The following is a 122,688-nucleotide window of genomic DNA, read 5'->3' as shown; positions in this document are numbered from 1 at the left end:
GCTGTTTGTAATCATGTCACTTTATCCATTGCTCTTTTAGAGAAAAGACTCTGAGTCCTGGACTCTGGAGGATGGTATATGTCAGAGGAAGTAGATCTGGTGGTATGATTAAAGTTACTATTGACTTTATCTATGTCAGAGAAATAGTATGATCCCATGTGGTTTCTGCCCATGGCATAATGAGGATGTTGGAACAAGACTCTATAGATTTTCAGCCCTGCCACTTTATATACTGTGCAAATTAAACTCTCCAAGCTTCAGTTTCCCCTTCCCTGCAGTGGGGATGATGATGATAACAGTACCAACCTCCAGACTGTTGTGAGGGTTCAATTAATTAATATATGTAAGAGGCAAAGAAGAATGTCAGGCGTATAATATACTATCAACAAACATTAGCAATTTCTATTAATTGTTAGTTGGGTGATAACTATGTACCAGGTACTTGACATACACAATCTAACTTAATCTTCACAGTAGCATTATGGAATACTATTTTCTCTTTGAAGATGAGCATTATGAGGTTCAAAGAGGTTAAACAATTTATTCGAAGACACAAAGCTATAAAGTGGGGACAGGAAGGCTGGAATGAAGAACCCTGTCCTGCCTGAGTCTAGAGCCTCAGCATGCCACCTTACAAATAGGCCATAACTCCACTTATTACCAGACCTTCCCCTAGATGTTTTGAAATTGGTCATATTATTCCTTTGAAACACAGCTGGATGCTGAGCCCCGTGAGAAAAAGTGTGCATTTTATTGTATACTTGCAGAGACAGAGTCTTGCTCTGTCGCCTAAGCTGGAGTACAATGGCGCGATCTCAACTCACTGCAACCTCTGCCTCCCGGGCTCAACCAATTCTCCTGCCTCAGCCTCCCGAGTAGCTGGGATTACAGGTGCCTGCCATCACACCCAGCTAAGTTTTGTATTTTTAGTAGAGACGGGGTTTCACCATGTTGGTCAGGCTGGTCTCAGACTCGTGACCTCAGGTGATCTGCCCACCTCAGCCTCCCAAAGTGCTGGGATTACAGGTGTGAGCCACCACGCCTAGCTAGTTGTGTGTTTTTTATAGCAAGTGACGGAATCTGCAAAATATCCTTAGGCACAACTTTACTGCCAGTTGAGTCAATGACAATATAAAAGCAAGGATATTTGCCTTTGCTTTGTTGGTGTAAACAAAATAATCAAAAGGATAACCTTGTGTTAGTTCCCAGTCAATCCAATCCAGAGTATATTTGCCCTATGCACATTGGGAGATTTATTTTCATCTCAGAAATTATGGGAGAGCTTGGCTAGAACAATGCTACATTATACATTATATTTCTTAGGTTGATTTTTTAAAGACGGAGAGAAGGTTACACTAACAACTCACTTGTCCCTGGCATTCATTTCACATTTTTAACTGCCCTCTTTTCCTGGCCCTGGCCCAAGTCTTACGCAGCCTGGCTTCACATGGAAGGAACCTGAAGAAAAAAAAAGAGAGAGAGATGGAGTGACACGTACATCCTGCATTACATTCTTCCTTTCCTGAATCTCATCTCAATTCTCAACACTGACCCCCCTCAACCTGTTTGAACTTCTCAAGAGGATTGATGGTACTCACTTTTATATAGTTTTAGTATTTTGATAGCATGCCTTTTCTCCTTTTAAAAAACCCAACACACACAGAATATAAGAAGAAAGATTTTTATCGTGTTTAGTTGTGACATCTCAGATCCTCCCATTTGGGTGCAATCTATTTTTCTACAGAGAGATGTAAACAAACTTTATTTACTTTTAAATGTCTGTTGATCATTTTGGTTTAGTTTCTTTGGGGACTGTTTCTTGTATACTAGGTATCTAAAAATCCTTATATTGTATGTAGTCTTAGTTTGATTATTGTAATCACAACTACGTCACTCAGTTCCAAAGGGGGGGAAAAAGTTTGAACAAATTAAATCAGAACACATGCCCATTATTAAAAAAATCAATTCTTGGTACAAGCAGTTTCTTGCCCCCTTCCCAGGTCCTACTCCTCACAGGCAACCACTTTCAAGTTGTTGGTTTTTTAAAAGAATTTTTGATTTTGCAATAATTTTAGATGAACAGACAAGTTGCAAAGATACTACATAAAGTTATTACTCTATAACCTTTCTACTTCCCCTAATGTTAAAACCTTACATAACCATGTTATATTTATCAAACCTAAGAAATTGTCATTGGTATAACATTAATGACTTTTTTTTTTTTTTTTTTTTTTGGACACAGGGTCTCACTCTGTACCCCAGCCTGGAGTGCAGTGGCACGATCTCGGCTCACTGCAACCTCTGCCCCCTGGGCTCAAGAGATTCGCCTCAGGCTCCCGGAGTAGCTGGGACTACAGGCGCGAACCCCGGGTACTTGGGAGGCTGAGGCACGAGAACCGCGTGGACCCGGAAGACGGAGGCTGCAGTGAGCCAAGATCGCGCCACTGTACTCCAGCCTGGGGTACAGAGTGAGAACCTGTCTCAAAAAAAAAAAAACAAAACAAAACAAAAAACGCTGGGGAGCGGGGCAAGGCGGTGGAGAATCTGATCCTTACCAAAGTTTGACACTACTGCGTTAGCGTTAAAAAAAAAACCCAGCTAAGACTGTAGAGCAAATTAAAGGATCCTGTGTTGAGGGTGTTCTCTTGTTTAGTCAAAGGAGATGGTATCTGCCTGCCTTAGTGTGCTTGACGCACAGAAAGGGCTCAACACATTGTTGTTGAATAAAAGAATGGATAAATTGACACTGGGAAGTTGGAGTTCAAAGTTAATCTTAGTCTCAACTGCTCCCTGATTTCATAGACCAGACTCCAGCCTACAATACAGGAAAAATAGATTTAGTTCTATATGTGCAGAGAAGCACAAATAATTTTCGTAAATGTAGATACCCAGGATAAAACGCCGTGTTGACCGATCGAAAAGTCTTTCTCTAAGAATTCAAACATAATTGCTGGTTGGTTCAAATCAGGAGGAAAAGTAAGGACGGAAAACATACGTTGTCAAAAGTGGGATTCGAACCCAGCCTCCAGCGGAGGCTGCGATTTGAACGCAGCGCCTTAAGACTGCTCGGCCATCCTGACACACGTTTTGCTAAACTTCCTAATTTCTCCTAATTTTATCATATACTGATGGTGCACGCTATCAGGTCACATTAATGTGTCTATTTACTGTTTCAAATAAAATTCTAACTCTCTCTAGACCTTGTCGCAAAGCGGGAAAAATGAAACAGCCTCCGACAGCTCTTTCCCCTTTCCTCACTACCCAAACTAAACCTTAAGGCTCCATTTTCCCTGGCGACTCTTCGAGCGCCCCTCTGCTTCTGTAGAGGGGTCGAGCCATGTCAAGGTAGACCCTGTGTCGGCCCGTCTCCCTCGGGTCCTCCGCACCAATCACTGTTGCTGAATCCGACACCCGGCGGATCCAGTGCGGAGTCTCGAAGAGCTGCGGAGCTGGGAGCTACGGGACAGGAGGAGAGCGGGGGGAATAGAAGACGGCGGAGGAAAATCCCCCGGCGGGGCTCAACTGCGGCTTTCTCTCTCGGCTGTGAGCCGGCCCCGCCCTCCGGCTTCCAGAGCAAGTGGCTTCTGGGTTCACCGCCCCCCGCCGTTTGTGGGGCGGGGCCGATTCATAAGAATCGGTTCTCACCAAGTGAGGACTTAGCCTGTTTAACCTCAGGATCATAAACAAAAGACACTGCTAGAACGGTCGGGAAAGTCATACGCTTTGCTTATCTTATATATAGATTTCTAAAACTCCAAACTGCCGACGCGTTGGTGGTATAGTGGTGAGCCCAGCTGCCTTCCAAGCAGTTAACCCGGGTTCGAGTCCCAGGTAACAAAAGGTTTTTGTCTTTCCTTCCACGAAAAACTTTTCTGAGCCGGAGCCTCCAGCGCGCTGTGTATCCGTTTTACGCCTCAACGAAACTGCAGCAATACCTCACTTTCCGTACTCGCTTCCTGTCTTTCCCCTGGCCTCTTTCTTTTTTTTATTTTTATTTTTATTTTTATTTTATTTTATTTATTTATTTTTTTTATATTTTTTATTTTTTATTATACTTTAAGTTTTAGGGTACATGTGCACATTGTGCAGGTTAGTTACATATGTATACATGTGCCATGCTGGTGCGCTGCACCCACTAACTAAACTTTGAAGTAGTTTTTTCCAATTCCCCTGGCCTCTTTCTAAACCCAGGCTTTTTTTGAAGGGAGTAAATTCTGATGGTTCTTTCCTCCCTTCCTTCCTTTGTAAACTTCCAACTCTTGAGGAATCTTTGGGATCATTTCAATCCTGGGATGAGTCTTAGCTTCAGAAAGGGGCTCTTGTGTCTTCACTTGCGAGGTTCATTCGCTAGCCACGCACTATTGAGCACGTGAACTTGGCTAGTTTCTCTAAGAAACAGCATTTTCAAATTTAGTCTTAGTAAATAAATCAATTGAAATAAAATTAATAAGTGGAAATTTTAAAATGGATACTTAATAACTCAACCATTGGAGAAGGTTTCAGTGCGTTTGAAACAACGTGGCTATTGAATCTACTTTTTCAATTGTAAATTTTATGAAATCTAAATACGGATTTTTTTCCGAAGAAAATTTCCTTTCCGAGTTGAAATGTGCTGTCTTTAAGTGTAAAATACATAGCGATTTTTGAAGACTAGCTAAGAAAAAAAATACAGCCAATTAATATTTTTATATTGATTACTTGTAATATTTTGCATATGTTGGGTTAAAGAATAGGATTTGTTATAAAATTATCACCTCTTTCTTTTTACTTTTTAATGTGACTATTAAAAATGACATGTGGGACTCGAATTATGTTTCTATTGTAGTGTGCCGGTCTAGAGAGTAGAAGTATAACTTTGCCAACAGTCAGCAACTTTCCCTGAAAGCATGCTGGTAGCTTAGGAGTATCTTTTTCTAAAAGACAATTTTCAAAAAAAACCAGACTATTTCCGGTTGTCCTCGTTAGTATAATGGTGCGTATCCCCGCCTGTCACGGGGGAGACCGGGGTTCGATCTCCCGACGGGGAGATTACAGTTGCTTTTTATTTTTTCTCCTCGTCTCTTCAGTCAAGTAAAAAACAATTTACAAGTGCTTAAAAACCAAATTAAAATAATTAACAAAGAGAAACACAAACTCCAGTCCCAGTTAGCTACAATCCCTTTTTAATAAATTCCAGTCTTCATTTTAAACCTAGTTAGCTCCTAACACCTATTTTTCTTATATGCCTGTGTTAATGTTTAGGCCTTGTATACTCAATGCTGTAACCCAAATTGTTTCCTCTCGCCTAAAGGCTATCAAGCTCCAAAGGGCAATGCAATAAAACCACGCATAAATACGCCTTTCTTCCAAAAACCCTTCAACCTGCGCCCCCCCTCAAAAACCTTAGCTGCTGTTCCCCACACAACACCCCTTTCCAGCAAAAAATTGCCAAAAAATTCAACACCCAATCTCCCTAACAGCAGTTACGAGTGGAGACCCTAAGGGGAAACTGAAAGGAGTTAGTTAGCTTGGTAGATAGCAAGGGAAGTGTCTCTGGAGAGCCCCTGGCCCCACGGGTCAGTGCCTCATTCCCACATAACAAAAAAGCAGCCTGGGAAAAAGGTCAAGCTTGGGGCAAACTAGCACCGGAGGTTGCGCCTGAAAACATGCCGGTGGCTGCACAAATAGGAGAGCCTCCGACTTTCTGAGATAAAAACTTGCACAAACCTCCAGCTCACTCAAATAAGGGAACAAGGCCTGAAATAGAAATGCCTTTGTTCTTTGTATAGTCAGCGGGCTCCCAGGAAAAAGTTCCTTCTCTTTTTGTAGGCATAGGCACAGTAGGCTCCAGTGGGTTCCAGTAAGCACTTTCCTTTCCTTTTTTTAAACTGCAAGTCCCGCCTCTATAAATCACAAGTTCAGCCCCTAATTGGTCCTGGGGCAAGGTCCCGAGCCAAGCTTTCACTTCAGTTCCTTAATAGGTCTAGGGCCAAGCAAAGCAGCCTCTACAAATCATCACTTAAGCCCCTAATTATTCCCGGCCGAGGTCCTAGGCTAAGGTCCCGGGCCAAGCTTTCTAATTAGTCCCAGGCCAAGGTCCCAGGCCAACCTAAATCACGCATTCTCCAAAACAGCCGGCAAACTAAGCACATTCCTTCCCTTTTCCAGTCCATAAAAACCCCCCAAGTGGCCTCATAGTAAGCAACCCATTCGGGCCCCCTCTCTGCTGGCAAAAAGCTCAGATGTACTGGACTGTGCATTTGATTTGGAACTGAGTTACATGGGAGAGAGGCAGGGATTCAGTTTGGCTGGGAATCAAACTCTTTTGATAATTTCCTAATAAACTGATAGTCATTAGATGACTTGTACTCTCGATAAGTTGAAACTTTTTCCTAACATGCTGTTTATGATACTGAGTTCTTTGTCACCGGTTGAACTAACAGCAATTGTATTCACAAATTTTCTAGCCTTTAAAATACTGTCTGAGGGTTTTATGTATGTATCCGTTATCTTTTATTATACAAAAGTCATTTATTGGAATGACATATATAATTAGATTGACCCTAACCATTCAGGCTGGATGAGGCAACACAGTGTGAAGATTAAGTGCATGGGCTCTGTTGTGCTTCCTGTGTTTGAATCTTGGCTCTCTTTGTCTCCATTTCCTCCTGTAAAAGAGGATAATGATAATTTTAATTCTTAAATGGGTTAATATATAAACATATATTACAAATGTATAAACATTGCCAGGATGGTCCATTGTTAATGCCTGTAGTGGGATGATGTTTGAGATTTTAAGTCTCATTCCATAAAATGGAGGTGACATTCAACAGGGATGGGAAGAAAGGACATCTGCACCTCAGCCACCCTTTAGCTCCAAACCTCCCTTATGCTCTCATCTGCCCCACAGCCTCCATCCTGTAACAAGGGGACCAGCTGTGCCAGTGGAGGCCACAGCATCTAGCTTATGCCTCCAATGTAACCTGTTACTGCCCACCTGCTCTCCCTGATATTCTCTGACTCTTAGTACTAAGGTCCCACAGAGGCTGCAGTGCCCACGGGCAAGAAGAACCAAAGGGTAGCACTGACTGGTAGTGGCTAGCCACAGCTGTGTGGGGCCAGATTGACACTGCGCAATCGCTAAGTGGATCAGCGTTCAGGCTGCTCTGTCTTGGGAGACATATAGGGACAGGGACCTATAACCAACACCTGCCATAGGCTGGCTTCAGTTAGCCCTTCAGGTTGGGATTCACTGAGTGGTTTTTCTGGAAGTGGCCACCTAGAGTTCCCTGTGGCCAGCCGAGGTATGGGGGCTGGCTTTTTGGGATGTCTAGGGAAAGCCAAAAGCAAAACCCAGAAGATAATTCTTTTTGTGGAGGAGTTAACAGATATAGCACTGACCAATCAGAATAGCCACTGGCTATACATTTCCCCATTATAACAGGATTCACTGCATTCCACAAATTTTGTTTTTTTAAATTTCCAAATATATGAAGGCTTTTAAAAGTTATTTTTTGTCATTGATTTCTGAGTTAAATTCCTTATGTTCAGAAAATGTGCTTCATATAGTACTGATTCCATGACATATGTTGAAGCTTACTGGCCTTAGCCAGGTGCGGTGGCTCAAGCCTGTAATCCCAGCACTTTGAGAGGCTGAGATGGGTGGATCACTTGAGGTCAGGAGTTCAAGACCAGCCTGACCAACATGGTGAACCCGTCTCTACTAAAAATAAAAAATAAATAAATAAAAAATATTAGCCAGGTGTGGTGGCACACGCACCTGTAATCCCAGCTACTCAGGAGGCTGAGGCAGGAGAATCACTTGCACCCAGGAGGCGGAGGTTGCAGTGAGCTGAGATAGTGCCATCATACTCCAGCCTGGGTGACAGAGCAAGTCTCCATCTCAAAAAATAAATAAATAAATAAAAGAAACTTATCAGCCTCATATAAAGTCAGTTTTCATAATATCCTATGTGAGTTTGAGAAGAATGTACAACTAATAATTATTGATTGCAGTTCTATATATATATATCTGTTAAATTGAGCTTGTTAATTGCATTCATATGCTTAATAAAAGTAAATAAGAGACACACGCTTAATAATTTTTTTCTGTTTGATCTAGTAAGGGTTGAAGTATGCGGAATTCTCTCACTGTGGCGACGGATTTGTTCATTTTCCCTTGTAGGCCTAATTCTTGTTTTCATATTTTAATGCCATTTTATCTGTTACATATTCATCAGTAGTTTAATCTTTTATTATATGATGACCATCTTCATCCCTAATGATGCATTATTTCTTACACTTTATTTTGTCTGATATTGTATAGCTATATGCCAACTTTCTTTTTGTTAGAATATTCCTGGCATTCCCTTTTCCATTTAGTCTTTCTGTTTCTTTACGTTTTGTCATTCTTCTAAACAGAATAAAACTGATCTTAAAAATTCACTTTATCTTTTAACTGGAAGGTTTTGTTCAGTTGCATTATTATAATTACTGTTATAGGCCGGGTCATGGTGGCTTACACCTGTAATCCCAGCACTTTGGGAGGCTGAGGCGGGTGGATCACTTGAGGTCAGGAGTTCAAGACCAGCCTGGCCAACATAGTGAAACCGCATCTCTACTAAAAATTAGGTGGGTGTGGCGGCATGCACCTGTAGTCCCCAGGAGGCTGAGGTGGGAGAATCGCTTGAACCGGGAAGGTGGAGATTGCAGTGAGCCAAGATGCCACCACTGCACTCCAGCCTGGGTGACAGAGACTCTGTCCACCCACCCTCCAAAAAAAAATAGCTGATATATTTGAATTTATTTCACCACCTCGTTTTGTACTTTTGACCTCAATTATTCTTTTATTTTTTTATTTTTTTTTAATTGCTCATTCTTGGGTGTTTCTCACAGAGGGGGATTTGGCAGGGTCATAGGACAATGGTGGAGGGAGGGTCAGCAGATAAACAAGTGAACAAAGGTCTCTGGTTTTCCTAGGCAGAGGACCCTGCGGCCTTCCACAGTGTTTGTGTCCCTGGGTACTTGAGATTAGGGAGTGGCGATGACTCTTAACGAGCATGCTGCCTTCAAGCATCTGTTTAACAAAGCACATCTTCCACTGCCCTTAATCCGTTTAACCCTGAGTGGACACAGCACATGTTTCAGAGAGCACAGGGTTGGGGGTAAGGTCATACATAGATCAACAGCATCCCAAGGCAGAAGAATTTTTCTTAGTACAGAGCAAAATGGAGTTTCCCATGTCTACTTCTTTCTACACAGACACAGCAACAATCTGATTTCTCTATCTTTTCCCCACATTTCCCCCTTTTCTATTCCACAAAACCGCCATCGTCATCATGGCCCGTTCTCAACGAGCTGTTGGGTATAGCTCCCAGACGGGGTGGCGGCTGGGCAGAGGGGCTCCTCACTTCCCAGAAGGGGCAGACGGGCAGAGGCACCCCCCACCTCCCGGACGGGGCGGTGGCAGGGCAGAGGCGCCCCCCATCTCCCTCCCGGAAGGGGCGGCTGGCCGGGCGGGGGCTGCCCCCTGCCTCCCTCCCAGATGGGGTGGCTGCCGGGCAGAGGCGCTCCTCACTTCCCAGACGGGGCGGCTGCCGGGCGGAGGGGCTCCTCACTTCTCAGATGGGGCGGCTGCTGGGCGGAGGGGCTCCTCACTTCTCAGACGGGGCGGCCGGGCAGAGACGCTCCTCACCTCCCAGACGGGGTCGCGGCCAGGCAGAGGCGCTCCTCACATCCCAGACAGGGCGGCGGGGCAGAGGTGCTCCCCACATCTCAGACAATGGGCAGCCGGGCAGAGACGCTCCTCACTTCCTAGATGGGATGGCGGCCAGGCAGAGACACTCCTCACTTCCCAGACGGGGTGGCGGCCGGGCAGAGGCTGCAATCTCGGCACTTTGGGAGGCCAAGTCAGGCGGCTGGGAGGTGGAGGTTGTAGCTAGCCGAGACCATGCCACTGCACTCCAGCCTGGGCAACATTGAGCACTGAGTGAACGAGACTCCGTCTGCAATCCCGGCACCTCGGGAGGCCGAGGCTGGCAGATCACTCGCGGTTAGGAGCTGGAGACCAGCCCGGCCAACACGGCGAAACCCCGTCTCCACCAAAAAAATACGAAAACCAGTCAGGCCTGGCGGTGCGCGCCTGCAATCGCAGGCACTCGGCAGGCTGAGGCAGGAGAATCAGGCAGGTAGGTTGCAGTGAGCCCAGATGGCAGCAGCACAGTCCAGCTTCGGCTGGGCATCAGAGGGAGACCGTGGAAAGAGAGGGAGAGAGAGACCGTGGGGAGAGGGGGAGGGGAGGGGGAGGGGGAGAGGGAGAGGGAGAGCTATTCTTTTATTCTTTAAAAATTCTTCCTTTTTACTCTCCTGCTTTTGCATTGCTGTCACATACATGTAAAATGTAGCAGAGGAAATGTATGTGTATTCACAATCAACTGGAAACTAATAACTTTTTATTTCTGCTGTCAATCCAACAATGGAGGTAAAGCACAGAGTGGTGGTTCCAAACTTGAACTTCACAGATGAACAAAATTTCCCCACAATGTTGGCTACTGGCCAGGCGAGGTGGCTCAAGCCTATAATCCCAACTACTTGGGAAGCTAAGGCAGGAGGATTGCTTGAGCTTGAGAGTTGCAGGCTGCCGTGAGCTAAGATCGTGCAGCTACACTCCAACCTAGGTGATAGAGCAAGATCCTGTCTCTAATGACATCAGAAAAGTTGGTTACTAGTGTAGGGTGGCCAACTTTTCATTTTGCCAAGCTACGAAATTCATAAAACAAATAGCCACAAAACTATCATCTATCCTAATTTTAATTTTAAAAAAGAAAGGACATTTAAAAACAACTTATTTTGGCAAATGAAAACTTACTACTGTTGGGTTTTCACCATTAAAGCTGATGAGCTTGGTCTTTCCTCCTTGCTTTTGATTGGGCCAAAAGAGAGACATTGGCTACTTTAACAACTTTAAGGTGGACTCCAGGAATATCACCAACAGCATGACCTTTTCTGCCAAATCCAGCAACCAGAACTGTTGCAGGAAGTCAGGGACCCTGAACGGAGGGACCAGCTGGAGCCGAGGCAGAAGAACATAAATTGTGATGATTTCATGGACATTTATCAGTTTCCAAAATTAATACTTTTATAATTTCTTACACCTGTCTTTACTGCAATCTCTGAATGTAAATCGTGAAGACTTCATGGACATTTATCACTTCCCCAATCAATACTCTTACAATTTCTTATGCCTGTCTTTAATCTCTTAATCCTGTCATCTTCGTAAGCTGAGGATGTCTGTCACCTCAGGACCCTGTGATGGTTGCGTTAACTGTACAAATTGTAAAACATGCGTGTTTGAACAATATGAAATCAGTGCACCCTGAAAAAGAACAGAATAACAGCAATTTTCAGGGAACAAGGAAAGATAACTGTAAGGTCTGACTGCCTGTGGGGTCGGGCAGAATAGTGTCATATTTTTCTTCTTGCAGAGAGCCTATAGATGGACACGTGAGTAGGAGAAATATTGCTGAATTCTTTTCCCCACAAGGAATATTAATAATTGATAGCCCTGGGGAAGGAATGCATTCCTGGGGGTAGGTCTATAGATGGCCGCTCTGGGAGTCTCAGTCTTATGTGGTTGAGATAAGGACTGAAATACACCCTGGTCTCCTGCAGTACCCTCAGGCTTACTAGGATTGGGAAATTCCAGCCTGGTAAATTCTAGTGAGACCAGTTTTCTGCTCTCGAACCCTGTTTCCTGTTAAGATGTTTATCAAGACAATGCGTGCACAGCCAGACATAGGCCTTCATCAGTAATTCTAATTTTGCCTTGCCTTGTGATCTTTTATCGCCCTTTGAAGCATGTGATCTTTGTGACTTACTCCGTGTTTGTACACCCCCTCCCCTTTTAGAATCCCTAATAAAAACTTGCTGGTTTTGTGGCTCAGGTGGGCATCATGGAACCTGCCAATATGAGATGTCACCCCCGGCGGCCCAGCAGTAAAATTCTTCTCTTTGTACTCTTTCTCTTCATTTCTCAGACCGGCCGACACTTAGCGAAAATAGAAAAGAACCTACATTGAAATATTGGGGGCTGGTTCCCCCGATACAGAACTTCATCATTTTTTTTTCAATAAAATTCAAGCAATCATCATCAGGTACAAAGGCTGTGATTTTCTTGCTGTTCTCTCATCTGCCTCACAGCCTCCATCCTGTAACAAGAGGATCAGCTGTGCCAGTGGAGACCACAGCATCTAGCTTATGCTGGATGATCAGCTTGGCCCTGGCACACTTCTCAGTGGCAGAGCTGGGCTATTTGGCTCCAATCCCTACTTTTTCCAGCCCAATTCCCTTTGCATGAGAAGCACCTCCAAAAGGGCTGGTCTTCAGGACTGTGCCCGAATGGGCTTTCTTGTACCATTTACCATGCCACTTCTGATCCTGTCGGTGACAATGGAGCTTCTAGGCGGTAGACAGTCCCTGACACTTGCCCATATTGCCGGCTCCACAGGTCTGAGCAAAAGAACGGAGACAAAAATTTAAAGTATAAAAGAAATGACTCTAGGCCTGGTACGGTGGCTCTTGCCTGTAATCCCAGCACTTTGGGAGGCTGAGGCGGGAGGATCACCTGTGGTCAGGAGTTTGAGACCAGCCTGGCCAACATAGCGAAAGCCCATCTCTGCTAAAAATACAAAAAAACTAGCCGGGCGAGGTGGCAGGCGCCTATAGTCCCAGCTACTGAGGAGGCTGAGGCAGGAGAATGGCGTGAACCCCGGGAGGTGGAGCCTGCAGTGAGCCGAGATCGCGCCACTGCACTCCAACCTGGGCGACAGCGAGACTCTGTCTCAAAAAAATAATAATACAAAAATTAGCCGGGCATGGTGGCCCATGACTGTAATCTCAGCTACTCAGGAGGCTGAGGCAGGAGAATTGCTTGAATGTGGGAGGTGGAGGTTGCAGTGAGCCGAAATCGTGCCACGGCACTCCAGCCTGGGCGACAGAGCAAGACTCCATCTCAAAAAAAAAAAATTAATAAAAAAAAAATAAATGACTCTAGTTTAAAGATCATTTGGCAAATTTATTTATTTACTTATTTATTATATGTATGATACACATATATGTATTTTACATAAGATATAAAATATGTGTACACATAAACATATATGCATATATAATTTCTGCATATGCATATCTATGTTTGCATGTCTTCTCATTTCACTGAACATCATTGAAAACTTCCACCTGCACCTAAACTGGAGCCCACTGATGACAGAGGATGGCAGGGCAGAAAGAAAGGAGATTCTGTGTGGAGGCTATGGAGAGGCCCTGGGTCTTGGGCAATATAGAGAATGGCTTTTGTCCAAGTGTTCTTATTGTTCAATTCCCACCTATGAGTCAGAACATGCGGTGTTTGATTTTCTGTCCTTACAATAGTTTTTTCAGACTGATGGTTTCCAGCTTCATCTATGTCCCTACAAAGGACATGAACTCATCCTTTTTTATGGCTGCATAGTATTCTATAGTGTATATGTGCCACATTTTCTTAATCCAGTCTATCATTGATGGACATTTGGGTTGGTTCCAAGTCTTTGCTATTGTGAATAGTTCCGCAATAAACATACGTGTGCACAGGTGGGGAACATCACACACCGGGACCTGTCGTGGGTGGGGGAAGGGGGGAGAGATAACATTAGGAAAAACATCTAATGTAAATGACGAGTTAATGGGAGCAGCACACCAACATGGCACATGTATACATATGTAACAAACCTGCACCTTGTGCACATGTAGCCTAGAACTTAAAGTATATATATATGAATTAAAAAAACAAAAAAAGGCTTTTTAGACCCAGCACTGACGAGGTTCCCTAGGTCGATAGTGGTGGAATTAGGGGTCTCTGTCCTCAGATATTTGGATCTGGATATGTCAGCATGAAAGTCCTTAAGTTGCAGGCATTTTTTAAAAATATTTTTTATTTCCAAGCTGAATACCATTAATTGGAATGTTACAGGCTTTTTAAGCTCCATGTTCTGTCTGCATGTCTAATATGCCGGTAGAAACCTTTCAAAACAGCGTGGGTTGAAGACTAATTTTGTAATACAAAACTCACTTACTTAGATATCACATTTTGCTGGACGTGATTGGACCTGTAAGAAAATATTTTTAATGCTCACAATAATAAGCTTATTATGAGTCAGCACTAAACGTGTGCACATGCATACATAAATTGTCTACATCAGCAAAAAAAGCTTATCGTCGTACTTCTCTGACCAACATCAACGGAACCCCCGAACCCACAGAGAGCATCCATTTTGGATTCCCCGAAGACCCTTCGTTCCTGCATCCTCTTCTGCTCTCCTTTTCTCAGCCTCTTCTGCTGGAAGCTGAGTCCTGCTCCAGATCTAGGCAAGTGCTAGCGCGGAAAAAAGACCTGCCTCGCTCAGGGCTATGAGCCGCGCCCTGAAGCACGGAAAGCTAATTGTGTCACTGGTTTCAAATCAACCTCAATTTTTTTGGAGACGTTAGAGTGCTGAACATGTTTTCTTCAGTGAAGTGACTTGGCAGCCCAAGTCGCCCACGCCCGTCTCTGTGGCGCAATCGGTTAACGCATTCGGCTGTTTATCGAAAGGCTGGTGGTTCGATCCCACCCAGGGAGAAAAGTCCCGTTTTGTGAACCTTGGGTGTTTGAAACTTTCACTGAAAAAAACCGCTTGCGATGCTATCCGCCGGGAGCGCTGGAGCCTTGGCTCTCAAAACCAGCCGCGGTGCTAACCGCCGGGAGCCCTGGCAGCTGACCTCCGCGTTGTGTGGTTCCCAATGTCCTCTTCTGCCTTAGTGCTGTACGGGTAATTTTGAGGTATTTGGTTTTTCCGACTAGGGTTGTAGTGATAACTCTTAGCTGCTTAACCACGGCAATTACGTTATGGAAACTGACACTTTAAGAAAATTTACTGACCAAAGGAAGTAAGTACTAATAATACCAAAACGAATTGTTTGTCTTTCCACCAAACCTGTACCTGCCTTGCCTTTCTATTTCCTAACTCAGAAAACGGGCACTATGTGTGGAACCTGGTCCGTAGTCACGCCGTGTACTGCTGGCTGCCAATTCTTGGAGAGTCGGCCTCCTAAATACCTTGTTGATTAAGCACCTTCCTCTCCAGCCTCACCGCCAGTTACTTCCTCATTGCTCCCTTTGGGTTACTGCATCCTGCCTTGCTGCCCTATCTGGCTTCCGGTCTTCAACTCTCCTGTCCCGTCCATCCATCAAGTAGCTGCCAGAGAATCCTTCTAAAATACTATACGGTACAAACCTGGTCTGCTTAAACTCTCTCAATGTATTGCAGGGTCTGATACGATCTTCTTAGTTTGGAAGGTGATGCCCTTCATGATCTGGCCCTGAAACCCTTTCCTCTCCCTCACCGACACAGAACCAAACTGCTTTCTTGAACTCACACTCTGGCTTTTGAATCTTTGCCTATGAACCTTGGGCTTTTCTTCTCTTCTTTGCCTGGCAAACTCCTACTCATCCTTCATGACCACACCCCCCAAATCAAGCCTTTTTCTGCAGCCCTTTCTTCATTCTCTTCCTGTTTAACTGTTTTTCTCACTAGAAATAAAGCTTCTCCGGGGAATGACCCTGTGTTGTTCATCTGGTATCTTCAGCACCTGAACTCAAGCTTGCACATTGTAGGTAGTAAATAAATGTGAGTTGAATGTCCAAGGTTTCCAAATGCACCTCTGTCGTGTCTGAATCTTATGAAATATTTATGTATGTAATCTAGCTTGAATCGTCTTGGTATGTAGCTCATAATTCACACAATCAGGCTGACCCTCTACCTCTGCCCAGGCCTCTACCTCCTGTGTAGCTGTGCCTTCTCCTATCTGCCCCAATGCTCTCAAACTATCTCTAATGCTTATTCACCCTCCTATCCCATACTTCCCATAAGAATCCCCCTTAGCCCAATTGTCTCAGCAAGATTTGGAAAGCAAGCTGGCTAATTCATATGAGTTGTGGTGAGATGGTTGCTGGGAGGAGGGGGTGTTTCTTACCAATCCAAACCAATCTCTGTTACAGTGGTGGACAAAGGGAAGAAGAAAGAATTTTATCATTCATATTTCATTACCATGGTTTTGCCATCTTCTATCTAAGAGTAGCATGCAAGATCTTGTAAAATGCTTTATTGGAACCAAGAAATGTTGCACTTAAAGCTTACAAAACAGAGACAGCTAAAGCTTTCTTTCATAAGCAACAATTGTCTTCTCCATCCCTACCTCATTGGAACTGACATGATGAAGGATTTGAAAGTTTCATAACGTAACTCAGCGAAGCTCAGTAGTACATTTAGTATTGGTTATACAACATTTGTTTAATAAATGCAATGAACAAAGCTATACAGGAATTAGATATTGAAGCAGAAAAGGTGGTTTTACAGTCCCTGCATTAACCTCTAATTCTTACTACCCCAGCCAAGAAAGCATTTTCACCTCCTGCGCTTTCCTTCCTGTGTGCTTGTGGTTGGTTCTTTCTTCTCAGGCTTTCTCATTCTGACGCTGAGATAGTTCTGTTCACTTAGCTTAACTTGGGACAGTGACACAGGGTTTGTTCTGTACTTTCTTTTCCACCGCACCCCCACCCCAATCCTCAGTCCCCTTCCTAGGACCATTTTCTACTCCTAGCATTAGAGGGCTCATCGTTATATACTTGGAGATGGTCCAGTTCTGATAGAGTCCCCTGGAAGACTCAATTCTACCTCACCCTCATGATTTCCTGTTAATTCCACTACGGCTAATGTTCTAGGAAGACAGCCTTATCTCTGGGCTCAGATGGGAACACCTCCCTTAGACTATCCTGGACTACGCTGCTATTTCTCAGCCATGCTTTCATTGGTCCCACTGAATTCCCTAGATCCCCAGCAGTTCCCACACTCTGTATGGCCCTGCCTCAACCACTAATTCTACTTATCCATTTATTTAGGAATAATTATTTTCTTTTTTTCCCTCTAAACTGGGTAATTTATAACAAGAGCAATTTTTGTGTGTTTAAAGGATTACCATCCCTAGCCTGCATTGTTGCTTTGCTGTGAGGGAATGGTTGGGACAGAAAAAGTGTTTGTGTAGCTCTGAAACTTCAATTTCTAGGAATGCAGCTACTCACTGGGGCTTCCCTGCTTGAAGATCATGGGCTTTTCCCTTCCACTGGAGACCAAGGAAAAATCGAGAGTTGGGTAAGAGATCTGGCTCTGAGTTCTATGTTTCCTGCTGCTTGTAGAGAGGCCTAAGGATGATGGGGTTGCAAATCCAGAGAAATGTTCAGAGATGCTGCTGCTACTGCTCTTATTACCCCCATGGGATGGGGGTCATTTGTCTTGAGGGTCCTTTCTCCATTTAAATTTATGGTCCTTCCAGTCTCTTGTTGAGCTTCAAATGTTTGTCTTCACAGAGAAATATAGTCCTGTGTCCACTGCAAAAAGGAGTACCATCACCAAGCAGAAAGAGACTTGGTACCCAGGTGGAGAGAATGATGAGATGGTTGACACTGCAAAACCTATTAGGAGAAGTGGAGAGATGAAAAAAAATGACAGTCACTAAGGCAGATATTTGGAACAAACAGCGAGGTCACCAGTAGAGAGTCTTTGACAACTGCCAACAGACAAGTGGTAGGAATGGTGGGGAGGTCTGTGGGAAAGTATTGCTTCCTCCCATTGGTTCCTGATCTTAGCGCTATCTGAGCAGAGGACAGCTCACCAAACACTTAGCAAAGGCTCCTGCTTGTTTGACAGAGATGTGACAGGGAGCGTTAGCAAGTTAGATTGTAAGCTGGGTTTTGTGTGACAGTTAAGAAATTGTCAGACAATGCTATGGTCTAGAAACTGGGACAAATTTGTTGATTTTGCATTTCAATTTTTTAAACTCTTGATTTTGATTTATTTCCAAACTTAAAAAAAAATGACCAGAATAGTATAAAGAAATCTCGTATATCCTTTACCCAGATCCACTCATTGTTTACATGTTACCCCATTTGCTTTATTTGCTCTCTTTCCCTAACCACTTGGGAGTATTTACTTTCAGTTTAAAGTGTCATGAAATTATTTTTGTACAAATTATGGCATTGTAGTGTCAAAATCTCAAAAGGTGTTTTGCTGCCTTTCTACATGCAAATTGTTTACAATTTATGTCTTGGGCTAGTTACAGATAGAAGTTCTGTGAAACCGGAAAGTCCAGGCTCACCACTCTAGAGCTCTGATTCTGGAGGCTGGTGCTATAGAACCTAGAGATGTTTTGTGGATGACTTAATGGGATCATAGGATATTAGTGCTTGTTCAAATCTTTTACTTACTGGTTAAATATACAGGCTTTGAAATCTTTGATGTGACCTTAGGACAACTTATTTATTTATTTTTGCACCTCGGTTACTTCATCTGTAAAATGGAATATTACCTATCTCATGTTGTGAAGGTCTACTGTGATAGTCAAACCAGGTGCATGTAAAGAATTGTTTAGCACAGAGTCTAGCACACTGAAAGGTGCCCAATAAATGTCAGCTTATTTTTGTTAAGGAAGAAGAAATTGGGGTTCAGAGAGAGTAAGTGGCTCACCTCTGGTCAGATGGTTAATTAGCTGCAGGGCCAGAACCCAGGCTCTGGGCTCTTTCTGTGAGGGGATGAGGGGCTCCTGCCAGTTTGGATCGTGGCTAAAAGGCTTGGATAAGAAGGAGACCAGCAGGATAGGAACATATGACATCGTGGGTGTGATTAGGGTAAGGAAAGACAGAGGTATTTATTGGGGAGGAGATGTGGCTTCTGCTCCTGCCATCATGCTGCACAGTGAATGACACCTCTTAGCTACCCCAAAAGAATGGACTGAAAAAGAGCTGCAAACCTACCCTGCAATCAGGGACTTTTGGGGACCTCCTGGTGATCACCAGGAGGGAACCACATATGAAGAAGTGCGTGTAAGAATCAGGAATCTCCTCCCAACTCAACTTCCCAGTGTGAGTGCAGGTTCCACACACAGGCGTCCCTGGGCATTCCAGGGTGGCACATGTCTCACCTTGAGTGATGGTGATGTTCACAGTCTCTGAAGACACATTTTTACTCCCAACAAGCCCCCTGCAGAAGTAGGAGCCGCTGTCTTTGAGTGTGGCTTTTGGAATGTAGAAGTCAGAATTATGACGAAAATACTTCCTGCTTTTGCCATTCTGTAAATATGTGACCTTATGCAGAGCAGTGTTCTTCCAGCTGTGACACCTCAGGTGAATAGGGTCTTGCTCCTTGAACACCAACCGAGGAGCCTGGAGCAACAGCCAGCCTGAAAGACACAGAGACACCCCAGGCCCGGGAGGCCTCAGCTCTCAGTGCAGAGCTTTGTGAAGGGGCCACGTACCACCCAGATCCTGAGACATAAGGGAAAGCCAGATTGGGAGTCAACCCTGCATAGCTCCCTTTGGGGAAGAGCTGATGGGGCCCTGCAAGAGAACTGAAGTCATACCAAGACTTTTGTCTAATGGAGAAGAGGGACACACACACATGTGATCAACACACAGGGTTAGAGCAGAGGGACTAAGCAATGAGGTAAGTGAGAAGCAACGATGAGCATATCTGCAGGATCCTTAAGTGCTAGACTTAGATTTGCTGTGGCAGGTGACAAGGATTCACAGTAAGTTCTAGATCAGAGTAAAAATTGCATCTGAAAATGATGAATTGCCCTATTAGAGGAAAAGGTAGATTTCAGAAGGAATAGGCAATCAAAGGAATATTGAAAGACTCCTGTGGCATTCAGGAATAAGGTGACGGTGGCCACAGAGTGGCTGCAGAAATTGTGAAGGAGAACTCAATGTAAACATCAGGGAGGGGAAGGGCGTTACTGGTATTGCTCAGCGTGGCAATTCGTGGTTTCTAAGGTGTCACAGGGCCTCGGTGAGACCAACTTTATTACTGAGCATGGCCTTCAAGAGAGGAAATTCTTATATCGCCAGAGCTTATTCTCACAATCACGTCACCAAGTAATCAGACTTCACAAAGAGAGAACATGAAGTCATGGTCAGGAAAGGACCTGAATAATTAAAAAATAATGATGTTATAGGTAAGTATTATAATGGCATAAGAAAATATTCATGAGACAATGTTAAGTTAAAAAAGCATAATACTTCAAATATTTTAAAAAGTATTATGCACAGAAAAAAGAAGGATATGCACTTACATATTAACAGGTGTTTTCTCTGAAGGAGTGGGACCGAAGGACATTTTAAATTTCTCCTGTTTATTTTTATATATTTTTGAAATTGACCCAAAACGTAATAAGAGCAAAACTAAATTTACTGTAATTTTATTTTTTAAATCTAAATTCTCAGGTTGAATTACTATAATTTTAAAAACCTACTACCTGATGCTAAACAAAATTGGTAGGACGTGTGTTGGTCATGATTCTCTACCACAAAGATTTGCCAAACAGAAAGTAATCTTTATTACCTATTAAGATATATCATTTATCAAAAGAAGCCATGTGCCTATCTATCCACTTACTTTTTCAGCAAAGAGATGAATCATTATTAGCATAAAGTCATGGTTAGTATATAGTCTGGTGGCCTTTGGAGGAACATTCTTGTTCGAATCTGTCCTGTCATGGACTCAGTGACTGTCCATATGTATATTCCTTCAAGTGATATTTCATCAAGCACTCACTATGTATGACACACTGTGGACTGGAGATACCCAGATGACGGGACATATAGTTCTCAGCCTCAAAGAATCTGCAGTCTAGACACAGAAACATAAATATTCAGAAATAATCACAATACAATATGACGAGTGCTACGACAGGCTAAGAATAAAGGACTGCGGGGCCGACTAGATTGGAATAAAGAAATTCTGCCTGAAAGAAGTAAAAAATGCAGGCTGGGCGCAGTGGCTCACATCTGTAATCCTAGTACTTTGGGAGGCCGAGGTGGGCAGATCATGAGGTCAGGAGATCAAGACCATCCTGGCTAACGCCGTGAAACCTCGTCTCTACTAAAAATACAAAAAATTAGCCAGGCGTGGTGGCATGCACCTGTAGTCCCAGCTACTTGGGAGGCTGAGGCAGGAAAATTGCTTGAACCTGGGAGGTGGAGGTTGCAGTGAGCCAAGATTGCGCCACTGCACTCCAGCTTGGGTGACAGAGAGAGACTCTCTCAAAATCAAAATCAAAAACAAACACAAACAAACAACAAACAAAAAAAGAAGTAAAAAATGCTTCTCAGAGGAGGACATAAGTGAAATGGGTCCTAAAGGATTAAAGGATGCTCAGAAGTTTACCTGGTGAGGCTAATTCTCATGGTCACAGTTTAATATAGCCTTGATTGGCTAGACTTCTAAAGCCAGTTTCTAGAGCCAAGTTCAAGGCAAACTAGTAACTCCTAGACTTGATTTTTCTATTGCTTTCTCTTGGTAATTCCCCCATTTTATTTGGTTGTAGGTGGACATCTCTTACCTAGCTAGAAATGGACATACCTTCTTGTAGCTCTGGAGAGTGAAGACCATGTCAGTTGAGTGGTACTGTCAGAGGCCAAAGAGCTACAAAAATCAGTTTCAGAGGCCCAATTCCATGGAGCTCTCTTGCAGATCCACCTCCTTATGCCCTTCTTCCCCCAAAGCTTGTTCCACCCATAAACATTGTATGAATGGAACAGCCGTGGAAGTAGAGTTAGGTTTGCAGGGTGACACTGCAGGGACCAGGCTATGTGGTAAGATTGTAGGGACACCAGGAAAGACCCCTGCCTTCAAAATATTTCTCCTACCTGTGTCTGACGTCTATATTCTGTTAATAGTACACAAGGACTTTCATCTCATGATTAATGTGCAGGCTGAACATGTATCTGCCTCTACTGGAAGAGCTATCACATCACCAAATTTATGCTTAATTATAGGTTTGAGTATAGCATTGATGAGGAGACAGAAAGATATGATGCTAGGCCACTAGGATTGCTTTGGGAGGTGGCTTAGGGCATTACATGTCTGAGAGCAAGAAGGAGATTGAGGTCCTAACACCAAATTCATTAATTTATTCAATAAATATTATTGGCCAGGTATGGTGGCTCACGCCTGTAGTCCCAGCACTTTGGGAAGCCAAGGCAGGTGAATCACCTGAGGTCAGGAGTTTGAGACCAGACTGACCAACATGGTGAAACCCTGTCTCTACTAAAAATACAAAAATTAGCTGGGCGTGGTGGCGGGTGCCTGTAATCTCAGCTACTCCGCAGGCTGAGGCAGGAGAATCACTAGAACCCAGGGGGCAGAAGTTGCAGTGAGCTGAGATCACCCCATTGCACTCCAGCCTGGGTGAGAGAGTGATACTCTGTCTCAAAAAATAAAATTAAAAAAAATGAAAATAAATAAAAAAATAACTATTATTGAGCATCTATGCCATGGCCTAACCTTCACATGACACATTCACATTGTATGCACTCCATATGGGGATTCTTGGAATTGTGCAATGCAGCAGTCCTATATCTATTGTCTGACAGGCTTTGACATTTTGCCGAAGACCTACTTAGAGCTAGGACTACAACTCTGATACCATTCAGTGGGACCACACATCATCTCATCTTAGCTTTTATCTCTAAGAATATCATCTCTGGCTCTTCCCAAGTATTTCAGGACCCTTTGTTTCACCCTTTATTGGTGATTTTCCTCTTCCCCTTCATCAACTCACCGATATGGACTTCTAGCTGCACCGGGTCACTGAGGGTGGAGAGGCTTGTCTGGCACCTGTACTCTCCACTGTCGTAGACTGTGGCAGCGGCAATGAAGTAGCTCGAGGCCTGGCTTGAGATGAGGCTCTCATTGTGAAACCACTGTGTGGAATTGTCCTCAGGGGAGTAGGCTCCCTGGCACTTCAGAGTCACATCGTCCTTCTCGAGCACCCTGTACCATTGAGTCTCCAGGAACACCACAGCCTTTGGGAGATCTTCTGAGGAGCCAAGATAATGTGGGGTGAGGACAGGGAGAGGAGCAGGCTCTACACTGCCATTCCCAGGGAGCCTCAAAGCCAGAATGAGCTCATTGCAAACCCATGCTTGGTGGCTCAGTCTTAGAGCATCTTGGCCCCATTTTTGGCCTGTTCAGTATCTTAAGGAAAGCTGGCCAGAGAAGCACAGGGCCAAGTTCTGCTATGTTGGAGGAACTATCCCTGCTAACCCCACATCAACATTTTCCCATTCAACAAGCATTTCCCAATATCTTATGGCCATTGTCCCCATATGTGCCCCACTGGGTCAATCCAAGACCATGAAGCTGACTCACCAGTACGCATGCCAGCTGAAACTGCAAGAAAAAAGAGTAAATCAAATATTGAGTAGGGGCAGAGATCAGAGTGATTAGAACATAGAGTGAATTTAAAACTCCCCTGCCCTCCTCTGCCCCAGGAGCCCAATTTTCCCAAGAATCAGGATGTTTCTGGTGGAAACCTTGCTACCTGCTCTCTGGTCTCCACTGTTCATGCCTCTTGCACCACTGTCAACCCAAATCCCTATTTTCAACACTGCTCCCTTACCCCTTGCTCCCTGTGCAAACTCACAAATTAAGGGTACAGGTTGAATTTCCCTGAACCAAGCCACAGAAACAGCCTCAACCCATATCCCCACAAGAAAGGGTAGAAATTAAAAATCATAGAGGAGAACCCTGGAATGTCAAACTGAAAGAGACAGACCCTAGGGACCATCTAGTCGAAGCTCTTCGGTTCCACATAGTGATTCTGGGACCCAGAGGGGTGAAGTGACTGGCCTCACTCATGAGTATGCCCCAGTTGGAACCAGCATTCTCCTCATTTCTAGCCCCATCTTGGCTTGTCCTGGTAGCTCAATCCACAGCTATAGATGTGGTGAGGGGTCCCATCCCTTTGTGGGAGTCTCATCCCTAGCCTGAAAAGGGGTCTCTGCTGAACCCAAGGCATCTCAAACTTCTCCCTCAACCAGGGAGACCCTGACTTACCTAGAAGTAGCAGAGCAGTTGGGAGGAGCAGCTGCCACATGATGCCACACTGGAGTGGACAAGTCACCAAAGATATCCGGAGCCCTCAAGGGACCAAGCCGACTAGACAGGAGGGAGTAAACAGCCTTTCTCCAGTCCCTCCACCCATCTCTGTCACCTGCCAGTTTCCTTTTCTTGAAACTTCATCTGATTTCTCAATCTGAAGTCTCGCAATGGAGCCCCACCATAGAACAGGAATAGGAAGGAAAGAGCCTGGAGGCAAGGTGGGTGGGTGTGCCCCCTTTTACTCCCCCAAAGGTCTGCGGCTGAGCATCTGAGGACACACACAGAATCTGCCAGAGTGTGCCCTCAGCTTTCCCAGGATGCTTGCCCCCATCTCCTGGATTTGGATCCACCCAGCACCAAGAATGGGACAGCGAGACCCTGGGGATGAGATTCAAGGTGGGAGGAGCATTCTCTGAGGGCTTCCTTCATTTCACCTCAGAACTTCTCACTCTCCTGCCTCATCCAGACCCATCTATCTCCAGCCGAGGCCCTGCCTACACACAGAAAGTGGTCCTTTCAAATCTTCAGACCACTAGCAGTGTGTCTGCCTCAGTATTATCTCCACGCAGAATTTCTTTCAAAATTCTAAATTCAAAATCTATATGCTCCTGGGATATGTAATCCACAGGAGCTGACTTTTTAGTGTGAATTGATCATTAGGTTTCCAGGTTAGAAGAAACCCAGGTAGGGGAGAGAAATGGGCCCTGGAAGAACGAGTCACCAGTGAAAGGCTGAAAAGATCACAGAAAAGGTGGGGGTGGGGAGCGGTGAGGACAGGAACTCTTTACCTTCCTCGTGTTACCCAGGTCCTGCTGATTTAGCTCAGGCCCCTCTGGGCCACTGGATCTGGGCTGGTCTGTCAGCCTAGGAGCCAGGGCTCCAGGGCTCCAGGGCTCCTTACCAGAAAAGGTGGAGGGGGGTGGCCAGGAAGTGGGAGGGTTGTTAACCTCTTCTCTTCTCTCCAGATTCTCCCCCGTAACCCCACGTTGTTTACTCTCACAATGGTCCAGGTCCCAGGCAGAAAATCAGATGACTCTGCTTGATAGTGCCACTGCCCCAGTGGATTCTTGGACATCTGGGACAGGTCACACCTGGCTTAGAAAAGCCCAGGAGGCAAGCAGCAGGCGCGTGTGGGCACCTGAAACTTGTTAGGGGTGGAGTGGAGGCAGGGGCTGACACAGGTGCCCGCCAACCTTTGCTATAAATGAATGCTCTTTCTACTCCAGAATGACCTAAAAACCACTACTCAGGTTTTGTTTTTTATTTGTGTGTTTCATTTGGCTCCTGGGTGGAGTTAATTGATCCTCCCATTGCCATCCACGTACCCACCCCTTTCCCCACCACACACAGAGTCTTGCAGCAGCCCCTTCTCCACAGGCCCTTGGATTGGACAACGGAAATGAACCCAGGCAGCCATTCCAGTTCTCCTTCTCAAGTGACTCATCTACGCCTTGCAAAATCCAGACAAGTATCTGGAAACTTAAAGTTCCTTGCTGTAGCACTTCAGATGCTTATATGGGAAACCTAAAGCAGAAACAAAGCCTTCAGGGCTAAGGATGGTCTCTGAGGCAAAAAGCGGATATCCCTCAATTCTTTCTTCTTTTCAGATATCCAGGTGGCTTTCTGCCACGTGACTTCTGATGCAAGGCCTTCATTTTGTTTTCCCTCTTTGAGGTCTTATTTTCTTATTTGACTCCTCTTTGGTCTGTGACTCTCCAATGGAGGGAGGAATTCTTAGCTGCCAAAAGGGTGGGCTAGATAGGAAGAAGAGGAGAGAGCACAGGAGGAGAGAAAGGGACTGCAACAGGATGGTAAGCTTTCAGGGGTTTTTCATAAAGCGGTTGTTGAACAATTCTCGAATTGAGTGTTGTTGGGTGTGAAAGGGTTAATTTTACAGTAATGGATAAAATGCAAAATTTTGGCCTATGGTGGCTTATTGTAATCCCAGCACTTTGGAAGGCCAATGTGAGGTGGAAGAATTGCTTGAGGCCAGGAATTTGAGACCAGCCTAGGCAACATAGAAAGACCCCATCTCTACTAATATAGTAATAATGATAATAGCCAGATGTGGTGGTGCATGCCTGTAGTCCCAGCTACCCAGGAGGCTGAGGCAGGAGGATTGCTTGAGCCCCAGAGTTAGAGGCTACAATGAGTTATGTTCATGGCACTGCACTCTAGCCTGGGCGACAGAGTGAGACCCTGACTCTTGGGGAAAAAAAAAAGAGCAAAATTTTTACAAAAGGGTAGATGGTCTTGGGATATCATATATTGAAGTGTTTATCTTCATGTTTGCTTTTCTTTCTTCTCCTTCCCTTTTTCTTCCCTCCCCTCCTCTTCTCTCCTTTTCTCATTGGAAGGCCAGGCACAGCAGAAGTTTCTGACTATGGAGGTCAGTTGATTGGCATCCTCTAGGACTTACAGTTTCTTAGGGAGAGAACATCAGATAAGTATTTGAAGTGCTAGAGGGACTGTGACAGTATTTATGAAATGCTGTGTATGCACAAAGAAGACAGTGGCTAATTCTATCTGAGGGAGGAGTGTACATGGAAGAGACAACACTTTAATTAGATTGCAAAATATTCAGCAGGAAGATTTTTGAAAGAAATAGGCATTCCAGGCAAGAGGAGCAGCGTGAGCAAAGACTTGGAGTGAAGTAGACTGTCATGTTTGCAGAGCTGGCTGTAGTTCCACAAGTGTAGTTGGGTGTAGTTCCACAAGTGTAGTGAGTACTACAAAGGAGAAGCACAGGTTCCAAAAGGATTAAGATGTCTGGGTCTCACATGAATCTGGAGGAAATCCCAACTCCACCACTTATTTAACCTTCTAGCCCTCAGTTTCCTTATCTGTGAAGTGAGGCTAACAATAATGGCACTCATGGCTTAAATGAGATAATGCAGATAAAATTGTTGGTTCCATATTTGGTACCACACCTGCTGATTACTATTGTAAATGCAAGATGGGAGGTTGAGACTTTCCTCAATTTTCTAAATTAGGTTGTGACCCCCACCCCCACCCCAACTCCTTTAGGAGCTTGTGCTTCTCCTTTGTAAACTCATTGCATTTGTGGACTGAAAGGTCTTGGAGAGCAGGGAAGCTGTTCACCTTGTTTACCCCTGTACCCTCAACATTTAGCACAAGGGCAGGCACATACTAGGCACTCAATTAGTATTTATCACGAAGAGTTTTGTGTGTCAGGATGAACAATACATATTTTATTCTAAAAGCTAATGGGAACTAATAAAAAGGCTTTAGACTGGGGAATCACAAGATCTGTTTTATATTTCATGAAAAGAACTGTGATAGCAGTCCAAGGAATGAGTTAGAGGGGAGAGAGATGGAAGGTGGAGGGAAAAGTTGGAAGATTATTTCAACAGTCTAGTTGAGACAAGAGCCACTCTATTTAAAAAGTGGATATGCAATGGAAGCATCCAGGAGAGAAGTTAGGAAGGAAGGATGGACAAGACTTGGTGAGTGATTGGCTGAGGGGTGATGAAGGGGGAGAGGTCTGGGTGATGCTTGGATTTCTAATTTGAGCGATAAGGAGGATGGCAGTAACTTTCATGGACAACAGAAAAATGGGAAGACGAGCAGGCTTTGGGAGGGAGAGACAAAGATTTCAGCTTTTGATGTTATTGAGTTTGAGGTAGCTGTGAAGGTTTCAGGTGAAGATTTCCAGTAGGCAGTGAGACACATGGCCCTGGAACTCAGAAGACAGGTCTTGACAAAAGACACAATTTAGGAGGAACCAACACGGTTGAGGTTTCAAACCTCTGATAAAAACCTCTGGGCCCTCTCCCAAGAAAGGATGCAAATATACACATTATGTTTCCTTTAATTTAAGAAGCTCTATTTGAATCCATCCAGAGATCCTATTAAGATAAAGTAAGGATAAGATCTCTCAAACTGTAAGAGTATTGAGAGAGAATTAAAGGGAAACAGTGAGGGAAAGGAAGGAGGGATTGCGAGGGGGAGGAGAAGAGGAGTCAATGACAGAAACTTGACATGCAAACATTTTTGAAGCATGCACAGGAAAAATAGCTGACAAAGGAGTTTGTATAGGAGGGGCTGAAGAGGAGGGAACAAGGAAGTTTAGTGGGAACAGTTCTTCAAGGAAGGAGGAGTCAACAGTAACAGTATTAATGTTGTAGAAAAGAATTCAAACAAGAGTTTGATTGAAATATGGCAATCAAGGAACTGTTAATGACCTTTTCCTGAGCATTTTCAGGGGCTGGGGCTGAGAAACAGAAGTTTGACAGCTTTTGGTTGAAGACGGAGCAGGAATGAAAAAGTGTTTAGTGAAGTGCTTCTCCTCTTCAGAATCTCCAATATGAAGGAATAGTGCACATATCATCTGGCTGTCCAGGATCACTTCCTCCTCCCCTTCTTATTAGCATATCATTCTTCCTGGAGAAGCCCCACTGTGAGTACTTAATAGAAAGCAGTGATTGCTTTCTACTATGGAAACCCGAGAGTCCAGATCTTCCTTTTCCCCACTTTGGGGCACTATTAAGGACTAAATTGTGTCTCTCCCAGTTCATATGTTGAAGTCCACATGTGGAACCCCCTATACCTCAGGATGTGACTATATGTGGATATAGAGCCTTTAAAGAGGTAATTAAGTTAAAATAAAATCATTAGGTGGGCTCTAGTCCAATATGACTGATGTCCTTATTAGTTGGGACACAGACACATACAGGGAGAAGATGGACACCTACAAGCCAAGGAGAGAGGCCTCAGAAGAAACCAACCCTATGGACTCAAATGGGGAACAACAGACACACTGGGGCTTACTTGAGGGTGGAGGGTAGGAAGAGGGAGAGGATCGGAAAAAATAACTATTGAGTAACTAGGCTTAGTACATGGGTGATGAAATAATGTGTACAACAAACCCCCATGACAGGAGTTTACCTATGTAGCAAACCTGCACATGTACCCCTAAATCTAAAATAAAAGTTTTTTTTAAAAAAATTAAAAGAAACCAACCCTGTCAACACCTTGATCTTGGACTTCCAGCCTCAAGAACTGTAAGAAAATACATTTTTGTTGTTTAAGGCACCCAGTCTGTGGTACTTTGTTATAAAAGTGCTAGCTAACTGATACAGGCTGACAGAGGACAGGCATATAACCGAGGTTTGGCCCATTAGAGTCTCTTCTGAGATGAATCCTGAATAAGTGACACTTGTTTACTCATAAGGGAGATTCACTTCTAGGAGAGGGAGATGGTTGGGTCCCAGTCATCACAGCAGTGGAATGAGCTGCCCTCCTCTAGTTTCCATCCAATAAATTTTTTTCCTCTACTTAAAAGATCTGGATTCTGATAAAGTTGTTTATAACCCAGAGCCCTAAGTGACACAATAAGAAAGGAGAAGTGGAGGATGGTAACTAGAGAGAGCCGATTCATCAAGACAGGGGAATTGCAACAGAGAAAGAGTAATTCATGCAGAGCTGACTGAGCCAGAGACCGGAGTTTTATTATTACTCAAATCAGTCTTCCAGAGCATTCAGGGAGCAGAGTTTTTAAGGACAACTTGGTTGGTGGAGGGGAAGCCAGTGAGCCAGGAGTGTTGATTGGTCAGGGATGAAATCACAGGGAGTTGAAGCTGTCTTCTTGTTCTGAGTCAGTTCCTGGGTGGGCACCACAAGATCAGATGAGCCAGTTTATTGATCTGGGTGTTGCCAGGTGATCCATCAAGTGCAGGGTCTGCAAAATATCTCAAGCACCGATCTTAGAATCAGTGCTTAGGGAGGGTCAGAATCTTGTAGCCTCCACCTGCATGATTCCTAAACTATAATTTCCAATCTTGTGGCTAATGTTAGTCCTACAAAGACAATCTAGTCTTCAGACAAAAAGGAGGTCTGCCCTGGGAAAGGGCTGTTATCATCTTTACTTTAAACCACAAACTATAAACTAAGTTTCTCCCAAAGTTAGTTCAGCCTACGCCCAAGAATGAGGAAAGACAGCTTGGAGGTTAGAAGCAAGATGGAGTCAATTAAGTTAGATCTCTCTCACTGTTTCAGACACAATTCTGCAAAGGTAGTTTCAAGAGAATGGGAGTTTTTGTTTTCCTTAAGTGAAAGATTTGAGCTTGGTTATAGGTCTTTGGGAAGAAGCCAGCAGGGTGGGAGAAGTTGGATGCCTAACAGGGACGGAATACCTAGAGAAGCAAGTGTGGGTCCTCAGGAGATGGGAATGGGACGTGGACAGGGAGTTGGCTGTGAACTGGATACGGATTACCTCTCGCTCTGAGCTGAAGGCAGGGGCTGACGGGGTACATATGCAAATCCATTTTCAGATGTTGAGTGACCATCCACATCTGCTAGTCCTGATTTTCTTGGTTAAGGAGGAGTCAAAGACACCTGTCGAGAAAGAGTGGGTAACAGTTGTGGTGGGGGTTTGAGAACACCAGAGTTGAGAATGGCCATTGTGGTGCATGGGAGAAGGAGCCGACTGTTTGTATGTACAAGAATTACCAAGAATTCCAAACAATTGTAAGGATTGCCAAGCAATGCCAAGGGCCCACCTGAGGTGGGTCACTATGGATTTGTAGCTGGATCAGTCTTCAGTTCTGGTAACATTTCTCCTATTGTACTCAGTGCCAACTGCTGTCTGATTAGCCTGCTGAAAACAGTCCTGAGCAGGAGTGGAGGGAGGTCCTACAACCTGTATTACCTCCAAAGCAGCTCAACCAGACTGAGGAAATGCTAGAATGAAGGTATGTGGGCTTTCAGTGAGCTCATCCAAGACAGGTAGTCAGGAAGGCTGTGAGAAAGGTAGGCTGGCCTGGCAGTCTTTGGTATAGTCCAGCAGTTGAATTCCAGTTACCTATTGCTGTAACTGTAGAAAAAACTAACTCAGTTCCTCCCACTATGCTCTCACAACACATTTCTGACAACAGAGATGTGGGGATTTCTCTCCACTGGCAAGCAAGCAAGCAAGCAATTCAGCAGTGGGCACCAACTGGGTGTCTTCAAATCCAGTGGTCCCCCAAATTTTTGGCACCAGGGATTGGCTTCATGGAAGACAGTTTTTCCTCAGACAGGGGTAGGGCGGTGGGGGATGGTTTCAGGATGATTCAAGTGCATTACGTTTATTGTGCACTTCATTTCTATTATTATTACAGTGTAATATTTAATGAAGTAATTATACAACTCACCATAATGTCGAATCAGGGGGAGCCCCGAGCTTGTTTTCTTGCAACTAGACAGTCCCATCTAGGGTGATGGGAGACAATGCCAGGTCATCAGGCATTAGATTCTCATAAGGAGAACGCAACCTAGATCCCTTGCATGCGTAGTTCACAATAGGGTTCATGCTCCTGTGATAATTTAATGCCACAGCTGATCTGACAGGAGGAGGAGCTCAGGCGGTGATGTGAGCCATGGGGATCTACTGTAAATACAGATAAAGCTTTGCTCCCCACCTGCCACTCACCTCCTGCTGTGCAGCCCAGTTCCTAAGAGGTCACTGACAACTACAAATCTGGGGATTGGGACTTCTGCTCGAATTCAATTGAATGCCAACACTATCTAACTGGAAATAGCATCAGGTGACACAAGTGAAGGGCTCAGTCTCACAAGACACTTCTGATACTCCAGGGTGAAGCCCCAGGTTGTTTTACCTGTGCTTTTGACCAACCAGTTATAAATGGGGGTTCCCACCACCTGCATCTTGGGTTCAATTAATTTGCTAGAGTGGCTCTCAGTACCCAGGGAAACATTTACATTTATCAGTTTGTGATAAAGAATATTACAAAGGACACAAGTAAAGAGTACATAGGGCAAGACCTGTGGGAAGGGGCTTGGAGCTTCCATGCCCTCTGGTGCACTACCCTCCAAGAACTTCCCTGTGTTCGGCTCTCTGGAAGATCTCCAAACCCTGTCCTTTTGGGTTTTTATGGGAGCTTTATTACTTAGGAATGATTAATTAAATCATTGGCTATTGGTGATCAATTCAACCTTCAGCCCCTCTCCACTTCTCAGAGGGAGTTTGGAGGGTGGAGCTGAAAGCCCCAATCCTCTGACCTTGCCATGATCTTTCTTGTGCCCAGCCCCTATTATGAAGCTACCTAAGAGCTGCCAGCCATCAGTTACCTCATTAGCACACCAAAAGACATCACTCAGGAGATTCTAAGGATTTTAGGAGTTGTATGCCAGGAAAAAGGATGAAGACTGTATAAAGGACCCTTGACATAACTAACTCCATCTTAGAAAAAGACTCCATTTTATATTTCGTAGGGCATTTGGCCAACAAGATAAAATGTTCTAAGAAACAAATTAAAAATGATAAAGACTGCATCCGACCAAATGAGGCCACAAACAAGCACACTCTTCCAACTTTCAGTTCTTATCACAGGACTCCATGACTACAAGAGAAGGCCTTCAGCAGCTTGAAATGGCTATCTTAGCTGACACTGTCTTGCAGTCACTCATGATGATAATTTGGCATCTGCCACTGAAGGCTCTGCCACCTCAGACTCTTCTTTGCAAGACCAACGGGTAGCCAGGCCCAGACCAGGCCTCCTTTGGTCTTCTTAGATCCTCATCAACAGGCTTATTAACCCTTTCTCCTGTCTCTTTTTCCTCTTGATGTTAAATAGTACTTAGCTTGTTGTGGAATGTTTAACCTACAACATTTATGTAAATGTTATAGGTAGAGAGGATGGCCATATTTGGGAGAGAGGGTCTCTCTCTCTCTCTCCCACTGGACGTGAACAAGGGCTCATTTTGTCCTAAGGTCTTGCTGGCAGCTATCGTTAAGACTTTATAACATTTAGGAAGCTATACAGCTTCTCTTTCTGCTGTATTCTAATCACCAGAAGTTATAAGCCCACCCAGATTCAAGGGTAGAGGATGTAGGCCTCATTTCTTGATGGAGAGAGTGTCAAAGAATTTGCAGCCATGTTTTAATGCTGCCACAACTAGCTACTCTAATACACTTTAAAGATTTCTTGATTCTTTGGTGGTGTGATTAGAGTAAAATCCTTAAAAATAGAAAGGCCTGGGGGAAGGGGAGACTGTAAGATCTAGGGAAGGGAAGATTTTTTATCCTATTCTAAGAAGAATCACAGGAAGAAGGGAGGTAGTTGGTACTAACTAGAAAGAAGCAAGTCAGACAGACATTATCCATTCATCCCCTCCCAGGTCCAAGAGTTTGCTTACGATTATAAACAGCAAGAAGACTGTATTTCGTGATGCTATCTTAGCTCAGGGCTACAGAGCAATGCTGTTGTATGTAGGAAAGAATGATTTCTTGAACTTGAATCCACAGTAGGTTCTGAGTTTTTTCCAACTCAACAATTGCTATGACTCAGTTAACTCAACAAATAGAATATGATGTACTAGCCTGATATCCATCCCTCTCCCTCCCTTCTAATATAACCTTGATTCTATTCAGGAATCACCCTCATATGCAGAGGTGGATCTTGACTGATCTAAGCCACTCAGGGTATAGCATTCCCCTGGCTTTTATTGGTTAAGTGGGAGAAGACGGAACTTTGTCCTAAATAGGGCCAATCTGGTAGAGGGGAGTGCCATGTTTGGGAGAGATGATCTCTCTCTCCCACTGGACATGAACAAGGGCTCATTTTGTCCTAGGTTCTGCTGGCAAAACCTAAGATTTTGAAGGCAGCCAGTCTGAGGTCAATGCCAAAAAGCCAAGGAGGACAGAGTGGAGGGATAGAATATGGTCTTGGTGACATCACCGAGCTTCTAACGCAACCAACCCAGATTTCTTACAATTTCAAGTAAATTTCCCGGCTGTTTAAGCCAATTTAAGTCAGGGCTTGTTACCTTCATCCAAAGGCATCCTAGTGAATACCTTGGTATTTACTGAGTACCTACTAAAAGGATAAGAAACTCTCTTTCTGGAAGGAGCTAATAATGAACAGGGGAGGAAACTTGACATTTAATGAAGAAGAAAGAAATGCTGACCTGGAGACCAGGAGCTCTAGACCTAGCTATGTCACCCAGGGTGACCACCGATTACATTGTCTAGATCTCGGTCTCTACAATCATGAAATGAGAAAGTGGAGTGTGGACTCTATGTTTGCTAAGATCTCCTCTGGCTAAATTACTGTGTCTTAATGTCAACTAGAGGAAATATGACGCCCCCACTTTTTTTTTTTGGTAAGCATCAGTGGTCCACAAAGAATTTAACAATTGGTACCAACGGAGAGGCAAAAAATACCTTTTTTTTTTTAGACAAAGCCTCACTCTGTCACCAAGGCTGGAGTGCAGTGGCATGATCTCAGCTCACTGCAATCTCTGCCTCCCGGGTACAAGTCATTCTCCTGTCTCAGCCTCCCAAGTAGCTGGGATTACAGGCATATGCCCCCATTCCCAGCTAATTTTTGTATTTTTAGTAGACACGGGTTTTCGCCATGTTGGCCAGATTGGTCTCGAACTCCTGACCTCAGGTGATCCACCCATCTCGGCCTCCCAAAGTGCTGGGATTACAGGTGTGAGCCACTGGGCCTGGCCAAGAAGGAATATAATTGCCTTTTAAGAAAATATTCTGCTTGCTTTCTTTTTTAGAGGTGAGGTCTCACTGTGTCAGCCAGGCTGGATTAAAAAACTCCTGGACTCAAGCAGTCCTTCTGCCTCAGCCTTCTGAGTAGCCAGCACTACTGCCTGGCTTCTACTTGCTTATTTTAATATTAATAACAAAATATAGTTAGCTCTGAGCTTTAAATACAATAGATATCAAAATTATTTAATAAAAAATATTCATGGTCCCAGCATGGTGGCTCATACCTGTAATCCCAGCACATTGGGAGGCTGAGGCAGGAGCATTGCTTGAGGCCAGGAGTTCAACACCAGTCTGGGCAACCTGGCAAAACCCCATCTCTTAAAAAAATTCAAAATAAGCCAGGCCTGGGGCTACATGCCTGTGGTCCCAGCTACTTGGGAGGCTGAGGCGGGAGGATCACTTGAGCCTGGGAAGTGGAGGTTGCAGTGAACTGTGATCGTGCTACTGCACTCCAGCCTGGGCAACAGAGCGAGACCCTGTCTCAAAACAAAACAAAACAAAATATTCACCATTGTGTGTCTAGTGAAGTGAAGAAAAGAAATAGTAAAGGAAACTGTCAATATAAAAGAAAAGGGAGGAGAACAGGCAGAGTTAGAGACATAAAGACACAAAATGGGATGGGACTTAGAGGAAAACCAGTGAGAGAAAACTCAGAAAGACACAGTTACTGGGACAGTAAAAAACAAAACAAAACAAAAAACCCCCCAAAAACTGAGAGAGACACCTAGGTTTACAAATATGGTGTCTTAAAAATAGATGGAAAATGCATGAAGAGCAAGGCATCTACTGAGAGGTCTGGAAACAGACACACCTCGAGATACATCATACAAAGGCAGTCATGGGACAAGGAGAGAACACTTTCACAAAACCAGGAAGAGATAGACAGACAACAAGGGGAAAAAACCACATGGGATTGAAGTAGATTTTGTGGGATGACCTTAAGCTGCACCTGTTTGCGTTGGCTGTGGTTATTAAAATAATATGACCTGTTGACATACAAGAACTTTCCAAAATTTTATGCTATAGCCAAGAGTGAGTTTTAAATGCCCTGCCTTGTGCTATTTCACATCAGAACATGCTTAGATGCCTCCCAGACTTGCAAGTTTTTAAAGTTTCAAAAAGAGAGTGATGGCGATGTGTTATGGGAAGGATACTGGTCAAGGAGGAAGGAAATCTCAGTTTTGGTTTCAGTCTGACAGGGGTCAGTTGTCAAGCCACTTCTCTTCCCTAAACTTGTTTCCTCATCGCAAAGTGAGGTAATTGGGCTAGATTATATCTAACTCTTTCTATCTTAAATATTCTCTAATTCTGAATGTTGCCTTCCAGTGGTAATTTCTAGATATTGCAGAATGTAGTAGCCTTTGTCTTCTAAAAATCCTAATGAAGGCAGCTTTTGGAAGCCAAAAGGATTTTCTAGCAGAGCTAACAAATTATACTTCTAAGAGTTAAAAGTTAATTATAAAAACTAAATTCATGCTTCTGCTCATGTGCAAAATCTTCAGAATCTACCAGAACAATAAAAGGTAACACCAAAAAGAAAACTTAGTTTTTGAAAAAGTTTTTGAAAAAGGAGTAGAAATACTGTTTTGTGTTGTTCTGTTTTTATCCGTGCCATCCCACTGGAGAAGAGAGAAAGGTTGGCAAAATCATTGGGAGTATGAGCAGAGCTCAGAACCATCCCTAGAGACTCAGTCCTTGTCCCTTTCGCCAATATTTTGTTATTGTGGCTTTAAGCACTTTTTGGTTTGAAAATACACGTGTGATCTATATACGTTCTTGTTGCGAATAAGTGAAACAATTCGGACGTAAATAAAATAAAAGTAAAAGTGAGATTTAATGACTCCCTCCCCCAATTTCACTCCCTTCCTCAGAGGTAACCCCTTAGAAGCTTGTAGTATATCTTTCCAGAACTTTCCCCATACACTTATATTCATATAAGCACACATCCACCTATATGTATTTATATTTTGTTCATTTTTGTTGTTATTGTTAGCATATTACATAATGCATATTATTCTGCAACTTCCTTTTTTATAATGATTCCACATATACATAAACACCATGTTGTTTCACCATGTTGGCCAGCTGGTCTCGAACAACTGCAAATTCCACTCAACATCTTTCACATTTCACATTAAATGGGAGGAGAAATGCTTAAAAAATGTATTTGAGGGTGTGTGCAAAGGAAGAAATGGTATTACTTTGACTTTCTTTTTTTCTTAAAAGATTTGGGTCATTTTGGCCACCAAAACAGGAACTTTATCCTGTATGGGCAGTTGCCTACTACACAGCCATTTCTTCCCTTCTTCTTTGCTAACGGAACTTGATTTCATTTAGCAATATTGTGGTCATGAGCTGTAGAGAAGCCTAGACCTTTTCCAGCCTCAGTGTGTGAACTTTCGGTTAGTCTAAACCAGTGGTTCTCAAATTTGAGCTACATCAGAGCCATTTGGAGGGCTTGTTAAAAACACAACTTGGTGGGCTCTACTCTACCCTCCGAGTTTCTCATTCTGGTGGGGCTTGAGAATGTGCATTTCTAACAAGTTTCCAGGTAATGCTGATCTTGGTACAAGGACCACACTTTGAGAACTGCCGCTCTAAGCCAATTATGGTGTTCTATTGTCTTGCCATGCTTAGGACTAAGCATATGATACAGTTCTGGACAATTAATCCTCAGGGATAATCTGCTAGAGGGATTCTGGGACTCAGGAAGTAACGAGTTCTTTCTCAGTCTTTGGACATGGTGATGCTTAAAGATGTGATGCTGGGAGCTACTACGGCAGCCAACTTGCTTCCAGAGAAGACTGGCTGACATGCTGAGAGTAGCAAAGCAAAGAGAAGGAAGAATCTGGGTTACTGATGACATTATTGTAGATTAAACAGCTCTGGAGCTGCCCTAACTTCAAGAAACTTAATATGTGAGATAGTAAAACATTTATTGTTATTTAAGCCATTTGAGCAGAATTTTCTGTACTTGCTGCAGAAAGCCACCTAACTGATTCATTCATAACCCTCTCTCTCAGTGCTCAGGGAGACTCCAGCTGGTGTAGCAGCAGAGCAATTTACTTGAAGCATGATTTTGGATATTTTAGGTTGTTTCTAATTTTCATTATCATTCAGTAGCTCTGCAAAGAGTAACAATGCTTTTGTATATTTTGGGATATTTCCAAAGGTCATTTTCCCAGAAGCAAAATTGCAGTGTCATAAGTATATGAATTTCCAAGGTTTTGATAGTTTTTCCAAATCTCTTTCCAAAACAATTGTTTTAATTTCTACCCTATTCAGAAATATATGCAAGTTCATTTAATCACTTTCTTTTTTCTTAATTGTGGGCAATTTCATAGCTGAGAAATGGGGTCTCATAATTTTTATTTGCATTTATTTGATTACTAGTGTGGAATCAACATTTACCATGTGTCTGTCAACAAGTTGCATTTCCTCTTTCCTGTTGCTATTAGATGGAAAGCACTTAGCACCATGTCTGGCCCTCTTGGATATTTATTTTTTGTTTAACTAAATGTTTTTGGGTTTCTCTATTGATATCCCTGCCTTTGCCTATTTATCAAAACTCTATGTTCTTCTCATTAATTTCTTATGTAATAAAAATACCCCTTTGCAGGGAGACATGAATTTTTACACATTTTTTTTCCAGTTTGCAGTTAGTAGTTTGTTTTTGGTTGGTTTTAGTTTTGTATCATTCCAAAATTTAAAAGTTTCATGAAGGTCTTTTCCTTTCTTTTTTCTTTTTTTGTTTTTTCTTTTTTGAGACAGAGTCTCATTCTGTTGCCCAGGCTGGAGTGCAGTGGCATGATCTCCGCTCGCTGCAACCTTTGCCTCACCTCCTGGGTTCAAGTGAGCACGTTCGGCTAATTTTTGTATTTTCAGTAGGGACGGGGTTTCACCATGTTGGCCAGCTGGTCTCGAACTTCTGACCTCATGTGATCCACCTGCCTCGGCCTCCCAAAGTGCTAGGATTACAGGCATGAGCCATCATGCCTGGTCTCTTTTCTTTCCTTCTTTTTTCTTTTTTTCCTCTATTTTTTCCTAAGCTTAGAAATCTTTCTTCCTTCAGAGAATTTACTCAAGATTCAATTCTATTATCCTCTGGTGTATCCATAGCTTGATTCGTGTGTTTCACTCTATGATCCTTACGAAACAGATTTGCTTGTATTCTGAGAGGAGCTGTCTGCTTAACAACTTGCCTGGCTCGAGGGGCTTACTAATGCCTTTTAGCTCCCTGCTTTTTGACTCTCTTTACAACTCTCCTTAGAACCCAACAAAAAGAGATATAAAATAAGTGACATAAAAATGTGAAGTGCTTAAACCATTTATTTTACATTGCTGACTTTTTTCCATGTATCTTTCCTTTCTGATTAGTACTTAAAATCAAGGCAGAAGCACCTTAAAGAAAGAAATGGCTAAATATTCTTGAACCTTTCAATCGTAGGATGCCAGAGCAGGCCTCTAGAGTAGAAAATGTCTATACTGAGATCAAAGAGTCTCCCCTAGAGCAGAGTTTGTTGTATTCTGAGTATGAGGAGAGTAGGACAGTGTGATGAAGCTGCAGTGGAGTAAATGGGTTTTGGTACCACAGTGCTTTACAGAACACATTAAGGAGTTTGGGTTTTGTCCTGAGGGTGTGGGGAGCCACTGAATTATTTGAAGCAGGAAAGTGACATAATATAATTTGTACTTTAACAAAATTACTCTGGTTGCTGCTTGTAAATAGGCTGGAGGAGTAAGACTGGGAGCAGAAAGATGAGTTTGTCTCTTGCAGTAGTCATGGTGGCAGATGAAGATAGCCTCAGGCTAAGGTAATGGTGGTGGGGTTGAGATATTTAGCAAGAAGAACTGGCACAATTGGATGTGGGTTATGAAAGAGAATGTGGGAATCACAGTGATATCCAGATTCCTGCCTTAGGAGGTGCCATTCCCTGAGGTGGGGAATATGATGGAAAGAAGCTTAGCTGGAAGGGGTTGGGGAGAGATGGTAAGTTCAGGTTTGGATATTCTGAGTTTGAGGTGCCTGTGGACATAGCAGGGGAGTGGTCAATATCAGCTGGGTAACTGGAAGGAGAAATCTGGGCTAGAGCTAGAGACACAGACTGGAGCTGAATTGTGCTTTTAGAAAATTAACTGGAAGTCAAAGAGATGACTCCTTATTTGCTGATACCTTGCAGCAGGTCTATTTCCAGTGACAAGGAGGCAAGTTTGAATTGGTTAGAGCCTCATTCACAGTTCTTCAAATGTTCTTGTCAAGTATTTACTTGCTACTAAGGAGGACGGCTTCAACCTTCCCCAGGACCATTTTCCAGCATCCCTTAGGACCAAGTTCCCACGCTCCTGAATTTTTACCCTTGCTGGAGACACATGCACTTGATACAGTTAAAGGGCAAAACAGGCCTGATGGGGAGGTTCCAACGCATTTGAGTTGCAGACCCTAGGTGTTAGAATCTAACTCCTAGTTTTGTACTACAACTTCAAATGCCACCCTCCTCACTAAGGGTCTAAAGCCAGAGTGCGGATGAATGAATCAAGCCTTTCTTTCTGAGTACCACTGTCTGAAGTCATGCTGAGGTCAAGAGACATCTAATCAGAAGAGCAGACCAAGTGGCTTAAGGTAAGTGCAGCCCCGGGTTCTCCTTGCTCTGGACTCTTTTTTTTTTTTTTTTTTTTTTTTGTGATGGAGTCTCTCTCTTGTCACCCAGGCTGGAGTGCAGTAGTGCGACTTTGGCTCGCTGCAACCCCCGCCTCCCGGGTTCAAGCAATTCTCCTGCCTCAGCCTCCTGAGTAGCTGGGACTACAGGCACCCACCATCATGCCCGTCTAATTTTTGTACTTTTGGTAGGGACAGGGTTTTGCCATGTTGGCCAGGCTGGTCTTGAACTCCTGACCTCAGGTGATTCCCCCCACCGCCTCGGCCTCCTAAAGTGCTAGCATTAGAGGTGTGAGCCACTGTGCCCGGCCTGCTCTGGACTCTTAATCTCACTCCCCTAGACCATTAGTTGGCTGTTTCTTGCGTTAAACCACTCAGATCTCTCTTTCATTTCCGTGTAAACTGGATTCCTTTGTCCTGCAGAAGAGATGTACATTGTCCACTTTTGTTTCAACAGAGGGCAGTAGAGAACAGCAAACAGTTTACATTTCTAAGCCCAGAAGAAACAAAACAAATCCATTTACAACATTCTCCCCAGGTCAAGGTACCCAAAATATGGCACACTGTGCTTCGTGTGTTCATAAATGGGGCATGTCCTTGTGAAAGTAGGGCAGATCCCGGAGAGTCAGCGACTCGTAGACGACCCTTCCTCTTGTGAACAACAGTTTAGCTATGTGTAACTCATGGAAGGCTTTATGGAGAAGGAGTTTGATCTTGAAAGATAAGTATGAGTTGGCAAGATAGCTTTGTTCACAGAAAGCAGCATGGGCTCAAACATGGCAATAGCATGGCAAGCTTGGGGAAGTTAAGAATAGGATTGGGCAGAATCTGACAAGACCGCAATATACCTCAAGACTCTAGGTGCTGGAATCTTCAGTATGGCACATAGCATCCTGTGCCGTGGGGCAGCTGTGATATTACATACACTCTCAGATGCTATGTGCCATCCCGAAGTGTTTGAATGTCACTTTGAAGGGTTTAATATCATCCTGAAAGCAATGTAAAATCATTGAAGAATTTTGAGTAGGGTGGTGATCTAACCTATTAGGCAATTTGAGATTTTCTTGTTTGTTTTTAATTGAGGTATATCATGGTCTTGTTAATCTTTTAAACTTTAGCCACCCAGGTGGGTATGCAGTGATATTGTGTTTTTAATGTGCGTTTCCCTGATAAGTAGTGACTTATTATCTTTTTATGTGCTTATTTGGTCATTTGGATATCCTTTTTTATGATGTTTCCGTTTAAGTCTTTTGCACACTTACGAATTAGCTTATCTTCTCATTGATTTTTAATAGTTTTTTATGTATTTTAGATATGTCTTTTGTCAAATATACCCATTACAAATATTCCTCCTACTCTGTGGCTTTCCTACTAACTTTTCAAATGATGTCTTAATTTTTTCTTTCTTTCTTTTTTTTTTTTTTTTTTTTTGAGGCAGAGTCTTGCTCTGTCGCCCAGGCTGGAGTACAGTGGCGCAAGCTTGGCTCATTGTAACCTCTATGTTCCAGGTTCAAGTGATTCTCATGCCTCAGCCTCCAGAGTAGATGGGACTACAGGCACACACCAGCATGCCTGACTAATTTTTTTATTTTTATTTAATAGAGATGGAATTTCATCATGTTTGTCAGGCTGGAACTTTTTTTAATATTATATTTCAATAATGATTATACCAAAAATATATTTTGTATTATTTGAGAAAATCTGTAATGTATATTTGGGAGATTAATGAATACAGTTATGAAGGTCACTGAAGCATGACTCTTCTAAAACAAGTTAATAATACATTCTACAGAAAACCTTTTAGACATTACAATCTCTAACCTAAAAAATGGAACTCTAAATACCTTTTCACCATCTCAGTAGTAATTTCTGCCACATCACTTTCAGAAGGCTCATAAGCCAACTCAGATACAACCGTATTATTAATGAGGAAAGCAGTTAGTGTCAAAGGAAGAGGATTGAAAGTACAAGTGTTACGAAACTCCTCTTTTACTTTTATGCATGCTATCAAAATCACTGCCAATAATATGAATGTCAGGTCAATTTCCATAGGTAAATCCGTTGCCTTTTACCTCTTTAAAAGAAAAGTTTTGCAGAAGAGGGTTGAAAATTTCTTGAGCCATTTCAGCACAAAGAATGGAAGTTCAGTTCTCACCATGATACAACTCTACCCTGCTGTCATCTTCATTGTGATGGTGGCAGAAGTTTAGCAGGGTGCAAGTGACCACTAAATGACATCTTTTCATGAACAAACAATTGATAAATCTTTTTGAAAACCCTATGAAAGATGAATTGGAATGGAGCAAGACTGAGGCAGGATGACTAGTTAAAGGCTTGTTTCAGCCCTTCTGCCATTAGAGGACACGGAAGCTACCATCTAAGAAGCAGAGAGCAACCTCTCACCAAAGAGTCTGCTGGCACCTTGATCTTGCACTTCCCAGCTTCTAGAGCTATAAGAAATAAACTTGTGTTGTTTATAACTAGGAGGCAGTTGTACTATTATTATTACTATTTTATGGTTGAGAAAACCAAGGCATGGGGAAATTAAATGACTTGCTTGAAGGTTTTCTACTGCTAATAATTGGCAAGAGGAAAAGAAATGTGCAAGAATTTTATTGATTGGATGGGAATGGTAAATACATTAATTTGAAGGATTTTGTCTTAGTAGATCTTAGAGAAAGAAGAGTACATTTGGGAGAAATAAGTGAATTTTGTTTCAGAAAAAAAAAAATGTGTGTGTGTGTTTTATTTTTTAGACAGAGTCTCTCTCTGTTGCCCAAGCTGGAGTGCAGTGGCATGATCTCGGTTCACTGCACCCTCCATCTCTCAGGTTCAAGTGATTCTCCTGCTTCAGCCTCCTGAGTTGCTGGGACTACACGCCACCATGCCTGGCTAATTTTTGTATTTTTAGTAGAGATGGGGTTTTGCCAAGTTGGCCAGGCTGGTCTCAAACTCCTGACATCCTTGGCCTCCCATAGTTCTGGGATTACAGGCATGAGCCACTGTGCCCAGCCAAAAAAAAGTTTTGAAGTGGAAATGCCTAATAGGTAGCTATCATTATATTATATATATTATATATGATAAATATATTAATATATCTTTCTAGAGTTAAGTAGAAAAGTGTTGGCTGGAGATAAAGACTGAGGAGTCATCAACATATAGGGAGTGAAGCAAGGCTCTCATTCTCAGCACTATTGACACATGGGGCCAGATAATTCTTTGTTGTGGGGGGCTATGCTCTCCACTGGAGGATATTTAGCAGCTTTCTTGGCCTCCACTCAATAGATGCCAGGGGCAGCCCTCTCCAGTTGTAATAGCCAAAAGTGTCTCCAAACATTGGCAAATGTCCCCTGGGAGCAGGGGGCAAAATCAACTCTGTTGAGAACCACTGGTGTAGAGGAAGCCAAGAATGTAGATAAAATCATTTAGAAGTAGTAAGACATATACAGGATCACGTTTCTTAGCCCTTTAAAGTTCATTTTCAACCTCTTTGAACATAAACATACTTTGTTTAATTTTATCTTAATTTTCATATCTAGTTTGTCAAGTTTACAAGTATTAAATTGTATTATAATGCTAAAAAGGCTTTTAAAATTACACCTCTACCTCTCCTTCCCCCTCCAATTATGATGCACCCTTTGAGAGAGTCTCTTCTCACTTAGAAAATTATTGATAGAGAATTATGTAGAGGACAGAAAGCTGAACAAACACCAATATTTAATGGACAGGTGAAGACAGAGGAGTGTTCAGGGAGAGTAACGGGAGTCATCAGAGGGACACCAGGAGGGGAACCCTGGTAAGTCGTGATGAAACAGATGGTGAATGACTTCAGAGTATTTTGGCCCTGCAAACTGCAAGGGTACATCGTAAAAGACTGCATACTGCCCCTGGGGTTCATAAATCACTTCTTAGAGAAGTGAGAGAATTCTGAGTTCTCCCTGGGCTTAGAGTAAAAAAGGCATTTCCAGCGATAGGGCCCAGTGCAACATTTAGGACAACTCAGGGAAGAAAACTTTGAGATTCAGAAAGAAAAATGACTTCTTCTGTCAAGGAAGAGGTAAAGAAAACTGCAGATGAGGAGATGGCCTGAAGTTTTGGTCTTGAAGGGAAGATCAGAAAATAAGGTCTCGGTTCCCATTTATTTTGGAAGCAAAGTATTATTGTGCATTAGAAACTAGGCTCTGTACTCTTCTTTTGCTTATCTTCATATCTTAGAAAACTTTTCTTTTAAAATCTTCCAGCCAGTTTAGTTGGCCAAGAGAAAGATTTAGATATTTTGACATTTCCACCAATATAACTTCTGTTTATCTCCTTTGTGGCTGGCTAGAGTGGTGGCACTGGCATCCTAGCTCTCCAATCAAAAATTTAAAAATAAAGATCTGGCCGGGCGCAGTGGCTCACACCTGTAATCCCGGCACTTTGGGAGGCCGAGGGGGGCGGATCACCTGAGGTTGGGAGTTTGAGACCAGTCTGACAACATGGAGAAACCCCATCTCTACTAAAAACACAAAATTAACCAGTCGTGATGGCGCATGCCTTTAATCCCAGCTAGTTGGGAGGGTGAGGCAGGAGAATTGCTTGAACCCAGGAGGCAGAGGTTGTGGTGAGCTGAGATTGCGCCATTGCACTCCAGTCTGGGCAACAAGAGCGAAACTCCATCTCAAAAAAATGAAATAAAATAAAATAAAATAAAGACCTATGGGCATTTTAATAATGCTCTATTTATCTGTGATTTTCAGCAGTTTAAATATGATATGTTTAGGAGTGTGTGTGTGTGTGTGTGTGTGTGTGTGTGTGTGTGTGTGTATTTTAGTCTGCCTATGCTTCTTTGTCCTTCTTGGATCTGTGGTTTGATGACTTCCATTATTTTTGAAAAATTGTTGGCCATTTTCTCTTTAAATGTTTCTTTTCTCCCATCCTTTCTCTCTTCTCTGGGATTTCAATTACATATATGTTAGGCCAGTTTATATTGTCCCACAGTTCTTGGGTGTTCTGTTCTATTTTCTTTTTTTTTACTCCTTGAATTTCAGTTTGGGTAATTTCTATGAACCCATTTTCAAAGTACTGATTTTTTTTCTCAGCTGTATGGCATCTACTGATGACCCTGTCAAATACATTCCTCTTCTCTTTTACTCTGTTTCAAAATTTGCTAACATTTCCATTTGACTCTTCATATAGTTTCTATCTTTCTGCTGAAATTCCCCATCTGTTTATGTATGTTGTCTACCTTTTCCACTAGAGCCTTTAACATGTTAAATATGGTTGTAATTAATGGTTTGATTTTAAAATTCCCTATTTGATAGTACCAACACCTGAATCATCTTTTAGCAGTTTCTATTGCTTGCATTGTCTGTTGACAGGATTTTTAAACCTTGCTTTTCTGTGTTGGCTCATTGTTTTTATTGAATTCTGGACATTATATGTAGGACAGTAGGGACTAAGGTAAATTGCATTTATGATTGGAAATGAGCACCCCTCTTATTCTGGTAAGCTCTTAGTGTGGGCCAATCTAGTCAAGAGTTGAGCTGGGTTCGGGTTTTATTATTGCCATAGTTACCTTCAAATTCTTCTAGTGTTATCTTGTGCTTGGGTGGAGGCAGCATTTCAGTAGACCAAGAGACACCGGTATTCCCGGATGGTATTTTCTCAATTTTCCTGCACTACCCCAACTTTAGGCCTTTCTAAAGTATGTGCCTGCACCTCAGAGATTCTCTCTTCAGTGGCAGAGTACTTTTGCTTCTTATTCAGTACTTGCTAGCCTGGGAGGTAGGGCAGAGGTTTATCCGTTGTGAAATTGCCTTTGCAGAATATATATATAAATAAGGAGAGAAATCTGGCTGGGCGTGGTGGCTCATGTTTGTAATCCCAGCACTTTGGGAAGCTGAGGCAGGTGGATCAGCTGAGGTCAGAAGTTCGAGACCAGCCTGGCCAAGATGGTGAAATCCAGTCTCTACTAAAAATACAAAATTAGCTGGGCATGGTGGCAGGCACCTGTAATCCCAGTTACTTGGGAGGCTGAGGCAGGTGGAGAATTGCTTGAACCAGGGAGGCAGAGCTTGCAGTGAGCCAAGATCCCACCACTGCACTCCAGCCTGGGTGACAGAGCAAGACTCCATCTCAATAAATAAATAAATAAATAAATAAAAATAAAAAATAAACGAATAAAGAGAGAAATCTAACATGACTGACTCCATCCTGCTTCTAACCCACAGGCGAGTTTTTTTTTTCTTATTCTAGCATGGAGGTCAAAATAGCTATGAGTGACGTTTATAGTTAAACTTTGAGTCAAGGGAAACTGAACTCCCTCCTTGTTCAAGATTGAAACTGCATTCATAAGGCAAGGTGAAAATATGGTAGGGACTTTAACTTTGCTGAAGAATAGACTCAGTTAAACAATGACCTGCCATTGCTTAGTGTATCTTCCTCACTTCCTTGCTTTCCATGTGTCCTTACAGTAGCATATTGCTTACTGCACCAGAGTCACGTAACCGGGGATTGCAAAATTTATAACTTCCCCAACTACTCCTATAGATAACATCACTATTGTGAACCCTGAAGAACGAGCCTTCCAGGTATTTTTGAGATTCAACATTTCAGTAGACCAAGAGACGCCACTAGGTCCTGAGATCCACCCACTCCTGGGAACTGACTTGGCTGCGCGAAGACAGCTTTAGACACCCCTGTAATTTCATCCCCAGCCAATTAATTGTTCCAGTTTCCAAGCCTCCTGCCCACCAAAGTACCCATGAAAAACCCTAGTCTCTGAATTGTCAGGGAGATGTGTTTGAGAAATTGCTGCTTGCTCTCTTCACATGGCTGGCCCTGTGATTATTAAACTCTTTCTTTGCTGCAATAGCCGCTGTTCTTATTGATTTTTTCAGGGCCGTGGCTAAGAAGAACGTGTGGGGCTGTGACAGCTGTTCTAGTCCCGCCTCAGTTTTAATCGGGCCTTCTGTCCCTGGATCTTGAGGATAGGGCTTTTTCAGTGATCCTAGATCTCACTCAATCGTAGAAGACCTGGAATCATCTAGGCTCGGGATGGGTTCCAGCCCCTTCCCCAAGGGTAGAGAGTTGTTTTTTGTTGTTGTTGTTGTTGTTTTTTCCTGTTCCTTTCCTCCAGGTGTAATGGGCTCTTTTCATGTGCCCTGGGCCCTTCTTCTAGTGATTTAAGACATTTGTTCCTTAGAAAAAAGGATTCAGGTGGGCTTCATGCCTTTCCCAGAATGATGGCTGCTCCATTACCTAGGTATGTATTCCCTGGCCACAAGCTTTTCATGAGCTCTGGTGGAGGCCCATGAAGATGCTTCAAATGGGTAGGAATGGCCCTTGTATCATGAGCTCTCAGTTCTTGGCCACATCTGGCTTTCAGCGATTTATTAAAAATTTTAGCTGAATTCTTCTAACCCATTTGAATGGTAGCCCTGCCTTCCTTCCACGCTGTCTTACAGGTGAGCCTGTGCTCATATCCTAGCCCTCTTTAGAAACACCTGTCTTTTCTTAGATTTCAGGGTACTTGGTTGCCTCACTACCTCAGCACTCTGACGGGTTCAAGAAAAGTTATCACTTTGTGTATTATCTGTTTTTTTTCAGGTGTTTCTAATTAATACAGGTTTTTTTGGGGGGGTGTTTCTAATGAAAACATTTTAATGAGGCTGGTTTTCACAGCTGTTTTTATACCACAAATCAAAATGGCCAAGTCCAAAATGAAAAATCACCAGAATGGCAGGGCATAATGAATTTAAGCACAGAAATTAGATGAAGTTATCTGTTTCTCACATGACTTGATAATCTAAAAAGCAGAAAGTAAAATGGTATGTTTTAAAAGTTATCATCAAAAGTGTCCTTGAGGTCGGCACTGACTGTGTCCTGATGGCCATGCAGGCAGGAGTTGTGCTATGTAGGTAGGCTCTGCTATTTGCTCTTCACACCTCTGGTTAGTTTACAATCTCTCCTTGTTCTAAGTTTTCACCAAAGCCTGATACTGGCTTTTGTTTTCCTTGAGGCTATGTTGTTTCTCATATAAACGTGATTTCCATTTTATGACTGTCCTAACCCTTCATGGTGCAAGCCTGTTTCTCTGAGCTACTATATTCTTCATACATTTATGTTATTACTTCTTACTATTCAGAAGTACCTTAATATTCAGAACTACCCTCCAAATTGGAGGGCTCTTTTCTGACCATGTTCTCAGCTGTTGGACAGGGGACAGGGACTGATCATGCTGGGTGGTTGGAAAAGCCTATGGGAGGCCAAGTAGGGGAGACCTACTGCCAGGACTATCACTCCAAGCTCAATTCCTGGGCCTTCCACCTTCACATTCTAGAGGAAAGCATATTGCCACTCATCCAAGTTGTGTGCTGTGATTGCTAGTGAAATCTGATCAGCTCCAGGGGCTCTCAGCTCTTGGCTGTCAATGCAGGGTGATAGTGGGCTACAGGGGGAAGAGGTAAAGAAGAGAGATTGTGCAGATATGTCTGAAATCACAATCTTTCTGATTAGATATTTTGGCTCTATAATCAATTGTTTCTTCTAACACTCACACTTTTCCTCAATTTTTATTTATTTATTTATTTATTTATTTTGAGACTGAGTTGCTTACTCTGTCACCCAGGCGGGAGTGCAATGGCGTGATCTCGGCTCACTACAACCTCCACCTCCCAGGTTCAAGCAATTCTCCTATGTCAGCCTTCCAAATAGTTGGGATTACAGGCACGTGCCACAACCCCTGGCTAATTTTTTGTATTTTTAGTAGAGATGGGGTTTCACCAAGTTGCCCAGTCTGGTCTCAAACTCCTGACCTGAGGTGATCCACCTGCCTCGGCCTCCCAAAGTGCTGGGATTACAGGCATCAGGCATCGTGCCCAGCCTCAATTTTTAATTCTACGACTTTCTGCTCTAATTCAGGTGAAGCACAGGATAGGTGTGTATTGTTTTTATATCTGTCTCCTGCATGTATCCTATCTTTCCCATTGTAATGAGGGTTCCTCAGGACAGAGACCACTGTTCTTCTCATTTCTTCATTTCTTCCTCCCATCCATCCCCACCCCATCTTTCTTACCTAGCAGAGTCAACATTGGGTTAGAGCACTGGATATGGGTTGAGTAAATCAGTCACTAGTTGATCCCCATGAGTTATTGCTTTCCTGCTCAGAATTTGTTGCTATTGCCACTCTCAGTATCATTTCCCTCCAGTGATTCCTGAAGACCTCATTTTACTTCTGTAATTCTGCCAGGGACCAAGTTAACTGCAGCCTGCTCTTCTGCTCCAGTCACAGTAAACTCTTCTCCTAGGGTCTCTACTGAGACTGGAGGCCACAGGAAAGAACAGGTGCTGAGCAGGAACTTCCACTGTCCTCTCGTACAAAATACTTTTCTCAGTTTCTAGAACGATAAACCGCGACCCGATTGAAGGGCTTTTCCATAAGACTACTCAACCAGCAGCAATACTTACCTTCATATTTGCAACTTTACTGAAATACCTTGGTCAGAGGAGATCTCCTTGTAATTTTTATTGTATATTTATTTAGTAGAGGCAGAGATCTCCTTTATTTACATTCCAATCACTTTTAGGATCTCTCCTGCCTTATCAATCTGCCAATAAATGCACAAAGAGAAATGGATGATGGGAACTTGATGGTGGCAAGATTTGTTTCTTTTTTCTTTTTTCTTTTTTGACAGAGTCTTTCTTTGCTGCCCAGGCTGGAGTGCAGTGGCATGATCTTGGCTCACTGCAACCTCCACCTCCTGGGTTCAAGCAATTCTCCTGCCTCAGCCTCCCAAGTAGCTGCGATTACAGGTGTGTGACACCACAGCTGGCTAATTTTTACATTTTTAGTAGAGATGGGGTTTTACTATGCTGGTCAGACTGGTCTCGAACTCCTGACTTCAAGTGATCTGGCTGCCTCAGCCTCCCAAAGTATTGGGATTACAGGCGTGAGCCACCACGCCTGGCTGACAAGATTTGTTTCAAACTGGCCCTGGACCCGGCACCCTCCCTTCTGCTTCTGACTCCTAACACATCAGTCCTTCTGCTTTGGATACCTGATTAATGGACATTTCCAGTTCTCGACCCTTCTGCTTTCTCTCCAGGGCATGGCTTACATCTTCCTTCCTGGCTAGCACCTTTTTAGGGTGGCACTTACAGTAAGCTATCTCTTTGTCCTCACCCTTCTGTGTGTTGCCCCAGAGATGAGCCTGCCCAGGTGTTACCTAAGATCTCAACTCTCTTCTGTCCCTGACAGGTTGTGGCAGACTGGGCACCCTCATACTGAAAATCATCATTGAAGAGAGAGTAGAATCTGGAGCTTCATAGAGGTGGAAAGTTGTGATAACTTTCCTTGCCCATCATGAGTGTCATAGCTGACACTCCTACAACAAAAGATGAGTTAGCAAGAGAAAAGTTTGTCAAAGTTTTATTTTATTTTATCAAAATTTTACATGATGCAGGAGCCTTCTGAAATGAAGACCCAAAGACTCAGGGAAGACTCTGTTTTTATGCTTAGGTTCAATGAGGAATGCCTAGCCCTGTAGAAATGTGACTGGATAAAGGGTAGAGTCTGATGCTAACAGACTGATGGGGAAAACTTAGCAAGGCCTGTGTGTTTAGATTCTTCTTGGCCTGTGTACCATTCCTTCCTCCTGGGTGTGGGGCAGTACTCCTCTGAAACGAGGGTCTTTAATGACTTTTCTCAGTTGCTTTGCATTTGCTTCTTTGTGAAAGATCAGTTGACTCTATTCATGTGAGCCTATTTGGGGGCTCTCTATTCTGTTCCATTAATCTATTTGTCTGTTCTTTCACCAATAATTGGATACTTTTTACAAGTTCTTCCTGGTTCTAACCACCATGTTCCTAATGATGATAAGCATTGACTCATTTCCAATTTTACCCAGTGTCGCCAGCTGGGGCACAGAAACAATACCCCAATATATGGCACTTTGGCCTGCTGAGTGCTTTGAACTAAGGGAGATTGGAAGACCTCAGAAGCAAGGTCTCTCTGACATTCTCTTGCCCTTCTGTCCTTTACCCTTCCTTCTCCCCTGAAGCAAGTCATAGAAACCAAAATCCCTCTTCCCCAAAGCAAGCCATAAAACTTAGAAAGGTTACTCTCTCCCTCCTCCCTGGCTAAAGTGATCCACCCACTTTGGCCTCCCAAAGTGCTGGGATTACAGGTGTGAGCCCCCACTCTTGGCCGGGTATTTGCATTTCTAATGGGTTGTTAGAGATGATGATGCTTTAACACAAAGACCTGAATTCCCTGAGGAGGTGTGGCTGATGCTTAGACCTGGCTGAGGCCTCTCCAACCAGAGCCTCCATCAGTCAATCATCCTTTTTGTTTGTTTTCCTGGTGCTTGCCTTCTCTGCCAGGCTTCCCTCTCCTTTGGGGTTGGCAGCTGACTGTAGTGCCTGGCTGTCTCAGCTTGTGGGGAAGTGGCTATAAGGAGGAAACTGTAGAGAGGATTGATAAAAACAACCACAGGGATTCACTGAGCCTGTGGTCAGGATATTAAGAGGAAGAGAAACAAAATTCAACCAAGCAGAACAAAAAGAAAGGAGTACATTCTGAATCAACAGGCTGGAATCTGAGAGTATGTAAAATTGGAACCATTTGAGTTTATAGCATTTATCTGCCTTCCCAAAGTGGGTCTATAAACACTAGTCCCAACTGGAAGCAGAGACTAGATTCTTCTAGCCTTTTAATGATAATAAAGATAAAGACTAAATTTATATGGCAGGTTCTGTGTTTAGCATTATTTATGGATTTTCTCATTTAATCTTCACGTTATAAGGTGAGTACTAATGTAATCTCCATTTCACAGATGAGACAACAGAGCTTACAAAGCATGAATAGGCCAGGCGCGGTGGCTCACATCTGTAATCCCAGCGCTCTGGGAGGCCGAGGTGGGCAGATCACTTGAGTTCAGGAGTTCAAGGCCAGCCTGGCCAACATGGTGAAACCCCGTTTCTACTAAAAATACAAAATTAGCTGGGCATGGTGGCACATGCCTGTAATCCCAGCTACTCGGGAGGCAGAGGCTGGAGAATCGCTTGAACCCAGGAGGTGGAGGTTGCAGTGAGCTGAGATCGTGCCACTGCACTCCATCCTGGGTGACAGAGCAAGACTCTGTCAAAAGAAAAAAAAAAGGATAAATAAGATGTCCAAGATTGCACAGCTGATAAGAGACAAGATGAGGCTCTTGATCTGGGTCTGTCTCCAAGCATCTTCATTATGGGTTCTCATGATTTTTGAGTTATTCATACTTTTCCCCTTACCAGAATACACATTTTATATAAAATCATCCCTTTCAAAGAATTCTCCTTTCTTTTCTTCCTTAGAGAAAAGTCTTGCTCTGTTGCCCAGGCTAGAGTGCAGTGACATGATCTCAGCTCACTGCGACTTCTGCCTCCCGGGTTCAAGCGATTCTTGTGCCTCAGCCTCCCAATTAGCTGGGACTAAAGGCATGCGCCACCACGCCCAGCTAATTTTTATTTTTTATAGAGACAGGGTTTCACCATGTTGGCCAGCCTGCTCTTGAACTCCTGACTTCAAGTGATCCGCCCACCTAGGCCTCCCACAATGCTGGGATTACAGGTGTGAGCCACTGGGCCCTGCCCAAGAATTTTCCTTTCTGACTGACATATTTCAGTTTTAATAAATAGTGTGCCCCTCTATTTGTAACCATTTTGTTTAGAAATATCTCCTTGTATTTTGTGCTTTCCCTTTCCCAGCTGTGATGGGAAAAAGAGACTCATTTCTGTTTTGATTTAGTGTCCTTGGAAATGCCCTACCTGACTCTGTGTCTATCTCCTTTAATAAGTCATCTAAAAGATATTGTCTGGTTCTTTTGTCTCAGTCAAATGTCTAGTAGTGGTATTTGGATCCTGAGACAATTCAGGGAAGTAGCATGTGCACTGTGTAGGACTTCCTGATCATTTTTAAATCATGGCACAGAGAAAACCACACAAGTAAAGTTGTAAACAAATGAGGCTGCTTTCAGCCAGGGGCAACTGGCCCTACCTGGTTATTCCTAGGCCTGAGAGCCACTCATTAGTTCTGTGTGCTGGTAACTCATACAAGGCATGTAGGTGGTCCCTGCATACTGTTTGTGAAGCTCCTTTAGTGTTGTAGAAAACCTAAGTCTTTAGCGTCAGGCAGACTTGGTTTCATATTCTGACTCCACCACTTATTAACCATGTAGCTTTGGACAAATCATCTTAACTTCTCTGAATCTAAGTTCTTCATGTGCAAATGAGGGTGATAATACTTATCTTCTGGGATTGTTGAAAATTAGAAATAATGTGAGTCTAGTGCCTCCTCCATAGTAATAATGTGAAAGGAAAATAAAACTCAGGATTCCAATACACTGTGCCAAAAGAAAAAACAAATTAAACTGAAAGCTGAGTCATGTAAGAAACTGACTTTCTGTTCGATCCTAAGCAGATAGCTACAGATAAAAGATTAAAAATCTCCGTAGATGGCCAGGTGTGTTGGCTCATGCCTGTAATCCCAGCGCTTTGTGAGGCCAAGGTGGGTGGATCTCTTGAGGTCAGGAGTTCAAGACCAGGCTGTCCAACATGGCAAAACCTCAGTTCTACTAAAAACACAAAAAAAACAAAAAGAAAGAAAGAAATTAGCAGGGCGTGGTGGCAGATACTTGTAATTCCAGCTGCTTGGGAGGAGGAAGCAAGAGAATCGCTTGAACCCGGGAGGCAGAGGTTGTAGTGAACCGAGGTCACACGTCTGCACTCCCGCCTGGGCGACAGAGTGAGACTCTGGCAGGAGAGGAGAGGAGGGGAGGGGAGGGGAGGGGAGGGGAGGGGAAGGGAAGGGAGGGGAGGGGAGAGGAGAGGAGAGGAAAGGGAAAGAGAGACTCTGGCAAGAAAGAAAGAAAGGAGAAAGAAAGAAAGGAAAATCTCCACAGGTTACTCGTTTCTACCTTATCTTACATGAAGTGCCAATTTACCGAGAGCAAGACAATACATAATCGACTATTCCCCTACCTGCTACTTTTCCCTTACAACATGTGGATTACCATACTCTTCCTCTTTCCCCCCCAGCCTGCTTTTCCTCTAAATATTGAAACCCTCAAATTCATCTTTGGAGAAAGTCACAGACCACATACTGTTTCTGTGATTCTGTGTTTTTTTCTTCCAGGCATGTCCTTAACCTTGGCAAAATAAACTTCTAAATTAATTGCCACCTGTCTCAGATACCCTTGGTTTTACAGTAAGAATTCACATGCTTACATAGTAAATATTAATTTTGGTTTCTTAGTGTGTTACCTATATATTGTGTGCCTTTATTTCTAATGATATTTACAAAGTATTGATGCCAGCTCATTGTTATCTCATCGCCAGTTAAAAAAAAAACTAATTTTTAACCTAGAAATTAGATAGGAGCTGGGGATGGATCTGGGGGTAGAACGGGGGCAGTAGTAAAAGCATGCGTCAGAGTGGGTGGGGCTGTTGAAGGTTTCTGAAGACCACAGAGTGTGATAACAAGGTTTGACAGTGTCATTTCCTTAAGTATTAAAGTATTACAGCCTGCTTCCTGAGAAGGCATTTGGGAAAGAGTTCCCAGAAAGGGGCCCCAGGAGAGATTCCAGAGAAACTCGTGTTTTGGAGATGTTGAGGGTGAACAAATGGTAATGAGGAGGATGACAGAATGCAAGAAAAGAGAACTAGCATTCACCGGACACCCACGATGTACCAAGCACTTTGCTAACCCTCATATTCTCTTTTACTTCCCAAAAACCTGTAGTACTGTGGTTCTCAGCCAGGGGCAATTCGTCCCCTGGGGAACACTTGCTAATATCTGGGGGCATATTTGTTTTCACAACTGGGAGTGCCACTGGCATCTAACAGGTAGAGCCCAGGAGTGCTGCGGAACACCCTACAATGCTCGGGGAAGGTCCTCACAGGAATAATTTGGCCCACAATGTCCATAGTGCTGAGGCTGAGAAACTGTGCTTAAATGGTAGGCACAATAATCTTCACTTTTACAGATTGGAACCTGACACTCTGAGAAGCCACCTGGCATTCAACCCGAAACCTAACACAGCTCCAAAGCCCATGCTCTTTCACCATGCCATTGCAGTGAGAACAGGGATGGAAATGAGGGTGGCAAAAATGACCAAGATACAAAACCAGGGCACAGATTGGTGCTCAATAGATACTTATTGGGATATTCATTAAATAGAAGAATGAATAAGAAAAAGAATGAATGAGGGCAGGGGAATAATGAGGATGAGTGTGGTCATTCTATTGCCATCCTGACATACCTCCTTGTCCTTGTTCCACAACTCAGCAGTGAGTCTGGGATTATGACAATAGAGAAAATTAAATGATGGTAGGTGGCCTGGAGTCCCCATGCTCAATTTCAAGAAGCGTCCAGATTCCAGGGCCTGGGTCTCCAAATGGAAGTAGAAGTACTAGAAGATTGCTGGTGCACGCTGTCCTCCATCACCCTTTCTCAGGAGGATAGAGACTGAAACAGGAGGTTCTGAGCTGAGTTTTGGTGACCATTTCCCTCTTTCTCCCAGAGGCCCAGGCCAGCTGTGGCCTCAGAGGAAGAAGAAGGGAGTTGTTTCCCTAGTTTCTAAAATTTCTGTGAATTTGAACATGGGCTACACCAGATTTATTCTGGGAAGCTCTGAATCTTCTAGGAGGGAAAGACTGAGAGGAAAGAGGGTGGAAAGGGAGGAGCCTGTGATAAAACAGAACATTTCTTTTTCACTTCCCCTTTCAGACTCCAGAATTTGTTTGCCCTCTAGGGTAGAATCCGCCAAGCTTTGAGAGAAGGCTGTGACTGCTGTGCTCTGGGCACCAGCTCGCTCCAGGGAGTGATGGGAATCCTGTCATTCTTACCTGTCCTTGCCACTGAGAGTGACTGGGCTGACTGCAAGTCCCCCCAGCCTTGGGGCCATATGCTTCTGTGGACAGCTGTGCTATTCCTGGGTGAGTCAGGGCCCCCAGGAGGGAGAGAGGAACGGGAACCTCAGTTGAGGATAACCCTGGGCAAGGATGAGGGGTGGCATGGGAAGCCCGTCAGGACACCCAGGGGAGGGAAGGCAGGCTGGTGAAGATGAAACCCTGATGACTCTGCTGGCTTTGGAAAGTCATCCAATGTGGCAGAGTTCAGGGTTTTTTCAGTGTCTTTCACCCAATCTTACTGAACACCCAGACTCTTGATGTTCTGTTGCTTTCCACATCAGAACCCGCTCTGAGAAACGTCTAGTAACCTATACTTGAATGATAAATGAATGGCCAGAGTGTTTGCCTTCTTTGAAATTTATGTTTCACAAAAGACCAAATCTTAGGCAGGAGGGCCAGTGCTGCCTTGGGTAAGGGGTAGGGAGGAAGTTGTAAGATGCATTTTTGGGAGGAGGTGGCAGTGGCCATTCTCTGTGCCCCTGAAACCACTTCGTGTAGCAGAAGCCTATTGTCTTCATGTGTAAGAATATTCCCCTAGGCAGAAGCATAGGGAGATCTGAGTTATCCAGGGAACAGGGGCTCTGAGAATACAAAAACCTGGGTAAGTCTGGAGTCATCTGTTGTGGGACCAGAGAAATCATGCATGCTGCTTTTTACCACACAGACCATGATGGGGAAGTACTGCATCTGATCAGCAAGAAAGCTAGGGTCTTAGGCCAAAATGGAGGGCTCTTTTCTAACCATGTTGTCAGCTGTTGGACAGGGGACGGCGACTGATTATGCTGAGTGGTTTGAAAAGCCTAGGGGAGGCCAAGTAGGGGAGACTTACTGCCAGGACTATCTCTCCAAGCTCAGTTCCTGGGGCTTCCACCCTCACATTCTAGAGGAAAGCATATTGCCACTCAGCCAAGCTGTGTGATGTGATTACTAGTGAAACGTGATCAGCTCTGGGGGCCCTCGGCTCTTGGCTGTCAATGCAGGATGATACTGGGCTACAGGAGAAAGAGGTAAGGAAGACAGAGTATTCCCCCCATGAATAGGATGGAATGGATTAAAGTAGAAGAGAAAGTAAAGTGAACTACCTCATTTGTCATGTGGGGAAGTTCAGGCCTAGAGAGGTGATGTGCTTCTCTACCACCTGGGCAAGACTCCTGGGAAAGATCTTTGGTATTTTCTCCCATTTGCCTTTTACTAAGTCATCAAAGATTTACCCCATTTTTTTCCATTCTTATTGGGGCTGCCACATTTAGGTCTTCATCACTTGATAAGTCAATTTTTATAGCACCCTCTGATAGGGTCTTGATTGCTCCTGTCTCCCCTCCCCTGCATCCATGCTGCCCACCAAGGCCACGGCATCTTCAGGTCCAGCTATGGCTGTGTCAGTGCATTTAATAAATGCCTTCCGTGCTGCTCCATTGCCCACTGCAAAAACTCTAATTCTGCCCTGCAAACTGTGTTCCCCATTGCACCCCACATGAATCTTCTACAGCCAGGCAGTATGTACACTGCACTTTCTGTTTTTACCACCTTTGCTCCTGCTGACTCTCCAAATTCTATGTGCAGGCACTGTTCTAGGACTTGGAGACTTATCAGTGAACATGACTGACAGCCTTCCTGACCGGAAATACGGGGTCAATGAACTTATTGTGAAGCAATAAGTACACCGGGTGGGAGCATATTTGGTATTTACTACTATTTATTAACTGTGGAATGGATACATAATTGGTGACTTCTCTCTCCTTTCCTCATCTTTTCCTTTTTTTTCTCTCCCTCTTCCTCTTCTTTTTTACTCTCTTTCCCACTACACCGTCCCCCTTGCCAATCCTACATACTCAGGTTTTTAGCTACCACTTCTATGTCAATAACTCCTAAACCTATTTCTCTTGCTTGCTTCTGTCAAGTATAATTTTATATTTCCACTGCTGGTTGGACACCTCTAAAATGATTCTCCAGCTCAAAAACAAAGCATATTCAAAATCCAACTTATCATCTCCTCCTTACAAATGTTCTCTTCCTCCTAACATTTGTATTTGTGTAAGCGCAGCCACCCTTTTCCTAGTTATCCAACTTAAATCACCCCCCCAGTCTATTAAATGCCAACTTCTCTCTGCCACTTAAATTTCTTCTGCATCTGTTTCCTCTTCTTCACCTCCTATTGTCAGTACAACTTTGGGCTCTCTTATCTCCCACCTAGATTCAACCAGTGAATGATTTCCAGAGCAATGGCACATCAAATTAATATGGCTACTGCTCTCTTTGAATTTATATTCTACTGAGGGATATAAACGGTAAGTAAACAAACAAGAAGGCATAAGTACAAATGGAAAAGGGCTATGAAGATGTAAACAGGGTATTGTGATAAGATTAGTTGTGGGGAAGAGAAGAGAGCAGCCTACTTTAAACAGGATGTTATGTAAAGAGTTTTCTGAGGGGGTGACATTTAAGCTGAGACTTTCAACATGGTAAGGATTCAGCCATTTGGTGATCAAGAACGCATTTCAGGGTAGAGGGATTGGCATACAGAAAATCCCCAAATTTGAAGAATGCCAGGAAGGCCAGTGTTAATGAAGCTCAATGAGTAGGTGAAAAGGGATCTGAGCTGAGGCTGGAGAAGGAAGCACGGACCCAATTTGATAGGGCTTGCAGGCCATTTCCATTTTATTTTAAGACCAAAGAAAGGCAACTGAAGGCTTGTAAGTTGGGGAGTGATATCATCTGATTTCGTTTTTTTTTTTTTTTTTAAGGAACTAGCTTCTTTATGGAAAATGGATTGTAGGGTGACCATAAGAAGTGAGGGGACAAATTAAGATATGGGAAAAAGCTGATGGTGACTTAAACTGAGTAGTGTCTATAAAGGGGGTGAAGAGAAGTTAGTGGGTTCAAGATCTAAGTTGGAAGCAGGATCAACAAGACTTCCTGGTGTGGAAGGGGCTGGATTTTGGGAGACAGAGAGGTTAAAAGATGGCTTGCAGGTTTCTGGCCTATGTAGCTGGGTGGATAACGAAGATACATATTGACATGGGGAAGACGGAGAGAAACAGAATGTGTCCACTTGCTATGACAACATGAAGCCATTGGTGATTTTGACAAGAAAAGTTTTAGTGGACTGCTGAGGGCCGAGTCCAAATTGCAGAGAATTAGACAGTGAATGAGAGGAGAAGAAATGAGGACAGCCTATGTAAGAAAAACAATGGAGAAATTTAGTTTTGAAAGGGATGAGACAGGCCAGGCACAGTGGCTCATGCCTGTAATCCCAACACTTGGAGAGGCCGAGGTGGGTGGATCACTTAAGGTCAGGAGTTCAAGACCAGCTTGGCCAACATGGTGAAACACCATCTCTACTAAAAATACAAAAATTAGCCGAGCATGGTGGTAATACAAAAGTTAGCCGGGCGTGGTGGTGCATGCCTGTAATCCCAGCTGCTTGGGAAGCTGAGGCAGGAGAATTGCTTGAATCTGGGAGGCGGAGGTCGTAGTGCACTGAGATGGTGCCGCTGCACTCCAGCCTGGGTGAAGCAAACAACAACAACAACAAAAACCGAGAGAAATGGGGCTGTAGCTGGAATTATATGTGGTGTCAAGGAAAAGTTTTTTTTTTTGTTTTTTTTTTTTAATGGAAGATGCTGAAATAAATTTACCATTGATGGGAAGATCCAGCTAAGAGAGAAACTGGTGATGCAGAAAAGAAAGTGAATAACAGAAAGGGAAACCTTTGAGAGGATTAAAGGGAATGGGATCCAGAGTACTTGCTTTGAGACTGACCATAGACAGGAGGAGAGATGCTTTCTCCAGTGAAATGCAAGGAAGGAGAAGTCAGGTAGAGATGCAGAAAAGACTGGTAGATTTAGTCGGGGGACGATGTGAGATCTTCTGTGTAACCTCTTTTGTTTTCTCTGTGAAATATGAGGAAAGGCATCAGCTAAAAATGAGAGAGGACTGGAGGCAGAGGGTGGGACGAGAAAGCTTGGGGAATGAGGAAAAGATGAGTGTCACTACTCAGAGTAGCAGAGCAAATTTCTTGGAAAAAAGTGCCACAATGGCAGTTCAGTGTCCTTTTGAATGCGGTGATCGGACATTTACTGCGTCAACAGTTTGCCTTCTTGTGTGGTAATTTCAATAACACGCAGCTGAGCAAGTAAAGGCATGGGGAATACAGGTGCATTTGGTAGAGATAGAGAAAGGCAACGAAGTTAAGGGATTTGCAAGGAGGTAATTATAATGATGCCTCATTGAATTCAAGCTAGATGGGGGAGGGTGGGAGGTAAAGGCAAACATGTGCTCAAGGACAGCCAGTGGTAAGATGGATGCTTTGGGGTTCTTGATAAGGTCAAAGATTATTCTGGTGGCTGTACTTGAGCAGAGAAAGTTCATCTCCAAAGAAAGAAAGTTTACTGATGCTGAGCAGTTCAAGGAATGAAGAGGCCAGTTGTTTGATGGGTTATCCACATATTCTGGATCACTACAGTCATCTCTTTTTTTTTTTCTTTTTCTTTTTCTCTGACCTCATTCTTCCATCACAATTAGTTTCTTTCTTAATTAAGCTCTTTGGCATTTGCCCTGTTCCAATCTATTTGACACTGCACTTTCAGCCCCAATTTGAAAATTCTAAGTGACTTCCCACTGTATACTGAACCAAGGAGTGAACTTATTAAAAAAAATTAAATTTATTTGAAATTCACCATGTGTCATGTAGCACACTAAATGCCTTCTCTGGATTATCTCATTTAATCCTAACAACCACCCTATGAGGTAGATACTGCTGTCATTATCTTCATTTACAAGCAAGGAAACTGAAGCAGAGAAAAGTTAAGTAATTTGTGAAAGGGCACTTAGCAGTAGCGGAGTCAGCATTTAAACTCAGTATGTGCTTTCCCCCACTGCCACACCACCTGGTACTAGGAGCCCTCCAGAGTATGACTTCTACCTTGCTTTCCTGCTTTGTCCCTCATTATTGGAAGTGCTTGAGGAGAGACCAGAAATCAAGTAGAAGTTGGGCTGCAACTTGCTGGGAATGTTGCCAAGTACTTGCTGCTCCTTCCTGTGGAATACCTTTTCCCTCTCAGCCAAAATCCTATCAGTTCTGGAAGGTCCTTGATGAACCTGAAAGGTCCCATCTTCTCCGTGGGATTCCCCTCCTTATGAACCCCAAACCCTCCCAAACACAGAGCCCTGGGATCTTTTCTTTCTCTGAACCTCCATAGCATTTTATCCAAATTCCTCTAATGTCATCTCTTTTACATCAGATTATACATGTGCTTATCTCCACCATTAGATTCTTGTCTTCAGTGGAAGTAGGGACTTAACATTCTTTTCCCTTAGGTGAACTCAGCATGCATTGCAGGGCAGTAGGAAGCTAATGCAGGTTTGTTGATTAATTTTGGATGCAAAGGAAGGAAGTGATTGGTCCAAATATATATTTCGAGATATTGGAGCATCGGGACCAGAATCCAGTTCTGTAAACTTTGAGGCCAACACTTTCTCCACATTGCCCCCTTTTTACCTCTTGGTTCTGATTCCATTTCCTTCCGTACTTTTGTCCCTGAAAATATACATGCACTTGGAAGCTTCTTGACTTTCTCTCAGCCCAGATGCAAGAGAAAACCTTCACCCATGGACAGATGGACACACACACACACATACACACACACACACACACACACACACAGAGCTCTGATTCACCTAAGGACCCAGCTTTGCTTCTTTACCCAATAACAGCACCCACAAATCTTTATCCACCCTAGCCCACACTTTGCCTCCACTATGGAAGCTCTTTTCTTAACCCAGTGGCATCTCCCTACCCCTGCATGAAGTCACAGATCTAGTGCCCTTTTGCAGTCTCTTCCTCCTTTTATCAGATATTTCTAATAGCAAAAATCTGGAAGACCTAAATGCCAAGCAAAAGAGTTGTTAAATAAATCACAGGACAGCCAAATAGTAGGATATAGTGTAGCCATTTAAAATGACAACATGGGCGGGAAACGGTGGCTCGCACCTGTAATCCCAGAATTTTGGGAGGCTGAGGTGGGTAGATCACTTGAGGTCAGGAGTTCCAGACCAGCCTGGCCAACATGGTGAAACCCCTTGTCTACTAAAAATACAAAACTTAGCTGGGTGTGGTGGCGCGGGCCTGTAATCCCAGCTCTTGGGAGGCTGAGGCAGGTGAATCACTTGAACCTGGGAGGCGGAGGTTGCAGTGAGCCAAGATCGCGTTATTGCACTCCAGCCTGGGTGACAGAGTGAGACCCTGTCCCCCCACAAAATGAAATAAAATAAAATAAAATAAAATGACAACATAGAAACAGATTCATCTTCTAGAACTTGCATTGCTCAGTGAAAAATCAGGTTAAAGAACAGTTTTTAGAGTATATCCTCATTACACTTATGTATGTCTGTATGTGAACAGCGTGTGTGTGTGTGTGATCACAGAAAAAAATCCAACAGGATGTATGCCAAGGTGATAATATTTTGCTCCTGCGTATTTTCTATTTTTCTGTAGTGATCATGGATTACCTGTGCAATTTCTACCCCCTCCCAACAAAAGAGCGAATCTTGCTCTCAGGATAAACTCTGGCAAAATTATTTATACTGATGTATAAATCATATGTAAAGCCCAACAGAGACCTCTTTCCAGAGGCATATTTATTTTAATCAGTCAAGAGGGGTCAGCCAAAGGAAAATGCCACAAAACAGGTGGAAGAGGGTGTTATATAATTTTATTTCATTTTTGTATGTTACTGGGAGTTCTCAGTCCTTTTAAAAGTGCAGCTCATCCAGCCAGTCCCAGGGGATATGGCCATGAGGGCTGTGCTGAAGGTGAAGGGCGCTCTGGGCCTGGGCAGTCTCTGGGCCAAAGTGGGCAGGTGTCAGTTCAGACAGTCCACTGTGGGCTGATCTTTGCTTTCTGTCTTACAGCTCCTGTTGCTGGGACACCTGGTAAGTACTCCACCCACAGCCTTTCCTTCCCTCGGGTCCCCTTTTCCTCTCCTCCCAGTGCCCTGTCTGGAGGTGCTCTAAATGCGCCAGCACCTGAGCCCAGTACCAAGTCAGGGCCAGGAAAGGGTAATTGCTCCCGAAAGATCCCCTGCTCTCTCTTCCACTCTCCTCCTTCCTTTTCCTCCTTCCACGGAGGCAAGTGGTAGGCAGCCACGGTGTTCAAATGGGGGAGCTGTCACAGAAAATGAGAACTCTGATCTCTCTCTCAACTGCCTTCCGCTGTCCAAATAAAACCAAGGGCTTCCTCTCTCCAAATAAAATTCAGGCACATGCAAAATCACATGGCCTGCATATGTTGTCCCCCTGTGTTGCTAAATCCTTGACTGTGCATGTTTCTGAGAGCTCCAAGGCCTGTTCCCTGACAGAGTGGTCTCTGCATACCTCTGGCTACACTTTGCCGGGCACTTCTGTGTTTGTGCCACTCAGCCTCCACCGCTCCAGGACTGGCCCTCCGGCTTTTCTCCCTCTCTTTATCCTTCTGAGGCCAGAGAGGCTCGTCTATGCTTGGGTGTGAGGACGGGCCATCTTGACCTCGTTTTTAAAGTATACAGAATGACATTAGGTCAGAACGGAAACCTGATATCCAACTCCCATGCCTGCCATCTCCACCAGAGCCCCCACTTATCTTCAGCCAGCCCCAGGGGAAATTTATCCACTAGTGTCCAAATGCCTTTGTTTATCGGGGAGAAAAGTTAGTCTCAAAAGAGTATGTATGTATGGGGTGTCTGTGTGTCTGTGGTGGTGGGGAGAGGTTGGTGGGGAGAGAGAGAAGGAACTGTTGAAGATATCTCTGGTAAAGTATATGTATTTCTAGGGTGTTTCTCTTGCCTGCTCGCTCCTTCTTCCCTGTTGCCCTGTCTGAGTCCTGGGCTCCCTGGGGCCCTTGTGGTGGGATGTATGAGCAAAAGCAACTGCCTTCAGTTGCAGAACCATTCTGGGCCTGGCTCAGCTTTTGGTGCCCCTAGTAGGCCTACAGGTGCTTTTTTATCTGAGATTCAGGGCCTCTCAGGCTCTTGGGCTTCCTCTTCCTCACGCTACCTCCTCTCTCTGCCCCTCAGCAGCTCCCCCAAAGGCTGTGCTGAAACTCGAGCCCCAGTGGATCAACGTGCTCCAGGAGGACTCTGTGACTCTGACATGCCGGGGGACTCACAGCCCTGAGAGCGACTCCATTCAGTGGTTCCACAATGGGAATCTCATCCCCACCCACACGCAGCCCAGCTACAGGTTCAAGGCCAACAACAATGACAGCGGGGAGTACACGTGCCAGACTGGCCAGACCAGCCTCAGCGACCCTGTGCATCTGACTGTGCTTTCCGGTCAGTGGAGGAAGGCCCCAGGGTGGACCTGGGAGGGCCAGGACAGATGAAATCTGCTTTCAGGCAGAGGTTTGCAGGAAAGGGGGGTGGCCTGCTTACTGGGAAGTATCGCTGTGAGTTGCCTCAGCACATATCAGTGGTTGTTTTTGCCTCAGTTCTGATTGAACAGAAGGTTACAACGCCAAAAACAGGCAGCCAAGTGTGAGAGAAGCAGAAGGAAATCCCTACTGCATAAAACCCATTTCCATTTTAATGGCAGAATTGAAAAGCACAGACCACAACTGAATCCTAGCCCTGGAAATGACTCACTATACAACATGATGAATTCATTTAACCCTTGAGTTTCCATTTCTTCACCTGCTCCGTGGGGCACTAAGGCCTCCCTCAGAGGCTTCTGGTGAGAATCAGTGTTTCCCTGCCCCCATCCCGCCCTCCATGCCCCTTCTCCACATTCTCACTGTGCTAGGTGCTCTTCTCTGTCTCTCTCTTCCACCAGCCTGTGGGAAACCTGAGATGAAAGTCGTGTCTTACCCATCTTTGTATTTCCAGCATCTGAAACTGGGCAGAGCTTAATAAATATTTTGCTGGAGAGGTTGATGATCTTACAAAGCTCCCATTGAAAGGTGGCTCTCTGTAAAGCAAAGTTACAATGAGACTGTGATGAACATTGTCCTTGTGGCTTTTCACTTAGTCCCCTCCCTTCACCTGAAGAGCAAATTTTCCTCAAAAGTACACAGCAAACGAATGACCCACTGGTGAAACTGCTGCCTTTAGACCCTGCTGGAAAGAAGCTCCACATTTATTAACATTCCCAAAGTAAATTTACCAAGTAGCCTTCATCAGGTAACATTTGTTGCACATTCATGACTTTACTACTGTCCACAAAGGCATATGTCCTTATCATATGCAGACTCCTCGGTCACACTGGATTCTTCCTTCCCTCCTCGACATGGAAGAGATGGCATCTTAGGGTCTCTTGTGTTCTTCCTGCAGAGGCCTGTCGGGCAGGAAAAGGCTGCAGCTGCCTTCCTGGGAGAAGGAGGAGATGAGTGTATCCTGAACACCTATTATGTGCTAGGGGCTATTGTAGATACATGACACTATCATGCCCATTTTCACGAATGAGGAAACTGAGGCTCAGAAGACTTAAATTATTTGCCCAAGAGTTCATAAATGACAGAGCCAGCATTAGAGTCCAGGACTGTCTGATTTCAGACCTAAGCTGTTCCCTCTGCACATCGTGTCCCACCAGTAAGGAAGATCTGGGTCTCAGAGCTGAGCCAAGGCCTCCCGGGTCCTCTGTGGTTTTTTGTGTCTTTCAGAGTGGCTGGTGCTCCAGACCCCTCACCTGGAGTTCCAGGAGGGAGAAACCATCGTGCTGAGGTGCCACAGCTGGAAGGACAAGCCTCTGGTCAAGGTCACATTCTTCCAGAATGGAAAATCCAAGAAATTTTCCCGTTCGGATCCCAACTTCTCCATCCCACAAGCAAACCACAGTCACAGTGGTGATTACCACTGCACAGGAAACATAGGCTACACGCTGTACTCATCCAAGCCTGTGACCATCACTGTCCAAGGTATGCGGAGTCTGCCAAGATGTAAGGAGGGGAGAAGAGGGGATGGACAAGGGCTGAGGTCACATGGGCCTACATGGAGGTCTGAGAAAGGCCACAGTGCAAAATTGGGCACTGGAGCAAAGAGGAGTGGTGTGGAGGCCTGGCTAAGTATTGACCAATGAGCAGGAGTAGGGGCCAGAGCTTGGAGCCCTCAGGTGATAGGTGGCCAGGCTGTTGTTCCACTTTGAAATGCAGGCCCCAGACTAAGGATGGCAGCGAAGCAGAGCTCCCTCGTTGGTGCAGAGGTTCCCTAAGCTCCTGGGCATTCCTAAGAACTGAGGTTTGCCTTTATTCTTCTCATGGCTCATGTTATAGCCATTCACTCCAGAAAGCCTGGCACGTCATGGACTGTTCAAGGCTGTGCTCCATAGAGTAATGATGCCTCCAGCTATGGGAGGCTTTGGGCCCACCCTTCCCACTGCCCCTGAGGGCTAAGGGGAGCCCTTCCCTCTGCTCCTGCCTGCTCACCAATGTGCCTTTATTAGTTTGGTGGAGAAACCTCGGTAGGCAGGAGGCATAAGTCCAGCCACAGAAACCCTGGCAGATGAGGCTGGGGATGTAGTGAGTGCTGCAGAAGTGAGTGACTCAGACACAGAAGAGCTTCGGGTGACAAACACTAGGACATAGCATTGGATGGGGTGAGGTGGGACACGGAGAGTACTGCTTGTCCTGATGTCTGTCTTCCCTAGCGCCCAGCTCTTCACCGATGGGGATCATTGTGGCTGTGGTCACTGGGATTGCTGTAGCGGCCATTGTTGCTGCTGTAGTGGCCTTGATCTACTGCAGGAAAAAGCGGATTTCAGGTTTGTAGCTCCTCCCGGTCCCTTTTGTTATCAGTTTCCACTTGGCCCAGGCCCTAACCCCAGACATTGCCAGAATCCCTCTCTTTGAGCTAGATACACATTCAGATCTAGGCCCGTATTGTATTATAGTCATTCATTCGTTTATTAGATCATTCATTTGACAAGACTTGAACAAACTAGCTTATGTGTCAGCCAATGCGTGAGACGTGGTGGGTGATGCCAAGATGAAGTCCAGTCCCTGCCCTTGGGGAGTTCTCAGCATTGTGAGGAAGACAGGGTCATTATAATAAGATGGGATAAGAGCAATGATAGGGACATGAAAAGCCTAGGATAGATGTACAGAGGAGGCTCCATAGCCCAACAAGTGCTGAGGCAGTTGGAGAAGTTCTTGGGGAGAGCAGTGTAGTGTAGTGATGGAGTGCACATAGTGGGGCCAGACTGCCTGGGTTCAAATCTAGTTCTACAGCATACCAACTGTATGACCCAAGTGAGTCACTCCACCTCTCTGTGCCTCAGCTGTCTCAAGTGGAAAATGGGGACACTAATAGGACTTACCTCACAGGGTTGCCATGGGGATGAAAGAGGCTGATGCTCTTACACAGTGCCTGGTAGGCAGGAACAGCACACAAACAGGGCTGTTGCCATTCTGGAGGAGGTGGTGTGTGAGGGCAGCGCTTAGCTAGGGAAGGAGGACTCCCCAGGCACTGGGCCAAGGCAGGGATTGAAGCTGGGTGGGGCTCATATGGGTGTCGAAGGGGGAGTAGAGAGGGTACTGCAAGCCACCAAGAAAGAAATAATCCCACTAACACCTCACAAAGCACTTTTCAATTGGTTCATAGCCAACACCTCAGTTACTGATGATAAGTAAATACAGAGAAACAGAGAGAGAGAGACAGACTGAGACACAGGGGTGTTTTTAAAAGGCAGAGAAAGCCTCAGACAGATGCCATGGAGTGGCCTTTCTGACACTCCTGGGCATCCCCACGGGTGAGCTGAATTCTGCCTCTGGACCAGCCCTTTTCCAGGCGGGAGCAGCCTCTGAGCAGGGGAGCTGGGGGTGGGAGGACAGGAAACATCTGCCAGAGGGAAGGCCTGAGCTGGTCCCATCCAACCCTGGCCCTGGTCCTTGGTCCTGAGGACTCAGGCCCCACTGCCTAATCCTACTAACCTCCTGTGTGCCCCTCCCAGCTCTCCCAGGATACCCTGAGTGCAGGGAAATGGGAGAGACCCTCCCCAAGAAACCAGGTGAGTACAGGTTGTCTCAGGGATTCAGTGATGGCTCACCAGGGGCGCCGGCTGGACTGGAGCCAGGGAGAAGGGGCTTGTGCAAGTTCAGCTGGGAGCCAGGGAGGGAGCAGCAATGGGAGGATGGCTGGGGCTCAAATCGCTTGGTCAGCTCTGAGTCTAACTCCTGGGCCTAAAGATGACCTCTCTGGAGATGAGAAGAGAAACACCAGTCCCAGATACAGAGGAGAGGGCTGTGTCTGAATTTCTGGTACCAGGAATCTGGTGATATTTCCAGAGCAAGAAATCAGAGATACTTTGGTCTTTCTGTGGAGCTTTGGCAGAGCTGGCAAAGGATAGGGCTAGGGGCTGTAAGACTGAGGCCAATCGGATGTGGGAGGCAGGAGTCTAAGGGGAAAGGAGGAGGAGGCCTGGAAACCCCTCGATTTGCTGAGGAATCTGCCTCTGTGGAGGGATGGGGTGGAGTGGCCAGGCTCAGCTGTCTGTGGAACACTAAGAGGAGGTTTGGGCTTGAGAAAATTCTGGGGGACTAGGGGCACTAGTGGGCTCTACTCTGTGGGCAAAACTCGGTTCTGATGCCCATGCACTCAAGGTTGACTGCATTTTGGCCTGGTTCTGCCCCCATCACACAGTGGAGCCTTGAGCAAGTCAGTCTCCCTGATGGGGTTCAGTCTCCTCACTGAGGAAATGAGTGGGTGGCCAGGGTGACCTCTCAGTCCTTCTAGATTTGACATTCCGAGAGCCAGGGGCCACCCAAGCCCTGGCCCAGGTGGGAGTGTGTAAAGGAACTTCCAGGAGGATGCCAGGCAACTTCCAGACTGTAGTTAAAGTCAGAGCACAAAGGAAACCAGTGCTTTCTCTGGGGGCTTCCATGACAGTAAGAACAGGCAGAAAAAAGAGGCTGTCAAAGACCCCACCTCAGATGGCTGGAGTATGATTCAGAGCAGAGCCAACAGATTTAAGAGCTTGAGCAAAATATCACTTGTTTCAGCTGTGCTTGCAGCAAGGTCGCATGTCTGCTGGCCAGGCCCAGTGGTGATAGGGGCCTGTGTTCACACCAGGGCCAAAACAGATCTGGAAAAAACAAAGTCCAAGCAACTGGATTATCCATCTTGTTGTGTGGTTCTGTCTGCACTGGCATAAGCACATTTCACAAGGCACTTTTGCAGCCAGGCATTGGGGCTGCATAAATGGTTTTTAAAAAATCCTTTCCCAAAAGGCAAAGCTGGGTTGCTGGGATTCTTGGGAAATGTATTAGAATGGGAATTCAGAATGTGGTTTACTGCAGAGTTTACAGCATGGCAATAAAGGCTCTCTGTGTTCAGGGGGTGAGAGAAGAGACTAGATGCATTGTCTCAGATGTCTCCTGACTTCCTGAGAAATGCCACTTTGCAGATACTGTGGCTGCTTTTCACACTGGCTAAGTCAGTTCATGGCAAAATATGAGGGAATTCAGTGTGTTTCAGACACTAACCAAAGTCCATCCTTCCTTTCTCCTTCCGTCCCTCCCTTCCTCCCTTTCTCACTCACTCTCTCTTTCTTTTTAATGCCATGGAGTACCATATTTTTCAAAGTTCCAACAAAGATGCACTACATTTAGACAATGTGGAAATGGCCCTCAGCCTTCTCTCCCTGAAATCTGTGGCCAGCAAAAATCTGGACTTTACTTCACTCTGATGCTGAACACCCCCCTCCCCCACCTCTTCCCCAATATCTCAGATCCCAAGCCTTCCTGGTTTGCTTCTAGGAAAGCTCAGCAATTCCCTGAAAAGAATGCAGCTCAAGTGACTGCTCCACTTTTTCACCTTGGCCTGTGGGGAAGGCTGTGGCTGGGCTACCCTATGCATCGATCAATGAGGTCATATTTACCCAGTGCTTGGCCTAGAGGCCCAAGACAGGGTCAGCAGTGCTTGCTTTGGCTCTAGTTTGGGCGTTGGTTTTGCAGCCTCAGCATCAGCACAGGCAGGCCCTCTTCTCTAGCAGTGCTCTGGCTGATATTTCTTCTTTTTCCCACAGCCAATCCCACTAATCCTGACGAGGCTGACAAAGTTGGGGTGAGTGATCCCAGCCATCTCCCCCTCCCTTCTCCCCTGTTGCCTTTTCTGTTGCCTTCTTTCCTAGGCCCTCTCTGTGGATCCTTACTGCTGGTTTCTGCCTTCTCTAGGCTGAGAACACAATCACCTATTCACTTCTCATGCACCCGGATGCTCTGGAAGAGCCTGATGACCAGAACCGTATTTAGTCTCCATTGTCTTGCATTGGGATTTGAGAAGAAAATCAGAGAGGGAAGATCTGGTTATTTCCTGGCCTAAATTCCCGTTGGGGAGGACAGGGAGATGCTGCAGTTCCAAAAGAGAAGGTTTCTTCCAGAGTCATCTACCTGAGTCCTGAAGCTCCCTGTCCTGAAAGCCACAGACAATATGGTCCCAAATGACCTACTGCACCTTCCGTGCTTCAGCTCTTCTTGACATCAAGGCTCTTCCGTTCCACATCCACACAGCCAATCCAATTAATCAAACCACTGTTATTAATAGATCATAGCAACTTGGGAAATGCTTATGTTACAGGTTACATGAGAACAATCATGTAAATCTATATGATTTCAGAAATGTTAAAATAGACTAACCTCTACCAGCACATTAAAAGTGATTGTTTCTGGGTGATAAAATTATTGATGATTTTTATTTTCTTTATTTTTCTATAAAGATCATATATTACTTTTATAATAAAACATTATAAAAACAACATTCTGTTTACCTTTTCAAGGCTGTATTGGTGGGAGTGTAGATTGAACTGCCTGGGGTCTGTTTCTCTTCAGTGATGAGACTCTTAGGAAGGCAGGAATGGATAGGATAGGGGGAGGAGAGGAGAGATGGGGATTTAGAATATAGAGTGAGTGCCCCTTTTCTTAAAACTGAATACAGTCATGCACCACATAATGATGTTCAGTTCAACAACAGACTGCATATATGATGGTGGTCCCATAAAATTATAATACCATATTTCTATTGTACCTTTTCTATTCCTATGTTTAGATATATGAGTACTTACCATTGTGTTACAATTGCCTAAAGTATTCAGTACAGTAGCATGCTGTACAGGTTTGTAGCCTAGGGGCAATAGGCTATACGCTACAGCCTAGGTGTGTAGTAGGCCACACCATTTAGGTTTGTATAAGTACCTGCTATGATGTTCACACAACAAAATAGCCTGCATTTCTCAAAATGTATCCCCATATTTCAACAATGCATGACTGTACTCTTCTGCCAATGACCTTGTATTCTTGTTTCCATGTCTTCTTCTCTTTCCTCCTATGGCAAATAAAACACTGTTTTGCAACACAAGTTCACGGGAAGTCAAACTTCAGATGAGCCCTGAGTGGAGATTGCTGACATGTCCTGCTCTGCTATTCTCCCAATGTAGTTACCAGAAGGATGTGACCTTCTCAGAGAAGTCATCCCAGGCAGATTAGAAACATGACTGGCAGTCTCCTTGAGGGTTTGGTGAGTGCCCTTGGAGAGGCTTCATTTTCCTGGGACTCTACGCAGTAACATTGTGCAACATTTGTTGCACTTTTTATGGTAGGATAAAAAGTATTCACTTTTTATGGTCCCACAGTCAGATTTCATGCACACTTATTGTTTTAGTAAAAAGGGATAATAATTAAAATTACTGCGTTATTAAGGGCTTACTTTTTGCCATATAGTTTGTGCCAAACTATATGCTTTAGAATTTAGAGAATTTACGATTAGCCTTTTATATTTCCTCTTTTGTGAGTTTCCTGTGTATTTATTCTTTGCCCATTTTTGTAGATACAATGTATGTCCCTTTATTTATAAATTGCATAGTAGTAACTTATTTCCTTTTATTTATATGTAAATTATTTCACTACACTAATAATGTATTCTTTTTATAAAATTAAGATACAGATAGGGAAAACAAAAAAATTAGATCGCCCATAAATCCATAAACCAGAAATAATTAATGCTAACATTTAAGGATATCAACCCACATTCCTGTCTGTGGCAGTGTGTATTTGTGTTTTAAAAATTGGATCTAATCCCAGCTACTCGAGAGGCTGAGACAGGAGAATCGCTTGAACCTGGGAAGCAGAGGTTGCAGCGAGCTGAGATCGCACCATTGCACTTTAGCCTGGGCAACAAGAGTGAAACTCTGTCTCAAAAAAAAAAAAAAAAATTGGATCATATCATATATTTTACATGTTAATAAATACACTCAGGCAAAAATGTATGCTCATTGTAAGCATGTAAGCCCAAATAATACAGAAAGATAAGGAGTAAAAAGTAGAAGTTCCATTTTGTCATCAGTTCCCTCTATCCTCTTCCCTTTTCTTTTTTTCTTTCTTTCTTTTTTTTTTTTTTTTTAAGAGATAGGGTTGTAGTCCAGGCTGGAGTGCAGTGGCAGGATCACAGCTCATTGCAGCCTCAAACTCCTGGGCTCAAGTGATCTTCCCACCTCAGCCTTTCTAGTAGCTGGGACTACCGCACCTGGCTAATTTTTAATAATTTTTTGGCCGGGCATGGTGGCTCACGCCTGTAATCCCAGCACTTTGGGAGGCCGAGGCGGGCGGATCATGATGTCGGGAGATCGAGACCATCCTGGCTAACACAGTGAAACCCCGTCTCTACTAAAAAAAATACAAAAAAAAAAAAAAAAATTAGCTGGACTTGGTGGCGGGTGCCTGTATCCCAGCTACTCGGGAGGCTGAGGCAGGAGAAGGCGTGAACCAGGGAGGCAGAGCTTGTAGTGAGCCAAGATTGCGCCACTGCACTCCAGTCTGGGCGACAGAGACTCCATCTCAAAAAAAAAAAAAAAAAAAGAACTTTTTGGCTGGGCGCGGTGGCTCATGCCTGTAATCCCAGCACTTTGGGAGGCAAAGGTGGGTGGATCACCTGAGGTCAGGAGTTCAAGACCAGCCTGGCCAAAATGGCGAAACTCCATCTCTACTGAAAATACAAAAATTAGCCGGGTGTGGTGGCTCATGACTGTTTAGTCCCAGCTACTTGGGAAGCTAAGGCAAGAGAATTGCTTGAACCTGGGAGGCGAAGGTTGCAGTGAGCCGAGATCATGCCATTGCACTCCAGCCTGGGGAACAGAGAGAGACTCGGTCTCAAAAAAAAAAAAAAAAAAAGTTTGTAGAGACGGGGTTTTGCTGTGTTGTCTAGGCTGATCTCAAACTGTGAGCCTCAGGCGATCCTCCCCACTTAGCCTCCCAAAGTGGTGGGATTATAGGTGTGAGCCACGGTGCCTGGCCCTGACATGCTACCTAAAGTCTGAAACTTGACTCCTGATCCCCAGGGTCAGTTTCTTTACTGATAGTTTTTCAATAAGCCATTTAGATAGTTGGCATGATTACATAGCCAGAGGGGGCATAAAAATCCCTCTAGGAACCTCTGCTTTGAGCTCTCCCATAGCCAAGATTCCTTGCATGGATCTCGGTGGTTTAATCCAGACAAAAAGCGCAAATAAGGTACAGTAACTATAAGGATGCTAGGGAGCTTGCATATGGAATCTCTTGGACTCCCAGTAATTGCCTAGACTTTCTTTTTCTTGCTATACTTTTAAATAAGCACTTTGTTTGAGCATGCTCGGTAGAGTTTAATGAGTTCTTTCAAATATCCTCTTCAGGAAGGACATCCCTGACTGCACTTCCCCTACTGCTATTCCTCTGCTCTTATTTCCTTCATGGTATCTATCACTGTATGTAATCATGCATTTTTTTTTGCTTAAATATTTACTTACAAGTTCTAAAATGTAAGCTCACTCTGGGCAGGATGTTTGTATTATTCACTGGTGTATTCCAGAGACTAGAACAACGCAATCACTATTTATTGAATGAGTTAACGAATGAAATAATATTATATTTATCTAAAACTCTTAAATGCTTTAAATAGATCTTTACCATATTTGGAACTTATTTTTGGACTTGGTGTAAGGTGAGAACCTAGTATAATTTTTCCACATGAAAGTCAGTTGTTCCAATATCATTTGTTGAACAGTTTAATAATTTGAAATCCTAATTTATCACCTAAATTCCCACTCATAGGTCTATTTTTAGCCTCTCTTCTATTACATTGTTCTATTTGTCTATTTCTGCATCAATACCACATTTTTAGTTATTGCAACTTTATAGTGTACTTTGATATATAGAAGGTCAAGTTTTCTCTCATTCTTTTGTTTCAAGGTTTTCTTGGCTACTAATGTGCTGCTTCTCTTCCAGATGTACTTAAGAATTCCATAACACTATTATGATATTGGTAGAATTGCATTGCATTTATAGATTATTTGGGTAAGGTTTGACATCTGTGTCATATTGAGGCTTCCTAAGTTACAACTCTTCATTCATTCAGACTTATAGAATTTTCCTATAATATCATATGAGCTTGGCACATTTTTTGTGATAGATCTTTGACAGACTTTTCTTTCTGTCATTTTTGGTCTGGTTATGATTTTCTCTCTCGGGAGTCAATTTTGAAAACTTTTGCTTTCCTAGGAATCATCCATTTTATTGGTATGCAGTGGTACAGCGCACTTTCCCCCTATTTTTTGGTAATAAGTTGTGTGTTTGTGTTTATGTCCCTCCTCTCATTCCTAGGTTTTGGGTTTTCTTTCTTTTATCAGTTAGGATGACTTCAGTTGGAAATAACAGGAAATCGTGATTCAAATTGGCTTAAACATTAAGGAAATGTATTATCTCACATAACAAAAAGTCCAGAGACAGACAGTTTCTAGCACATCAGAACTCGTGGTCCACTTTTCTACAATTCTGTGAGCACTGCCCTTGAGCTAGCAGCAAGATGATTATAATGGTTCTAAGCAGCATCATACCCAGACCGCTATAGAAAGAAAGGGACTAACTAATCCTTTTATGTGTAGCCTTTTTTTTTTTTGAGACAGAGTTGCAGTGGCGCAATTTCCATTCACTGCAATCTCTGCCTTCTGGGTTCAAGCAATTTTCCTGCCTCAGCCTCCTAAATAGCTGGGATTAAGGCATGCACCACCACACCCAGATAATTTTTGTATTTTTTAGTAGAGACCAGCCAGGCTGGTCTCAAACTCCTGACCTCAGGTGATCCACCCGCCTCAGCCTCCCAAAGTGCTGGGATTATAGGCGTGAGCCACTGTGCCTGGCCTTGTGTCTCTTTTTGACAATGAGGAACATTTTCTCAGAAGTTCTGCAACCATCTTCCCATCATATCATATTGGTCACGACTGGGTCACATGCTCATTCTTAAAACCATCACGAGAAAGGGGACTGAGATAACCATAATTCACTTAGCTTAATCATTTGGAGAGTCACCCATCTTGACACTATCTCTTTGTTCATCCTAATCAGACTTACCAAAGGTTTGCTTTATTAGTCTTGTCTCAGCTTTTGACTTCTGGCTCAAGTACTTTGCCTTTTGCTTGTTTTCTAATGTATTATTTCTTTCTTAGATTTCATTTATATTTACTGTATTATTCATTAATTTCTAAACTTCTTGTTTTGAAATAGATTCACAAAAGGCTATACCTTTTCCTCTTCTGCCATTTTGACCACACCCATTAGATTTTGAGATGTATGTATCCCTGTCATTGTTGTTTCTAAACAGTCTATAACTTTAGTTTTATTTTCTTCTTAACTCAAACTTTATTTGGAAGGGTGTTTTGTTGTGTTTGTTTTGTTCAAGAGAAATGAGCGCTACCTTTTTTGTTTTCTATTTTATTGCGGGACGGTCAGTAAATGTGGTCTGTATGATTTTTCTGTATGTGAGTATCTTTAAGTATATGTATGAAGACAATATTTTCTTTCATTTTAAAATAAAGTTTTGTTTTTTATTATAGCAACACACGCCCTTAGTTTACATAGTATAATAGAATAGAAGGCATATAACAAGAAATAGCTGTTTATTGCCCCTTCCCTCACATCTCAGCTCTACTTCTCAGAGGCAACCATGTTCAATTCTTTCAACTACTTTCAAATTATCTTTCTGCTAATTTCTGCTAATTTACCTCCATATTTCCAAACAATACAATACGCTGCTAATTCTTGATTTTTCAATATTAGACATTATCTATTTGATTTCCTACTATAGAATATGAGGACTGTTCTTATTATACCGTGCTTACTCACTTCCCACTTTTCCTACCATGTGCTCCAACATAGCTTTATCACAATTTATGATTACTCCTTGTTGCTGAGACAAATAGTGTTGTCTGCTTATATTTCCCTTCTTGAACAATCTTTTTTCCTCTAGATATAATAAATGCCTCATTTTCGTATATTTTTTAGTTGTCTATGTGTTTATTAGCTTTTCCAAAGATTTAAAAAAATGTTCTAAAGCAGCTTAATACTATTTTCCATGTAGTCAAATGCACCATGTAGCTTTTCAGTTTTTCTTCCTTCCTTTTTTTTTTTTTCCATTAGCAAGATGTCCCTCCTTTTTTGACACTGTTTTCGGTCATTTGATCTCTGGACCTCTTGCACAGCTGTTGTCCTAGGACTTCTCTATCTTTTATATGAAATCCTGTTTCCTGAATCTTATGTCTTCCTATTTCTTGGTTTCTTCCTTGTGTGGCTGCAGCATGTTTGCCAGGGCATCCTGAGAAAGGGTTTGCAGGTGATATAGTGGAGGCCATAATGCCTCACCTCATACTCACTCAACTCACCTGAATTCACCTGCAGCTGCTGGCTGGGTCAATTTCTCCTGAGAATTAAACTATGACAGGGAAAAATTAGTCACCTGCAAATAGTCACCCTGGGTAGGACAGAGGCCCTAAGAGTCTAACTTCTCCTTATACAGAGTTTACAATTATCCTCTCATTTTTAGAATCATTCTTTAACCATATATTTTGTTGTACATGATTCCTCCAAATTCCTGAACTTTTTCTAAGATCTTCCAGGAAAATTAGCTTGCTTTTCATTAGCATTCCTTTCTTTAGGGAAATAAACTCAATTCCCTATTACCCAATTTTCTATAACAACATGACCAAAATTTGTGGTTATCCCAATGTTACTTCTTAGATATTAGACAAAAATAATGTTAAATGGTTGAATAAAAGAGACATCTTTATATCTCTGTTTATCTTAATTAGACTTGTTAGAAGTCTTTTTTATTGGTCTTTTCACAGAATTAGTTTTTGATTGTTTGATCACATCTTCCTTCTGTTTGCAATCTTGTACGTTGTAATCTCTTCTATTTTGTAATATTCTTAGTCTTGAGTAATACAAAAAAAGTATATATTTTCCCTCCCACACTAGTCTCTCTGTTTACCGTACTCCTGTGCCCACTGGAATGAAATGTTCCTTAATTTTTCTATTTTTGCTGAAAACCACAATTTCAACAGATAATTTAAATTATACAAATTGTTATCTCAACAAGATTACTTAAGACTTGTCAAACACATTGTAACATACATTTCTGTAACTGTTGTTAGCCAAATAATTAAACTCTTCAATCTGCGATTTCTACATATCCAACGAGAACCTATGTCTTTTTTTTTTAAGGCAATTTTATAACTTTATTTGATGTATTTGACGATCAGCGATTAGTTCTCATCCACATTGACTGTAGATTTTCCAGAGTGGCAACAGGTACATAGGTAACCAAAGTATAGAGCTTATTTGGTGAATCTTCATCCTCATTACGTTTTCGGGACAGCCGCACACGGATTCGGTATGGGACATTCTTATTCCTTTGGCCCAGACAGCTTTGTTGAGCCTGATATCAATGCGTGCATCTGGAGTTCCCATCTCCTTCATGGCAAATTTCCGAAGCTCTTTGAGTGCCCGAGGGGCACACTTCTTGAAGCCCACTCCATGGATGTGCTTGTGAATGTTGATGGTGTATTCTCGGGTCACCACCTCGTTGATGGCAGAACGGCCCTTTTTATTCTCGCCACCCTTCTTTGCGGGAGCCATTCTGCCGGGTCCAAGTTGGAAAGGAAGAGCGCGAGGGATTGTGGGAGAAGGAAAGCCGAGAATCTATGTCATTTAATAGATCATGCTTTGGGTGTCAAGTCTAAGAATTCTTTGGCTAGTCCTAAGTCCCAAAGAATATGTTCTCCAGTTTTGTTTTGTTTTTTTAAGTTTTATAGTTTTATTTTCCACATTTAAACCCAGGATCACCCAGGCAGAGTGGCTCACACCTGTAATCCCAGCACTTTGGGAGGCCAAGGCAGGAGGATTGCTTGAATCCAGGAGTTTGAGACCAGCCTGGGCAGCATAGTGAGACTTGGCCTCTAAAAAAAAAAAGTTACCTGGGAAGTCTCAGCTACTTGGAAGGCTGAGGTCGGAGGGTTGCTTGAGTACAGGAGGTCAAGGCTACAGTGAGCTATGATTGCACCACTGCACTCCAGCGTGGGCAACAGAGTGAGACCTTATCTCAAAAATGTACATGAATTAGTAAGTAAATAAACCCAGGATCCATTTTGAGTTTATTTTTTATGAGGTATGATACTTAAGTTAAAGTGTATTTTTTTTTCCTATGGATGACCAATTGCTCCAACAATCATTTGTTGAAAAGGCCATCTTTCCTCATTGAATTGGTTTTGCACCTTTGTCAATAATCAGTTGGGCGTATTTGTGTGGGCCTATTTCCTGTTCTCTATTCTGTCCCATTATTCTGTGTCTATCACTCTGCCAATACCACACAATCTTGATTATTGTAACTACATTGTAAGTTTTAAAATTGGTTAGACTGATTCCTCCCAATATTCTTCTTTTTTCGAGATTTTTAAGCTATTCTAGTTCCTTTGTCTTTCCATATACATTTAAAAATAATATTGTCTATATCTATAAAAAAATCACGCTAGGATTTTGACAAGAATTGTGTTAAAGGTGTATATTAGTTTGGGCAGAATTGACTTCTTTACTATATTAAGTTTTCCAATCCATAAACACGATATGTCTCTCCATTTATTTAGATTTTTACAAACTTTCCTTCATCAGTGTTGTGTAGTTTTTGTCATACAAAACCTATACATGTTTTGTTAGATTTATACCTATTTATTTTTTCTTCTTAGTATTGTAATTGTAAATGATACTATTTTAAATTTCAGAGTCCACATGTTCATTGCCAATATGTAGAAATACAATTGATTTTTTATCTTGTATGTTTATCTTGTATGTTGCAACCTTGCTGAAGACTCACTTATTAGTTCTAGGAGTTTTTAATGTATTCTTGGGATTTTCTAGGTAGACAATCACATCATATATAAGCAGGGGCATTTTATTTCTTTCTTTCCTACCCATATGCCTTTTATTTTCTTCTCTTATCTTAGTGAACTGGCTAGAACTTCCAGCATTATGTTGAATAAGAGTGGTACTAGCAGACATCTTTACTTCGTTTTGATTTTAGGGGGAAAGCATGCAGTCTTTCATTGTTGAGTATGGTGTTAGCCAAAAGTCTGTGTAGATGCTCTTTATCAAGTTGAGGAAGTTTCCCTCTATGTCCGCTCCTTTTTGCTTGTTTCTTTTTTTAATTTTTTTTAGACTTTTTATCAGTAATAGGTGTTAATTTTGTTGATTTTTTTGCATTGATTGACATGATTTTTGGGGGTTTGACATGATTTTTGATGTGGTTTTTCTTCTTTAGCATGTTAACATGGTGGATTACATTGATTGATTTTGAAATATTGAACCAGTCTTGCATTCCAGGAATAAACCCCACTTGATCATGGTGTATAATTCTTTTTATATGTTAGTAAATTCTATTTGCTAATATTTTGTTTAGTATTTTTGCACCTATAGTCATGAAAAATATTAGTCTGTAGTTTTCTTGTGTGTGTGTGTGTGTGTGTGTCTGTGTGTGTGTATTAAACCTGTATGTGTCTTTAGCCCAAGATATGATATGTCTATCTTGGTATATGTGTCATGGGCACTTAGAAAGAATGTGTAGTCTTTGTCTGGCTTTGGTATCAGGATAAACTAACTTTGTAAAAATGAATTGGAATGTGTTCCTTCCTATTCTATATTCTGAAAAACGTTGTATAGAATTGGCTAATTCTTCTTCAAATGTTTGGCAGAATTCACCAGTAAAACCATCTAGGACTGGAGATTTCTTTTTGGGGAGTTTTAAGATTATGAATTCAATTGCCTTTATAATTACAGAGCTACACAAGAATCTATTTCATTCTGGATGAACTGTGGCAGTTTGTGCTTTTTGAGGAATTATTTCATCTAAGTTGGCAAATTTATGTGTTTAAAATTATAGGCCAGGCGCAGTGGCTCATGCCTGTAATCCTAGCACCTTGGGAGGCCGAGATGGGAAAACTGCTTGAGGTCAGGAGTTTGACACCAGCTTTGGCAACATAGTGAGATTCCCATCTCTATTTTTTTAAAAATAAATATGGGCCAGGAGCAGTGGCTCACTCCTGTAATCCTAGCACTTTCAGAGGCTGAGGCAGGCAGATCACCTGAGGTCAGGAGTTTGAGACCAGCCTGACTAACACGGTGAAACCCTGCCTCTACTGAAAATACCAAAATTAGCCTGGTATGGTGGGGTTTGCCTGTAGTTCCAGCTACTTGGGAGGCTGAGGCAGGAGAATCACTTGAACCTGGGAGGCGGAGGTTGTAGTGAGCCAAGATCACGCCACTGCACTCTGCCTGGGTGACGGAGGGATACTCTGTCTAAAAAAATAATAATAAAAATATATATAATAAAAATAAATAAAATTATAGTATTCCCTTATTCTCCTTTTGATATCTGCTGGTTTATTGGTAACTTGTACCTTTGCTCTCTCTGTCAGTCTTGCATGAGGTTTGTCAATTTTATCTTTTCAATGAAGATCAATTTTCTCTATTTCTTATTTATTTTCTCTATTGTTTTTCTGTTGTCAATTTCACTGTTTTGTGTGCTATCTTTATTCTTGCCTTCCTTCTGCTTGCTTTGGGTTTATTTTGTTCTTCTTTTTTTAGATTCTTGAGGTGGGAGCTTAGATTATTGATTTGAGATTTTTCTCTATGTAATTAGTGCTATAAATTTCCATTCTAATACTGTTTTAATTGTGTCCCACAAATTTTTATATGTTGCATTTTCATTTTTATTCCATTTAGTGTATTTTATTTTATTTCCCTTGAGACATCCTCTTTGACCCATGGATTATGCAGAAGTATGTTGTTTGGTTTCCAGGTACTTAGAGATGTTCCTGTTATCTTTCTGTTATTGATTCTAGTTTGATTTCATCGTGGTTGGAAAACATGCTCTGTATAATGTTGAGTCTTTTAAATTTGTTGAGGATTTATTTTGGCTTAGCATATGATTTATCTCAGTGGGCACTTGATAAAAATGTGTGTTCTGCTGTTTTTGGGTGGAGTGTTATATAAATATTGATTAGATCATGTTGCTTGATGGTGTCATTGAGTTCTTCTGTATTTTTGCTGATTTTCCATCTAGTTGTTCTATCAATCATATTGAGAGAGGAGCGTTGAAGCTTCCAGCTATAATTGTGGATATGTCAACTTCTACTTTTAATGCTATCACTTTCGCTTCACATATTTTGTGGCTCTCTCGCTTGGTGAATTTACATTTAGGATGTCTTTTTGGTGGATTGGCCCTTTTATCATTAAATAAAGTCCTTTTCTGTCTCTAGTAATTTACTCTGCTCTGTGGTCTACTTTATCTGATGGTTTTTTGGGTGGTGGTGGGGCCACAGTTTGTTTTTTGTTTTTTTTTTTTCCTGTGGTATTGCTAGACTAGTGCATTTACTATCTAAACATTTTCAGTCATGCTAGGCTGCCCCTTTCCTTGTCTTTTGGGGAGAAAGAGAAGGATTTTCCTGAGGCTTTTTTTCTCTATATCTTTGGCATTTCTGGGTTGCTGGCTTTTTCAGCTCCAGGTGTAGCGTACATGAAACAAAAAGAAAACCTATGGAACTCATCACCATTTTGTTCCCCAGGTTCCAAGGTCCCTTGCTCATCTGCTTTCTTTTCTCTTTTCTCCATTTTTAAGTCTTCTTATTTCTGTTTTATATATAATATCTAGGGTTTTTAGCTGTACTTAGCAGGAGGAATAGGGAAAAGTACCTCTATTACATATTTTCATTAGTCTGGAAGCTGCGTGTGCGTGTGTGTGTGTGTGTGTGTGTTTGAGACAGGGTCTCACTGTGTCACATAGGCTGGAGTGCAGTGGTGCAATCATACTTCACTCTAGCCTCAAACTACTGGGCTCAAGCAATCCTCCTGCCTCAGCCTCCCACCCAAAGTGCTGCAGTTACAGGCATAAGCCACTGAGCTTGGCATATTTTTATTTATTATTATTATTAAGATGGGGTCTTGCCCTGTTGCCCAAGCTAGAGTGCAGCGGTTTGATCATGGCTCACTGCTACCTTGACCTCCTAGGCTCAAGCTGTCCTCCTGCCTTAGCCTCCCAAGTAACTGGGACCACAGGCACGCACCACCATGCCCAGCTAATAATTAAAAAATCTGTGGCAATTCCTCAAATACCTAAATACAGAAATACCATTTGACTCAGCAATCCCATTACTGGGTACATACCCAAAGGAACAGAAATCCTCTTATTATAAAGACACATGCACATGTATATTCATTGCAGCACTATTCACCATTGCAAAGACATGGAATCAACCTAAATGCCCATCAATGATAGACTGGATAAAGCAAATGTGATACATATATGCCGTGGTATACTATACAGCCACAAAAAAGAATGAGATCATGTCCTTTGCAGGGACACAGATGGAGCTGGAGGCCATTATCCTTAGCAAGCTAACACTGGAACAAAAACCACATACCTCATGTTCTCATTTATAAGTGGGAGCTAAATGAAGAGAACACATGGACACAGAGAGGGGAAAAACACTGGGGCCTACCAGAGGGTGGAGAGTGGGAGGAGAGAGAAAATCAGGAAAAATAACTAATGGATCCGAGGCTTAGTACCTGGGTGATAAAATAACCTGTATAACAACCCCCCATGACACAAGTTTACCTATGTCACCAACCTGCACATGTATCCCTGAACTTAAAATAAAAGTTAAAAAAAATTTTGTGAAGATGGAGTCTCGCTATGTTGCCCAGTCTGGTTTTGAACTCCTGGGCTGAAGCTATGCTCCTAATATTTTTAATATACATATTTGCACTTATATTTTCATCAATACATAGAGTTAGTCATAGTCTATATTTCCCCCTTGAACTTTTTGGGGGATAAAAAGCACCCAGATAAAAATAAGCCAAACTAACCATAGGAGAAGTCTCTAGGTGAAGGACTTATGGATGATTTTTTAATTTCCTTTTTCCTTATTTTCTACCATTAGTATGTATTGTAAATAACATTTGGAAGCTCAGTGTTCTATGCACCTTATTTTACTATTATTAAGTAAAATCCTGTTTATTTCTACATCACTTTTATGAATAAAATTGAGTTTTATAGGCCTTCTTTTTACTTATTTGCTAACCAATAAAATTGCAGGCTTTAACTTTAAAAATGCAAGTTTTCATAAGAAATATAAGGAGTCTCAGAAAAAGATGTCCCCTCTCCCTTTGATTAACAGAGGAGCACTATCCTTCTATGTCATAAAGCTGCTTCAAGAATCCAATTTGATAAGGTGTTAAACTGAAGCGTTTTATTAAAATATCAATATTGCTTTCTTGGACAAAATGGAGATGTGTGGATATTCATATTTGTTTGCAACCTGTTCTGTTGATAACAATCTGTCCTTGGAAGTAAAATTTGAGTAATGAGAACTTGCAGAATTCCTTTAAAAACTGCCACATCCTGTGAAAATTATCTTCAAAAATAAATCCATGCTTCATTTTGATATTATTTCAAAATCTGTCACCTGAGCAATAATGTTTTAATTTACATCTATATACTCCTGCACAAAATAAATACTTGTAAAATTGCTCTGTCAAATTGGAAGTGGATCACTGATACCTTCATTTTCTCAGTTATTCATGTTGGGGGAAAGAAGCTCATGGTTCTGTAAGATATTCTACTTCAGTGCAAAAATTGGGAGAATTATTTCAATTAATTAACAAATCCATGGTGAGCTGAGAGTTGAAGGCTGTGCCCTATACTGGCAGTCTCAAATAAAGCAGCTAAGAGAGAGGAGAGAAACCTTAGGCTCCAGCAGAAGCCTTCCTGTCTCTGTGATACACCAGCTCAGGATAACTCTGTTAAGGAGTCATTTTGCTGAACAAATCTGCTTAGCCATCACAAAGAGAGTAAGAAAAAAAACACACATATTTTAAAAATTATTTGTGGCCTAAGAACCTCAAGCAATTTCAATTCCCAAGGGAAGGAATTCAGGGCACTATACTCCATAAATTCTTAAATATTTTATTTGCTGCTAGCAGTCAGGTAGAAAAAATAGCCCAGGGCACTGTCTTCCAGGAATATGTGAGTTTTCTTTACGAAAATGAGGCCCACCTGGCAGTAGAATGAGTTTCCCATAATTCCAGTGACCTGACGGTAAGGGATTGGCTTTCCTTAGAAACTGGGGCCACTCCCTGGTGTGTGGGAGATCTGGTGCATGGGAGAACTGAGAGCATCTTTGTGTATGCTTTCTGAATGTGTATTCTGAAAGTTTAACAGGTGATGAAATAGGTACCCAGAAAGGGGCATGTCAATTCATGTCTAGCTTATGTGGAGACTTCCAGCTTCTACCTGAACAACCTGAAACTGGTTCTGAGTGAATTCTTTCTTTCTCTTTCCCTCTCCCCTTCCTCTCTCCATCCCTCTCTCTGTGCTTCTCCTACCTTCCTTTTTTTTTGTTTTGTTTTTTTGAGACGGAGTCTCACTTTATCGCCCAGGATGAAGTGCAGTGGCTCTATCTCGGCTCGCTGCAAACTCCGCCTCCCGGGTTCAAGCGATTCTCCTGCCTCTGCCTACCCAGTAGCTGGGACTATAGGCGCCCGCCACCACCAGCTAATTTTTGTATTTTAGTAGAGACGGAGTTTCGCCATGTTGGCCAGGCTGATCTCAAACTCCTGACCTAAAGTGATCCACCTGCCTCAGCCTCCCAAAGTGCTGGGATTACAGGCGTGAGCCACCATGCCTGGCCTCTTTTTTTTTTTCTCTTGGAAGAAATACACAAATAAGCTAAGTCGAGGTGTGTGGAATAACTTTGTGTCCTGCGGTGCATTTTTAAATCTTAGGAATGAGACAGGTGACATGACTATAGATTTGCAACTAGCTGTGCAAGTATTCAAAAGCCATCAGTACTGCTATAGACGGTAAATAGATAATAAACGAATATTATGAAAAACTTTATATAGATAAATATGACAACTTAGATAAAATGGACAAATTCCTTGACAGCTGCACACAAACTATCTAGGTTCATTTAAGGAGAAATAGCCTCAATAGCCCTATATCTATTAAAGAAATGGAATTTTCAAGGGGCTCCGAATAGGAACAGCTCTGGTCTGCAGCTCCCAGCGAGACCAACTCAGAAAGCTGGTGATTTCTGTATCTCCAACTGAGGTAACCAGTTCATCTCACTGGGAATGGTTAGGCAGTGGGTCCAACCCGTGGAGAGCGAGCAGAAGCAAGATGAGGTGATGCTCCACCCAGGAAGTGCAAGGGGCCAGGGACCTCCCTCCCCCCAGCCAACGGAAGCTGTGAGGAACTGTGTTACCCAGCTGGGTTACTACGCTTTTCCCATGGTTTTTGCAATCTGCACATCAGGAGATTGCCTCATGTGCCTACACCACCGGGGCCCTGGGTTTCAAGCACAAAACTGGGCAGCTGTTTGGGCAGACACGGAGCTAGCCGCAGGAGTTTTTTTGTACCCCAGTGGCTCCTGGAACCCCAGTGAGACAGAACCATTCACTCCCCTGGAAAGGGGGCTGAAGCCAGGGAGCCAAGTGGTCTCGCTCAGCAGGTCCCACTCCCACAGAGCCCAGCAAGCTAAGAACCACTGGCTGGAAATTCTCGCTGCCAGCACAGCAGTCTGAAGTAGACCTGGGACAATTGAGCTTGGTCATGGGAGGGGCGTCCGCCATTACTGAGACTTTAGTAGGCGATTTTTCCGACAGTGGTTGGGAGGCTGGGAGGTCTGGGCTGGGCGTGGCGAAGCGGCTGTGGCCAGACTGCTTCTCTAGATTCCTCCTCACTGGGCAGGGCATCTGTGAAGGAAAGGTAACAGCCCCAGTCAGGAGCTTACAGACAAAACCACCATCTCCCTGGACAGAGCACCTGAGGGAAGGGGCGGCTGTGGGCACAGCTTCAGCGGATTTAATTGTTCCTGCTTGCTGGCTCTGAAGACAGCAGCTGATCCTGACTAGCGGGATTCTCCCAGCATAGCGCACCAGCTCTGCTAAGGGACAGACTGCCTCCTCAGGTGGGTCCCTGACCCCCGAGTCTCCTGACTGGGAGAAACCTCCCAACAGGGGTTGACAGACACCTCATACAGGAGAGCTCTGGCTGGCATGAGGCTGGTGAGCCTCTGGGATGAAGCTTCCAGAGGAAGGAGCAGGCAGCAATCTTTGCTGTTCTGCAGCCTCCACTGGTGATACCCAGGTGAACAGGGTCTGGAGTGGACCTCCAGCAAACTGCAGAAGAGGGGCCTATTAGAAGAAAAACTAACAAACAGAAAGCAACAACATCAACATCAACGTAAAGGAACCCCACACCAAAACCCCATCCAAAGGTCATCAGCCTCAAGGATCAAAGGTAGAAAAATCCATGAAGATGAGGAAAAACCAATGCAAAAACACTGAAAACTCCAAAAACCAGAATGCCTCTTCTCCAAATGATCACAACTCCTCTCTAGCAAGGGCACAAAACTGGACGGAGAATGAGAATGACGAATTGACAGAAGTAGGCTTCAGAAGGTGGGTAATAACAAACTCCTCTGAGCTAAAGGAGCATGTTCTAACCTAATGCAGGGAAGCTAAGAACCTTGATAAAAGGTTACAGGAACTACTAACTAGAATAACCAGTTTAGAGAGGAACATAAATGACCTGATGGAGCTGAAAAACACAGCATGAGAACTTCGTGAAGCATACACAAGTATCAGTAGCCAAATTGATCAAGTGGAAGAAAGGATAACAGAGATTGAAGATCAACTTACTGAAATAAGGCGTGAAGAAAATATTAGAGAAAAAAGAATGAAAAGGAATGAACAAAGCCTCCAAGAAATACGGGACTATGTGAACAGACCAAACCTATAATTGATTGGTGTACCTGAAAGTGACGGGGAGAATGGAACCAAGTTGGAAAACACACTTTAGGATATTATTCTGGAGAACTTCCCCAACCTAGCAAGACAGGCCAACATTCAACTTCAGGACATACAGAGAACACCACTAAGATACTCCTCAAGAAGAGCAACCCCAAGACACATAATCTTCAGATTCTCCAAGGTCAAAATGAAGGAAAAAATTTTAAGGGCAGCCAATGAGAAAGGTCAGGTTATCTATAAAGGGAAGCCCCTCAGACTAGCAGCAGATCTCTCTTCAGAAACCCTACAAGCTAGAAGAGAGTGGGGGCCAACATTCAACATTCTTAAAAAAAGAACTTTCAACCCAGAATTTCATATCCAGCCAAACTAAACTTCATGAATGGAGAAATAAAATCCTTTCCAGACAAGCAAATGCGGAGGGATTTTGCCACCACCAGGCCTGCCTTCCAACAGCTCCTGAAGGAAGCATTAAATATGGAAAGGAAAAGCTGGTACCAGCCACTGCAAAAACACACCAAAATATAAAGACCAATGACACTATGAAGAAACTGCATCAACTAATGTGCAAAATAACCAGCTAGCAGCATGATGACAGGATCAAATTCACACATAACAATATTAACCTTAAATGTAAATGGGCTAAATGCCCCAATTAAAAGACATAGGCTGGCAAATTGGATACAGAGTCAAGACCCATTGGTGTGCTGTATTCGGGAGACCCATCTCACGTGCAAAGACACACATGGGCTCAAAATAAAGGGATGGAGGAATATTTACCAAGCAAATGGAAAACAAAAAACAAAACAAAAACAAACAAAACTGGGGTTGCAATCCTAGTCTCTGATAAAACAGACTTTAAACCAACAAAGATCAAAAAAGACAAAGAAGGGCATTACATAAAGGTAAAGGGATCAATGCCACAAGAAGAGCTAACTATACTAAATATATATGCATCCAATACAGAAGCACCCAGATTCATAAAACAAGTTCTTAGAGACATACAAAGAGACTTAGACTCCCACACAATAATAGTGGGAGACTTTAACACCCCACTGTCAATATTAGACAGATCAATGAGACAGAAAATTAACAAGGATATTCAGGACTTGAACTCAACTCTAGACCGAGTGAACCTAATAGACATCTACAGAACTCTCCACCCCAAATCAACTGAATATACGTTCTTCTTAGCATCACATAGCACGTATTCTAAAATTTAATACATAATTGGAAGAAAACCACTCCTCAGCAAATGCAAAAGAACAGAAAGCATAACAAACAGTCTCTCAGACCACAGTGCAATCAAGTAAGAACTCAGGTTTAAGAAACTCACTCAAAACTGCAAAACTACATGGAAATTGAACAACCTGCTCCTGAATGACTACTGAGTAAATAATCAAATTATGACAGAAATAAAGAAGTTCTTTGAAACCAATGAGAACAAAGAGACAGCATACCAGAATCTCTGGAACAAAGCTAAAGCAGTGTGTAGAGGGAAATTTATAGCACTAAATGCCCACAACAGAAAGCTGGAAAGATCTAAAATCACCACCCTAACATCACAATTAAAAGAACTGGAGAAGCAAGAGCAAACAAATTCAAAAACTAGCAGAAGACAATAAATAACTAAGATCAGTGCAGAACTGAAAGATATAAGAGACATGAAAAACCCTTCAAAAAATCAGTGAATCCAGGAGCTGGTTTTTTGAAAAGATTAACAAAATACGTGGACCACTAGCTAGACTAATAAAGAAGAAGAGAGAGGGGAATCAAATAGACATGCAAAAAAATGATAAAAGGAATATCACCACTGATCCCACAGAAATACAAACTACCATCAGAGAATACTACAAACACTTCTACACAAATAAACTAGAAATTCTAGAAGAAATGAATAAATTGCTGGACACATACACCCTCCCAAGACTAAACCAGGAAGAAGTTGAATCCCTGAATAGACCAATAACAAGTTCCGAAATTGACGCAGTAGTTAATAACCTACCAACCAAAAAAAGCCCAGGACCAGACAGATTCACAGCTGAATTCTACCAGAGGTATAAAGAGGCTGGTACCATTCTTTCTGAAACTATTCCAAATAATAGATAAAGAGGGACTCATCTCTAACTCATTTTATGAGGCCAGCATCATCCTGATACCAAAACCTCGCAGATACACAACTAAAAAAGAAAATGTCAGGCCAATATCCCTGATGGACACCGATGAGAAAATCCTCAATAAAATACTGGCAAACCGAATCCAGCAGCACATCAAAAAGCTTATCCACCATGGTCAAGTTGGCTTCATCCCTGGGATGTAAGGCTTGTTCAACATACACAAATCAATAAAGGTAATCCATCACATAAACAGAACCAATGACAAAAACCACATGATTATCTCAATAGATGCAGAGAAGGCCTTCGATAAAATTCAACATCCCTTCATGCTAAAAACTCTCAATAAACTAGGTATTGATGGAACATATCTCAAAATAATCAGAGCTATTTATGACAAACCCATAGCCAATATCATACCGAATGGGCAAAAGCTGGAAGCATTCCCTTTGAAAACCGGCACAAGACAAGGATGCCCTCTCTCATCACTCCTATTCAACATAGTATTGGAAGTTCTGGCCCAGGCAATCAGGCAAGAGAAAGAAATAAAGGGTATTCAAATAAGAAGAGAAGAAGTCAAATTGTCTCTGTTTGTAGATGACATGATTGTATATTTAGAAAACCCCATTGTCTCAGCCCCAAAACTCCTTAAGGTGATAAGCAACTTCAGCAAAGTCTCAGGATACAAAATCAATGTGCAAAAATCACAAGCATTCCTATACACCACCAACAGACAGAGAGCCAAATCATGAGTGAACTCCCATTCACAATTGCTACAAAGAGAATAAAATACCAAGGAATACAACTTACAAGGGACATGAAGGACCTCTTCAAGGAAAACTACAAACCACTACTCAAGGAAATAAGAGAGTACACAAACAAATGGAAAAACATTCCATGCTCATGGATAGGAAGAATCAATATCATGAAAATGGCCATACTGTCCAGAGTAATTTATAGATTCGATGCTATTCCCACAAAACTACCATTGACTTTCTTTGCAGACTTAGAAAAAACTACTTTAAATTTCGTGTGGAACCAAAAAACAGCCCGTATAGCCAAGACAATCCTAAGCAAAAAGAACAAAGCTGGAGGCATCACGCTACCTGACTTCAAGCAAAACTACAAGGCTACAGTAACCAAAACGCATGATACTGGTACCAAAATAGATATGTAGACCAATGGAACAGAACAGAGACCTTAGAAATAATGCCACACATCTACAACCATCTGATCTTTGACAGACCTGACAAAAACAAACAATGGGCAAAGGATTCCCTATTTAATAAATGGTGCTGGGAAAACTGGCTAGCCATATGCAGAAAACAGAAACTGGACCCCTTCCTTACACCTTATACAAAAATTAACTCAAGATAGATTAAAGACTTAAATGTAAAAATCTAAAACCATAAAAACCCTAGAAGAAAACCTAGGCAATGCCATTCAGGACATAGGCATGGGCAAAGACTTCATGACTAAAACACCAAAAGCAATGGCAACAAAAGCCAAAATTGACAAATGGGATCTAATCAAACTAAAGAGCTTCTGCACAACAAAAGAAACTATCACCAGAGTGAACAGGCAACCTACAGAATGGGAGAAAAGTTTTGCAAGCTACCCATCTGACAAAGGTCTAGTATCCAGAATCTACAAAGAACTTAAACAAATTTACAAGAAAAAAACAATCAAAAAGTGGGCGAAGGTTATGAACAGACACTTCTCAAAAGAAGACATTTATGGGGCCAACAAACATATTTTAAAAAGCTCATCATCACTGGTCATTAGAGACATGCAAACCAAAACCACAATGAGATACCATCTCACACCAGTTAGAATGGTGATTATTAAGAAGTCAGGAAGCAACAGATAGAGAAACAGGAGCGCTTTTACACTGTTGGTGGGGGTGTAAATTAGTTAAACCATTGTGGAAGAAGACAGTGTGGTGATTCCTCAATGATCTAGAACCAGAAATACCATTTGACCCAGCAATCTCATTACTGGGTATATACCCAAAGGATTATAAATCATTCTACTATAAAGACACCTGCACACATATGTTTATTGCAGCACTATTTACAATAGCAAAGATTTGGAACCCACCCAAATGCCCATCAATGATAGACTGGAGAAAGAAAATGTGGGACATATAAACCATGGGATACTATGCAGCCATAAAAAAGGATGAGTTCACATCCTTTACAGGGAAATGGATGAAGCTGGAAACCATCATTCTCAGCAAACTAAGACAGGAACAGAAAACCAAACACCACATGTTGTCATTCATAAGTGGGAGTTGAACAATGAGAACACATGGACACAGGGAGGGTAATATCACACACCAGGGTCTGTCAGGGGGTAGGGGTAAGGGGAAGAAGAGCATTAGAACAAATACCTAATGTATGTGGGACTTAAAACCTAGATAATGGGTTGATAGGGGCAGCAAACCACCATGGCACTTGTATACCTATGTAACAAACCTGCACTTTCTGCACATGTATCCCAGAACTTAAAGTAAAATAAAAATAAAAAAAAAAGAAATTGAATTTATTATCAAAACTTTCCTGCAAAGAAAACTTAAGGTCCAGATGGTTTTACTGCCAAATTCTAACAAACATTTAAGGAATAAATAATACCAATTCTATACCAAGTCTTCCAGAAAATTAGGGAGAAAAGAACACTTCGCAACTCAGACATCCAGGCAAAGGCATGACAAGAAACCAAACCTAGGCTGGTCCAAGTGCAGTGGTGTTTACAACTAATTGATCATCACCATTAACAGATTTCTTTGTTCCTTCTCCACTCCCACAGCTCCATTTTAATAGCCTTTAAATAAAAAGTATTTTAAAAAATAAAGAAGAAGCCAAGCGCGGTGGCTCACGCTTGTAATCCCAGCACTTTGGAAGGCCAAGGCGGGCCTATCACTTGAGGTCTAGAGTTTAGAGACCTCGCCAACATGGTGAAACCCCATCTCTTCTAAAAATACAAAAATTAGCCGGGCGTGGTGGCAGGCACCTATAATCCCAGCTACTGGGGAGGCCAAGGCAGAAGAATCGTTTGAACTTGGGAAACAGAGGTTGCAGTGAGCCGAGATGGCACCACTGCACTCCAGCCTGGGTGACAGAGCGAGACTCTGTGTCAAAAATAAATAAATAGAATAGAATAAAAATAATAAAAAATAAGAAACAAAGCCTAGAGACCAATATCTCTTATGAACATAGATGCAAAAAGTTTTACCAAATTTTAGCAAACAAATTCAATATTATATAAAAGGATAATACATGTTGACCAATACAAATTTGGACCAATTCAAAATCAATGAATGTAATTTACCATATTAACAGATTTAAAAAGAAAAAAAAACCATCATTTCAATAGATGCATAAAAGCATTTGATAAAGTTCAATACCCATTCATGATAAAACAAACAAACAAAAATACTCAGAAACTCTCAGTAAACTAGGAATAGATGGAAACTTCATTAACCTTATAGGGGACATACACAAAAAACTACATCTAACATCATACTTAAGTGAAAGACTGCATGCTTTCTCCCTAAGACTGAAAACAAGGCAAAGAAGTCTGCTCTCACTGCTCTTATGAGCATAGTTCTGAAAGTTTTAGCCACTGTAATAAGGCAATAAAAGAAAATTTAAAAGCATACAGATCAGAAAGGAAGAAGTAAAACTGTCCCTACTTACAGGTGATATGATGGTCTATATAGAAAATTCCAAGTAATCTATTTTGAAAAACTCCTATAACTAATAAGTGAGTTCAGCAAGATTACAAAGTCAATATACAAAACTCAGTTCTATTTCTGTATACCAACAATGAACAATCAGAAATGCATTTTAAAAATATCATTTATAGTAGCATCAAGAATATAGAATACTTAGGGGATATATTTGACAAAAGATGTACAAGACCTATATGCTGAAAACTGCTGAAAGAAATTAAGGAAGACTTAAATAAATGAAGAGAAATGTTGTTTTCATGGATCAGAAGATTTGGTATTGTTATGGTGTGAATTCTTTCCAAACTGATCTATAGAATCAAGGTAATCCTAGTCAACGTCCCAGCAGGCTTAAAAAAGTTGACATGCTGATTTTCTTTCTTTCTTTATTTTTATTTTTTTTGAGATGGAGTCTTGCTCTGTTGCCCAGGCTGGAGTGCCGTGGCATAATCTCAGCTCACTGCAACGTCCATCTCCTGGGTTCAAGCAGTTCTCCTGCCTCAGCCTCCCAAGTAGTTGGGATTACAGGTGTACGCCACCATATCCGGCTAATTTTTGTATTTTAGTAGAGACAGGATTTTACTATGTTGGTTAGGCTGGTCTTGAACTCCTGACCTCAAGTGATCCACCCACCTCAGCCTCCCAAAGTGCTGGGATTACAGGCGTGAGCCACCACGCCCGGCCATGACATGCTGATTTTAAAATTTTATGGAAATACAAACGTATTTATATGAAAATTAAAAATTCATATGGAATCGATTTTTTAAATTCTGAAAAAGAAAAACAAAGTTGAGGAAGAACGTCCAGAAATAGGATCAAATATATATGACCAATTGATTTTTGATAAAGATGCTAAGGCAATTCAATGAGGGAAGTATAATCTTTTCAACAAATCGGTGCTGGAACAATTGGTAGCCATATGTAAAAATTAAACCTCAACCCTTAACTCACATCATATATGAAAATTTACCTGAAATGAATCATATATTTAAATGTAAGAGCTAGACCTGTAGAAAATGGTAGGAAATCTTAGTAACCTTAGCTTTGGGAGAGATTTATTAAATAGGAAACAAAAATCATGATCTGTTAAAGAAGAAATTGATTAATTGGACTTCATAAAAATGTAAAATGTGGCCGAGTGCAGTGGCTCATGCTTGTAATCCCAGCACTTTGGGAGGCTGAAGCAAGAGGGCCACTTGAGCCCAGGAGCTCAAGACTAGCCTGGGTAACATAGTGAGATTCTGTCTCTAAAAAAAAAAAAAAAAAAAAAAAAAAACAGGTGTAATTGTGTATATCTGTGGTCCCAGCTACTCAGGAGGCTGAGGTGGGAGGATCACTTGAGCCCAGGAGGTTGAAGTGGCAGTGAGCCATGATCATGCCACTGCACTCCACCTTGGGAAACAGAGCAAGACCCCGTCACACACACACACTCACACAAAGATTGTTTTTTAAAAGATAATGATAAGAAAATGACAACACAAGTCACAGATTGAGAGAAAATATTTGCAGAACATCTATCTAACAAAGGACACATATCTAGAATTTTTTTTAAAAAAACCTCAACTCAATCAGAAAACAACCCAGTTTTTAAACACTGGCAAAAGATTTGAATTGATTCTACCCCAAAATATATATGCAGTTAGTAAATAAATACATGAAAAAATAAACATCCTTATTCATTAGAGAAATGCAAATTAAAACCAGTGAGCTATAGGAAACACCAGTTAGAATTGCTAAAAGTAAAAAGACTGACCATACCAAGCATCATTGATGCTGTCTAGCAACGGGAGCTCTCATACACTGCTGGTGGGATTGTAAAATGGTTCGACCATTGTAATGGTTAACTATGTGTCAACATGACTGGATTAAGAGACGCTCAGACTGCTGGTAAAACACTATGTCTGGCTGTGTATGTGAGAATGTTTACGGAAGAGGGCCGGGCGCAGTGGCTCACGCCTGTGATCCCGGCACTTTGGGAGGCCAAGGCAGATGGATCACCTGAGGTCAGCAGTTCGAGACCAGCCTGGCCAACATGGCGAAACCCTGTCTCTACTGAAAAGTACAAAAATTAGCCAGGCTTGGTGGCGGGCGCCTTCAATCCCAGCTACTTGGGTGGCTGAAGCAGGAGAATTGCTTGAACCCAGGAGGTGGAAGTTGCAGTGAGCCGAGATCATGGCTTTGCACTCCAGCCTGGGTGACAGAGTGAGACTCTGTCTGAAAAAAAAAAAAAAAAAAAAAAAGGAATATTTATGGAAGAGATTAGCATTTGAATTGAAAGCGTGAATAAAGATCTGTCCTCACAAATGTATGTGGGCATGATCCCACCACTCAGGGCCTGAATAAAACAAAAAGATGGAGATAGGGCAAATTTGATCTCTCTGATTGAGCTGGGACATTAACTGCCCTCAGACACCAGCCCTCTTGGTTCTGAGTCTTCAGACTTGGACTGAGACTTATTGACTCCACTGATTGTCAGGCCTTTGGACTTGAACTGAATTATACCATTGGTTTTGTTGGTTCTCCAGCTTGTTGGTAGCAGAGGGTGGGATTTGTCTGCCTCTAAAATTGCCTGAGTCAATTCTTGTGTTTCTTTGTATGCATATATTAATTCTGTTTCTCTGAAGAGCCCTGGCTAATACAACCAATTTGGAAAACAGCTTGGCATTTTCTTAAAAAATTAAATATTTTTAATTTTTAAAGAAAAATTAAATTACCTACGTAAAATTTAAAAACCTACCTAAAAATACACCTACACCTATATGATCCAGCCAGTCCACTGCTAGGTACCCAAGATAAATGAAAGCCTGTGTCCATACAACTTGTACGTGAAAGTTTATAGTACCTTTATTTGTAGTAGCCGTAACTGGAAGCATCCCAAATATCAAACAATAGGTGAATGGGTAAACAAAGTGTGGTACAGTCATGTAGTGGAATATTACTCTGCAATAAAATGGAAAGAACTGTTGATAGACACAACAACATGGACTAATCTGAAAATAATTATACTGAATGAAAGAAGACAGACAAAAAGAGCACATGCTGTGTGATTTCATCTATGTAAAATCTCAGTAAACTATAGAAAACTTATCATGACACAAAACAGATTAGTGGTTGCCTGGAGAAGGTGGATAGAGAGGAAGGGATTACAAAAGTGCACAAGTAAATTTTCAGGAGTAATTCATCTGCTTATTATCTTGATTGTGGTCATGTTTTCATAGGTACACACTTTTGTTAAAATTCATCAAATTGTACAATTTAAAGATGTGCATTTAGCGTATGTCATTATTTCTCAATAAAGTGATTTTACAAACACATAAAATGAAAAGACAAGCCATAAATTGAAAAATATTTGTAACAAATATGACTGACAAAAAATTTATGTTTAGGACATATACAAACTCTTAAAAGTCAATAAGAAAATTCCATTCATATATGTACCTTAGAGAAACTCTTATAATAACAAATTATGTACATGAATAGATGCATGGTTTTTGACAGCAAAAACCTGAAAATAACTCACATGTCCGTTGTCAATAGAATAATTTGTGACATGATCACATGATGAAATACTTCACAGCAATACAATTAGTTAACTATAGCTACACAGAACATCAGGTTGTATTTCAGTTGAGTTAAACGAAAGCAAGTTGGCTGGGCATGGTGGCTCACCCCTGTAATCCCAGCACTTTGGGAGGCCGAGGCGGGTGGATCATGAGGTCAGGAGTTCGAGAGCAGCCTGGCCAATATGGTGAAACCCCGTCTCTACTAAAAATACAAAAATTAGCCGGGCGTGGTGGCACACGCCTGTAGTCCCAGATACTCAGCTACTCGGGAGGCTGAGGCAGAAGAGTCGCTTAAACCCGGGAGGTGGAGGTTTCAGTGAGCTGAGATCAAGCATACTGCACTCACTCAACAGAGTGAGACTCCATCTCAAAAAAAAAAAAAAAATAGGGAAAGTCTTAGAATGATAAATACAGTACAATTCCACTTACTAAAAGTTCAAAAATACAAAATGATTACTACATAAAATAAAGAGAGTGATAAATATAAGGTAAAGATTGTGGTTGATGATGGTGGGGAGGGAAGACAGTGTAATCAGACAGGGATCTATGCAGTACTTCAAGGATAACAGTACTAGTCTGTTCCTTCAACCATATAAGGTTTCAAAAGTATACACTGCATTATTTTTTACACCTTCACATTTTTAATAAATATTTTTATCTACTCAATTAAAAATAAAGAAGAGATAAGCATTAGTCCACTAGTGACAAGCCAGGAATGGCAAAGGAGGGCATCCACCACCTAATTGGTCTTGGGATGGGATGAGAGCTGGGATTTGTCCCATCTCCCCCTGAGTATTCTGAGGTGATCCTGATGGAGGAACTTACTCAATAAACCGAATCTCAGTCTCCATGAACACACAGCAGACCCAATGTTGCTTTTTCCTCGCAGTGAATCACATCTATTCTAAATAGTTCATTGATTAAGCTTCAAGCGAGTAAATTTTCCCAGCAGCTTAATGGAAATTTCAGTGTAAAGAACTTGATAGCTTCACCCCAAATCTTCAGAAGGCCCCTTGCCTTCCATATTGACAGTGGGGTCCTGCAAGGATTGCTGCAGATGGTATAGGGGAGGGTCTCTATCCAGGTAAGATGCTATGGTAAGGACAGTAAAGGAGAAAGGGTGACATAAGAAGAGAAAGATATCGTGATTTGTTTAGAAGCCCCTTAGCCTCTGCCTAACCCTGAGGGTCTATGTTTTATGTAGTTTTAGGAGTGGCGATGCATCTAAACACATTTTATTTGTTTAATTCGTACGCCTGTAATCCAGCACTTTGGGAGGCCGAGGTGGGCAGATCACGAGGTCAGAAGATCAAGACCATCCTGGCTAACAGGGTGAAACCCCATCTCTACTAAAAATTCAAAAAATTAGCCGGGCGTGATGGCACGCGCCTGTAGTCTCAGCTACTCGGGAGGCTGAGGCAGGAGAATGGCTTGAACCCTGGAGGGGAAGGTTGCAGTGAGCCAAGATCGCGCTACTGCACTCAAGCCTGGGCAACAGAGACTCCATCTCAAAAAAATAAAAATTATTAAGGCTAGCTAGGCTTTTCTTCCTCTTCTGAGGCTTCACATTACATCAGCTGCAAGGCTTACTGCCTCACTGCCTTCCCCAGCACCCATATTCAACCACCCCTGGACTCCCTGGGGCCACCTGCACAAAAGCGTATGCCTCTCGATAATGGAAATTTTATTCTAAATGCTTATTTTAGACTCAGAAAGATCCACTCTCTTATGCCCGTGTGGTTGATATGTCTGCTCTGACCTGTGGTTTTTGCACAGTTGAAGGGTCATACTGTCCCTCTCTCTGCCTTCAAGGAGGACCAAACTACCTTCCCCCATTTCTTTCTCTCTCTCTTTTTTTTTTTTTTTTGTGAGATGGAGTCTCACTCTGTCACCCACACTAGAGTGCAGTGGTGCAATCTTGGCTCACTGCAACTTCTGCCTCCTGGGTTCAAATGATACTCATGCCTCAGCCTCTGAAGTAACTGGGACTACAGCCATGCACCACCATGCCCATCTAATTTTTTTTTTTTTTTTCAGTAGAGATGGGGTTTCACCATACTGGCCAGGCTGGTCTTGAACTCCTGACCTCCAGTCCAGTGATCCGCCCACCCTGGCTTCCCAAAGTGCTGGGATTACAGAGGCATGAGCCACAGTGCCTGGCCTACCTTACCCCATTTCTGATGGCTCATTTCATCTCCAAATAACCTACTGGAGGCCTGGTGGGTGTTATGATGACAGAAAGGGGAGGAATGTGGCCACTGTGAAAAGACACATGGCCCCTACCATTAAGGAGGCCTCAAACAAATAGCAAACATTCAGAGGCAGGGACAATGGTTCCCAGAAGGCCATCTGGAACCGAAGGGAGAGGCTGTAGCCTCTATATTGCTCCTATTCCTGAGTCTCCTCAGGTTTCTCAAGATATCGGATGCCTCCTGTCTCTAATTTCCTCAGGATCAGTGGCCTGAGCTTTGGCTATGAGCCTAAGCCCTGAGCTGACTGCTGGATCCTCTGGGAATAGATTTTCTTTTTCCTCTACTCTTTCCCAGTGGACTCTCCCTGACTTGTACTCATATTTCCACTGAGACTGAGCAGACTTAGTCATGCTCCAGAAATAGAGAGCTGACACGAGTCTAGAGAAATTTGCATGCAAATTTGTGTGGGCTTTGGATAGTCAGAGCCTACTAGAGACTAATCTGATATCTAACTTGGTGCCATGACTAATCTTCCTTCTCTGTCTCGCTACCTTCTAGTCACTAGAAACATATAAGTGTTGGAATGGGCAGGACATTTGAATTCTCATCATTGATTCTCCAGTGATTTTCTATTGGCCTTCAAACAACATCCCACCTTCTGTCCCCAGTTGCATCACCAGTGAAAAGGGTGGTTGTTGCACTGACCTTTCCCAGAGTGTACATGAAGGCCAGCTGGCTATCAGACAATGACATGCTTTGACAGACCCCTGAGCTCTGTGAGTAAATTCTTGAACAGCTGAGAGTGCTACCATTTTGTCACAGCCCTAAGGGTGCAGATGATGCTGAAAGCGTGTTGGCCAAATCTGAACGATGAAAGCCAATTACAAACTAGAAAATGAAAACAGACCCCAGATGCAAGGAGATGAGACAGTTAGATTTACTTCCTCTTTTCTAATCTGAGAGGTTTCATGTTGAAGAATATCAGTGTTGGGGTTGCAGGAGACCTAAACACAGTCACCATGAAGCTGGGCTGTGTCCTCATGGCCTGGGCCCTCTACCTTTCCCTTGGTGTGCTCTGGGTGGCCCAGATGCTACTGGGTAAGTAAAATATTTGAATATTGGTGTGGGAATGGAGCTTTGCTTAACTTTGGAGAAAGGACCAGAAGGAAAGAAACATGGACTAATTCTGGCCCTCCAAAGAAGCAGTATTCAGGTGGAATAAGAAGGGTAGGTATAAGAAAGTTTGGTGTACAGGATTGAATTACTTTCTGAATATAAAAATCTTCCATCCTGAAAGTCCCCTCTGATCATGATGCCCTCTCTAGCTCTAATCTCAACTTTTCTTTCACTTATGAGACAAGTTTTCTTAAAAGAATAGTTTGCACTTGCTATCTCCACTTCCTCACTTCTCACACACTCCTCAATGCTTGCAGCCTGGCTTCCACTGGAATCGGTTTTGTCTAGGGCACAACGATCTCTATATTGACTGGGTTATGGCATGCTTTTCAGTTCATATCCTGCTGGATTTCTCTGCTGCACTGGGCTCTGTTGATCACTTACTCCTTCTTGCATTCTCTACTACCCTGGCTTCCATGGCACCATTTTCTCCTCGTACTACATGGACTTCTCTTGATCCCTTAATAGCTTCTCTTCTCTTCCCCTTAAACACTAGTGTTCTCTATAGTTATAGCCTTGCCTCTGTACTCCTCTTTCTTTACACAATCTCCTTCATGAGCTTATTTGTCTATTTAATTTTTGCCACTATAACTCTGTATTTAAGAGTCCCAAATCATATCCCCAACCCTAACCATGCTTTTGAGCTTCACATTCAAATATCAAGCTTCATACCAGACATATTTACCTACATATCTCACAAGTGTCTCTGCACCATGTGACTAGAGTTGAACTTATCTGTCCTTTTGGCCCCTGCCTCATCTAATTCATTTTCCACTTTCTGATCTCAGCTAATGACACCAGCATCTACCCTTACAAGGCCATAAACCTCAGAAACAACCCAGACTCTTCCGTCTTTTTCATTCTCTAAATCTGATCAATCATTAGGTTTGGCCAATTTTACCTTCTAAATTGTTCATAGAAGCAGTCCCTTGCCTGGATCATCACTAATGTCTTAGGACAAGCCCTCATCCTCTATGACTTGGGCTATTCCAGTAAATTCCTAACTAATCTCCTTGTCCAAACCTTGTGTTCTTGAAATGAATTCTGTACCCTGCAGACAGAGTAATTTCTAAAACTCAAGTTTACCAGCCCAAATTCTTTATCATGGCACAAAAGGCCAAGCAGCCTCTACTTTTACCCTCTCAGCCTTGTAACTTATGCTCTAATAAATCTCAATCAGTTCATATTTACATACTCACACACCAGACTCTTGCCTGTCTCTAAGGCTTTGCTTATACCACTATCTCCACCTGAAATGAGCTCTTTCCATGGCACCCTACTCTCCTTCTCCTTGCAAATGTATAGGTACCCCTAAAGACTCAGCTTAAATGGTATCTTTTCCAGGTAGCTTTTCTTGAATGCTTCTTTCTGCTCCAATGGTTGCTTGCGATACATTTTTCTTATTATAATATTTTCCTACTTATGCTGAAATAATATTTTCATCTACCTGTGTCTTCCACTAAATTGAGAGCTATTTGTGGGTAGTGACAATGTTTTTTTGTTTTTGTCTTGTGATAAGAACTGCAGACTTGGAATCAGATACTCCAGTTTCAAGCCCCTCTTCTATTTACCAGCTCTATGTCACTTTAGAAAATCACTTTTTCTATTTCTGGTTCAGTTTTCTCATTTGTAGAATGAAAATAATAATACCTACCACCTAAGGTTTATTGAGTGAGTTCCCAGTAACCCAACAAGATTTTATTTTATTTTATTTTATGTTTTGAGACAGGGTCTCGCTCTGCCACCCAGGCTGGAGTGCAGTGGTGCAATCACTGCTCACTGCAACCTTGACCTCTTGGGCTTACGCAATCGTCCTATCTCAGCCTCCCAAGTAGCTGGGACCACAGGCAAGTGCCACCAGGCCTGGCCAATTTTTTAAAAAATTATTTGTTGAGACAGGGTCTCTCTATGTTCCCCAGGCTGGTCTCGAACTCCGGGGCTCAAGGGATCCTCCCACCTCAACCTCCCAAAGTGCTGTGATTATAAGCATGAGCCACCGCGCCTGGATAAGATTTTATTTTTAAAAAGAAAAAATGGAGAGGAGGCAGAGCACAGTTGAGTGACAGTGGAGGAACTGAAAAGAGGTAGCATTACAGTGAAGAGAGCGGAGAAAGGATGGAAAGAAAACACCTGGTACTGATGTGATGAGAATTAGGAAGTAGGGAGGGGTCTTGGTAAGGGACATGACAAAATCAAAGAAGAACGCTGGGCTATTGGGAGTGGAAGAGAATAAAGGCAAGTGGGGCACGAAATGACAGTCAGATGGAGTGAAGAAGTATGCACATGTGAATGGCCATGAGGCTGGAGGAGGGGGAGAATAGTTAGGGAGATAAAGAGCAGTCCCAGAGAAGGGAGAAATGTCACTTCCCTTGCCTGGGTCTACCATTAAGGTAAGAGATAGGTTGAGGAAATGTGGTGAGAAGTGGATAACTCTAAATTTCAATCTGGAGCAAAGAATTGTTCCACAGTTACTAATATGGACTGGGAGGAGGGGAAAAAAGACAGAGAAAGCTCTGTGCCACTGCCAGGGAAAATTCAAGTGGCAGAGGACATTAAAGTAAAGATGGCTGAAAAGTGAAGACCTGCAAGGGGGAGGAAGAAAGGAGGAGAGACACTGCTGGGTACTGAAAGCTCTTTGCTAGATAACATATTCAAGGCTGAGGAGCCAAGTGAAGTTTGGGAAAATCAGAATATGAAAGAAAGTCCCCGAGGAAGGTCTGAGGGCTGAAGTAGACCATATTTGCACAGTGAAGTAAAAAGAACATTGATTTTGGACTCAGACACACCTGCCTTTCCCGCTCCATTGCTTAGTCTCTTTTTAAGCTTTGGGTATGTTAATTTGGTTTTCTAAGTGTGTTTCTTTAAGATTATAAAATGAGGATAAAGTCACATACCTGGAAAGTTTGTGAGGATGAAGTTAGATACTGCACACAAGTGCTAGCAGGGTCTGGCACCCAGTGAACATTAGAATCTGATGTCTCCCTTTCATTCCTGTCCTATGCCTCCCTGCTTCGAGTTACCATTGTCTTTGCTCCTGGTTTCCCGTACCAGCAGCTGGATGTCATGCCGGTGAGTTTCACCATTCTTTCATTCTCTCCCCTCCCTCTTCTCCAAACCACAGTGCATTTGCTGAGAGCACCTGGACGCCAGTGAATCAAGGTCAAAACTATCCCCCTGAGACACTCACAGGGGTCTTTCCGAAAAAAAAAAAGGTTTTGGTGTCTTACTAGTCTCATTCTAAAAAGGATGATTATCCTGGGAGATGGAGGAACCCTGTCCTCTTTCTCCAAGTTGCATCATCATTTTCTGGTTCTCCCTGGGCCATGCCCTCTTCAGCTGCCAGTTTTGAGACGCTGCAGTGTGAGGGACCTGTCTGCACCGAGGAGAGCAGCTGCCACACGGAGGATGACTTGACTGATGCAAGGGAAGCTGGCTTCCAGGTCAAGGCCTACACTTTCAGTGAACCCTTCCACCTGATTGTGTCCTATGGTGAGGTCCTGGGAAGGCCTAAGCAGTGCCCCAAACCCCTTCTTTCAGCCTCAGAGCCCACCCAGGAAAGTGTCCCTAGGAAACTGGCCATGGGATGAGGTCCTTCCTTCCCAGTCTTCAGCCCACAGCAACCAGGGTACTCTAAGTCCTAGGCCCTAGGGAAGTTGTCCCATACTCCCAACCAGGGGTGAGAGTTTACCTGGACCCTCAGAGAAAGTTTAGGGGAGTAGGCATGCTTGGGGGTGGCCCCCAAGGGAGGCCCTGGGTGACACTCAGCTCTTTCTCTGGACCATAGACTGGCTGATCCTCCAAGGTCCAGCCAAGCCAGTTTTTGAAGGGGACCTGCTGGTTCTGCGCTGCCAGGCCTGGCAAGACTGGCCACTGACTCAGGTGACCTTCTACCGAGATGGCTCAGCTCTGGGTCCCCCCGGGCCTAACAGGGAATTCTCCATCGCTGTGGTACAAAAGGCAGACAGCGGGCACTACCACTGCAGTGGCATCTTCCAGAGCCCTGGTCCTGGGATCCCAGAAACAGCATCTGTTGTGGCTATCACAGTCCAAGGTGAGAGCTAGAAGCAGCATTGTCATGGCAGGGGAGGGTAAGGAGAGACTGGGAGCCCAAATTGTCTTTCTTTAGCCTGGAGGTAGCAAGATCATCAACAGACTATGGAGCAGGTTGCTGGCAAATGCCCAAGTTGGGCTTCGAAAGGGACGAGACCTCAGCCTTTTGAAGTCATCCAGCCCCACTCAGAGTCCAGCATAGTTCCTATCACCCAGATCTATGCTTCTTAGTGCTCACTGATTGGGTGTCTGGACAACTATCAGATTTGCCCATCTGTGGATCTTTCCTAGTCCTGTCTACTTACAGAAAGAACTTGACAGATTCAAATGGAATCTAAGAGAGCCCATTCCTGCTGGAAACAGGGGAAAGGAAGTATGACTCCCCAAGTCTCTTCACCTGCATGTGTCTACCTGTATATAAGATGGCTGAGCTCTTCTTTCTTGCCTATCTTTTTCCCAGAACTGTTTCCAGCGCCAATTCTCAGAGCTGTACCCTCAGCTGAACCCCAAGCAGGAGGCCCCATGACCCTGAGTTGTCAGACAAAGTTGCCCCTGCAGAGGTCAGCTGCCCGCCTCCTCTTCTCCTTCTACAAGGATGGAAGGATAGTGCAAAGCAGGGGGCTCTCCTCAGAATTCCAGATCCCCACAGCTTCAGAAGATCACTCCGGGTCATACCGGTGTGAGGCAGCCACTGAGGACAACCAAGTTTGGAAACAGAGCCCCCAGCTAGAGATCAGAGTGCAGGGTGAGTTCGTATCAGAGTGCAGGTTGTCTGTTTGGCATGCGTGTGAGTGAAAAGGAGGGATAGGATGAATTGACCTGTGAGCTGGGGTTCAGTGTGAGCAGGTTAAGAAGGACACAGAGGAGGCAGGAACAATGGGCCAGAATCCCTGATGATGAGAGACAGCACAAATAGAGAACTTCTCCCTCAGACTGTGGTGCACACCTCACCAGACCAAGAGCTGAGCCAGCTCCACACCTGCTGCCCCACAAGCCTTAGCATCCCCCCTAACATGCTCTCTGGGCATTTATAGGAATTTAATATCTGGAATGAAGATGGGATAGTCTGAAGTCTATGTTCAATTCTGGGAGCCACTGTTAAGAGGTTGCACTTGACCTGAAACACTCCCAGAAGAGGTGTCCAGGGTCATAAGGGGGCTTAAAGTCGTGTCATATGAAAAATAATGGAAGGGGCTGGAGATGCTATCCTGAAGAGGAGGTGACTCAGAGGCCAGCAGAGGTGTCCTCAAAAAGCTGAAGGCTGGCATTAGCACAAGGAATTGGACTAATGTGTTATATAATAAAGAGGCTGACCTAGAACCAGTTACCACATTCATGCTTCAGGGAATTAGATTCAGCCTTGATAGAGAAAGAATTGGCTAATAGTTATAGCTGTCCAGTGGTGAAGCCTCACTGCTGAATAATTTCAAACAGAAGTGGCCAAGCTTCAGATTAAAATTTGGACCAGGAGGGACACTAGAGTCCTCAAGTCCCTGCTGCCATTGGGCCCCACAGCCACTTTCAGAGAACAAGAAAGATTGGCCAGGGATGGGAGGGAAGGGCCAGAGTCAGACTTCACTCTTGTATGTGCCTCCTGCCCCATAATCCAGGTGCCTCCAGCTCTGCTGCACCTCCCACATTGAATCCAGCTCCTCAGAAATCAGCTGCTCCAGGAACTGCTCCTGAGGAGGCCCCTGGGCCTCTGCCTCCGCCGCCAACCCCATCTTCTGAGGATCCAGGCTTTTCTTCTCCTCTGGGGATGCCAGATCCTCATCTGTATCACCAGATGGGCCTTCTTCTCAAACACATGCAGGATGTGAGAGTCCTCCTCGGTCACCTGCTCATGGAGTTGAGGGAATTATCTGGCCACCGGAAGCCTGGGACCACAAAGGCTACTGCTGAATAGAAGTAAACAGTTCATCCATGATCTCACTTAACCACCCCAATAAATCTGATTCTTTATTTTCTCTTCCTGTCCTGCACATATGCATAAGTACTTTTACAAGTTGTCCCAGTGTTTTGTTAGAATAATGTAGTTAGGTGAGTGTAAATAAATTTATATAAAGTGAGAATTGGAGTTTAGCTATAATTGTGTATTCTCTCTTAACACAACAGAATTCTGCTCTCTAGATCAGGAATTTCTATCTGTTATATCGACCAGAATTTTGTGATTTAAAGAGAACTAATGGAAGTGGATTGAATACAGCAGTCTCAATTGGGGGCAATTTTGCCCCCCAGAGGACATTGGGCAATGTTTGGAGACATTTTGGTCATTATACTTGGGGGGTTGGGGGATGGTGGGATGTGTGTGCTACTGGCATCCAGTAAATAGAAGCCAGGGATGCTGCTAAACATCCTATAATGCATAGGGCAGTACCCCACAACGAAAAATAATCTGGCCCAAAATGTCAGTTGTACTGAGTTTGAGAAACCCCAGCCTAATGAAACCCTAGGTGTTGGGCTCTGGAATGGGACTTTGTCCCTTCTAATTATTATCTCTTTCCAGCCTCATTCAGCTATTCTTATTGACATACCAGTCTTTAGCTGGTGCTATGGTCTGTTCTTTAGTTCTAGTTTGTATCCCCTCAAAAGCCATTATGTTGAAATCCTAATCCCCTAGGTGATGGCATTAAGAAGTGGGCCTTTGGGAAGTGATTAGATCAGGAGTGCAGAGCCCTCATGATTAGGATTAGTGCCCTTATTTAAAAAGGCCCCAGAGAGCTAACTCACCCTTCCACCATATGAGGACATGGCAAGAAGATGACATATATGAGAACCAAAAAACAGCTCTCGCCAAACACCGACTCTGTTGTTGCCTTGATCTTGAACTTCCAGCCTCCAGAACTATGAGAAATAAAATTCTGTTGTTTGTAAGCTATTCAGTTTGTGTATTTTGTTATAGTAGCCCAAATGGACTAGGCAGTTGGCCTCTGCCACAGGCTGAGTTTATGATATGTTAAAAATACTCATAAAACAGTGTCTTTGTCTATAGAGGGCTTACACTGTGGGATAGAAGGGAATAGTACCCCATCCTATAACACAATTAAAGCAGGGTATATAAAAATTTCCCACAGGATCCTACTGGGCTCAGAAATAAGTGACCGAGTATAATGTTGCCAGAGTTGCAGATATTTGTTTTTAATTCATCTGTCTCTGAAATCTTTCTCTTTAATAACACATAATGACTCTGTTTTAGTCTCATATTAATACTTTTTTCTATGCTTGGACTTCTATTGTACATTCTCAGCCAATGAGAGCTGGCCTGGCAGGCTCTATAATAACCTTAACTCAATCAGTTAGCACATCATTTTATCATGACCTCAGCCAGTGGCTGTTCTACCATGTTATTCTGAATTACATGGTGTGATTTTCTCCACTGTGGCCTTTCTTTGTGCCATTTATTCTGTGCAGTTTTGACCCAAAATGATTTACAAGAGACATGCACATGATCATTCTAGACATACCACAAAGAAACAAAGACATAGAATCATGCCGATGGTAAAATGAGAGTTTTATGGTAGTTCTTGCCACCTTCGAGGGAAAAAAAAAAGATCAGGAGGCATGTGGGAATTGGTAGAAGTCTGTAAACAACACTACAGCCTGAGAGGACTGATTTACAATTGTGTGAATGGGAGTTGCAAGAATGACCAGAACTGTCATGACTTTGATGGACTTGAAAAAATGGAAGCTCAGTTGCCAATGTACCAAGGTGGATGTGTCTCCAAAGATACTATGTTATAACCACTTAACATGGAGTTGATTTCAGCTAATGCTCGCATTTGCATGAATGCATCCTGCAAGCTCCTGCTAAATGGGGAATTCATTTACAGATAGTAGAAGCTATCAGAGATCTGGGAAAGAAAAGATGGATGCAGCTGTGTATCTCTGCACCTCTATCACCACACTGCATTTTAATTTTTTATTACTCATGTTTGTTCACCAGAGGGTGAGGTCTTTGAGAATACTCCTGAGCTCTTTGTTCCATGTTGTGTCATTGATGTCAAGTATAATGAGGCATATGTAAGTTCTCAGTAAATTTTGTTTAGTTGAATCGAGTTGGGCCAGCAAAATAAGGGAAAACATCTTGAAGAGGATGGGAATGAAGCTGGACCTTAAAGGATGAATGTCATGTCTGGCATCAGCTAAATCTCCAGACTCTATCCAGGGGACCCAGCCTCAGTCAAGGACTTAGAAACTTCAGGGAGAGGATCTATCAACAGGGATGAGGAAGGCAAGAACAGAGCTAAAAGAATGAGAGAGAGAGATAGGGAGAGCAAGCATTTACCTGTCTCTTTCTGTCTAGCCTGGGGAGGTTGGAGAGGGAGTAGGGAAGAGGAATCGTTACAATGGATCTGGTTTATGGCTTGTGCCATTTAGGATTCTGTAATTGACAGAGGTCCCAATGCAGCTATGCTCAACATTGTCTCTGAAATAAACATTAGATAGCAAGCACATGAAAGGAAAACTGTTCTCCGCTCACAATACCTCTGACATCAAACATATGGATTCCCATACCAAGTTTTTATCTGCTTCTCAGTGGAAACCAACTAGATGTTCTACAGTTTATCGATTCTGGCTCCAACTACCCAGAGTTAGCACAGACCCCATAGGTTAAGGGGTCAGTCCCACATGACTGCTCTCACTTCAAAAGCCAATTGCAAATCCCAGGCTTCTGGTACTTGACACCGACCAGCTATAAGTCAGAGGTTCTCACAACTCCTTGGGTTCAATAATTTGCTAGAATGGCTCACAAAACTTGGGAAAACAGTTTACTTAACAGCCAATGACGATATACATAGGGCAAGGTATGTGGGAAGAGGTGCAGAGTTTGCACGCTCTCTGGGTGTGCCACCCTCCAGCTTCTCCGTGTGTTCACTGATCTGGAAGCCCTTAGAACTCCACCATTTAGGGTTTTTAATGAAGGCTTCATTACACAGGCATGATTGATTAAATCCTTGGCAATTTGTGATTCACTCAAACTCCAGCCCTTTTCTCCTCCAGGAGGTCAAGGTGAGTTTTCCACACCAAGCAATTCTCTAATTCTCAGCAGAAACCAATTAGATGTTGTGCAATTTACCAATTCTTACTCTAACTACCCAGAGTTAGCACAGACCCCTGAAAGTTCCAACCCTTTAATTGCAGGGTTCAGAGTCACCTTATTAGCATAAACTCAGGTATGATTGAAGGGGCTAATTATACATAACAAGAAATACTCATCTCATCCCTATCACTCAGGAAATCCCCAGAATTTTGGTAGCTCTCTGCCAAAGAGCTACCCAAAGGGGCAGAGAAAAGTACATATTTCTTATTGTGTTACACACGTCCATTATCTTGTAAGTTGAATAGTGCATCTGCATACTCTATAACCCAGAATTCCATGCCTAGGTGGATGTGCCCAAGAGAAAATTTAGCATATGCACACCAGAAGACAGGTGTGATAATGTTTATAGTAACAAAGCTTGTAAAAGCAAAATTTAGTACTGAAATGCCTTTCTTTTATTGAAAATAAGTCAGTGCAGATGTCCACCAACAGGAAAATGAGTAAATTACCATGTTAATTTGTTTCAAACCATATTAAACGCCAAACTCTATATAAATAGGATGTTGTACTACCAGCTATGCACTTGGAAGTGGGGATGATGATGAACAAGACAGGAACTCAGGGAATAGATCGCTCACTGGGGACTGGAGTGTTCAGGTACATCTCATGAAGAAGATAATACATGGGTGGGGCCTTGAAAAACATGACAGATCTACAGAACAGGAGAAGAGAGGAAAGGACGTTCCAGAGTGGGATGATGTAAGCAAGGGCATAAAGGGGAAAATTGGCATGCAGATGTCAGGGAAAAAGAAGGCAAATCCTTTGAAACAGAGTTCAGTGGAAGGAAATAATAATGGAGAAGTAAATAGACTACAGAGGCTCTTAAATGTGCTATAGAGGCTCTTTAAATGTCCATAAGAAAATTGATCGAATTCTGTAGGTAAATTTTGAGTAAAGGAGGAACTCGTGAAAAGTGATGTTTAGGATGATTATTCTGGTACTCTGGTATAAGGTGAATGGGGCGACTAGAAGAGAGGTTGAGGGAGGTGGATTTGAAGGCTGTTGTTCTCATCCAGCCTTCTGAGACAAGGGCCTTGGCTAGGGACAGGAGGAATAGAGAGTAATGATCTGAGAGGTGTTAACAGGTCTGGGTGATCAGATATGGAGTAGCATTGCACCTCCCAAACACAAAGGTCTCTGTACCCAGCCCAGTAGCCCAAGGTAGAAAAACTTGGTTCAGTTACAACTTAGAAGAGACTAGGGAAGGGACAAAATGACCTGCTAGAATCATAGGAGGAAGTTTAAGGAGGGTGTGTTGGGATAGGCCTCACCCTAGTCCTGTCTTCTTAAAAGTTTTCTTCCCTCTTGGTATCAACCTTCTCCCTTCCCACTGGACAAGAGGAGATGTGGAGAAATACAAAGAGTTACAGCACAGCCTTCCTGCCAGAGTTCCTTCAGACAGGCACTGTTAGTTTTCATTAACTATGTGTGAATTTCTCATAAAGCTAAAGACATTCAATGTAAAGAAATACTCTGCTCTCTATTCTGAAATTGTCCTTTGCACTCCTTTGGTATCGAAATGCCTTCCTTTTGCTGAAAAGTTTACATTAAAGAATATAATTTTATGCCGGGCACGGTGGCTCATGCCTGTAATCCCAACACTTTGGGAGGCTGAGGCGCGCAGATCACCTGAGGTCTGGAGTTCGAGACTAGCCTGACCAACATGGAGAAACCCTGTTTCTACTAAAAATACAAAACTAGCTAGGCATGGTGGCGCATGCCTGTAATCCCAGCTACTCGGGAGGCTGAGGCAGGAGAATTGCTTGAATCCAGGAGGCAGAGGTTGTGGTGAGCTGAGATTGCACCATTGCACTCCAGCCTGGGCAAGAAGAGTGAAACTCCGTCTAAAAAAAAAAAAAAAAAGAATAGCAATAGCAATTTAAAAAAATATATTATTATCAGCCCTATCCTGGGTTATAGAAAATAAAATAAGAATAATTTTAAATGTTCTTATTTAGGAAAAGAAAAATTTGTTTGATAAAATTACAAAGGTAAGAAACACTGAATATTGATGACAAGAGAGGGAACGGGAGCCACGTGAATTGCTGGTGGGTGTATAAGCTTCTGCAGCCACTTTTGAGAGTAATATCACGGTATTCAATCTCTTCCTTTGTTTATGCCACAAATACTTACACAGCACGTGCTATGTGCTGTCACTGCTGTAGGTGATACATCAGCAAAAAAGAAAAAATTCCTGCCTCAATGGAGCTTACATTCTAATGGGGGAACCTACCACAAACAAATAAATACAATTCCGGGTGGTGACAAGTACATTGAAGAGAAATAAAGCAAAATATGGAGCCAGCAAATGACAGTGAGGAGATACTATTTTAGATAGCACGGTTAGCGACCATCTCTCTGAGGAAGTAATATTTGAGTGAAGTGAGGAAGTGAAACTTACAAAAATCTGGGAGGAGAATAAGAATCTTTCAGGCAGAAAGAACAGCAAGTGAGGCCCTGGAGCAAGACTAAGCATGGAATGTTCCAGCAACTGTTCTAAACACAATGTGGCTAGATCAGAGTGAGTGAGGGGGAGAGTTGTAGGAAATGAGGCCAAGGGTCAGAGAAAGGCCCGATTTGTAGTGCCCTGTAGACCATGGGAAGGTGTTTGGAACTTATTCTGAGGGTACCTATGGGGAATTTTGAGAGAAAGTAACACAATATGGTTAACATTTTAAAAGTATCTCTCTAGCGACTCGGTGAATAAATTACTGTACAAAAAGATCAATGTAGCAGGTAGAGTCATCAGGACTTGCTGATGAATTAGATTTGAGTTTTGGAATGAGTGTGCATGTAACTCATGAACATAATTCTGCAGTCTTGCTCTCAGGTGTGTATCCCATAAAGGCGCTTCAGGGCTCTGTAGGGAAGCATCATGTCCTTACCAGTACTAACTTACATGAAACTTCCTATGTGCCAACCCCTGTTCTAAGCCCTTTACATATGTTAATTCATCCAGCCCTCACAATATGTACCAAGAAGTCCATTGTGGAATTGTCTGTGGTAGCTGAGGGTGGGCAGCAACTAGGATGTTAGGGGAATGGACAAGTGCAGTGTAGCAGAAGCATAGAATATTAGGGCAGTCATGGCTGGGCGCAGTGGCTTATGCCTGTAATCCCAGCACTTTGGGAGGCTGAGGTGGGTGGATCACCTGAGGTCAGGAGTCCAAGACCAGCCTGGCCAACATGGTGAAACCCCATCTCTGCTAAAAACACAAAATTAGCCGGGCATGGTGATGCACGCCTGTAATCCCAGCTACTCAGGAGGCTGAGGCAGGAGAATTGCTTGAACCCAGGAGGTGGAGGTTGCAGTGAGCTGATATCATGCCATTGCATGCCAGACTGGGTGATAAGAGCAAAACTGCATCTCAAAAAAAAAGAATATTAGGGCAGTCAAAAGCAATAAACATGATGCACGTAGAGCAATCTGAACAAATTTGAAACATCTGGGATTAATTTTTAAAAGTAGAAGTGAATATAATATCTAGAACACAATGCCACTTATGTAAATTAACAACACTAAATATTTCTCAAAGCTAAAAATTGCATGTTATACCTAATGTAAATGACGAGTTAATGGGTGCAGCACACCAACATGGCACATGTATACATATGTAACAAACCTGCACGTTGTGCACATGTACCCTAGAACTTAAAGTATAAAAAAAAATTGCATGTATATGGGAACACACAGTAAACATTGTACAGTGGGTGCTTACGTGGAGGGGAGGAGGACAGTAATGTGGGTGAAAGTCAACAACGTAAGACAATAAGAGGCGGAACTTGCAAAGACCAATAATGACAGCCGGCCATGAGCAGCATCTTGAATCCCTGACAATCAGAGAGATAAGAGAACAGATTTTGGAGACAGACTTCTATTCAAATCCCAGTTTCATCATCTCAGTTTCCTCATAGGCAAAATTGGGATATTAATAATTCTTCCTCAAAGGGCCTTACAAGAATTAAGTGCAGTAATATCTGTGAAGCACTTAGCATAGTGCCTGCCACATGCCGAGACACTAAAGTGAGCTGTCATCAGCAACAACAGCATTAGTTCATTACTGTAATTATCACTGAGAACACTTTATCACCAGAATGCTTATCAAATGGTGACATATATTGTCCAGAAGTTATGTTGTGATAGGCCTCAAATAATTGCTCAAGTTACAAATGATAATTTCTAAATTTTTCTGCATTGTAAAGGAGTGAAGAATTAGAAATTCTGGGGAAAAGTCCTAGATGGAGTAAAAAGACTCACTTTGGGAAAAACTTAAAGGAGAGCCTAGAATAAATAAATATTTCGTGGGAAATTTTTCAAGTCAAATTCTGAGCACTGTATAATATGAACAGTATGGATGGTTCCAGAGGTTTCTAGGGAAGACTATACAGTTCACAAAGTTTTGGTGTACTAAGGTTTCTTCTGAATCGAGTAAAGGGGCTGAGATCTGTGCTCTGGGGGATGAGAAGCCAAAATAGAGCCAGCTTGTGTTGCCTAAGAGGACAGCTGACAACTGCATTGCATTCTTACCATAGAGGTGGTGGCTTGGTGCAGAAGTCAGACCTCTGTGGCAGGCTGTGGATCATGTGGGAAGCCACACACTGGCCCTGAGACGAGGAATTAGCAGGGTAGAGGGGAAGCACAGGAGTGCTGGTCAGCCCAGGCACTCCTAAAGCAGGCAGATGATCATCCCTGTTCCCAGTAATTAGTTCTTCTCTGCCTCCCCTACTCTTGGGCACATTGTCAAATATGTCCCTACTTTGTTTGAAATCTACAGGACTCTATCTCTTTTATCAAAACCTGCACTCAAAACATGATCTGAAGTGACCAGCATAATTTAAATGACCAGTCACATTTTCCTAAGAGGCATTTGCATTTTTAAAAGGGGCTAGTCCATTAAGCAAAATATGAGGGGACTCTCAGAGTGGAACTTCAGGCATCAGCAAGAGGGGAAGATACTATCTTACTGGGAGTTGACAGTACCTGATAAGTGATCTCCTTCCCATCAGATTTCCAAGGGATCAAGGTGCCCCGGTTCTAAACAACCACAGGTAAGGACAGGATAGAGTCCAAGGAGACACACTATCAGGCTGGAAAATTCATTAAGTATTTACATGAAAATTCAGGTTCCTCATTGCTCAGGTACGGTCACATGGCTCAGAAAGCACAAGAAGTAGAGCCCCGAGGTCAGATCTGAGAGGCTTCTGAGGGGCCGATGCAGTGACTTCTCTGCTGCAGGTCAGGAGTTCTGGAACTGGGGCGTGGCTGGGGAGGAGTTGCGGGAAAGGGTGGGAGGAAGGAAGAAAAGAACAAGTGATTGGAAGTGCCACAGGATGAGCTCATTGGGATGGGTAGGAAAGAAGAGTTTTCTAACTTCTTAAGAATTTAAGAATTCATGAGAACTCAAGATTTCAGGAAGGGAGGAAGAAGAAACACATTGCATTTCTATCCTTGACTGGGGAACTAGATGATAGGGATGTGAAGGGTGGTTGGTGAGTCATGCCTTTTCGTCTACTCATTGTGGGAGGATGTGAGCTCTGGGGGCAGGCAACCGAACACTGACCTCTCTAGGTCTCATGCCAATGTCTGTCATCAGGAGTGAGCAGGAAAAAGGTCCTTAAGGACATGAGGCCGTGTCTTCCTCAGCTGAGCCTTGCAGGGCTGGCTGGAAGGTGGAGAAGGGATGGGATGGGATGGGAGTGGGATGTCAATGGGAGCCTGAAGATGGCGGGGTCATCTGCTGGAGCCTGGGGTTCTATGGGGCTCTCTTGTGCTGTGGAGGGCACAAGTTCTGCAGGCCTTCCTTTCAGTAGTCAGGGCTGGCCTGAGCTGTGAGGTGGCTGTAGATGCAGTAGATGAGACAGTGCCTGGCACTTGGGATACCTGATATTCAGCCTGTCTCCCACTGGTTCTGGTCTGCTATCTTCAGGAACTAGGAGTGGGTGGGAGAAGCAGCAATGTCTCCTAGTACTCAGTGGCATCCACTGGCCACATTCTTTCTCTCTGTTCCCCATCTCATGCCAGTGCATCTCCATCCTTCTGCAGCTGCTGCAGTCAGATCCATCATGTGGCCACTGACAGCCCTTCTGCTCCTGGGTGAGTCTGCAGTGAGGCAGCAGAAGAGCTTTGGGTGGTGGAGAATAGGGTGGACCAAGGTATGGGGAGAGGAGGGTGGGTATCTAATCCTCAGTTTCCAAGTGGTTCATTATCTTTTTTTGGAGGGGTGAAGAAGAAGGGGCTTTCTCAGAGCTTGGGAAACCAGGGGCAGAAGAAGAAAAACAGGTTTTGGGACCATTCAGCCTTTCTTGTCGTCAAGAGTCTCTCTCCTCTCATCACCAATATTCTCCTTCTCCTTCCTCTTCCTTCTTTCCTGTTCTGCAGTTCCAAGCAGTGGGCAAGCTGGTGAGTCTTATAAATTTCTCGTCCCAATTTTCTACAGCTTCCACTCCAACCCCCTAAGTGACCTTTTCAAGTAGACTCCTCACTTCTTGGCTGCGCTGGGATAGTGTCTCTTCCCACTCTCGTCAACCCCTGGGACTAAATTTGCTTGAAGGCATTTAGAAATGGGTGCTGGCTGATGGACTGGTAGTCTGTAACCCAATGAATGTGATCTCCTCTCCTGCAGGGATGGGTTAGTACATGGGCTGGGGCCTGGGAGCTGGGGTTTCCTAAGATTTCCCAAACTCAGGTCGTTTCTTTGGGCACCTCACCTTGATTCTCTTTGCATGCTGCCCCCTCTCACCCCACCCCCCACCCCAGCTACTCTGGAGAAGCCCATATTGTCTCTACATCCACCTTGGACCACCATCTTCAAAGGGGAGCGGGTAACTTTGAAGTGTGATGGATACCACCCACTGCTCCTGGAGCTCCAGCCCATCAGCACTCTCTGGTATTTGGGCCACCTACTTCTGCCCTCTCACAAGAAGAGCATTGAGGTGCAGACACCAGGGGTGTATCGATGCCAGACACGGGGAGCACCCGTCAGTGACCCCATCCACCTCTCTGTATCCAATGGTGAGTGGTCTGAGCATGAGGGGAGGGGAAGCACGTGTCTCCTCTGGCAATACTAGTCCTCTGGTGGGAGGGAACACTGGGCCAATCCCAAGGTGCAGGAAACAAGGGCCACACTGGGGCCTATCTTAAGTCTCTGGAGCAGGTAGGGACCTGCACGGCACTATGCGAGAGATGCAGTAAGGCATGCCTAGCCCCCAAGGTCCCCTTACCCTCCTGCCATAGTGTGAGGCACAGTGTGAACATTTCTGTTTGTTTCTGAGACCAGCTCAGAAGAGCAAAGGCTCCAAGGACCTGGAGTGCTGGACAGAGAACTTTAGGGGGTTGGGGAGGGAGCAGTAAAGGAAATTCACCAAACAGGAAAGGTGAGTTTCCCTGGCAGGCTGAGCATAGATCGAGGATCTACTCTCAGTTGAACAGTGTGATGCTTCTCTGTGCCTCAGTGTCCACATCTGTAAAGAAGGGACAATAATAGTATGTATCTCTTCGGCTGCTCTGAGGATTAAAAGTGAATTATGATTTGCTAAAGAAAAAAAGCAGCAATTGAACTGAGCACTTACTCAAAGTTTTATTGCAGACGTGTATATGTGTACACAGGAGTCAGCTGAGAAACTGATTCTCGAGATGCTTGAAGGGTTTTAAAACAGGATAAGAAAAATAACAATAATTTGTTCAATAAAGTACAGGATTGCTGGGCACGGTGGCTCAAGCCTGTGATACCAGCACTTTGGGAGGCCAAGGCGGGCAGATCACCTGAGGTCAGGAGTTCAAGACCAGCCTGGCCAACATGGTGAAACACTGTCTCTACTAAAAAAAAAAAAAATAGCTGGGCATGATAGCGGGTGCCTGTAGTCCCAGCTACTCAGGAGGCTGAGGCATGAGAATTGTTTGAACCCGGGAGGCGGAAGTTGCAGTGAGCCGAGATCGTGCACTCCTAGCCACAATTTGTATTCAGAATTTAAAGCACATCACTCAATGTTCACATTAGCACTTACACACACTTCATATTCATACTCTGTGGTTTCTTGTTCGGAAATCGTTGGTGATAGCAATAATTATACTGAGTACTATAGGAGTAATTACTGGATACAGATTGGGAGTGCATGTGGATTGTGGCTATTACTTGCAGGATTCTTTCTCAATGTACAACACCTAAAGTGGCATCTGCTCTGTGCTAGGGCTATGTAAGCGTGCTATAATGATCACAGGGTAATTATCGGGTGCTGTAGGAGATACCTAAGGCTCTCCTGGGGTGTCAGGGATGTTTTCTGGAGGAGATAAGGTCTAAGCCTAGACATGCAGGACAAGCAGGTGAACTTAAACAGGTGAAAGAGAGTCTTCTCGGCTGAGGAAATAGAAGGTACAAAAGCCTCGGGCTCAGAGCAGGGCCAGTTCTCTCAACAGTTCAGTATGGCTGGAACTTAGCCTGTTAGGAGTGGAAGATGAGGAAAGTAGAGAGAAATGGGGCAGGAATGAATACTGCCATGGTGAGGGAGAGGTAAGCAGGACCCAGTCAGGAGGACTCTGACACCATCCTAAGGAGGTTATAGTTGATTCTCATGGTCAAAACCCTTTGAGGCTGGAGCCAAGTCTCTGGCATCTTTGCCTCCCTGGCTAAGTGAAAGACCAGCCATCCCCCTTCCTTCCCACTCACCTACAAATGTATCTTGCACTATGAGGCTGCTGGGTGCCAACCACCAGGGAAGGCCTGTCCGCTCAAGAAAGTAGTGGGAGGCCAGGCCCGGTGGCTCACGCCTGTAATCCCACCACTTTGGGAGGCCGAGGTGGGCGTATCACCTGAGGTCAGGAGTTCAAGACCAGCCTGGCCAACATGGCGAAACCCTGTCTCTACTAAAAAATGCAAAAATTAGCTGGGTGTGATGGCGCCCACCGGTAATCCCAGCTACTCGGGAGGCTGAGGCAGAAGAATCGCTTGAACCCAAGAGGTGGAGGTTGCAGTGAGCCGAGTTTGTGCCACTGCACTCCAGCTTGGGCGACAGAGCAAGACCATGTCTCAAAAAAAGAAAAAGAAAAAGAAAAGAAAAGAAAGCGGTGGGAGATGGCAGGGAAGGGAGGGAGAGGAGTTAAGAGGAGAAAGCTGGAAGGCTGTGAGAGTGGGAGATCTCCAGGGCTGGACTTTCTGTGGAGTCAAGCGTGTCTGTGGTGTCTGTCGCAGATTGGCTGATTCTGCAAGTGCCCTATGCTCCAGTGTTCGAGGGTGAGCCGCTAGTCCTGCGCTGCCGCGGCTGGTACGACAAGGTGGTCTACAAGCTTCACTACTACCACGACGGCCAGGCCGTGCGCTACTTCCACTCCAGCGCCAACTACACTGTGTTACAGGCGCGTGCCAGAGACAGCGGGCGCTACCAGTGCTCGGGCACCATGCGCATCCCGGTGGAGAGCGCGCCCATGTTCTCCGCTAAGGTGGCTGTGACAGTGCAAGGTGGGAGAGACCAGGGACCCCGGGAGGGAGGCAAATGAGCACTGAGAAATTCTGGGACAGGAGCTCGGCGAGAAAAGAAGGGGCGGAAGTTCAAATAGCTGCCACTTGGAGGGTTTCTCTTAGACTATGGACGCTGTCTCCTCTCCTTTGCCGTGAAGCAGCGCTTGATCCGCCGCCTGCTTGGAGGCTGGTCCCTTTCCCCGACGCACACCCTGGCTTCTCACTCTGGCTGGGGACTCCCACAGAGAGGGCAGCTCTGGCAGGGGCAGGGGCCACTGTGGGACTGGGACGAAGGAGCGACTCCCTAGCGTCCTGCAAGGCAGGCGCAGCGTCTCCTATTCTAGGCTGCAGAACCCGAGCTGAGTGTCAGTCGGGATGTGACATGAAGCGTCTGGCCTGGTCCCTCTTCCTTTCAAGCTTTCCCCGTCCCTCGTGGACTCGGTCCCCCTGCCCCACATTTCAGAAGGCTCCCCTTCCCCCTCCACGTGGACACACGGCCTCCTCCCCTCCCCCCTTGGTCTGTGGGTCTGCAAGGAGCCCTCGCGGGAAGCAGGAAGGAGCGGGGTTGCGGAGCGGTGGACAAGCCGGCGCCGTTGCTCCCCGCCCTCTCCGTAGAGCTGTTCCGGGCGCCGGTGCTGAGGGTGATGGGTCCGCGGGAGGCCCGCGGCGCGGCGCTGGGCGGGGTGGTGCTGCGCTGCGACACGCGCCTGCACCCGCAGAAGCGCGACACGCCGCTGCAGTTCGCGTTTTACAAGTACAGCCGCGCGGTGCGCCGCTTCGACTGGGGCGCCGAGTACACAGTCCCGGAGCCCGAGGTCGAGGAGCTCGAATCGTACTGGTGCGAGGCGGCTACCGCCACCCGCAGTGTCCGGAAACGCAGTCCGTGGCTGCAGCTCCCGGGGCCGGGTGAGTGCCTGCACACCCTCCCGGACGCCCACCCTTGCGGTCAGCCCTGCTTCCGCCTCTCGGCACCCACGAATCACCCCCGCCTCCCGGTTCCCGTCCCGCCCCCCGCCCCCCGCCTTTCCCATCTCCCCCTCGCCGCCCTCCTCCTCACCCCTCTTCCGGCCTTCCCCATCCCCGCCCACCGCCCTACGCCCCTCCCCCAGCCCAGCGCGGAGAAGAACCATGCAAGCCGCGCGTGACTGGGCGTAATGCATTCACAGGTTCTCCCCTGGACCCGGCCTCCACCACCGCCCCAGCTCCATGGGCCGCAGCCTTGGCTCCCGGTAACAGGCCGCTTTCCTTCAGAAAGCCCCCGGTGTCCAGATCGGTCCCGTCGGTCACCTCCGTCCGGAACACCACCTCCACCGGGCTGCAGTTCCCGGCGAGCGGCGCCCCGACTGCGGGGCCACCCGCCTGCGCTCCGCCGACGCCCTTGGAACAATCGGCTGGAGCCCTGAAACCCGACGTGGACCTTCTGCTCCGAGAAATGCAGCTGCTCAAAGGCCTTCTGAGCCGGGTGGTCCTGGAATTAAAGGAGCCACAGGCCCTCCGGGAGCTCAGGGGAACGCCCGAGACCCCCACCTCTCACTTTGCTGTGAGCCCGGGAACCCCAGAGACCACTCCTGTGGAGAGCTGAGGGGGCGGCTACCGTCCCCTCTGCAGGCTCATTCCTCCTTGGTCTCCGGCTTCCCCTCACGCGAATTTCTTTCAAAGCCATCTGTTTGCATCCTTGTGTTTTGCTGTGGTTTTTAAAGGAGCGCCCACGAAGTGTAGTGGCTGACGATTTCAACCTCACACAGCAGTTTGTAACCGCAAGCATTCTCTTTGAATTCTCACAGAATTCAGCAAGAAGTAGAAACCTGTTATTTACTACATTGTGATTTAACTTTGGATGTGAATTTAGTCACCCTTAGCCCTTCAGATAAGCCTAGCCAGTACATATTTCAGCACAGGCAGTTTTTTTGGTATTTAAGTACATTGAGGTAACTGAGGACTTGAGAATATTTTAGGGTCAAAGTGTAATTATTCATAATGAATTTACTCTGTTGATATTAAAAAGACGTTCAGTCCTATTACTGATGAGTTTACATCTTCAAATAAATCCTGGGTTCTATTTAGTTTTGGCGAGAGAAAGTTGTTTGTGTGGGCCTCCCATTCCCTGGTTAAAAGGGTCAGAGTCTTTGGGAGGCTGAGGCGGGGGGGGGGGGATCACCTGAGGTCAGGAGTTCGAGACCAGCCTGGCCAACATCGCAAAACCCCGTCTCTACTGAAAATACAAAAATTAGCTGGGCTTGGTGGCAGGCGCCTGTAATCCCAGCTACTTGGGAGGCTGAGGCAGGAGAATTGCTTGAACCTGGAAGGCGGAGGTTGCAGTGAGCCGAGATCGTGCCATTGCACTCCAGCCTGGGCAACAAGAGTGAAACTCCGTCTCAAAAAAAAAAAAAAAAAAAGCGTCAGAGTTCTGTTAGACTTAACCCAGGTGCACCCCCTGCCCCAGTGCAGCTAGACAGACTGATGGGCTGTGGTAGCAGCAGGCAGACTATGCTAACCTTAGCCGTATATTAAATAAGTGTACCATTTGCATTGAGAAATCTTTTTGAAGAAACTTTAAGACAAATCCTCAAAATTGAGTTCTCATTCTTAGCAGCTTTTTTCTTAAGAGCCTTTCCAACATGAATACACCAAGATACACACATGCACAGATCAGTATGCCATCCTGCATGGTGACTTTACTCTCACTTAGTTAAAAGAAGAAAAGTGAGAAGCCATTTCAATTGCAATTTCATGGTTATATTCCTGGAAAGTCCCATTTTGATGGGTTTTCCCATCTGCCTACTGGAGCCATCAATCCTCTGCAGAGCTAGTGTGATTTGTCCTCAGGAGGCCTCGTTCTCATCAGGTCCATATCCTTCTTCAGTTAAGTTTCACTGTTAAGGCTTAGAGCTGTAACAACTGTACCCTCTCATCCTTTACTTCTGCTTGATAGATGTTCCGTCACAACCCGATTTTCCATTTCTTTCTGAGTGATTAACCAGAATAATATCAACAGCCTTCATCCTATTCTTCTTAATATTGTTCTTCACCATATTATTATTACAAAGCCACTGAAATTATACAGAGAGGCAGGCAGGCAGGCAGGTGCACACATAGATTACACTGCAATGTGATAAGTGCTCTATGAAACATGATAGGAATTCAGAGAAGAAAGTTGAATTTTTAAGGAAGAGCAAGAACTACCACATGGAGATGTGAGAAAGATTGAGGGCATGGCAAGTAGGCTGAGGAAGCAAAGACACAAAGAAATGAAAGACTGTAGTGTGTTTATGGAGCTACAAATAATTGGGAGTGGTTGGAGAATTATGTGTGTTTATGTGTATCTGTGTAGGTGTATTTTAGGGAGGAGGTGACAGAGATGAATATGGGGAAGTAGGAAGGAATCAGAACATGAAAGTCTTGTTAAGAAGTGCTTTAGCCTGTTGGATACTTGGGATGGCTATCTGAAAGCATTCCTGACATGAAGGCATCAATATGTCTAATTTGAGGAAATGCTAACTTAAAATTAGACAAGAAGAATCAAACTTATCTCAGTGGATCTTTGCTTAACTCTGAGAGATATGTCCAGGTGCCTATAATTCAATTCTGGGGTCTTGGTCTACAAGGGCCTTTGTGGCTCTGATTTCCAGCTTTCTGATGCAGGCTCATCTCACTTCTCAGAACTCTCTTCCAAGGCCACCTTTCCTAGCTAACTGCACTCTATTTCAGTGCCCAGGCTCTTTTCCACTTCTGATTTTGTTTCCCTGAGATTTCTGCTTTTTTTTTTTTTTTTTTGAGACGGAGTCTCACATCTCGCTCTGTCACCCAGGCTGGAGCAATCTCGGCTCATTGCAACCTCCGCCTCCCAGGTTCAAGTGATTCTTCCACCTCAGCCTCCCCAGTAGCTGGGATTACAGGCACCTGCCATCATGCCAGGCTAATTTTTGTAGAGATGGGGTTTCACCGTGTTGGCCAGGCTGGTCTTGAACTCCTGACCTCAAGTGATCCACCTGCCTCAGCCTCCCAAAGTGCAGGGATTACGGGCTTGAGCCACCGCGCCCGGCCGGTTTCTGCCATCTTGATATAGACAGGAAGTGACTAACATTAGTGGCAAGAG

General features: G+C 43.6%; 4 protein-coding genes, 1 long non-coding RNA gene and 1 pseudogene across 22 annotated transcripts; 4 read left to right on the top strand and 2 right to left on the bottom strand.

Moving 5' to 3' along the window:
• Window positions 1-14,101: 14,101 nt before the first annotated feature.
• On the top strand, window positions 14,102-15,694 carry LOC107971357 (uncharacterized). The gene is made up of 2 exons (XR_001714317.3): window positions 14,102-15,276; window positions 15,585-15,694. It is a non-coding gene; the product is annotated as an uncharacterized LOC107971357 (long non-coding RNA).
• A 443-nt stretch (window positions 15,695-16,137) lies between these two features.
• LOC745350 (low affinity immunoglobulin gamma Fc region receptor III-B) lies at window positions 16,138-24,163 on the bottom strand. Of its 2 annotated transcripts, none has more exons than XM_024349630.3 (5): window positions 23,940-24,163; window positions 23,253-23,273; window positions 22,663-22,917; window positions 19,024-19,281; window positions 16,138-17,518 (listed from the first exon to the last, which is right to left on the bottom strand). In XM_024349630.3, exons 1-5 carry the CDS (start codon window positions 23,977-23,979, stop codon window positions 17,394-17,396), a joined length of 699 nt encoding a protein of 232 aa, XP_024205398.1. In that variant the 5' UTR covers window positions 23,980-24,163; the 3' UTR covers window positions 16,138-17,393. The 2 variants fall into 2 exon arrangements, with proteins under 2 accessions (XP_024205398.1, XP_001159557.5); XM_001159557.8 differs by having other exon boundaries at window positions 22,663-22,920; window positions 23,940-24,157.
• A 31,725-nt stretch (window positions 24,164-55,888) lies between these two features.
• Window positions 55,889-70,816, top strand: LOC748765 (low affinity immunoglobulin gamma Fc region receptor II-b). Of its 4 annotated transcripts, none has more exons than XM_024349665.3 (8): window positions 55,889-56,122; window positions 63,011-63,031; window positions 64,153-64,407; window positions 65,730-65,984; window positions 66,713-66,826; window positions 68,015-68,071; window positions 70,088-70,125; window positions 70,236-70,816. In XM_024349665.3, exons 1-8 carry the CDS (start codon window positions 56,011-56,013, stop codon window positions 70,311-70,313), a joined length of 930 nt encoding a protein of 309 aa, XP_024205433.1. In that variant the 5' UTR covers window positions 55,889-56,010; the 3' UTR covers window positions 70,314-70,816. The 4 variants fall into 4 exon arrangements, with proteins under 4 accessions (XP_024205433.1, XP_024205432.1, XP_024205442.1 ...); XM_024349664.3 differs by having other exon boundaries at window positions 55,904-56,122; window positions 64,150-64,407; XM_024349674.3 differs by lacking the exon at window positions 68,015-68,071 and having other exon boundaries at window positions 55,906-56,122.
• A 6,782-nt stretch (window positions 70,817-77,598) lies between these two features.
• LOC129143232 (large ribosomal subunit protein eL31-like) lies at window positions 77,599-78,036 on the bottom strand (annotated as a pseudogene).
• Window positions 78,037-99,320: 21,284 nt separating this feature from the next.
• Window positions 99,321-106,918, top strand: FCRLA (Fc receptor like A). Of its 6 annotated transcripts, none has more exons than XM_001174100.5 (6): window positions 99,524-99,912; window positions 103,042-103,059; window positions 103,327-103,479; window positions 103,775-104,041; window positions 104,501-104,785; window positions 105,651-106,918. In XM_001174100.5, the coding sequence occupies exons 1-6, from the start codon at window positions 99,783-99,785 to the stop codon at window positions 105,944-105,946; spliced, it is 1,149 nt and encodes a 382-aa protein (XP_001174100.2). In that variant the 5' UTR covers window positions 99,524-99,782; the 3' UTR covers window positions 105,947-106,918. The 6 variants fall into 6 exon arrangements, with proteins under 6 accessions (XP_063652132.1, XP_513948.1, XP_001174100.2 ...); XM_063796047.1 differs by having other exon boundaries at window positions 99,748-99,912; window positions 103,045-103,059; XM_513948.6 differs by lacking the exon at window positions 103,042-103,059 and having other exon boundaries at window positions 99,332-99,912.
• Window positions 106,919-114,045: 7,127 nt separating this feature from the next.
• On the top strand, window positions 114,046-120,655 carry FCRLB (Fc receptor like B). Of its 9 annotated transcripts, none has more exons than XM_063796022.1 (8): window positions 114,046-114,189; window positions 114,281-114,376; window positions 115,184-115,234; window positions 115,520-115,540; window positions 115,898-116,152; window positions 118,326-118,592; window positions 119,208-119,498; window positions 119,759-120,655. In XM_063796022.1, the coding sequence occupies exons 3-8, from the start codon at window positions 115,204-115,206 to the stop codon at window positions 120,172-120,174; spliced, it is 1,281 nt and encodes a 426-aa protein (XP_063652092.1). In that variant the 5' UTR covers window positions 114,046-114,189; window positions 114,281-114,376; window positions 115,184-115,203; the 3' UTR covers window positions 120,175-120,655. The 9 variants fall into 9 exon arrangements, with proteins under 9 accessions (XP_063652092.1, XP_063652100.1, XP_063652115.1 ...); XM_063796030.1 differs by lacking the exon at window positions 115,520-115,540 and adding an exon at window positions 115,578-115,769 and having other exon boundaries at window positions 114,052-114,189; window positions 114,265-114,376; XM_063796036.1 differs by lacking the exon at window positions 115,520-115,540 and adding an exon at window positions 115,578-115,769 and having other exon boundaries at window positions 114,073-114,189.
• Window positions 120,656-122,688: the final 2,033 nt, after the last annotated feature.

The sequence above is a fragment of the Pan troglodytes genome, chromosome 1 (genome assembly GCF_028858775.2).
Source record: "Pan troglodytes isolate AG18354 chromosome 1, NHGRI_mPanTro3-v2.0_pri, whole genome shotgun sequence".
In the NCBI taxonomy this organism is placed as follows: Eukaryota; Metazoa; Chordata; class Mammalia; order Primates; family Hominidae; genus Pan; species Pan troglodytes.
The sequence above is the reverse complement of the archived record's forward strand: the minus strand, read 5'-3'. Positions and strand labels throughout refer to the sequence as shown.

Coding starts and splice junctions, on each gene's coding strand:
- LOC745350 (XM_001159557.8), bottom strand. CDS start 23,979: ATGTGGCAGCTGCTCCTCCCAACTGCTCTGCTACTTCTAG. Junction 22,921..23,252: donor TTCAGCTGGCATGCGTACTG/GTGAGTCAGCTT, acceptor TTGGCTCCTCAG/AAGATCTCCCAAAGGCTGTG. Junction 19,282..22,662: donor GCAGCTAGAAGTCCATATCG/GTGAGTTGATGA, acceptor TGTGTCTTTCAG/GCTGGCTGTTGCTCCAGGCT.
- LOC748765 (XM_024349664.3), top strand. CDS start 56,011: ATGGGAATCCTGTCATTCTTACCTGTCCTTGCCACTGAGAGTGACTGG. Junction 64,408..65,729: donor GCATCTGACTGTGCTTTCCG/GTCAGTGGAGGA, acceptor TGTGTCTTTCAG/AGTGGCTGGTGCTCCAGACC. Junction 66,827..68,014: donor CAGGAAAAAGCGGATTTCAG/GTTTGTAGCTCC, acceptor TGCCCCTCCCAG/CTCTCCCAGGATACCCTGAG.
- FCRLA (XM_001174100.5), top strand. CDS start 99,783: ATGTTGAAGAATATCAGTGTTGGGGTTGCAGGAGACCTAAACACAGTC. Junction 103,480..103,774: donor CCACCTGATTGTGTCCTATG/GTGAGGTCCTGG, acceptor TCTGGACCATAG/ACTGGCTGATCCTCCAAGGT. Junction 104,786..105,650: donor GCTAGAGATCAGAGTGCAGG/GTGAGTTCGTAT, acceptor CCCATAATCCAG/GTGCCTCCAGCTCTGCTGCA.
- FCRLB (XM_063796022.1), top strand. CDS start 115,204: ATGTGGCCACTGACAGCCCTTCTGCTCCTGG. Junction 115,541..115,897: donor TCCAAGCAGTGGGCAAGCTG/GTGAGTCTTATA, acceptor CCCCCACCCCAG/CTACTCTGGAGAAGCCCATA. Junction 119,499..119,758: donor GCTGCAGCTCCCGGGGCCGG/GTGAGTGCCTGC, acceptor ATGCATTCACAG/GTTCTCCCCTGGACCCGGCC.